We start from the raw sequence: 144,179 nt of genomic DNA, 5'->3' as shown, positions 1-144,179 counted from the left end.
AGAACACAAATGAAGAATACTTGTTCCTGGCTTTAGAAGAATAGAAAGATGGATGGTCCAAAAATTCAGAAGACAAATCTACTCAACTTGTTAAAGTGGAAGCAAAGACATGGATCATCGACTCCGGGTGTTTAAATCATATGATAGATGATAGAGACAAGTTTATTAACGTTGAAAAATATGATGGCGGATCAGTCATTTTTAGGAGAGGAAGTTGCACCAATTTGTGGATAAGGAAGCATCTCTATTGATGGTAAGCATAAAACTGATGATGTTTACTATGTTAAAGGTCTAAGACATAATCTATTAAGTGTAATTCAAATGTGTAGAAAAGGGTATAAGGTCATATTTCATGGGACCAAATGTGAAATTAGAAAGGGGAGTTCTGAAAGATTGGTTGCAAAAGGTGCAAGAACTAATGGCAATGTTTACTATGTAAAGGACAATAGAGGAGGTAATTGTTTACTGGCACAAGTCTGTAATCAAATCGAACATGTAGCTATGACTATGGCTACTCCTACTACTATAATAAAAATGAATATCATAGAAGATAAAAGTTGGGAAAAGATGGTAGAAGTGAATCAAACAAACAAAAGCAAGACAACAAAACCAATACCTAACCCTGTTGAAAAGAATATGGCTGAACACAACCAGAATGAAGCTGGTAGAGAAAAGGTCATGAATGAAGTAAGGAGTCCTAATAAAAAAAAATTTCCTCATATCTAGAACAAAGATGTGTCCAGGAGGTCTCATACTCAAATCAGGTACTCATCAAATTTCAATGGTAACTATTTTCATGCAATATGATTGAACATAGAGCTAGTGAATGCAGAAGTCAAATCAAATCATAATGGTTTAATGGTTAGTGTTACATTTGTAATAAAATTGGTCATAAGGCTAATAAGTGCAGAAGTGGAATAATGAGGAATTCAAATAGTAGAAATGTTTATACTTTTGATGGATGTTGTTATACTTGTAATAATTTGGGTCATAAAACTATTGAGTGCAGAAGATTTATCAAAAGAAGTGGATGCATTGGAAGAGATAGGAATGTATGAACAAATAGAAGTGCTTATCAGTAGAGCCCAGTATGTTACAATTGTAACAAACTTAGAGACGTTGTCAAATTTTGCAAAGAAAGAAGTGGGAAGAATACTCGGGTAAAGAAGATTTGATATCAATATAGAATAGGAGAAGATGAAAAAGATGTGGGTGAAGCAATCAAGAGGAGAGAAAATGTGGGGATGGATTTGCACCCTCCAGTGGTGTTGATTCTTCTTCCAGTAACTAGAGTATGCACTATCTAAGGGGGAGAGCAAAATGAAAATCTTACGACTCCCTTACAGTTTGTTGTTGAAAATGTTTTCAACAAGGAAAAGATTCTTGTGTTCCTTTTTTTGTGAGGTTCCAAAATCCTACAGAGAATTGTTCATATAGATAGATGGAGAATCTATTTAGGCTCCAATATTTTGTTGGGTTGGAGCCAGTCTGAAAGTCAATGTAGACATGACAGAGCAAGAAATGACTTAAAGATAATGTTTATAAATTTTGATGATACAAAGGGAAGGTGTATTTGTCTAAGGAGAGTCGCCTGGCTTTGGATTGGTTATGTTTTTGCTCTTAGAGGAGTAGATGAGGATGATCCTTTCTAGATATCTCTATCAGAGGCAGTAATGTCATCTCTTCCTACACTTCAAGTATGTTGTACTCATTAGGGGCAAGAGTTTCGATCATAGGAAGAACTATTCAGAGTTGTGTTTGTTGCCCTTGATGTCAAAGGGGGAGAAAATTTAGTGTGGTACCCATTGTTCCTGATGTTAAAGAGGGGGAGATATACAAGTTGAGTTTAGTTGTTTTTTCTATTGGTGGTACACATGTGTTGTCATCAATGACAAAGGGGGAGAATGTTAGAAATTTGAGATGGTGTGCCTTTGTGTCATTGATGTCAACCTATCTTGTGTTGTCATTGATGTCAACCTATCTTGTATTGATATGGAAGTAAGAATAGTATAGTAAATGTTTCTATTTGTAGGAAAGAGTATTTTTGCATAATGTTGAATGTTTCGGTATTGATGAAGATGTTGTGGTGTTTCTGGAAGATTGGTATAGTGGAAGTTTCAATATGCATGGTACAATATTTAATGTTTCATTGGAAGAATGTTGGAAGAATTTATTGCATTCCTCCAATTTGTGAAGATTATATGTTATGATTATGTGTATGATGTCTATGCTATGTGTACATTTCACTCTCTATTTTGCAAATGTATGGCTCAGTTGGTTGAGCTTATCACTGTTGTTTCTAATAATAAGGCTATCTGACAAAATGTGTCCAAAAAAGGTTTGTTGGCTTCCAGATATGTGGATTTAAGTGTTGTAGTTTGGAGTACTTGTTAATTTGATCTATGTAGTGTTCTAGTTTAGTCAAGTGGCAACTTGATTGGCACATGAACTTATGATGTTCTAAGTTCTAGGTGTCAGCTATTCTACTCTCTTGTTCGCTATGATGTTATATTCTACTTGGATCATATTCTTCTCATTCAGGTTTTCTTTGGAGGATGTGTATGGCTAATGTTTTGGGTCTCATCGTGGTGTGTGTAGATCCAAATTGAGTTTTAGGCTTTAGAGAATGTTTTAGGCCGACTTGTTGGTATGCTTCATTGTCCATCTACACGTTTCATTTGATGATGACCTTGGAGGATGTGTTAGTGTGTGTGGTTTGTTGGAATCATTTGGAAATGTTGTATTGTAATTTTTTTGGGTCCTCTCTATCTCCTAGAGTAGACCTCATTTGATATTTTAGGTCTAGGTGGCCGAATTTATGTAATAATGTATATTCTATCTATGGTCGACCTAGTTAAGAGTTTTGATGATTAATCTTGTATATAAAGGAGTGTGGATGTATTAGTGAGTGTGGAATGGGTGTGCATTGATTTTTCAAAGGTGTGAAAGACCTACAAGAAATTTGCTATTGGAGATGTGTGAAAGACTGTAGTGAAGAGCTTTGATCATGATATTCTAAGCATGGCGGGAATCAAAGATTGTGTTATTGAATCAAAAGAGTTTTTTATGATATTGATTTCTCGACACAGTGGCTCAAGATTAATTTCACAATCAAAAGATCTTGTTCATTCCAATTTAGTTATATGTTTTTCTACTGGAAGACAATTTTTCTCTTGGTAGTTGTAGCGTCCTAAAATTGCGATTCTTGCAATTTCGACTGCATTTGGGTCTTCACGATGGCGATGCAACACGGAACCTGAATGGAGACCCCGAAACTTGTTCATGACACCAAAAACTGCATTTTTCAAGCACCCTGGCCTGATCCTCCTTGCACCCCGCTGTCCCTGGAGGTGGGACCATGGCGCCCAGTGCCCTGGTCCTTCAGGACTAGGGCAGCCAGCGCCTTGGTCCCCCAGGACCATGGCGCCCAGCGCCCTGGTCCCTGGCCCTATTTTGGGCCCGGTCTCTTATCGGGCTTCGGGTCTTTAAGTTTGCAAATTGGAAAATAATGTTTCCTGGTCGGCCTAAGGTCGGGAAAATCAGTCTATCAGCCCTAATTGACAAGTATATAAACTACATTTCCTCTCCCATTTTGGTAGATGAAAAAAAGGCAGAAACGATATTCAAACATTCAAGCATTCAAGCATTCAAGCATTCAAGCATTTCCTTCAAGCAATTGAGCATTCTAAATCTCCATTCAAGGCTAAGTGTTGCATTCAAGACAAGGATTCAACCATTGAAGAGGAGATCACATACAACATACAACATACTACATACATTACACCTTCGCATGTAAGAATACAAACATTCTTACAACAAGGTATCAGTACTTGTTTACATTACAAACATTTACATTTACAGCATTCTCATTTCTTGGTTAATTCCAAAACCGGGGTTTGACCTAAAGGCAAACCCCTCATCCCTAACCCCCCAATCGTCCTCTCTTTTCTGTGTGTAGGTTGCAGGTATGCGGCTGTAATTGAAGATCTGGAATCCTTGTGCAGAGACGAACAGATCCCCCTTCGTTTCGCGGATTTTTCGGAGGACCGTGTGCACGCCGAGCACCATCGTCCCGTCAACTTTTGCTCAAATTTGCAGAACAGCACCGTCTCGACATTTTACTACTAATTCCAGGTCCGCAGCTTCATCCCATATCCCTATCTTTGTTTATAAGCGAATCTTTCCTACTTTACATGCATTCCTAGTTCAATCTTTCTATCTACATTTCTTTACAAAAGAGGGTATCCTTGCTATCACAACCCTTGAAACTCATATAGAATCCAATCTTGCATTGTGTGGGATTGGATCTTGTGGGTTTCAACCCCTCTTTTGAATGTAAAGTCTCTCCTAAGTGAAAACCATCAACCCTAGTGACTCTCCCTTCTCTCTCCTTGGAGTTGGGGAGGGGAGAACAACTAGGGTTCGATTTTTCCGCTTTACAGTAGCTTTGTGTATCTTGACCTAAAACAATGAGTTTTTAGTCTTGCAAATCACTTGTATCTTACCCTAAGGTTGTGTGCCTTAGTTTTGCAAGTACTCTCAAGAGCAGGGTGTTCTAGAGGCAACATTATAATAGATTATATTTATATTGTGATTTTGATTCTCATTGTGGTTTTTTCTTGATTGGGTTTCCACGTAAATCCAGTGTTCATGTTTTTGTTGTACTTCATACTTTCATAATCTTTTATTGTTGAGATATATGCTTGTGATTTAAAGTTTGAAGATCAATATTTAAGATAGAAGGTTTGGACTAATTCATTCTCCCTCTCAATCTTATGGTGTGTTCAACAGTCTAACATACATATAGATAACGAGATTGAAGCGGAAGCACTTCTCCTTAACTTAAAAATTCTCAAGTCATGTTCCCAAATCAAGGTAATTCTAGAAGATTTGTTGATTATACTTGAATGTTATAAGAAAATATTTTTTAAAAGCTGAAAAATAGAAAACATTTAAAGAAATTTCAAATAAATGTTGATACTTTAGAGTAATTCTCCATATCACATTGTTAGTACAAAGGTAACATGATGGATGATTTTTCATCCAACTACAACATTGAGAAAATGGAGGTAACCATCACCCTTAATCAGATTAAAAAATTCCTTCGAGGGTTTATGTCATGTGTGGAGTAAAGAGTGTGAGACACGCCTCAACTAAATTTATCATAAATTGATACAAGTTTTCATTGGTGACGCAATCATTATGTTTCATCACACTCTACCATGCATATACTTATGTACTTTCATCCCTTGTTTATAATACATTTAGTGCATTACATTTGAATTTATGTTTGGAAGTTTGGGGATGATCATGTTAGATGCACAAGTGAGGCAAATAGTTTTTACTGTAAAGATTTCTTCTACTATTCTTAGAAAAGTATTTTTCTTCCAAGAGGGATCCAACGACAAAATTCTCAAGTAATATTTTCTTGAGGACACCATATTTCACAAGTTCAAAATAGAGAGAGCGTGTAAATTTTTCAACAATATCCTCATGATATTCAAAGCATTGGGCAAGTTTTGTCTTTGGATAATTTTTGTTCAAGCCTAGTGACCACAATCTATAAAGAAAATTCAAAACAGCTCTCTTCAAAGTTGTGTTCTAGGTTTCAAATTCCATGGTCTTGCTTCTACACAAATGTTGAGGTTCACGGAAGCTTTCATAAAAGAAAAACTTTAGACTAATTTTGTATTGGTGATTACATCTCCTACAACACAGTGATTGTTGATTGTAATGTAATTGCATCTTCAATATCACACCAAGCCTACACTTGTAATAGAAATTAAATGCAAAAAATATTTTTTATGTTTAGATATCTGTGAAATGATGGAGTTGCTTTATATATTACAAAAAAATTAAAGATTTACAATTGATATATGTTATCTTCTATTGAAGTGTCTTTTATCATATGTGAGATCTTTTAAATAATATTGAACTTTTATTATTTTTATTTTTATTAACATGGTATTTTATTTATAAATTATGAAATTATAATTTGACAATAATGAAACCTTCGATATTTTTTTCATAATAAAAATATTTTATTTTATTGATCAAATTTTAATTTTAATTTAGTAATGCTCTTAATTTAAGTATTATAGTTTTATAAAAATACTTAGAAACGTTGTTTAATTTTTTTTAACTTAACATTTGAGATTTATATGAATTAAAAGAAAATAACAAATTATTGTTCATGGATTAGTCTCATAAAATTTAATATATTTAAATTGATTACGAGTCAAATGGATTCCTCTTTTATTGAAATTAAGAAAATTATTTCAACAAGGCTTCCAAAGGGAACTTGGCCCCTCTGGTACTAGATGTCTTATTAGACAATCAAACAGTTCTTCAATCAAACCAATATCAAAGAAGTTTTCTTTGGGTATAATGAAGATTTGTTGATCATACTTTGATATTTGAAGAAAAAAATTAACAAATTATAAAATACAAAATATATTACATGAGGTTATAATCATTAATACTTTGGAGGATTTCTTCATATCACATTGTTACCACGAAGATAACATGATGTTGATATTTATCAAATTATAACATTGAGAAAATGGAGGTAATCATTACCAATAATCATATTGAAAAGTTGTAAGGTTCAAATTATGTGTCGAGTAATGAGGGTGAAGCAAGTCTCCCTCAAACCTATCATCAATTGATACAAGTTTTCATTGGTGAAGCAGACAACTATTTTATTGCACTCCAACAATTTCCATTTGTTTATATGATTTCATCACTTGATCATCATACATACAGTGCATTGAATTTGCATTGCCATCTAGAAATATGGGAAAAATCTTATTAGGTGAACGAATGAGGTAAATGGCTTTTATTAGGGGGATTTCCTTCATGATTTTTAGGAAAATATTTTTCTTCTTGAAGAAAGATGTGAGGGAAGCAATTGCAAAAATTCTATGACAAGAATTTATTGAGGATGTTGTGCATCACAAGATCAACTTAAATATAACTTTTAAATTTGTCAACAATATCCTCATTGTTACATAGGACAAGGCGATAGTAAAATATTTTAGTTAGTTTATATTTAGAGAAGTTTCATTCAACTTGGACATAGTGGATAAAGAGAGACCAAAAAATCTCTCTTCAATGTTATTTAGAGAAGGTTCATTGAAGATTGTAAAGAATTGTTTTGGAATAATTTTGTATTGGTGAGTATCTTTCTTGTAACACAATGATTCTAGATTATAATGCACTTGCATCTTTAATATCACACCAAGCCTACTATAGTAATAGAAACTAAATGCATGAAATAATTTCTTTTAGACATCTTCATGAAAGGATAGAGATCCCATCATATATTTAAAAAATTCAAAGATTCAGACTTCATATTTTTATATTCTATTAAAAAGGAATTTTTAGTTATTAGGTGAGATCTTAAAGATAATCTTGAGTTTTTATTTTTATTTTTACTTAGCATTTTATTGATAAATTATCAAACTATAATTTAAATATTTTATTTTTTTTATCGGTAATGGTCACTTTACAAGATGTCAAACACTATTACTGTTCAAATATGTGAGCACACCAGCTCAATGAAAGTACCAAGCATGCGAACATAGCTACTCAACGGGGATTTGAACCTTGGTGGTGGTTTCACCAAGCAAGTGTTTTAATCATTGTACTACATGGGTCACCCCAAACTATAATTTAAATATTATAGAACCTTTGTTGTGTTTTATTATAATTGATAAGGTTTTACTCAATAAAATTATATTTAATTTATCAAATTTTATTTCTTTTTAATAAAATTCACATATTAATTCAATAGTAATGTTCTTAAGTAATAGAGATTAATTAGAATATTTGAGAAAGCTTGTTTCTTAAAAAAATCTCCCTAAAATTTTAGATTTATATGAATTTATATTAAAATAAAAAATTCTTATTCATGGGTTGGTTTATTATATTCAATATCTTCAAACAGTTAAAGAGTCAAATGGATTATTTCTTATTGGGATCTTGGAAAATATTGTTTTTATGGGGCTTCTAGAAAGAACCTAGACCCATCTAGTGCAAGATGTCTCCTCAAAGTATCAAACAAGCATCAAATAAGTTGGCTCCAAGTACAAACAATGAGGCCAAAGAAAAAGTACTCCTCAACTTGCAACTTCTAATGTCTTGTTCCCTGACCAAGGTAGTGAATATGAAAATATATATTAAAGGAATTTTTGATAATCATCAATACTTTAAAGGATTTCTCCATATCATGTTGTTACTATTAAGGTAACATGATGTTTTATTTGCCCGAGTTGCCCACACTGAGAAGGCTCAGAAAAATTTCATGAACCACAGTCTTCAGGTCCTAAAAGTTTCGTCACAGAATATGAATGCACTAGTGGATCACTTGGAAAGAAAAATCAGGATAAGAATTTGGTAATCATTGAAGACATACCAACTTCCAACTCCACTCATCAAATTTCCAGGCGAAGGACAAGGCAGAACACTACTGAGATGGAGACCAAGTCGAAAGATATCCAGTTGAGACAAGAGAGCAATGATCTGAGGGAAGTAGCCAAGGCGATGATGCTTCTGGTTCAGAATGCTGAGGAGTCTATAAAAGTATTCAATTGATATGTAATGTTGGGTTTGGAAGGCCAATTTCTTGTTGGCTCCTTGCTGTCTTTTTGTCCTAGCTGCGGGTTTTTGTGCTGGTCTTTTGTAGTTGTTTTGTCTTGTTTCTTTATTACCTATCTTTCGTAATGTAAGCGGGTTTCGGGTCCCTTAAAACCTGTTTTTTCTTAATCAAAAATATGATGTTTTATTTGTTATCCAACTACTACATTAAGCAAATGGAAGTAATCCTTAAGAGAAATCAAATTGAAAGGTGGTAGAGTTTAGATCATGTATGCAGTTGACCAAAATTAACATCAAGTTATATGAGTTTTTTGAGCAGCCACAATTATATAATTACACTCCACCAAGTTGCATTTATTTATGTTCTTTCATCACATGTGCATCACACATTTAGCATGTTGTGTTTGCATTTTCATCTAGAATCATAGTGTTGATCATGTTGGGTGCAACAATGAGGCAAATGACTTTTATTGGAGAGATTTCCTCCATGAGGCTCGAGTAATTCCAAGAGGAAGACATGAGCAAACCAATTGCATAAATTATTGAGTAATACTTTCTTCAAGACACTATGCATCACAAGGTCAACTCAAAGATAGCCTTTAAATTTGTTAACAATATACTCATGATTATAAGGGACAAGGTGATAATCAAATCTTTGGGTAGATTTTTATATTTGGAGAAGTTCCATTCAATCCTAGTGCATGCAATCAATATAGTAAATCCAAAAAATCTCTCTTCAATGTCTTCTATGATCAAATTTTCTGACCTTATATTTTATACAAATGGTGAGGTCCATTGAAGCTCTCATGGAAGTAATCATTAAGGAGTTAAGCTTCCATTCAACATTTTCTTAGTAATGGATGTTGATTGTGTTGGCAAAATGTGTTGTCTTTGATGTCAACCTGATTTCTAACAATATATGTTGTCCTTGATTGTTGTTGTCATTAATGATATGATGACTGATTGGATGGAGAATTCTTGCAATTGTTGAGGAAGTGATGATGAAGTTTTGTGTTCATGTTTGTCATTGTATGAGGTGATTCTTGGTAGCTAAATGTCAATTGTTGTCATTATGATTTGTATGATTGGTATGATGAGATTGACATAAAGAATAGATGGATATTGGTTGTTGATGGTCTAATTTTTTTATATCCACCTTCTTGGTGTCTGATGTCTACACCTAGTATGAGGTGTTAATACAGTTGATGATGTTGATAATGTGGATGAAGGCAAATATAGCATGATGACAATTAGATTGTTTGAGATATTAAGATAAGGATTAGATGCATGACAAAAGAATGAATATGTTGATCCTATGTATATGGTGTTAAGTGAGAAAATAATGTTTTTAGGACATTATGGTCCTTGGAAGGTTGATGAAGCAAGTTGGTGCAGTAGTATTTATTGATGTCTATCTCAAGAATTCTTTGCATTCCTCCCCATTTGATTATAATTTCTTATGGACTTGAACATAATATTTATGCTCTATGGACATTGAACTCCTATCTTTTCAGGTCCTTCATGTTGCAGTTGATGTGGTTGTTTATTGCAATTGGTTGGTAGCTTGGTTGACTGTTGGAGATGGTCTAAGAAATACTCCGCATTTCTCCATATTAATATTGTGTTGTATCTTGAAGGACATGTTTAAAATGTATGTTTTGTACCTATGTCGAAGATTCATAAGCTAGTGTATTATACAAGTAGTGGCAATCATGTTTTGTGTATGACTGGCTCTCCAAAATGAAATGTTCCGCATCAATTGTGTTGTGTATGATAGTGCATCTCAACCTACAAGTTCTTTAGGGAGCAATACACTTCCTTGGCAGTGAGACTAATACAATCACAGGGGCTTCTCTAGCTAGGCAATATTATATCACGTGCATTCATATTGGGGGGTTTAATATCTCAAAAAATAAGCTCAATATATTGCCTATTTGGTGAAAATAGGGGGTTTTTTAATTCAGGTTATGAAAAAATGCCATATATCTGGTCAAAATAGAGGGGTTTTTAATTCGAATTGTGTATTGGGAGGGGGTGACAAAAAAGGATTTTAGGGCAATATTTTTTGAAAATAGGGAGATTATTTAGTATGCCATGAATGCATGTGCTATAACCCAGGTTCACTAAGTGAAGCCCCCATGAAAACAATATTGTAATCTTTTAATATATTGGGAGTTGACTCTAGTCGTAGTTTTTCCCGGTTTGGATTTTGCATGTAAATCTAGTGTTCTCTTGTCCATGGTGATTCATTGTTTTTATCTGTCATTGTTGTTGATAAGGTTAAGGTTAAATTGATAATGAATTGTGAAATAAAGTTTGTGTATTTGGGCTATGTTGATCCACATTTAGTTAAGCATACTATTAACCATTTTTTGTAATCATTAGTAGGGTCTTATATTCTAGAGATAGTTCTCTATTGCTAGTTGTTGTTGAATTTAAAGATTGGTATGGTGTTATGTATGTCTATAGATGCAATTTTCAAGGGTTGTTGCCTTTAAATTTAGGCCTCATATTTTATGTTTCATCATGTTTGATCATAAATTGTGTCTATTTCTTTAATTTAATATGACAAGAGATGGCCATTGCCCTCACCTATCTATCAAAAAAAATTAAAATAAGAAATATTAATTTAATATAACCTAAAATTTCAAAAATAACAAACATGATTTTAAGAAACCTCAACCTATAAAGTAAGAAAACGTAATATTTAAGTGAACATTAGACTTAACTAATTGTATTGTGAAATATTTTTTAGTTGAAATACAAACAATCTAATTTAGCAAACTAAAACTAAAATGATTACGAGGGAGTTATGTCAGGTTTTTCTTATGTCAATTATTTTCCTCCCTTATGTCAAATTACTTCAATAAAGAAAAAGTTTACATTATGTTTTTCATTGATTAACCCAGTTGTTGTTGGTTCTTGAAGGTTTAACAACACATAAGGATGGTTACACCAATGCAACCTAAGAAGTTTTCCCCCAAGTACTTCAACAAAGTATGTCTTCCAAAACACTTCTAGATGTGGTTCTCCCATTATAAATTTGATAGCCCTTGTCAATGGCTTGAAATTTTATTTTTATCAACTATTTTATTGGGAGGTCCTCACTAAAAGAATGCTTAAATAAAAGGGGATTGAAGCCTAAGTCTTGCATGGGATTGGTCTCCATGCTTACAAAAACCTCACAAAAAGAATTTTTTTTCACGTTGTTGAAATTAATCATATAAAGACAATTCCCAAACATGGTTCCTTTTTACTCATGCATACCTTTTAAGTTTCACAGCCTAGACATGAGACTTAGTGATCTCTAAGTAGAGGTATTAATGTGTCCTATCTAGGTGGAGTTTCCCAGGTTGTCATTGTCATGTTGGAATTTCTTGACAAATACTACAACCTCACTAGGGAATATCATTTGTGTTGAGTCCAACATTTTTTCTCAACTAATCTACAAAAGTGTGTATGTTGGAATTGCATCTCTCAAAGGACCTTAAGGACACCATTAACATTCAGATTAGTCAAATGTAACACACACATGTGTGCTTTATTTGAATTTTCCAAGCACTTTTTTCAATGCCATTACTCTAGTCATAATATTGAAGGGTGTTTTGTAGTTACTTCTTACAAAAAACCTTATCCTTAAATAACTATTTATGCTCTTTAAAAAAGGCAGGTTGGTCAGACATAATTAGAAGCAAAGTAAATAAGAATTCTCACACTAGTAGTGTGCCACCTAAAACCTTAATTGGTAATAGTAGCTAGCCACCAAAGTCTCAAGGTGGAATAATTTGAAAACCCCAAGACGTAGATAAAGTTGTTCCTTCACTTAGTAGTCATTCTAATGCTTGTTCTCCAAGATATTACAAGTGACTTCTACACCAACCTCTCAACCATGAAATATTACCCACTCTACTACCTCTTATCCCATAATGATGAAATGGCATTCTTGTTATCCATGTGTGTATTTGGATGAGGATGAGTATATTCCAAATAAACAATGCAATAAGAAACCATTTGCATAGTCAACTTCAATGAAAAGAAAGAGTTTTTTACAAAATAGCTATGTATCTCTTAATGAGATGGATAGTAAGTATATGACTCTTTAACTCTTGTCAATGAATTTCATATTCTAGAATGTCTAATAGATGTCACAAGAAAATGTTGTGTGCAATACTCAACAAAGATTTCAAGACTTGAATATTCTTTGCTTGTAAGAAGTCATATTTTTTTGTTTTTTGTGCTTTGTTGCATGATGATTCATATGGACAACATATCACTATATGGACACCAAAATTTAATTCACCAAGGATGTCACCCACACTACAAAGCATAATGGACTTTTCAACATTGACAATCATTCATATGGATTATTAATGTTTATGTTTCTAGTGATGTTGAATAAATTCTACTCTACATATTGATTGTAGATTCAATCCTTCCGCTACTTGACTCATGTGTGGCGATTAGAATATGATTAGCATGGCTTGTGATAAATGTGGTACCTTGTCTATGAGGTCAACACCAAACAAAAGAGAGTAGGTACTACATACATAATAAATTACGCCTTCCATCCCCTCTTGCTTGTCTTCATGATCATAGCAATCTTGAGATTTGACAAGACTCTATAAACAACTTGATAGAGCCAATGTATAAACTCGTTCCTTTTCTTCTTTGGCAGATTATTATATAATGCTAATGGAGCCTCTATCAAATGCTATCCTTTTAGACCACTTATTCATCAAATTTTGCATTGAATAGTACAACTTATTTTTCTCTAAACATATCACTACTAACATATCGATGCTCATATTTGACATTTTTCGAACCTAGAGCTCTAACCCATGCATTAGACAAGATAGATTTCTTGATGGAATAATGCAACCAAATGCACCTTTCACTTTCCATATTTATGGGCAACAACTAGCTCACTTATACCACCTCTCATATGAGGCCACCACCACAAACCTCTACCAAGTCACTATCACTTTGGAGGCTTAGCCTTTTTCTCCTACCCTACAACTCTCCCACCAAAACAAGTTGCAAAAATTGTCACAACCCTCATTTATCACTTTTTTATTTAAATACAAGTCTATTATGTTTTTGGTTAAACTACTTAAAATGATTGAATAAATGTTATAAAAGAATAAAATGAACACACACACACACACATACACACATGGAGAATATAATTCAAAAGGCATTATTTTTATTTATTTATTTTCCACTTCCAATTATGGCACATGTTGTAGGAAGAATAAGAAGCTTCTAGAGGAATCTCCACCACCTTGCATGTAACTCCCCCACTAAGTTTAATCAATTTGCATGAGTCCAATATTGGAAAAGAATCTCTTTTTTTAATTAAATTCTCTAGATAGTGGAATTGAGGGATTTTTCTTATAAAATTGTATGCAAGTTTCTAATAAGGGAGTTGATTTTGTTTTGAAGGAAATTTCCCAAGTTTTAGTAGTAGGATCTTCTTTGGTAGTCTCATTTTCGTTGCAGGACTTTTAAGTTGTTTGAAGGATTTCACTCAAGTTGCAAGGAAGGATCAAAAGGATAGCTAGAGGATTCAACATCAAGCTTAAGTAAACCAGGTTCTCTCCTTTTGTCATATGAGGAATTTGTATTATCAAAAAAAATATATAGTTTCTAGATTATTTCGCTGAATATAGTTTTCTGGAAGAAATCATTTCGTAGTTGCTAGATAGGAAGAAAATCTATTTTGTTTCCTTAAAGAAATGCAGTGATATAATTCTTTCTCTTTTTAAATACACATGTAGATTTCTCTTGCATATTTTATTTGATCTATTTAAAAGGTAGAAAATCAGATTTTTTGATTTTCTATTTTCTCTTGAAAACTAGAGATGATATTGAATATAAAAATAAATAAATCTCTCTCTGTGAATGAATAAATAAATCTCTCTCTCTGTGAATGAATAAATAAATCTCTCTGTGTGAAGAAATATATCTCTCTGTGAGTGTAGAAATATATCTCTCTGTGAATGAAGAGATAAATCCCCCTCTCTGAACATTAGTTGAGAAATAGAATATAAATCCCTCTATGTGAGCTTTGTATTTCTCAATATAAACATCTTCCTATTTCTTTGATAATCTGTGCATCGTTGGAGCAAATTATTTCTCTGTTTATTTTTCGTCCCTGGGATTAAATTGTTATTCCCACTCTTACATTAATGTTTTCTTTTTACATATACACATACCTGTTATATACTCTTCTTTTATGTAATTTAATAATCTGGAAATGTAATCCTCACACACACACACACACACACACACACACAGATATATATATATATATATATATATATATATATATATATATATATATATATTTCAAACGTTAAAATTTATTAATGTTGCAAGGCGAATATAAATTAGCAACGGCACGGTATTCGAAAATTATTTCGAATGAATAACGGATGGCATGCAGGGGCGGCGGTTATTGTAACCGCCGAGGGCAGTGGTACCCTCCACTACCCCTGTGGTCACTATCATGGTAGTGGCCGCAGGGGGAGTGGAGGGGCCCGTGGTGTCCCCTCAACCCTGCGGGCCTACATCAAACCATAGAATCGAAAATAGAACTACATACTTTACACCTTGATCCCGTGTCGAAACGGGTATGTAGGCAGTCTTGGGATGGAGTTGTCCCTAGTACTAAGGCGTTCGTGGGTGGGGTCTAGGCTTGGTAAGAAGGAGGATTGAGTGAGACTCCTAATTTGAAAGATAATTAAAATGGAAAAAAAAAAGTGATTCAATGCATACTCGGAAGGAATCTCGTATGGATTCGCTTGACTTCCCGAGGCTTTAAGCCAAATTCCGAGGCAGAATTCAAGCTTGTATTATGTTATTTAATTACTCCTAAGGACGGCGACCTCGATGCACTTCTGTTAGAAGAGTGGAGTACTTAGTGAGTGGCTCAGGACCCGAATGGTCCCGATGAGTCTAAGTCTCTGGCCAGAGCACCTCCTATCCCGATGGATAGATGCCTACCCCGTAAGGCTAGATGCCTACCCCGTAAGGCTAGATGCCTATCCCATATTGGATAGATGAAATCTTATGTCCCGTATGGACAGATGCCTAACCCGTATGGTTAAATGCTCATCCTGGATGGATGAATGCCTAATCCAAATGGATGGATGCCCAGAGTATGCGATTGAATCAAACACAAATGATTAAATTAAACAAAAACAAAAAGAATGGTCAAATTTGTTGAGTTAATTTCTGGTGGGTTATTACAAAAATCCATACCACTAATGGTGGTTAAATAAAATCCCATCTTCAGAAGTTAAAAATTGGCAATAGTTACTAAGAATTTTTCTAGGCCTTATGTACTTACCATACTTCTCAAGCCATTTAAAAGATTAAAGGCCAACAAATTTTGACTATGTGTCCAAATATTCTCAAAACCTTTGTCAAGCATTATGAGCAAGTCTTCACAACTCAAGGGAACACTCCTAAACAAGATAATGTTCTACAACATTGTTTGAATGGTGTTTCTTATCAACATTTTAACTCTCAATGAATCCTTTATGACTAGTTGGTTAACAAAAAGGACCTTCATGAGTTATCTTTTATCGTGGCCAATAACAAAGGTTTTAGCTCTAATAACTTTCCATGTGAATTCAATAAAACCATTTGGAGACTTGGTGACAACCTTCATAAGGTTCAACTTGAAGCTTTGGATTCTACTTCATTAGGGAGTTTAATAATTAATGACAATAATAAAATTTAAACTTAAATTTACCAATACAAATGTCTCCTAAAAGATCATTGCCAAGCTCTACCCTAAAGCTATGACATCTCCACTAATTAGTTAGTACTAAGCAAACCAATTTCACTAAATTCAAACACTCTCAAGAAGCAACATTTTTTCTTAAAATTGATTTTGATTAAACTTATGATCACATTGAATGAGTTTTATCATTGACGGGCTTAAAACATTAGCTTTTGGACCCCATTTTGTGCATTAAATTAAAACACTTTTAATTGATGCCTATGTTTGTATTACCATTAATGGTCAACAATCTAATTCATTTGGACTTTTAAAGTCAATCAAGGATGCCCTTTGGCTCTTACCCTTTATGTGCTTGTAGTTGAAGGCTTTGATTGCCCATTTGTTCATGATCTCTCATAAAACCTAATTGAATGCTTCAAGTACCCACTCATTCATAATTTCTCCCAAAACCTAGCCTATTGCATTTCTCTATCTAATTCTACTACAATAATGGTTATTGGTCATTTTGTAGATGACTCATTTCTTACTATGTTTGAGGAAGAAGAGTATCAAACAAATTTTGTCAAGTGTAGATATGTTTTGCAAAGCTTAAGAGTGAGTATTTAGTGGCAAAAAACATGATACTATAGACATTAATTCTACCTAAGCTTAGTTTGTTAAACTCCTATGAAAGGAAATAGATTTAATCATAGGTAAATTTTTAGGTTTTTTGGCATTCCCTTTGCCTTTTCAAACCTCACCTTCCACCTTGTAGCAAATTGTCGTATCTAGAATTGAGGAAAAATTGCTAATTAGGTCATTAAGCCTCTTTCATTAGCAATGAAATTTCAAGTATGCTCCAAAGACTAGGCCACCGCACATGGCTACTACTCTTCTTGTTGAGTTCCTTCTTAAGCATTGTACTTGAAGATTGTGAAATTATTCAAGGATTTCTAATGGTACTCTTCTGATAATAACAAAGGATTTCAGTGTGGGGCTTCGGATTATTATTGCCTTCCTCATGACTCTAGAGGCCTTACGTTGCTTTCAATTAAATGCCAAGTTCTAGCCCTAGTGCGAAGTGGATTAGTAAATCCGCTGAAAGAGATAAGGCCTAGAAAACTTTGATTTGGCATACTAATGACAACCCACCCTATAAGGGGCTTAAGCTCCATACACTTCTTATCATTAAACAACCTGTTTAGATCTATGACACTTTTATCATCAAAAGCATCTGAAAAATTTTATGTCAGCAAACCATGACTAATGTGGTTGGCAATGAAATCAACAAATTATTTGGCAATCATGTCTTTCCTATCAAAACCAACCCCTTGCAAAGGCTCCATGTGTTCATGCTTTGAAATATTTTATAAGAGAATACAAACACTAACTAAGCTCTATTCCAAGATTATTCAAAATCTCTTTGCTTGGCCAAAAGCCAAAGAGAAATTGAAGGTATCCAAACAAGATTTTAAAACTTACCAAACAATCATTGATTCAAATCTACTCAATAAGCTACACAAAATCAAGGTTAGAACCTTAAAACACTAGTGAAAGATTGGAAATGGTATCCTAACACATCATTTCACAATACAAGCCTTGAAAATGATATGCTTGGCTATCACAACACCTTCCCAAGGTTTGTCAACACTATGGCCACACCTTCCCACAATTTCTCAACTAAATTGTAGATGACATCTACAATCTTCTCTAGGTACTTAACACCACAACAATTCTTGAACCAAAACTTCTCCAATTTGCTTGATGTGTTTTTTATTAAGGTCTTCATAATGATAAAAAATCTCTCACTAGGGAGATACCAATCCTCAATGCTCATTCTTTTGACAATAGTAGACTCTCAAGCATTTTTCTAGTTTTGTTCCAAAGCTTATGAGGCCTAAAATTATATTCATTACTTTTTCAATCTTTGCAAACCTGAGCCTTTCTCATTACAAATAATCTTACTAGATGATTAGCCCAAGTTACATACAAATATTACCCAAAATCAACATGCTTTAAAGGTGCATATTCTTTTAATCATATCTAGAAAGACTAAGAATTCTACTATCTTTATTAAATGTCATCCCCTTCGCTCTACACAATCTATACTTTATTTTGATTCCTTATGCAAATATAGGTAGAAGCCAATAAACTTGAACTTGAAGTTGCACATTTATAAGTGTTTTTTAATCACTAAGGAACTACTTAACATAAAATGGCAAGGTTTTTCATTGTTAGCTACCCAAAAGAATTATATGTTCCTCTTCTCATAGACATCAACATGAACATGTTCAAATTGTTGGCAAAAAGTCACGACTCATAATCATATGCTTTCAAACAACCTACTAAAAGAGCCAAACCCTAATCTAATTGTGGGTGCTCTCAACCTCCCTACACACCTTCAACATCCTAGCCTCACTGCCAAAGAGCACAAAGTTAGCCTCTAGCTAACAAGTTGCACCTAAGTATAGAAATTTCTTATGTTTTGTTGTACCCAATTGCCTACACAAAAAATGATAATGAAGAGGTATTGTTAATTCATTTGAAACCTATTACTAACGGCTCTAATTCCATTAATGTATGGTAATAAAAGAATGACCATTGCCCCCTCCTCCCCTGACTAGTTTAGCTCTTATTATTTAAATTTGGTCATACACAGCCTCTACTTCTACCATCCACTTTTTTCTATAAATATTATAATATTTTTCATATTTAATTAATTTTTATTAAAAAATTTAAAAAATCAATAACCTTTATATATAGTGTAAAAATAGAGTGTAAAATTGTTTTCACTCAAAACCATAATCTAGCACCTAATGCCTTTTGATAAGAGTACAAATTTTTTATCTATACCATATACCATGACATTTGTAGTTTATATTTATAGAAAAATCAAATACCAGTCCACATTTCAACCTTCTCGACCATTAGAACCCAAGTTAAATTGTTAGATAATTTTCAACACCATTTAATATTGACTATTAAAACGTGTATATATCATTTAAATAAATGACACGAAAAAATAATTAATTACGTTGAAGTGGAGTATTAGTGTGAATTTAAATTATGAACAATGACACTTATAATTAGCATTAAGTTCACAAATAAATATAACAAATGAAAAGTTGGACACTACGGTTAGGTACGATTTTCCTATAATATATAAAAGATGTCTATCTTTTGGTATAAAAAAGTCCAAAATTTTGTGTAACCTACTTGTGAGAAAACAGATAAGCCCTTTGCTTTTACGATTTTTATAATAGTAAACCAGATACCCTGTTTGAATCTCTTTTTAACTACTTTAAGTGGGTTAATAATTGAGGGAAACCATTGCTTTAAAAAAAAATTCAACAAACGAATGGATAGAAAAGTCGATGTCTTCCAATAAAAGTAAGTTGACGTTATTAAATGTCTAAAAGTTGAGTGAAGAATAATAATAATCAAATGTCATTTTTATTATTTTATTTTTAAAAAATTAGGAATACACGAACGAAAAAATAATTGTCATTATTATTCTTGGTGGAACTCGCTGACATTATGATTATTCTTCCTGTTTCCATCGATATCCTTATATGTGGTAATGAATGAATTTACTTGGCATCCTAAAATGTTATATAATTTGCTTAAATAGTAAAATAAACATGATTATGACATTAACAAAACTGTTTCATATTGCTAGAATGTTAAATGATTAGCTCGTATGGTTAGAAAAACATGTTTATGACCATTAACAACTGTTTAATATTCCTAGAATGTAAAACGATTTTGCTCTTATGGTGAAAAGAAACATGATTGATATATACAACACTGTTTCATATTATTCCCGCTAAATTGAAGTTAAGATTTTTTAACGATTTTTGTCTTTTATGGTGCAATGCAGATGCAATTAGTCTATCGTGAATCTTTTAACTCAAAACAATAAATATAAGTATTGGTTACCATGTTTCATTCATTGTTGAGAATTTGAAGGAGCTCCTTCTGTTCAAAATTATAGCATACGCAATATTAATTATAAATAAAGATTCCATTATTGACAGAACTGAGAGACTACAAAACTAACAAATACTGTTATAAAGACCAGCTGGCTCAACATAACAAAACCACAACATAGAACTAACTATAATATACAAGGTGGAAAATGATGTTGAACATATTAGTGCCTTTTAACCCTACAAAATAGTTTTTTCTCCAAAGAGCTCATGCACAGCCTCCTTGGAGTACCACTTGCTTGGGAACATTCCAACTACTTACCGCAGGCATAAAACTAAAACAGTGGACATTTGAAAGCTTCCATCAAATCCTTTAGAAACACTCCAGACAAAAATATAGCTTCATTCAACTCTAGACACAACTTACAACATTAGTATTAGATTAAACCACTTAGAGCTCAAAAAATAGAGCTCGCAAAGCCTCCATAAGAAGTTGTATAATGAATACAAAGTGTCTTAATGTCTATCATGATGTAGAAAATAAGTAATGTGTAAAGACATTATAATTTAGAGTGGTTGAAGAAATTCAGTGCAGAGAGACTTGACAAATGAGCCACAGGATTGAACTAAATCTCCTACAAAAATGGAACATCAAACAAATAAGCCAATTTTACAACGTGTTAAAACACGAGGAGCATAACAATCCTAAAAACACTTCTAAATGCATCATATGCCTTGTAGGATTTATTATAATATTACTTAATTAATCTAATTCACCCCAAATGACTAAACCTGATATGATTCCAAGTTTATCTCTAAACTTGACAAACCTGTCACTACCACAAGGTAGTTGTAATGTCCCCACTTGGGATTTCCCTTAATTTAAACCTGAAACATCCATTCTAACCTCAAATTAGAATAGTAATATATTAATAAATATAATTTTATCAGAATTAGATATATTTTACTATAAAATTCTGAGATTAATTCAAATAATGGAACTTATCTTGATCAGCTTTCTGGATTTTGACAATTGAGGATATGTTATGACTGATAGAGTTAATGATACCAGCAGTTCTGAAGGTGTCATTCATTGATGTGGGTATGCAATTTGTGTCTATGACTGATTTTGTAATGGAACTGTACTGTTGTGGTTTGTGTTATAGTTCTTTGTCACTGTGCTATGTATATACTGTCATCCCTAACAGCAGTCCATGTATTCATGCGATCTGGTTTACTGACTCTGTGCATGTAGAACCACCCAACTGCCCAATGATGGTGGTGTTATTCCGGCTTCCTATCCGTAAGTATATATAACCAATTTATGCCAAAATGTGAATGAACAACTCAGCTCATCCCATGCATACCACCAAGAACAAAGATGTTACTGCTTGTAACTTAATAACAGTTCTGATCTTATCAATCCATGGTGATGTTATTGGATGCTTTGATTCCTTTCCTTTGTATCTCTCAATGTGAAGGAGAGGTCACACCTCTTCATCATGTATACCCTTTGGCAAGAGACATGCCCTTTCACCATTAGCACCCTTTGAAAGAGTGCAACTCTTCATTATTTCTGCCCTTTGAAAGGGACACAACCTCTCATAATCAGATCTGCACTTATTATTTAAATCAGATCTGCACTTATTATTTAAATCAGATCTGCACTTCTCATTTCCAAATTATTCCCCCTCTCAAATGAGGTTCTCTTCTCCCTTTTAAATCTCATTGTTGAGGGAGTCACAACCTTTCCTTTCATGTCTTTTGACTTTTCATTAACTTAATTAATTTTTAATTAATCATATTTAATTAAATTATTTTATATTTTAATTTAATTTAAAATATTTTAATTTTATTATTATCATTTATTATTAAATTTTATTTCAAAGTGGGGACATTACAGTAGTCGTTATATTAGCAGTCTGCTCTGCAATAGGACAATAATAAAAAGATGATGTCTTTGTTATCAATCAACTGGTGAATGTAATGGTGATGAACTGATGTCTTTGTATTTATGTTAGCAGTTTTCTCTGCAATAGGACAATAATAAAGACGGATGTCTTTGTTATCAACCAACCAGTTAATGTAATGGTGATAAACTTCAATATACTTGGTTATGACACAACAGACTAGGTTCATCATCATCTTGGGAACTGGTGCAGCTTGCCCCATTAGAAGATCGACCAATACCCTTTATACCAAGAGTAAACACATAACCCATTGTAGATTTACATGTATTAACTAATCCAACCCGATTAGAATCAATATATCCTGCTAAAATGACATCAACAGAGCTCTATGTAGAATGTCAAAGTTGAAGGTTCCTCTTGAGACTTAGACATGAATTGAAAATACAACTTACTAAAAAGTATGAATCCAGCCAGGTGGTAAGAAGATAAATCAAAGCAGCTATTCTAGTTTTTTCAGGTGTAGATGTAGGATTACATTGTCCTGAAATTTTTTAAAAAGAGCTTAAGTATACTTAGTTTGTAATACAACAGTCTTATGATCAGATAGCCAAAATTCTATACCTAAACTATTGAAACGGGCCTAGAATGAATATTGAATTTCACCTGATGAATACTTTTTTTATGAAACAACGATCTCTAAGATGTTTACCAACTTTGAATAGTGGACTTGAGAAGCCTACTTAATAAGTCCATACAAAAATCTTACCAACCTGCAAACTAAATGTTCTATTCTAGGAATCTAGAACCCCAGCGGTTGAATCATGTGGCCTTTCTTTAAAACACTTTCAACATCTATTTGATATAGCTTCTATCCAAACTGCGCAGCAATGAATACAACCAACTGAAACGTTGCCATCTTTACAGAAGGGGCAAAGGTGTCTTCATAGTCTACCCCTTCTTGTACATATCATTTGACAAGTACATGTCCAAATAACCATCTAACTTACACTTAACTTTATAAATCCATTTGCAACCAATGGATTTCTTCACTGGGATAATGTTGACAACAAGTACTTGTCCAAATAACCATCTAACTTACACTTAACTTTATAAATCAATTTGCAACCAATGGATTTCTTCACTGGGATAATGTTGACAACACCCTAGTCTTGTTTTCCACCAACACATCACATTCCACCTTTGTAGCAACATTCCAATTCAGGCTTTCCTCTAGATTCTTCAAATGTGTTAGGCTAGAATCTTTGCAAAATAGCAGAAGTTGGACCAATATTTAACTACACACCACATCACACAAGTTGTTTCCCCAATCACATAAGCTAGCCTTCTTGAACATCCTTCATCGTGGGATGGCAGCACTTTGGTCCATTTTGTTGGAAACTTGAGAATCACTCTCCTCCACCAAATCCCTCCTCAAATTTGACCCCTCCAATGTTTCTATTTTGTTTTCAACACCAAAACTTGTTCTAGGTGTGTAGTAACTAGTAACCTGTACATTAATCTCTATAGGTGTACCATTATCCAAGAAGAATGGTATTTTCTCATCTACATTTCTATTGACCACAATTTTGCTTGCAAAGACATTTAGTAGTCTGTATGATATAGATTTCTCATTGTAGCCAACAAACGTATCACTATAATTCTTGCATCTAAATAATTCCTCTTTTCCTTCAGAATTTGTACAAAAGCAATACAATTGAAAACTTGGAAATCACTTGCAAGGACTCTTGTCAAGGATGTAGACGGTTGCACATTGAAACTATGCACCCTTCATCTCACTATCTCCATAACAATCATATTTCTCCTTTCCACAACTCTATTTGCCAAAGAGTGTATGTTCAAGTATACAATCAAGACATACATTCCTTCATGCAAAATTTCCTGAATTGATTGGAGACAAACTCACCGCTACAATCAATCATAGAGCTTTGACATGTTTCCCTGTTTGTTTCTCTAACAAAGCTTTCAATGTTGCAAAAGTAGAAAAACAATCTTACTTATTTTTCAAAAATTAACCTAAAGTTTCCTAGAAGAATCATTAACCAATAGCAAGAAGTAACTGGCTCCCAACTCTGTAGGTGTCTTCATCAGACATGCAAATCAACACTTCACATCCAAAACCCAATGCCAAATGGGTTTCAACTTTGGTTGACCGTTGAACACCCTATATACAATTTTCACTTTCTTGGATGGATGAAAGTCCATCCATATTAGTCTTACTAAGTACAAACAAATACTGATAATAAAGAGACCATATCTCTCGTGCCAAAGTACATTGGTGCCTTCAACCCTTACTAAGTTCATGTGGCTTCACTATTTTAGAATCAACAAGTTTATAAAAACCCTTTTCATCAATTCCCACAACTATCACCTTGGTATTAGGAGAGTAATTGCCATACATTTGTTTTCTTGAAACTTTACACAAAGACTAGGGTTTTTGGGAATCTCACTAATAGATAGCTGCTTTTGTTCATGACACGGGGAATATTATACTTTCTAAAATGTTTAATTAATAGCATTGTTCAATGTCACCCTAACATCCTCACATCCTTTAACATAGTGAGCCAAACAACCCCCAAGGAAACAAATTCACTAATTCTCTTATCCTCAACAAAACTTACATACCAAATATTTGTGACACATATGGTATCAATATGCTCCTAAGTTAAAGTACCAAGTTGTTGACTCAAAAGCATCCATTTTCAGCATCCTCAATAACATTTCAATACCATGAGCTCCTTTGAAATCATAACACTTCAACTTGGATCTCTATGATGAAGAGCATCTTTTGAAGATTCGCCTTATGAACTAGTTGTTCAATTGTGTATGCCACTACTTTTGATCCATGCACTAAATGCACTCTCTATAATATTACTTGTTGCTTCTAACTGTTCTTCATTTCCTTTTGTAAAAGAAGTGTTGAAAACTTCTCGAAATCAAACTATTGAGTCTTTGCAAATCAAACACATGTGCCACAAGAGAAATCATTAACCATGATAATGAGAGGAACACTATCATCCACGTACTTAACTCTTAGCATCTTACTACAATATTAATCAGTTTCACAAAAGAGACCCCGCAGTAGTTTGTTCTCCCAAATCTCATTCATGGCCTCAATGTACCTAATACTTGCTCCACCTAGCTGAAATGATTTGCAAGTCGTGCCAAAAAAGGTGGTCAACGTGTATAAATTTCATATACCTTCCAAGCAAAAAAATTCTCATCTAACTGATTTTGGCTAAAAGATCTCTTCTAAAGCATGAAAGATAGAGAAGAGATTAAAAGCTAGAGCTTACAAAACTCACTCAGAAATTGGATTCTACATTCTAAACTAAATAGAAAACTGCCCTTTGAAGCAACCATTCTAACTCGAAACTTTTCAAGATCTTATCACTTGGCTTTATTACACTTCCTACAGAAAAGTGATATGCCTGAGTACTCACTTATTAGTTGCCCAAGTTGAAATTCCAAAAGGTTGCACTGCATGTTGATCTTGAGAGTTGTGAATCAATCAAGCAATTTATTTGCATTAAATTGTTTTGCCAAAGCATGTTTATAATAATTGATAGTGCTCTTATATCATCCTCTTGTTCTGTTCTATCAACAAATCGAATTAGTTTGTGCCACAAAATTTAGACATGATTTTTAGCCTTTTAAAAGCCTGCCTTCCCTACTTATTCATCACTCCTCACATAGGCAGCTACAAAAGTTCTACCTAATATATTTTCATAGTAGTAAAGGTAAGAGATTATGTAGTCTCTTTGATGAAACATCTGCATAGGAAAACTTACAAAGCTACTTCTAACTCACATGTCCTAGAAATAAAAACAATCAAAGATCCAGGAGCAAAAGAAAAGATCATAAGATGCACGAGTAAGCACCAAATGCTAATTAGTGAGGATCAACCAATATGTTCTCTTCTCAATCCATAGCATTCTATAGGAAGAGGGAAGGAATCCACTGGTCTTCGGAACAGAGGACTGAGTTGTAAATATTTTGTTAGATAGGTCATTAGATTTAGAGCCTACATAAAAGGGCTTGCTCTCAATCAAGATGTGTCTCTCGTCAAGAACTGCATAACACAAAATATGATCTTTCCAATTCAGTTTATATGTTACACCATAAACAGATGGGTAACAATTTCATTCATCTGCCTTGGTAATTATATCACTCACCTAAGAACAAGATCAAAACCATGCTCTTTCCTTTGGTGAGAATCGTGAGATAAGCATGACTTCTGAGGAGGTATTACATGCTCCAACAGCTTTGTTAATGGAGAAAGAAGAGAGAGATGAAATGCTCAAAGAAGTGGGCTAACACCCTAGTAACAAATGCTTAGAGGTGCTTGTGTGCACCTTGGTTATACAACATACACTACTCATGAAAGGCATGTTGAGATGGCTAAAACCATATAGGTCAAAGCCCACTTAAATTCAAATTCTCAGGTCAAAAACACCTTGGTCATACAATATATACCAACAAATTAATCATGAATTATAAACAGTGCCATATAAAGTTGCAACAGTCCAGTAGATGCTTGAAACAATCTTTCTGACAATTTTCATTAGAATTTACCTTTCAAATGCCCCTTAAATTTGGCATCAACAAGCAACATTGAAATCATCAATCTACAGTCCTATTTTAGTCAAGCTATAAACAAAAACTAGGTGCCATTGGCCTTGTACAAAATTAATCGTACAGTTTGCACAAATAAATGAAACTACTAACTTGCAAAAATTGGAACATTGAATGAGACAACTAAGGGAAAGAAGCTAGAGATGAAATGCGCAAAGTAGTGGGCTAACAGCCAAGTAACAAATGCTTAGAGGCTCTTGTGGGCACCTTGGTTGTACAATATATGTTACCTCATAAGAGTGACTTATGAGGTATTACATGCTCCAACAGCTTTGTTAATTGGGAAAGAAGCTAGAGATGGAATGCCCAAAGTAGTGGGCCAACACCCTAGTAACAAATGCTTAGAGGTGCTTCTGTGCACCTTGATTACACAATATATACTACTCATGAGAGGCAATGTTGAGATGGCTAAAGCCTAAAACCATATTAAGTAAAAGCCCAAATAAATTCAAATTCTCAGGTCAAAAACGCCTATGCCATCAAATTAATAATGAATTATAAACAGTGCCATATAAAGCTGCAACAGTCCAGTAAATACTTGAAACAATTTTTTTGTCAATTTTAATTAGAATTTGCCTTTCAAATGCCCCTGGAATTTGGTATCAACAAGCTCCATTGAAATCATCAATCTAGAGTACTATTTTAGTCAAGCTCTAAACAAAAAATAGGTGCCATTGGCCTTGTACAAAATTAATCATGGAGTTGCACAAATAAAAGCAACTCCTAACTTGCAAAAATTGGAACATTTAATGAGCCAACTAAATCAGCTTCAAATACCCAGTAACATGCAATGAAATAATTATACTTACACAATGCCCCTTCATTTGTTTTTGGTCAATGCAGGGAGTTAAAATGCACCCATCAATTCGTACCTTAAACATAAAGGTTTGACTCTGAAAGTTTAAAGCACTAACCATCATGATAGCGCTTCCTCCTATTTGCAAACATGCCGAAGTTCTCCTTTGGCAACCATTCTCAGTAGCACAAATATGCCATTCCAATAGTAAATTTTTCTGGACTACTGTCAAATGAATCATTTAGGAAAAAATGTTACAGTGCTTGCTGCAAAACAAAGTACAAACAGTGTAAGGAAGTAGATACACTAAGCAGTAAATACCATAATAAGGAAACTACTTTTTAGAACAATGATGTTTCTTCCACCAATTCTCTGCATGCATAATCTTTAATCCATAAGGTTCAAGAGTATCACCCAACTAATACAAACCTTTGGATTATGAATTTTTTAAAAGAAGACCATTGCATCAGACTAGTACTTATGTAGCATGAATTTCAACATTCTTAAGTAACTTATTTGACGTTCTAAGAAATTCATTCCTTACTCATCACAGCTGAAATGCCAAGATCCACTGAACGAGTGCAGTATTTGATATTTTTGTTATTTGACTCGTTAAAGGCACCATATATCCTCAGAATCAGTTGAAAACTAACTACAAAGCTACAGCTTCATTCATGTGACTATTGTAAATGTTCATACTTAGGTATTATTATTGCAGTATTAATAATTCTGGACCTTGGTTACTGTCATACAGTTTAACGCAGAACAGAATCATATCTTCATATTGCATCAATATCTCAACGATGTGATAATCCTCATTAATAACTAATATATACCAGAAAAATAGAAACACAGAAGTCCAAGATCTGCATATCCTACAATCAACCAGGAAATCGAAACACTAGGTAAACAAGCCAAAAAAATACAATAAAATTATGGCATCAAAAGGAAAGCAAACTATTGATATATACAAGTCGCTATTATCTTGTCTTCAAAACTTCATTACATGTGCTATTTAAAACTATATATGTGGCTTAAATATTTCCCTCCTAAAAAATAGAATCTAAACTACCGAGGGTCTTTCAAAGCTACATAAGGTCAAAATATGAACTTGAAATTGAAACTAATAATATCATTCTGTTTTCCTTTACTTGAAAAAAAAACTTCAGAAAATTAGGCCAATTCCATTATGGAACATGAATAGTGATCAGTACAGCACCTAGAATGGTGTTGTGAAGCCTCACAAGATTCAACTTATGGTAATCTTTAACAAGCAATAGGATGAATGATCGACCAGTTTGCTATCTGCATAGTCAGAATACCTTTGAAATAATTCCTACTTGCACAAGAATTACTCAAGTATAACTGCAGTTTAAACCCTCATGGAACTTGGGCATATAAGGCTGATACTTGCAACCTATCATCCCCTACAAAAATGCTATATTTATCATAATGCAGTTAAAGACAGAAATATGCAAGGGAAAGAAAAGATAAGTTGGCTGCCACAGCACAAAGATCGGATACAACTGCCACTTCAAACTTCTTTGCCTCATTCAGTTCTTTCAACGTAGGAAAAACTAGATTTTTGTCCTTATTTGAGTTACAACAGTAACTAAAGCTAATTGAATCATGGTTTTGTGTATTTTCACCTGATAATCCAAAACATTTGCCCATTCATTTAGCATATAAATAGATATCAAACGTAACTACACCATACATGTTAGTTGCTTCAGAGTATTTGCAAACTATACTCACTCCAAGCGGTGCTGTTCTATAATTGCCCTGGATATCCAAATGGACAATCCACTAACATAACTCTTAAGCAGGATATCAAGAGCCACTCCCAGCAATTAATACTTTTCAATGATACGCGTTCAAAGGAATCATGCAAACACTCGATAATTTACCCTGCACGATCATGATAACTGGGAAATACTCCATCATTCAAGCTGAACACCTTTTATTGCTCTAAAACAATTGCTTACAAGTCACAAAGTACATAGCTCAATATCAAAGTTCTCTCCCACTCTCAGATCCTTTCTGATTTCCTGCTAAACTCACACATTTAATTATGAGACAGATCAAGATCCCCACTTGGCTGTCTACAAAAAACTTATCATTTATGAAAATGGATGTATTTCTTTGGCCTTCACTATTCCCAAATTTGTAACTGAAATCTTAACAAATCAAAATTATTTAATTTAATCTAGACAATGCCAAATGGGATGATAAATGATGCATTACAGATCAACCTACTCATTTTAGGAGGTATTTGGTCCCACAAAACCTAAGTTATGTAGAGCACCAAGACATAGGCATTTGACTATAGTCTGAAGGTTCCTCCTCTCCTTACTTCGAACTTGAACCTACTTGATGATAACATACAACTGTCACCTTTTTCATCTTTTATAGCTAAACCAATGATAATGAATGTGTGCCTATTGTTGGAAAACTGTAACTGGTTATTTCTTCTCATTAAGATGGCATCTCTCATCCACATGTAAGGACTGAGAAACATAACATAAGAAATTTCAAGTGAAGCTGCATTATACTCATCCTCATCAACAAACTTGGCTGAAATTGCAAACTTAATTCCGGGCTTCCTAGTGACTTGTTTATATGCAACATTATACAATCAACCCCATGGATGTAGATGAGAGTGCATATATGGCTGCAGTCAAAGACTATAGCATGCATTAATGCCTTGCTACTAAAATAATTTGTGAACCAGAACTATATAATGCATTTATCTTGTGTTTCCCTAGGTTCTTGATGTTGAAAAGCTTCCTACTCTCCACTTAAAGATTGGATTCCTCCAACCTCCACTATAGCATGCTATTGTGGCATCCACATCAGGTGTACTACTGAATTCTTTGGCTTTAAATTGATGAAACTTTTTTAGTGCTATTTAAGCCTCAATCCAGGGTACCACTTTCAAAATTTATCATCCAAATTCCCATCCTTTACCCTTTTTAATCTTTAGTAGCTTCTGGGCAATTTAAATGGAAAGCACCTTATTGCCTACCTCTTCAATCATTTTTACATCAAAAAGTTGCAATTACCTTCAAATATGGCAAAGTAAGGCTTGAATATAGATCAACACCCCTAATTCATCAGGAGCAATATTAAAGAAAATGACTTGCTTTAGAAAGGCAAAGTCGTGAACAGTGTCTTTCCTCTTTATAGTAGCAATGCCACTTCATGACTTGCTCTTCTTTGAAGTCTATCATTCAATTGCTTCCATTTTGTCACCTTTGAATTAGTGTTTAAATGGAAATCATCAAGATACTTCACCTACCATATAAAGGCAAGGCCAGACATCTGCACACAAAGAAAATAATCTTTTCCTTCTTGCTTCATGTATACTTAAGTAGATCTCAAAATGTTTGAGCCAATTATTGAGCTTTTCAGCATTACATTAAATGATTAAACACAATATGCGTGTATGTCTACCTTAGCTTCCATCTTGAATGGTGGCTTCGATGATACCACCCAAAGCCTGTGTTTTCAAAGCTCCTAAAGGCATTGTCCGTTCCCTCCATGTAATGCACCTTCAACTTGACACTTTTGCCTAGGGATGCCACCCATTTCTTATTAAAATTAGAAAGAGATCTCCAAACCTACCCATTTTCAAAGATCCTATGGGCATCCTCCCTTCCCTCCTTGTAATGCACATTCACCTTGAGATTTTTACAAACGGCTGCCACCAATTTCTCAATAAAATTAGAGCGATCTGCAACACAACTCCTCTCCCATCTCAAGAATCAAGCTCAATTGGAAGCACACTAAAATATGCCATGGCTGAAAGAAAACCATTCTCCTATTGTTTCCTCCTAAAATGTGACCCATAATTTCTCTAATGTATGGTAAGAGATGTACAAACCATGCACTTATATTACTGTTTTACTTGAATCTTTAAAATAATAGCTAATTAGGTTTGAAATGTTGTTTGGAACTGAATAATAAAGAATTGAATGTGAAAATTTATGCAATTTAAAACAAGATTTTCATCTTGGACAACCTGGGGATGGGACCAACGAGTTGATGACTGCCATTGTTCATCTACCTGGGTTTGTTACAAGCATTGTTATTGCTTGTAACAAATAAGTACAAAGATAGCAATAGAAATTTTAGTTGCCTTCTTACAATGTGATGTATCCATCTTTGCACTAATATCATAATAAAAATAACATACTGATGTGGTCAAGAAGTGGCAGGCCTTGAGCACCAACAAATAGTTAGAAGATAATTAGAGGAAAATGTGCATAGCAAGTAGATAGTTAGAGTATCCAGAAAATCTTAATTTTGTCTTCGGACATGTAGTTTCACGGTTAAAACACTTCGTTGATGAGGTGGCCACCAAGGTTCAAATCCCTGTTGGGCAATTGAGCTCACATGCCTTGTGCTTTCGCTGGGCCATTGAGCTCACGGGTTTGATCAAGTGAAGTGTGGGGATGAGGTCCCCCATTTGTGGCCTCACCGGATCATCGCTCCAGGTCAAAAGCATTTCACCTGGAGTCAAAGGGTGTGTCGTGCCAGCATCACCAGTCACATTAAAAAGTTTACCAGGCATAGTTTTGAAAAAAAAAAAGAGTTATCCGGAAAATCAAGTCTTATAAATAAGATGATTTTCCCTTAGTAACATTATGAGATATAAGGATATGTCAGAATCCAAGGTAAATGATGTCTTCATCTCAAACAAAGATAAGAAGTAACATGTTCATTTCATCATACTTCTCTTATACCAAGTGAGAAGACCACCTTCATGGAAGAAGGATTGGACTAAGATAATCAAGCTTATGTAGAGAGGACATAAATGATCATTATACCTCGGTAAGTATAGAATCAACATCAGCAGAACCATATCGATGAGTATGCAAGACAGAAGATGATTGATGATTACATAAAGATTATTATAGCGAGATAATGTAGACGATTCACCTTCAATCACATACATCTGATTACTATTAAGACAACTATCATTGCATCTTGGATCTAATGGAAGATATACTATCGATATACAATCAGCAGTAGATCGATCATCCCAAGTTAAGTATTATTGCTGTGATATGAGAGAACTTGATCTAGAATCATGCAATCCTCATCATGGAATAACAGCCAGTAATGGGAAGGCAACATAAGGACAGCAAATCATATATGAAGAAATTCAATATGGTGCAATGTCCAGCGGACCTGTTAACTGCTATAAAGATGTTGATGACCCAGCAAAGTTAATAATCATCTATTGTTAGTAAGGGAGTGATTAGTCATAAATACCGATCGCCACTCATTAAGATTAGTTAAACAGCGACTATCTTATTGCCAACAATGAGCATACAATGGGAAGGTGCAATATAGATTATTTACCAAAGGCTACGATTTGTTATAACTAATGATTACTCTCCAATGGGATGTAATTAAGGAAAAGAGGCATGTCTTATGAACGGGTGTGTCTATTTGAAGAGAGATATCTCTAAGGAGGATGAAGGTATAAAAGAGAGATTGAAACATTAATTCAAAGATCATCATTGGAACCTTTTATTTCTTATTTATCCATTCTTGGATCTGCTCGATTGAGCATCTGCCATTTGGCACATTAACCAGTTGCATATATACGTAAGATCAGAGACAGCACCCTTGTTGCAAGGATTAAGGAATTATATCAGACATGGCAGCTTATTAAAGAATTGCGCAGGCATATCAACATATCAGACACTGCAAGTATTGCTATAAGCAATAAGTGGAAATCGATTACATGAATTGAAAGATTGTATTAGAGACAGCAATTCAATCGCTATAAATGATTCTAAAACAATATTATAGCATATCTCCCATTGTCAAATCAGTGAAAGCTATAAAGATCATCTGGCATACTCAAATCAGTTATATCAGATACAGCAGAGATCCTCTTAGTGCACTAAGTGCAAATATATATGATCAATTCATCTAGCATATATCTAATTGCCTGATCAGAGATAGTAGTGATATCGATATAGTCATATAATAAGAACAACTATCCTACAAAGTAATCTAGGATATGTATTCTTCTTGAAATAATATTATCATATATTGTAATTCATAGTGATATTCGAGACTTGAAGAAAAGAAGTCTCTTGCAATTGTTCTTTGCAATAAATGTCCCTATTTCATAAGTTACAAAATAAGGGGACATTACATACTATCAAATCTGCAACATCACTTTTCAGCTGGAATTCCTCCTACTCTAATTGCTTCAACACTCAGATTTGTCTCCTCTAATATAACTTGCCCTCTCCATGTCTTAATAGGTGCTGGAGGTCCCTAAAAGATCTCCTTGCCCAAAAATGAAGAGACGTAGTCCAACTGCATTTTTCATCTTCTCACACATTGAGTCAGGACAAAACTGCCCCATTGATTAGACCAGCGGTTTTGAAACTGCCCCTTACGAAACCAGCATTTTTGAAACCACCCCCTGGTGATGTAGAAAAATCTAGTGTCAAATGCTGCTAATGATAAGTTCACAGAGCCAAAAATAGAAGACTCAGTTCCAGATTTGGCACAGCACTCAAAGAACCATTTTTAGAAGAATTTATCCAGTTTATGGAGCGCCATTTTTCAGCTATTTACAAGAGTGTAAATTAAAAGATTTTAGTCAGTTTTTGATCAATGAGTTAAAAGACAATTTTTTGGTTTTTAGGCTTTTATATTTATAAGTGCGTCACTCTTTTTAGGAATAGATAGTCACTATTTTCAAGTGCAGAATATTTTTTAGTTTAGGATTTTTTGGATGTTTTATTACTGTCTTTGATGCTGTCCTTTTTTAATTTTTAACTACTATTTTAAAAGGCTTGACCTTCAGTTTAGTACAGCGCCCAGCATGAATGATAATTGTATTTTTGGGGAAGTAAATTCTTCAAAACAGTCAGGCCTATACAGTCATTTGTATCAGACAATTCATAATTAATTCATTGTGATTAATTTTCAGCTGGACATTAAGCTACAGGTCTAGTATATGTGTTTCTTCAAAACAGTCCTATACAGTCTTTTGTATCAGACTGCTGGACATTAAGCAACAGATCTAGTATATGTGTTTTGTGAGTGTATTGAATGGTAATATTTTATACCGTGAGTGGATTTTTTGAATAATTTCTGACAAATGAAACCGGTGGTTTCACACTGCTGATTACTCTAGGGGTTATTTTGAAGCTTAAAAACTCCAGAAGTGAACCTTTATGTTGATGTTTTATCTCCCTACATGCTTTTAGATCGTCTCTCCCTCATGAGCACCTCTCCTAGTCTCTCTAGACTTCTCTTACAACTCTACATCCGCAAGTATGATGAAACATTTTCATCATTCACCAAATCTTCCAACAAGGGCAGCAGCTGTTCTTCATGTTCTTCACCCAACGTGCATGGCTCATACAAATATGCACAAACTCACAGTTCACAACAGAACACATCCTTGTCTATGGGGGTAGATAAAGTCTAGAAACATCATTTCCAAAGCCTTCCAAATCTTGGTGATTTTACCTTCTAGGCTGACCTTTGTTGCTTGTTCTTGTACTGCTTCTTGAGACCTCTCTAATCGGTCTCACCTTGAGCTGGACATTTAATCTGCTGAATGAATTTCATCACTTTTGTCATTTTGAACTTTGTCCTCCTTGCCAGTCCAGCTCTTCCAAACCAAGTTCAACTGGATTAGTAGGTTAAAAACACAAAAAGACCTTAAAACTTAAAAGGTAACTAGTTTGTTGATGCATGAATTACCCTATTGTATGAGGGTGCACAAGATAAGGCAAGAAAAAATTCCACGTCCTTGGGCACTGTTGACGTGTATTTTGTACACGATCATACACAAAATAAAATACCCAAAGGCATCTTATCCTCTCTTGAATAAAGTCTCTAACTACTGAAGATTCGCATGAAGGATCAGTTAGGATGACTCCAATGTTCTTTTGGTAGGGTCTCTACGTGTGGATAAGCTCTTCGTGGTGTGATGTGATTTGCTGGAATCACAAGGGGACTTACATCTGATGATTGAACTTCCGATCTGCTTTGCTGGAACACAGGCTCTTACTGGCTTAGATTTGAAAAAATGGAAAAAGGATGAGGGCGAAGAGAAGATCTAATCCTAATACTAAGAATGTAGGAGCAATGATTTGATTTTTGATGAAACTCTAACTAGGTCTTGTTTTGACATCAATGGACCATCTCCACAAGGCTAGTGCGATCTTCTAAGGGAAGCTTTATGATGTTCAAATCATCACCGCAGGCATAGACACCATCAAGTTGATGCATATCAATGAAGAAGCGACAAATTGAAATTGAGCTTAAGCTGAATGATTCCAGTTGACTACACAAGGCAAGTCTGCAATCAACAAACTGCTAGTAGTATGGATATACGAATTCCACCATTAATCAATCGCATTTCCTCCATTCATCTAATCATCTACCATCTAGGATTGAAGACTCAACAAGAAACCATGCAAATTGCAAGAAACGACACACTTCACCATTACTTCAATGAAAATGGAGTTTGTTTACAATCAATGGCAACAATTTCTTGCCTTGTCCTCACTCTAATTACTATTCTATCAACTTCTAACTACTTTCTATCTTCTAACTCTCTAGCTATTGCTAATTAGCCTTTACAAATGAAATGCCAGGGCTTATATAGTGCCCACAATACAATTCGATGGCTTAGATCAATTCGAGATCAATGGCCAAGATTCAACAATGAAAACCCTAATTAGGGTTTGTTACAACCATTACATAACATTTAATGCTTGACCAATGATAAAATTGGATTGCTTGGACACATGTCCCCTCTAGAAAAATCGACCAATGGATAGCCGGGGTAGGTACATCGGAGTTTGTGCCACCTTCCATGAGTTAAGTACATTGAATCTGGACATGCTGAGGTGGACCTCACTGATTGGAGACGTGATGACTAGGATGCCACCTCGTCTGACACTTGGTTGATACTCAATTTGGTAGCGTTGAGAAGTTATCTTTGATTAACTCTTCTAAAATTATTTGCTTCTTCAACGAGCCCTTGTCCTAACTCCATGTGTCCTTGATGTGCAGGATGATGATGTACCTCGCCTTGGAACACTAGATTGGAAGAGGTCGCCCCTGTCCTGGCTTGATCGTCCCGGCGAAGACCGTCCTTGATCCGGCTTGATTTTCCTTGATGAGATCTTCGTTTGATGCCTACACAACATTTCAAAATTAGTAACATGATTTTGCAATGAATAGCATAGATTAAATTAATTTTAGGAAACCTCATGATAAGTCCTTGAATTATCATTTCCTAAAAAAGATTGAGCTACTGGAATTCAAAATTTCAAAATTCAAAATTTGAGGCTATGACGATCAACATTCAAAATCAAAACAATAAATCAATATCGCCATACCTCACTTGAGAGCTAACTCTAGAATGCAAAACAAGGAATTTGCCTAGGCAAAATTAATGTTTGAAGCCTTTGACTTGATCTTGAAGGATAATGAACGTCCTCTTTATTAATTCGCTACCCTTGGGGATATCTTTGATGTGTTCTTCAATGTCCTTGGCAAGTTCGCCTAACTTGAAACTCGAACTCCTTTGATAATGCTTGCACCTTCCTATTGAAATTCACTCCTCCTCTTGAATGATAATTTCGCACTTCCTTTGTATACTTCAAATCGCATATGAAAGAGGATGCTTGAATAATGATTTAAAAATGAAATAAACACCTCCTTTTATAAGCGCTCACCTCTCACAATTACCTCTAGGCCGACTTTGATAAAATGAGGCAATTAAAACGATTTTAAATAAATAATAATGGCCGACCTTGACAAAATAAACCCCAGCGCTCAACTTGATTTTATAATTAATTAACTTTATGCCTTTATAATTATTTTTTTTTTTAATTTTTAATAGGCAAAATTAATTAATAAATGTTATGCGTTATTTTTTAAATGCCACTTAATTAAATTTTCAAAACCTATCGAATTTAGCATTTAAAATAAATTCAATTGTTTGTTTTGGAGCCAAAATGGGAAGATGAAAAAAAATACAAACCTCATCGCCCTGGTCCCTGACTGAGGGGCAAGAGCGATCCATCATCTTGGTCTTGATTCTTGCAATTTTAACGTTCAAAGTCCTCATCTCCACGTTGAATTTGCCACTTTCGTTGGGTCCTTCGAGCTTGAGTGTCTTGCTTATGTGAACAAATGCCTTTTATGACCATTATCGCCCTGGTCCCTTGGAGAGGGACATGAGCGATCCTAGTGTTTTCTCCTTGACCTTTGTAACTTCGAACTTCAATCTTCATTGTAAAGGATAAACAATGCTATTCTTTCATTCCACGCTTGTCCTACTTGACTTCCACAAGGCGTATGGATGTTTGAAGGATCATCGCCCTGGTCCCTTGGAGAGGGACAGGAGCGAACTTGAAGCCCTAGTCAAAATGCGTCATCTTTCAACCTTGGTTCCTCGTTCATTGCCTCTTAAATAATGTCCTTGATCTTGTGTGTCCTTGCATTGTCATGATTTTGAAGGAACATGAGTGTTTTAATAAAAATCGCTTTGGTCCTTGTCCAAAGGACAGGAGCGATATAGCCTCTTTGGCTCAATTGATAATCTCTCGACGTTTGAAACCTTTGTATATCATCCCCTTAAGACACCTTAGACCCTTTACCACCTCGCATGATCTTTTCTTAACGTGATTTTTTTTGAGAGATTTTACCACTATGATAAATATCGCTCTGGTCCCTTGGAGAGGGACAGAAGCGAACTTGAATGTCTTGGACTTGTCCTTGCTTCCATTAATTTGCCACCGTTTTCATCATGTAAAATAAAGTCTTTTTGATCCCCTTGGACACTTGAAATGTGATCAACTTTCAAAATCTAGGCCTTTATGGAAATTTCGCTCTGGTCCCTGCCTGAGGGACAGGAGCGAACTTAGGTATTTAAGTGCAAATCCTTCATTTTGGCGGTCCTTGTAACTTTGTGCTTGATTGAGATGCATCGAAACGCCTTTGCCACCCTTCACCTTGACTTGAAGTGGTCCTGAACTTAAGTGGAAGGCAAGATAATCAAAATTTCGCCCTGGTCCCTTGGTGAGGGACAGGAGCGAATTTGCACTTTCAAGCTCAACTACACTTTGCCATCTTCAAAAATTATCTTCAATGGTCTTGTTGCGCCCCATCTTATTCATCTTTGGCTTGGAAATCATTGTAACTTGACAAGAAATTTGTCAAAAGTAAAAATCGCTCTGGTCCCTGACTGAGGGACAGGAGCGAACTTGGGCATTTGGGTCCCTTGTTGACGTTTTATAATCTTCAATTTATCTTCAACGGGTTCAATTCACCTCCTTTCTTGCCTTCGAACATAAAACTTGCTTGATCTTTGCCCAGTGCATACCCTATGAAGAATTTCGCTCTGGTCCCTAGGAGAGGGACGGGAGCTACAATAGACTTCACCCTGGTCCCTGACTGAGGGACAGGAGCGATTTTTGCATTTTGGTTCATTTTTCTTCACGACGGCACTTCAAGTTATATTCATTTGGTAAAATGCATCTCTTTGGACTTCTTCAAATCATCAAGTCGTTAAAATCCTGCGAGGACAAAGCAATGTCAGACTTTAAGCTCCGGTCCTTCACTGAGGGACAGGAGCGAAATTTGCTCTCTAGGCCAAATCGTTACAATTTTCATCAAAAAAAGTCTTGGCTAAGGAAGATATCATCTTACTTAATGCTATGAATAAAAGTTAATGTCCAAAAAAGGTCTAAAATTGTGCATATAAAGAAAATCGCTCTGGTCCTTCAGTGAGGGATAGGAGCGAATTTGACCTTCTTAGGCAAAAACTTCATCATTTCATTGTTTTTGATCAAGTCTGGATGCTCTATCATGCTCATTTCGTCCTTCACCATGCCTTTGATGTCTCAATTCGTCCAAACAAGGTCAGGAATGACTCCACTAAGCTTTTTCGCTCTGGACCCTTGGTGAGGGACATGAGCGATTCGCCTTGGACCCTTGGAGAGGGACAGGAGCGCTTTTCGCTCTGGACCCTTGGAGAAGGACAGGAGCGAAATTTGACTTTTCGAACTCTCTATCAGGACAATTTTAATGGAATATAACATTTAAGTATAAGAAAGATTCTTCTTTCTTATACTTTAAGTTATATTCCATATATACTTTCAGGATGTTTGAGAGTGGTTTCAGACCTCTGGGAGTTATATTGCAAAATCTAGTTTTTTGAGGTTTTTCAGTTTCCAGACTTAGTCAAATTTCAGGATCAGGACATTCCAGACTTAGCCAAATTTCAGGATCAGGACATTCCAGACTTAGCCAAATTTCAGGATCAGGACATCAAACCTAGCCCAAATTTCAGGACATTCCAGACTTAGCCAAATTTCAGGATCAAGACATCACTCAAGCCGGACTTGCTATCCCATTGATCTCCCCGACAGCACTCAAAATGCAAAGGCTAACTAACAAAACCCTAAAAGACCTAAAAAGACAAACCCTAAAAAGCAAAAAAAAGCAAGGGTCCCCATTTGCAATGGGGCGATGTGTGAAAACGTCACAACAGGCACCTGCTTCTATAGCCCCTAATAAGCTCTAACAAATATTTTGTTTGTCACCTTTGTTTGTCCATCAGTTTATGAATGGAAAGCTATACTCCAATATAAGAGCCCAAAGTGCACCCAAACATTTGTAAAGAACAATTCTGCTTCCTCTTCTAGTGTTGGACTTCTTGCATGAAAAAAATCTTGTTACATTTATTGACAACTACAAAAAGATAATCTCGTCCATGTTTACTTACTCATAAACTGCCTACAAAACCTTTGGCAAAACTTTCTCATGGCCTTCTGTCCATAGGATGAGCCATATTCATCCACTTTCTCCTTGATGGCAACCTCTAGTAAATCTAGCTACTTACTGCATTTTAGGTCCACATACATACCTTTGTAAATGAGCAAATCTTACCAACTCCAAGATGACACACAACTTTAAAGGTATAATCTTCTCATCAATAAAAGTATTTGTTCATTTGGTGTACACAATTTGCCCAACTTATAGTGCAGCACATCGTTGAGGTAGAAATTTTCTTCACTCTCAGCAACTTTTCAGTTTGCAATTGCTTGAATGTCCCCCAAAATCAGAATCGCGAACATATTCATTGTCATATACCTTTTTGGTAATTGAACTTAGATAGGTGGCCTAGATAGCTTATCTGCCACCATGTTTGTGCCCCACTTTTTGTATACAATAACAAAATGGAAATGTTGCAAAAATTCCATCCAGGTGTAGTGTTTTTGCTTATAAAATCATTTTGTGCTTGCGAATATTTTAAAGGTTGGCTGTTATTATCCACAACAAATAACATCTCCATTTCTTGACTGCCAAAGCTAGTTTATGTAATTGGTTATCATAAATCAGATATCCTCTAACTGCTTAAGTGGGTGGTAACAAACTAGTTTAACTCCTAACAAACAGCACCCATAGCATCACCTGCAGTGGTCTCTACTTTGAAATGTTTACAAAGAGTAACCACTAGCAATAAACAATGGTTGATTCTCAAAAGCATCATCAAGCTCTTTGCTCCAATGGAAGCTCTTACCCTTGGCTGCAACCACATGTAAACTTGAATCAGTAAGCTGTTTCCGGATTTGATTATTATTTTTGTATTTTTTCAACTTTGTTTTATAATATTTTCCTTTCCTTCTTTTTCTTTAAGTTTTTGTATCCTTTCCTCCTCATTGTTTGTGCTTCCTCCCAAAACCTCCCCCCTTGAATTACCCCTTAAGTGAGCCTTGGTCTGCAATTTATTTTTTACATCTCTTGACACTCTCTCTCATCCTGATGATGGATCACAGTGTGATCCCAAACATTTTATTTGTAGATGCAAAAAAGATACACACAATCAAATCCAGAAACAGCTTACTGATTCAGTTATGGATTGTGGAAATTTGATCAAATTAACATGTAAAGTTGTTGCCAGGGCTTAGAAATATAGAATGAATTTCCTCGTGTATTGAACTACTTACAAAGCTCCTCGTTTCTATGGCACTCCTTGATGTAAGCCAATTAGTGATGGCCTCCACCTTGACTTGGACTACTCTTAACTCACCTCCTCCAACCACATAACCCAATAGTTTTGTTTCTTCAAGTTGACACATCTTGAGTTGGCCTAATGGTGGAGAACTTGTACTCTTCAAAGAGAGGTTACAAATTCAAATCCTACAAGAGATAGGGTGTGTACCCTTGTTTGTAGCACAATTAGGTGCCTTCTACAAGGAGTACAAGGCAATCCCATATTACTATAAGCCATTGGTAAACCCAAAAACAAATCGCACGATATCATGAACCATAAAAGCATCCATCAAAATTTCCATTTGAAGACTTGCAAAATTTGCTTTGAGTATATTAGATGTTCTTCCCACATGGCACTAAAAACTAAAATATCATCTAAATACACTATGACACATATCTAAGAATTCTCTTAACACATTATCCATCAATCTCATAAAAGTTGTTGGAACATTGCATACACAAAATTGAAGAACCAATCATTCATATAGACCTTGCATGGTTTTGTAAGTGGTTTATGCATCCTCATTCATTCAAACTTGACAATGTCCTGATTTGAGATCCAACTTTAGAAACTACTTGGCATTTGTAACAAGACCAACAGGTCATCGAGCTGTGGGAGAGGATAATGGCTCTTTATGTTGATCTCATTTAATTATCGATAATCAATACACATCATCCAAGAGCCAAACTTCTTTCATACCACAACAATGATGAACTGTGTGAGCTAAATGGTTAAGTACAAAGTCATATGACCCCTTGATCAAACAGCTCCAAAAATTGTTTCTTGACCTCATTGCTCTCCAACTAAACTACCAATACAAAAAAAACAATATGAGGTAACAATAATTAAATAAGCAATTGCCTTTCATGCTCTACCTCCCTTCTAGGTGCCAATCCCTTAGGCGCTTCAAAAACTTCCTAAAATGATGCTAGCATAATATCCAACTATTTCTTATGCGCGTTGTTATTTATAATTGTGCAAACATCTAGCGATCATGTTTATCTTTCAAAAGATGTAAACAAAACTACTCAAATTCTTCAGTTAATTTAGGAGCTTGGTTGCCACATACCATGGTAACTTTTGCCTTGGTATGGTATGCCTTTATGATGTTGTTCAACTTATTCTAGACCCATGTATATTTGTTATCCCCTCTAATAGAATAGCATCTGTAATATATATATAAGAAATTCCAAGAACTATATCAAATCTATCAAAATTAATACCACACTAAAATTTACCCTTATTTGTCACTTGAATCTCCACAACTTAATTCACCCAACCCAAAGGATATGGGTGAAGATAATCATATGTTTTAAACCCAAGTTTCTTTATAATATCAGCCAAAATAAGATGGCATTGAGAGTCAAGATCAACAAGGGCGTTCACTTTTATTTTCATACACTTTGTGGCGTTCTCCTTTTGTTCCTTTTCCGCATCTTTGGCTTTCATGTTTATGAATCATAGCCTTTCATTTACATCTAAACAATCCTCAATCTCTTCTTCGTCCCTAAGGGTTACATGGACTTCTTCAAGTCATCTTTGGGCGTATGTAATGTCCCCACTATAGAATAGAATTTAATAAATAATAAAAAAATTAAAATACAAAAGAAGAAAAACAAAATTTAAAACAAAATATAAAAAAATATAATTTAATTGAGTTAATGAATGGGTCAAAAGACATGAAATGAAAAGTTGAACTCCCTCAAACATGAGATATAAAAGGGAGAAGAGAACCTCATTTGAGGGGGGTAATGCGTAAGGGAATTAGAAGTGCAGATCTGATTTAAATAAGTGCAGATCTGATTTAAATAAGTGCAGATCTGATAAGACAACAATGAGGAGGCATGACCCTTTAAATGGATGTCTCTTTTCCAAGAGATGTGTCTCCTCAATAAAATAGGATAGCATAAAAGGCTATGGAATGAAGGGAGGAACAAGGAAGGAAAAATAGGAATTGACGAAGGTTAATGGAAGAAGAAAGGAATGGGCAGTAAATAAGGAAGTGACTTTTAAGGACACAAATGATGAAATGTTGTGACCCTTTTGATAAGGTGGTAATTGTGAAAGCTTGTGACCCTTGCCAAGGTGAGGCATCATGAAGGGGTGTGACTTCTCCCTCACGATGGAAGATATAAAGGGAAGGTCTCATTTGAGGAGGAAGAAAACACTCAAGCACAATCACACAAAAGAAGACATTCAGCAGATTGAAGGAGAAATAATTCTGATAAAGGAAATAAAGGAATTTCAGATCAAACCTCTAGTCCTCCAACAGCAAATACATCAAAGGAATTAATCTTCAGATCAGGATTAAAACAGCAGTCTGATATTATTTTCAGATCTGCCCTTCTCAGCACTCTATACTCTCACAACCGCTACTGGTATATATAAATTTATATACATGTTGCTTATGCATAATAGATAATGCTTTTAAGTGTATGATTATATGATAGAATATAAAATATGCCTGATTGACTGAAATCCTTTTTGTTCCAAGAGCCTAGGATGTAAGCAAAAAGGGTATACAAGGCTAAGTAAGTAGGTTGTTCTAGAGTTGACTGTAATGGCTCCTAGGATCAAAGGGCACTTATGTAGAGAGCCAAGTAACCCACTTACGATCCCTGCCCAACTCCACAAGATGGCAAGTGTCTTTAGGGAGATGAGACATTGGTGGCAAAGCAAGTACAAGCCGCCAAGCAACTGTGGTAGACATCCACTCTTGAGCTTGGTGTAGAAATGGCTTCGGGAGGACCCATCATGTCTCTTCCTCCAAAGTTCCAAACCCTTACATTGTAGTCTATGAATATGATGTGGTATGCCTAACTGCAATGTGTAATGTCCCCACTTCAAAGTATAATTTAATAATAAAATTAATATACAAAAGAATAAAAATTAAAATTAAAATTAAATTTAAATATAATTAAAATTTGACGAGAGTTAATGAATGATCAAAAGGGATGATAAATAATAAAGACTTGTAAGCATCCAAGCTTGTTGACATGTAGCTAGTTCGGATCCCTAGCGAGGGCCGACCTAGTCTTGGAATTGCTAATTGGCCTTTCGGCCTTAGCAATTCTCCATAAAATGCGCAGCTTATATGTTTGATATAAAGGTACTGGTCTGGCCCTAAATAAGTAACTTGTAATTAAATAGGACTGAACCCTATTCTTGACGTCAAATCAGTAAGGCCGACTTGAGGTCTTTTAGGTAGCCTTACCTTATATATATTCAATTGTCTTGAAGTCTTTCAAACACAATGAATACATGTAATTCGTAGTAAGCGAACTTGTGCTTGGGGGTGACGGTAAGAGCTTATCGTCTATGGTTGGGAAGGCAACAATATGATGTTTGCCTGCGGTGAACGAGCACAGCCCGAAAGTCAACATGGTATCAGAGCTACGGCTTTCCTAAATTGTAGATTTAGTCGGATGCGGCCTGAGCGAGTTGCAGTCGCAGTGTGACAATCTCAATGTTCGCTTGGCAATCACCGTATAGTCAAGGGTAGTCGTTGTGATCGCAAAAAGCATTTGCATCGAGGTGGTGAAGTCGCAGCCTCCGTATTCGTGTTATTCGTGTTTGCCTGATCGCTAATGATGGTGGACTGTATTCGAAGACAATCGCAGAGGCTAAGTTCGTGTGCGGGTGTATCGCAGTTATGTCCGTTGTGACAGCGAAAAGTGTGCGAGCATGAGTAGTTCGAGTGATTTCCCATGGCTTCTCAAGATTTGCGGCTTTGAGCTTCGTGCGCTTCCGCATCTCATAGAGCTGACGCTCTCGGAGGAACCTCACTTTGAGAATTTGCTTGCTCTCTCTGCTAGGGAAAATACGAGGTTCCCCTCCCATTATTGGAGAGATGTAGATCGATGGAGTGGTCCATGACCGCCCTCCCAATGCCCAGTCTACTAACTGCATTGTCTCTGCTGCTACGCTAACAGTCCGTGGTTGCAGGGGAGTGATCAGTCCATCGTAGTCGCACCACGATCACAGTGATTCGAGGTAGTATTCGTAAGCATTCGTGGAAGTAATCACCATGTCTGTAGAATCATGTGTACTTAAAGGCGTTAATCACAGGGTTGTTCGTGGCACTTGCGTGATCAACATGACTCGCATGATCCGTATTGTATTCGCATATGCATCTGTAGCGTGTTTACAGTGTGAGCCATGGATGGTTATTGTCGCACAACAAGGAGGTGCCCATGGACATGTTTATAATCTGCACCATGATCACCATGGGAATATTCACATTTTTTATCACCCAGCTGATCATTTAATCGCGACAAGGTGGAAGCTTGAAGTAGTGATGGAGTTATCGTGTTTGCCAGGAGTCGTGGAGGCATCAAGGTCGCAGTGGTGATCATAGCAGGCGTATTCACACATGGAGGCCGCATCTACCGTAAGGTGATATCAATAATCACAGTGCATCGAGGGGCGTATAGAGACTCATCTCGATACACGGAGATCGCAGAAGGTGGTGATCGCAAGTTACTCCCGGCGATCTCATTGATCGTAGGGTGTATCCGTGTATGATCATAGGGGTATGTCCGCAGTATTTGCCTTGTCATAGTCATTCAGAATTGGAAGGATGGTCGTTGCCACAGTGCTCGCCAAGAGCCCTAATCGGTGTTTGTATGTGTAAGAACCCCGAAAGGAGTTCATTGTATTCGCACTTGAATGGGTCGCAATATAAGAAACTAGCAATCGCAGAATATGATCACAATGCATGGTCAACATTCTTGATCGTTTGTCGATTCAGTGAAAGCGTTTGGTGGCTTGGCATGTTGACGCCACCAAGATGGAGATAGACAATGAGCAATGGCGAGGGCCGAAGGCCACGCAGCCATCTTCGCTAGATACTTCAGTATGCCTGGAAGCTCCGATACTGAGCCAAAACGTTGGTAGAAGACCAACCTAGAAAGAGATAAGTATTCATATGGTTGAATAAATTTTGTTATCATTAAATCATGTATGATTTCAGTATTGACATTTCAGCTTCACATCATGAGGTAATTCTCAGGGTCAAGGGGTGTAGGCTATTCAGAAAGTTCACCGTCATGCACATTATTTGACCATCAACAACTTCGGTTGTTATGCCAACATTCTGAGCATCGTCTCTAAGCTAAAGGTAGATGGCAAGAGCCAAAGACCACTCAGCCACCAGAGATTCATGAAACAACTTAAGGACGTGGGTAAAAGAGATAAGTTTATATATGCTTATATCATGTTCATGCTATTATTAATCATGTTTGATTCTAATATTGATGTCAATAAGTCTTAAACTATTATGCTTCAGACGGAGCTTGGAATAGGTATGAGAGCCTATACAAGCTTTCAGCTCATTTCCTTACTTAAAGAGATGACTGACGATATGTCATTATGCTATGGTTCCCTTCGTAGAAAGTAAAAGTAAAGGAAAAGGAAATTTAGCATTCTTCTGATTTATGAAAATCCTATGATTGTTTTCCCTAATAGGATTCTTATATTATGTATCTCATATCAAGGATTAAGAGGGAGTCCTACATTCCCTACATTCCTCAGTAAATACTAGATGGAAGAATTCACAATATTCGATAAGCTTAGGTTTTCTTTTGGTTTTTTTTAGGTCTAACGCATTTCCTTCTAAGATTAGAAGTATGATAAAGATCAAACTAAATCAATTAATGTTTTGAAAAGATTTAGAATGATGGATTGCAAACCTATGTCTACTCCTATGGGAACTAACTTGAAAAGTTGAGTATGTGCGGCTAACTCTGATTTTGCAGATCCACTTGAGTACAAATAGTTGATTGGATCCTTGATGTATCTAGTTAACACTAGACCTAACACCTGTTATGCAGTGAGTGCTCTCAGCCAATGTCCATTCTTCGCTTGTGTGCAAGAATGGAAGGTTCCATTCTATGCTTGTGTGCTAGATGGAAAATTGAAATTATGTAAAGACCCACTTGTGTATCACACTTTCTATGCTTGTGTGCTAGAACCATCCTATGCTTGTGTGCTAGGTGGAAGATGTAATTCTATGCTTGTGTGCTAGATGGAACTCTAAAGGTTCTGATTATGTATTCTTTTTCTTCCCTAGTTAAGAGGGAGTGTTGTTTGTAACTAGGCTAAGGAAAAGGGGGATTCGGATTGCCTAAGGCAACATCCGAATCCCTAAAGGGCTAGGCCCTTTTGCCAAAGGGTAACGTGCAGTGTTGGACCCTTCACGCCAAAGAAGATAGTGTGTTCCTAAATAGGACCAGTCCTATAATGAACATGCCACACTCAAATCAAATTGGCGCCAAAATATATATTTCAATAAGCCGACTTAAAAGGGTATATGCACCATATAAATAAAGGCTATTTGGCAAGTTTAAACACAATCATTCATTCGTGCTCTTAGCGAAATTCATCTGCCTCTTGGTGTGCGAAAATAATTAGTGAACTTGGCAAATTCATCCAAGGAAGATATAGCGAATTGTGGTGCTGCTTATTGCTGTTAGATGGTGCATTAAAGTGCAGACCTGAGAGACTCATACTTGCAGACCTGAAGCAAACTTGAAAGTGCAGATTCAGTTGTAATGAAAGAGCAGACCTGGTGAATATAGAAGTGCAGACCTGGTGTATTAAAAGGGGCAGCTCTGATTCATTCAAGTGTGCAGATCTGAGTCACATGATTTGAGCTAAGCATTGTATTGTTGCAATTCAGAATTGAATACATAATCAGAATTGAAGCTGAGTATATTGCAGCAAGTGTTACCACTACAGAAGCAGTGTGGCTTCATTAAACTTCTTGCTGATTTGTTTGGACAACCTTGGGAACCCACAGTCATTCATTGTGACAATCAGAGTTGTATGAAGATGTCTGTCAATCTAGTGTTTCATGACAGGTCAAAGCATGTGGAGACTCATTCAAGATATGGTACAAAGAAGTGCCATATAGTTCAAATACATCAGCACAGATGAGCAGGCTTTTTGCTAGAGTGAAGTTTGAATATTTCAGAGATACTCTTGGTGTTGTGGAAAACACAGCTTTGGTTGAGAGGGAGTATCAACCCCAGTGATACATTTAGTTGTATCTTCCACCCTCTGCGGGCAATGCAAGGTGGTGTTGTATTCTTCTCTAAAAGAGAAGATTGAGATGAAAATCCTCTTCCACCCTCTGCAAGCAATGCAAGGTGGAGCCATCCTCTGCGGGCAATGCAAGATGGTAGTTATCCTTCTCAGGGAGAAGGTTGAAAGATCTCTTCCACCCTCTGCAGGCAATGCAAGGTGGATCCATCCTCTGCGGGCAATGCAAGACGGATATCATGGAAGAAGTCCATGATGTGTATTTATGATTTTGTATGTATACTCACTTTTTGTAGGTGTGCATAGTAAGATTTTGGATCCATCCACTACGAGCAATGCAAGATGGATAGCATGGAAGAAGTCCATGATGTATTTTTCTAATTCAGGTATGCTTGATGAATATCATAGATGTGGATTACATGATGCATATCAGTTCATGATGTAGAACGTCACTTGGTTTTCATGGGAAGAGCCATGATGTGACTTGCTTGGATGTATCCTCCCTAGCTAAGAGGGAGTGTTGACATGTAGCTAGGTCGGATCCCTAGCGAGGGCCGACCTAGTCTTGGAATTGCTAATTGGCCTTAGCAATTCTCCATAAAATGCGCAGCTTATATGTTTAATATAAAGGTATTGGTCTGGCCCTAAATAAGTAACTTGTAATTAAGTAGGACTAACCCTAGTCTTGACGTCAAATCAATAAGGCCAACTTGAGGTCTTTTAGGTAGCCTTACCTCATATATATTCAATTGTCTTGTAGTCTTTCATACACAATGAATACATGAAATTCGCAAAAAGCGAACAGGTGCTTGGGGTTGACGATAAAATCTTATCGTCTATGATTGGGAAGGCAACAATCTGATGTTTGCCTGTGGTGAACAAGCACAGCCTAAAAGTCAACAAAGCTCACATACTGTCAATTTGCTCTACCATTAATGAGATAGGGAGGACATTATATCGTCAACCATCTACTGACCAGAATTGTGATAAGAATAAACCTATTATCGTCGTCCAAAGAATCATACACAAACTAAACATTAACACAAGTGATATCGAAGGTTTTAATGAGCACAATGATTGTCCAAGCAGATAGTGAAGAACAAACCGATGAAGGAAGATACGATTATATTGTAGCTGGAATCATTTCATTAGAGATATTAAGACAACACCCTCATCCAACGTTAGCAATTATATTAAGATTTGGGTATCAGATAATGGCGGGGCATCTATCCTCTATAAGAATCATGTACAGAGCGATAGATGTTCCCAAATATGATAGAGCATGAATATATCTTTCGGAATTGCCGTGAAGAATAATACGTATCGTAGCTACGGTGTTGCAAATTCCTTATTAGTCACTGGGGAAATGGAATGGTGCACTAATGAACAGCAGAACAATTCAGAGACCTAAGACCCATTGTCGATGAATAATGAGTTGATAAGGAACATCATTTAGCCAACAAAGATTAAGAATTATAAGCCTATGGATATCGATTGGAGATTGACTACTCGATGGATTGAGTCAGTGACTTGATTAACCATGAAGTGATTAGAGGTTAAATACTAAACGAATATAAGTTCGACCTAGTAAAGTTTACTAATCAATGATTAGTCTTGACTATTAATAATCGAATGGCAATACTTGTCTCTCTAATTCACCATCCCAATTGATAAATAGACTAATCAGTATCATGGCTAACGAGTATAAACCATGACGAGGCACAATGATAACTAGTGGATAGAGATTATAATAATTAAGATAGCGATTGCAAGCGGTATGAAGGTAGCAATTAAGTATGGCAACTATTGTTATGAAAGAAATCGATCCAGATTAGATATGACTCATCAATTCCAAAGGTTGCCATCCTTTCAATTTGGGACATATAAGAGTTGGATCAAAATCATTCAAAGGGGCACAAGGGAAGGAATCGAGGAATAAGAGATTATTATCATCTGCAGATCCATATTCACTGACAGGCAGTAAACATCCTTGTTCTGGGTGACGTGCTTAATAGGAATGCTTAATATATGAAGCATGATAATGTTCTTATGCAGAACTTAATGATAATACTATTATAGGAAATAATATGATGATTATAATTTATAATTACTATAATATTGTATAAGAACTGCTCTGCAGAAAAAATATATATTATGATACTATCTAAAAATAAATAAAATATAAATATATATAGAAATAGTAATTTGAATAAACAAGTAATCTGAAATTATAAATCAGATTGAATTATCAATTCAATATCAGCAAGAAGATTATGTTTTCACTGATTGGATTCATGTTAAGATAGATTTGTCTCATAATCAACTTAGTTTAAGTCATAAGTACATTGAAATAGCTTAATTATGGTTAAAACAAGCCTAAGCCTAGTAGAGGACATTACACAATGATTGAATATATATATATATAACACTTATGTGCTTGTGTAGTCTATGAATATGATGTGGTACGCCTAACCCCAATGATTGAATATATATATATATACTAAGTCACCGCATTCGGCGAATTTGATCCATGAAATTCGAAATTCAACGAATTTTTAAAATAACCAAAAAATTTGTTTAAGTTTGTCTTAAATTCGTACAATAAATGGGTTAGGGTTTTAATAAAACATGTATTTAAAAAATGTGAGCCACAGATGTCCAATGCTGGAGAAGTGATAGGCGTAAATAGAGGTGGCGTCGTGCATTGCAAACACGACCAACCAACCTACATATCCAAACAAAGGCAATGCCCCGACACAAAAAACCAGATGCCCTACAAATCTGACCGGAAAAAAATTTCACCAACAACGCCCTGAAAGTCTAGCGTGACCCAGCAAGTATGTCGTCGCAAGTCTCGCGTGAATTGATTTTCATTTAGGTATTATGTTCATTTAAAAATACTTTATCCTTTATGTTTTTCTATTGTTGTTTTAATTGTATTAAAATTTAATAGATACGTTGTCAAAATTTCTATTTTTAATTTAAATATTGACTAAGATGTCAATAAAACTTTTAAATTATATAATTTATTTTTAATTTAACATATTTATTCTTTAAATAATAATAGTTAAACTAATTTAATAGTTTATTAAATACATTATTTATATATACAAAAAATTATCTAAGGCGAATTTAATGTCAAATTTTTTGCTTTTGTTGAACTTCATCCAAATTTTATGGTTGCCTAACTCGAATTCGAATACGGTGACTTAGTGTGTGTGTGTGTGTATGTATGTATATATGCGTGTGTGTGTTGTATATGTCATGATTGCAGGTTTAAAATTCCAGATCGCGTTATTAAAGATAATATTTACTTGGTAAGATGTAACCCTAACCCTAATTTGTTGTAATTGTAATATTGGTCAAATTCTAGGGCAAATTAGGATGGGGACATTACAGTGTAGTTCTAGATACAACTTCCAACATTTTGCATTAGTATATCCATCCATAACACAATGACTACAATGGTTTTTAGAATTCTTGCATTGGTGTACAACAATGGCAATGTTCTTACCTTTGTAGTTACCTTTTTCGAAGATCTTTTCCTTCTTAGGATGACTGGTCATCTTTCCTTCCTTTGACAATTCTCCTTAATCTTTCTTCTCTTCCCGTATGCAGTATGCTTGGAAATGTGCCCCATCCAAGTTTTTTCGCCTAGTAACAAATACCCTTCTTCAAAAGTGGGTGGGTGAGAAGACATCGAAGTTATTTTATTACTACATCTTCATCTTCCATTTCCAACCCAAACAACATGGCTTGTCTTCATGATTCTGTAGCATAGTCTGACACTTAGTCCACCATATTGCTTAACATATAACTTAATCTTTTGATCAGTTTTATGCCCAACTGAACAGAAATTCTTACATAGGGTTTTATCTTCTTTCCAAAAGTAACCAAATATTACCAGCTTTCAAAAGCATGTCCTTCCTTTTTGAAACGTACAAAAGAAAGCTTATGTGCCTCCCTAGCATTATGCACACTAAAATATACCTGCATTGGCTGAATCCATGTATCTAAATTATAACATTTATCCGTGCTTCAAAAGATTTTATGTCCACTTTCATTTCAACCTTGAATGGGATATGTTCACATTTTACCTAGGCTTTTTCTGATGACTTCTCTTCCAAGAACGTATCCCTAACCGCCTAATCTCCTCCATCATCTCCAATACCACACTTCTTGGCTAGAGCACTTACAGTGAAGTGCATAAAGAACTTATCTTGAACCATCAGTTCATGTTGTCATTTTGTGTGTTCTTGTTGTTGGCTCATTCATTTCTTGTTTTGCATTACGCTTTCCAAATTGCTTTCCAAGGCAACCACTTGTGCATTGAAGTCATCCAGGTTCTGCAGTCTCACCTCTTTATTCCATTTCTGAAAAGACTATTATAGATTGCAAGGTAGCAACTCTATATCCTTCAAAAATCTGCTCACTGTCATACAAATTCTTAACAATTCCCAAAGATTAGTAATCTGCTCCAAAACCAAGATGTTCTATAATTTCTCTAATTTTTAGTAGAAATGTACAAAACACAATATTTTATTGTGCAACTTGAATCTCTCAAATGAGAGTTTATTAGAGGTCTAAAATGTCATTTGGAACTGAAAAATAAATAACTGAAAGTAAATAAATTTGCAATAAAACACAAGACTTTCATCCTAAAAAACCCTGGAATGAGGATAAATCAGTTGGTAGCAGCAGCAATTGCTTGCCTTCATAATTCCAATTGCTCAGAACAAACAACTACAGATAAAAGAGTTACATCTTTAAGTTGCCCTCGTTACTGTCAAGCCTGCTACTTTACTTTTCAGCTGGAATTCTTCTTCTAGTTGCTTCAAGACTCAAATTTATCTCCTTGATCTAATATGCCCTTTCTATGTCTACATATAGTTAAAGGAGGTCGCTAACCATGTACCTCAGTGCCCAAAAATGAAAAGACAAAGTTGAACTAGACACTTCATCTTCTCACATATTGAGACAGGATGAAAGTAACCCATTCATGAGATCTATTACTTCATAACCAGCACCTAAAGGAACTGACAGTTTCACACTGCAGATTCCATCAAGGTTGTTTTGAAGCTTGAAAACTCTGGAAGTGAATCCTTTTTCTGATTTTTTTATCTTCCTAGGTCCTTATAGATTAAAATGCATAAAACCATAACACACCAGTTCAGAGACAGCACAGAAATCTACTCCAATACAAGTACAGTTCATAATTGTCCCGGATATTTCAATAATAATTTCAGAAACATGGATATTGTGCATTCAAAAGTTATTGTAACATATAAGTTTTCCATGCTCCATACATTCAAATGGAAGTTACAGCAAATGGCAAGATTATGGAACTATCAAAATTTAAAGTAAAGGAAATCCTATTTGCAAATCACAAGGAGACTCAATTATCACCTCGTCAAAACTCGATGACTGTTCAAAACATCAGCATTTAGATAGATTCCTATTATTGCTGTTGATTGATTGCTTGCAAGACTAATCTTTCAGGTGTTCATCGTGTATTAAGAAGATGCAAAATGCCAGAGGAAAGATAATGAGAATAAAGTTAGCATTAGTTATAATCATCATTGCAAAATGCAGGGGGATCCCCGGGGTCCTAGTCCGGGTTCCCCCCGGATCCTGGTCCTGGTCCGGTTCCCTCTAGGTTCGGACAAGATCCTGCCCACAGCCTGTGGATTCAGCCCTGCGAATCTGGGAAGAACCTAGGCAGAATTTTGGAGAATTTCAAGGAACACGGGAGGAATTTGGCACTGAAGTCAATCTTTTTTACTTTTTTAAAGTGTTATTGTTTTTGCCAAAAAGGTCTGACATGTTAAATTCAGTTGATGCTATGAATTGTACGGCACCTCCTCAGGGTAATTATGCTTCAAGGTACGCCTATCAAAGTCTCCAACATGCACCAAATAGTGAGTTACAAGTCTGCAATAAGTTTTTGAACACACCCAGCATTGAATAGACCCCTCCAACTGCAGGAATGGACAGCTATAAACCAATAAAGGATAGGGAACAATCTGTATCAAGTAGGAAAGCAAGTAAGCTCACCCAGCTAATTTCCAAATTCATCAAGAACATTCTAGAAAGCCTCAACCTGTACCAGCACCTTGAATATTAGCTCCATCTCATACCAAGACTCATCGAAGGATTGAAAACATTCAGTTTGCTGCACTAAACAACCACCTACAGTTCTGCTTGTGATTTGCTGCTGAAACAACATGCCTAGAACTGTATGGCCCATCATAACATGGTTTTTCCTTGAGTTTCCCCACACTAAACCCATTGATGCTTCACGTCCAAGTCAAGGCTCCACAAGATGAAGTGAATAACATTCCCAAGAGGCAGTAACTAGGCTACCATGTTCACACATCAACACCCATCAGTTTGGTATATACATGACGACAATCAAGTTTTGACTATTAATATGGTGGTGTATTTTGCTATGTTATTCGACTATTAGCATAGTGGTGTATTTTGAACCTAACTACTGTTGCATATATATGTATATTTTTTTTTATATGTTTTTGTACTAACGAACCCAAAACCTCAAAAAAAAAAATTGGCCGAACCTGCAAACCTGAACCCGAGCCAGAATCAGAACCGGCAACTTAGGTTTAGAGTCATGCAAACTTTCCATGTACTCCACTTGTTGAAAAAGAAGTATTTATCTTATATATTTTTGCTCATAGGTAATTCCAATGCTTTTCTTCCCATTGGTCATGGCCAGGGTTGGGCCCTTCCACAGCTCCTACAAATCCTTTTGGAGGCCTCATTCATCTAAGTTCAATTGATTGATGAAGACACCCACACAATAATTAATTCAATATGATTGTTAATTTTCAATTAGAAAATATTTCAAAATTTAGAGCCCACATAGTCATTACAAACTTCTTTCTCAAATACAAGCTAACCCCAATGATTATCTTTTAATGGCAACATGACAGTTACATGGCCCTATGCTCGCTTTCAATTAGGGTGGGCAACCTTCGGCTCCCCTCCCCAACTAACAGCAAACTGTGCTCCACAACAACAAATCCCCTGCCCCTATAGGGGAATTTCTTGTAGGGGACGTTTTGGGGACGTGGGGACATCCAAGAAATGTCCCCTCACCCCCCTTCTCTACAAAAATTCGAAAACGTTTCCAAAACGCCCAAAAAATGCTCAAGCGGCATAGAGGACAGCTAGGGCCCAGCTCAAATTTGGACGCTTTTTTAAAAAAAAAACACAAATTTAAATGAAAAAAGGGGTGGGCGGGCCCACAAGGACTCCACCACCCCATTAAACAAAACTTAACCTAATGCACCCATCAAAACAACAAAAAAGAAAAAACAAAACTCATTCATTTTACTATCAAAAAAGTAAGAGAAGAGCGGCAAGTGGTCAAGGAGAGAACAACAATTCAAGGAGGAGACTAGAGCAACAAACCTAGTACACTTGAGGTAAGTTATTTATCTTACATTTGTTTTTGCAATTTGTTTTGCATTTTTTCATGTGTTTCAATACATAGGGAAGACATAGTGAGCTTATTTTTTTTAATTTGAAATTGTAGCTCTCTTTAAAATTCTTATAAAACAAAATCAGGAGCTGCAATAGGAGTAGTCATAGTGAGGATATTGAAGTTCAAATGCAAGAGAAAAAATAGATCTAGATCTCATAGAGATGGAAGTATGGAAACCATTGGGAGGTCTTCAGGGAGTGGGAGTGTAGCAGGGCTGGCAAGTTTAAACCCATTTGAATGTCCTCAAAAACTCAAAACCTATGCAAAAGGCCCATTTAACCCCAAGAAACCTCTATTGCAATTTGCATCAAGAGTTGATACAGATAAGAAAAAAATTAAGGAGGGAGTAGACTATGGGAGTGCCATTTGTGCAAAAAACAATATAGGGGTAGCTATATGAGAGTTTATTGAAATCTCGAGTGGATAGATAGTCAAGGGCTGAAAGATCGTTGGCCAGTGTGTTAATGCCTACAGGATCCATGGATGTTGACTTTCATGCGAGAGACAGTTCTACATCTAGGGGAAAGAAGAGAACTACTACCGTTGCAAATATGTTTAACATACAATCATGAAATATGGCTGAATCCTTTATGCTAAGTTTTTTTATGCCCATGCCATGCCATTTCATGTGGCACATTCACCATATTTAAACAAATGTTCAAAGTTGTGATAGCTATTGGTTCCTCATTTGTTCCACTAGGAGAACATATGCTACACACCAGTCTGCTTGATAAAGAGTACTCCAAGGTACTCGTCTTGATGAAAGATATAAGACAGATGGATAAGGGATGGATGCTTCATAATCATGGATGGTTGGACCAATATCAAACATTGGCCACTCATCAATATTAGAGCTATAGATTGTTTAAGGAAACGGAAAGATGCAACCTTCCAAGCTCAGATTTTGAGAGATGCCATAGAAGAGGTTGGAGCCTCTAATGTTGTACAGGTAGTGACCAATTCAGCCCATGTGTAAGTTAACTCGATTGATGGTGGAGTGTGCCTATAAGCTAAGTCACAAGGTTCGAATTCAAATTCGAATTCAACGACCATGAAATTCGGATGAAATTCAACAAGGGAAAAATTCGAGAAAAAAAAAACGGATAAAACTTGCCTTGTATAATTTTGTTTATTTTTTTAATATATGTATACTTCTAATAAACTATCAAAATAGCTTAACATTGCTAAATAGATTTGAAGTCATTATAAAAAGATGGCACATTTATAAAATATAAACCATAAGAAACATGTGAAATCACGATTGCGAAGATGTTTTCTTTTCAAAAGGTTACAATAAAAAGTTAAGACTTTAAAACTCCAAAAAAGCTCTAAGTCATCAAGAGCACTTGGCTCAGATGGTGTAGCATAAACCATAATAAACATGTGAAATCACGATTGCGAAGATGTTTTCTTTCAAAAAGTTACAATAAAAATTTAAGACTTTAGAACTTCAAAAAAGCTCAAGTCATCAAGAGCACTTGGCTCAGGTGGTGTAGCATCATCATTTGTATCACTCCTCATCAAGAAAGTCAGGCTCATCTGCAACTGGCACTTCTATGTCTTGTGGAATGCATTGTTGTGAAGAAGATGTGGAGTAACTTGTTGATTTGTTCATGAACAATTTCAAATTGCTGCGAATGTAGACAAGATCTCCCAACTTTCCAGACAACAATTTGTTCCTCTTCTTGGAATGGATGTGGTCAAAGCAACTCCAATTCCTCTCACAAGCTGATGAACTTGCTCCCTAACTTAGTATTCTAATGGCAAAGTGCTGAAGTTCAGGAGTTTGTGCTCCATAGCTCATCCACCATCTATAACTATGTACTGCATCTCGTGTCATATCATATTTGGCTCCTGCTACTCCAAACAACCCTTCTGCTCTCTTGTATAGCCAACTTTGGTCTTTGATTAGAGATGCAATTGCTAGATCTGGTTCAAATTTGTTAATGGCTTCATGAAACCCTACCATAATTTCCAAATCAGCTTGTCGATCAATATGAAATAGCTTAGGCTCCAAATAGCAAGCTGCTGCATGTAAAGGTGTGTGCATCATTTTCCATCTGGAATCAACTACTACCCATATCTCCATGTACTCTGCATCTACATTATTTAGTGCTCTTTGAATAGTTTCCTTACAACGATCCATGCTTTCATAAAGCATGCCAAGGCAAGGTTTGTCACCATCAACCATACGAAGCACACCAACAATTGGCTCACATATACTCAAAACCTTTGTTCCACTTTCCCAAAAGCTACTATTTAAAAAAATTTGCTCTATGTTCTTGCCCTTGGCACTTTTAGAAAGTGCTGAATTTTCCCACTCATTGGAACAAACAACAGATCTCAAAGCTGCTTTCTCTTCAACAACTCTTTTCAAAGTGATATAAAATGAAGCAAATCTTGTGTCACAAGGCCTCAACAACTCCCTAGATGCATGCTGCCTATAAAGACTCAATGTGAGACGATGATTTCTTATGAAGTTTGCAATTGCTCTCCCTCTATGAATTGCTTCATGTATCCATGGAAACTTAGCCAAATCATGAAGCAACAAATCCAAACAATGTGTTGCACATGGATTCCAATATATTTGTGGGTATTTCTCAACAATCAGTTTTCCAGCTCCCACTCAATTTGCTGCACTGTCAGTTACCACTTGAACCACATTTTCCACCCCTACTTCAAGAATGGCTTCCTCTAACATTTGAAATATGTATTCCGAAGTTTTCTTGTGGTTCATGGTGTCAATCACTTTCAAGAATGCAACACCTTCAGGACAAGCCACCAAAACATTGATCAGTGGCCTTTGACATATATCTGACCATCCATCACTCAATATGGTGCAACCTGTTGCCTTCCAAGAGGCTTTGACCTCAACTAGTTTCTCAGTCACTCTTTCTTTTGACCTCTCCAAAAGACTTGTCCTGAAAGCCTCAGAAGTAGGAGGTGTGTGTACCCTTTGCCAAACTCTGCAACTTTTTGAATTGCATTTCGAAAATGCGGATTTCTAGCTACATTGAATGGAATAGCACTTGTGTAAAACAAATATGCTAGTGCATCATCCACCTGTTGTTTCTCTACTGGTTTCCAAAGACTTTTCAAAGTTCCACTCTCTTTGGATGCCCATGTGGCCTTGGGTAGACTCGAAGAGGAAGACATAACAGATGTGGATCTAGACACATCCTCTTCAATAATCTGTTTATTTTGTGCCACTTGCATCTTTTCTAAAATCGAAGAGGCTTGCTCTTTCTCTAAAATAGCTCTAATTTCTTTGGACACATTTGGACATGCAATAACACCTCCACCTTTACCCCCTAAAATACCAAGCAAGTGGTCCCTTATCCTTGTTAAAGTTCCAATATAAACTTTCGGGCACAAGTTACAATGAAGAAAAGTACCATTGCGGGTCACATGTTTCCATCCCTCTGAAGTTGATTTGTTGGGAGCCATTACAATCTGTCCAATTTAGAAGAAAATTGATTTTTGATATTTAAAACATGGATTAAATTTTATTTAAAAACATTAAAACAAAAAATATACATGTTAATTTTTAGCTCAAAAAGAAATATAATTCAATAAGTTTAAAAATTTATTTAAATATAATATTTGTTGTATTTAACTCGACAAAACATATATATAATAAAATAATTGTAATAAAGCTTTCAAATAATTAAAATATATACAAGTATTAATATTATAATACGTTTATAAAAAAATCTTCCACCTTTATACTAAACTATAATAAAAGTCATTGTAATAAAATATATAATAAAAGTCATTGTGATAAAATATATAATAAAATACATTATAATAAAAATAATTAAATCATCATAATAAAATATATACAAGTATTATGCCTATAATGCTTGTATATATTTTTTTATAATAATGAAAAACTGACTGTAATAAAATAATAACACAAAATAATATTTCTTCAAAAAAAAATATTACACTACAAAAAAATAATAAAACTATAAAAATAAACTATATAACTATCGAATGCCAAAAAAAATATCAATGGCAAAGGAAAATTATTAAATCGTGCGGGCGCCTACCTGAACAATGCAAAACTGTGAATTGGAAATTGCGAACTGGGAACTTGGCCACGGCAGCGACAGTCAACAAACAACGAACTGGGAACTTGGCGACAGCGGTGGCGGCGAGCCTTCAGGCAACGCAGCGACAGTCAACAGACAACACGCGGCGACCCAACAGATAACGCACGGCGACCTAGCAGATGGCGACCCAGCAGATAACGATCGCCGAAAAAGTATAGCGATGGCGACCAACGCACAACGGGAGTTCTATGTTTACAGCGGCGGTGATGAACGTTTTATAAAAAAAATACACTGACAATCTTTAAAACCTTAAACGCGTTTAAAAAATCCCTCAAAATAAACGCTTTTTAAATATTTGCTTTAATTTCAAAAAATGACATCTGGCCGTACGATTTTTGGGCCGAATTTGAACGTATTTTTTTAAAAGGTTTGAAATTCGATCAAAATCGACCTTCATGCTTGAAATACGGCGATTTCTGTGACTTAGCCTATAAGTACATTTTTTGGACCCCATGTTGTGTCTGTGCATTAAACCATAGATGAAAAACTCTGCGGGTTTTTCAAAAACTCGAGGGTCAAAACCCTAGCCGAGTCACTCGCCATTAAACTCGGCTCCAAGTTTCTATAAAAACACGCAGCGTTTTTGAGGAAATACTCACAAAATCTTGCGGGTTAAACCCTATTTCTCGAGAAAAACTCATCAGGAATTACAAATTTGATTCGCAACTTCTATTTTTTGGCCATGAGACAGGATGCGCCAAGGTTTTCATCTGGTTTTTTAGTGCGAATAAAAATGTAATATGATTATATGAATGAATAACTAGTTAATATGACTGTATTTTCAAATGTTTGATAAAGTTACCGAGTTATTGCCGAGTTTTTTCCAGAGTTTTTGTGAGTCCCGAGTTTTTTAAAATTTTTGGGCTTGCCAAGTCATTGCCGAGTCCGAGTTTTTCAACTATGCATTGAACAATACCTTGAAAAATCCTTGATTATTGGTGATCCACAATGAGGTAAGAAAATTCCTGATTTATTATTTAATTTATAAATTCTTAATTTGATATATGTTTCTAACTCGTGAAACATGTCCATTCTTTTTGATGAATTTAATTTTTGTAACAAGTTTGCACTTGCAGATATGTTTGCTCCTTCATTGAGCCTATTGTACAAGTGGTTAGATATGTCGATACTGACTCTCCTAACCTTGAAGAGATTTATGAGACTTCTGATAGCATGCTTGTACAGATGAAGCAAGCAATTCATAGCAAGGACTCTACTTTAAGATTTTGTGAGCATCATAAACCCATTGTGACGCAACAGTGGAACATTATAAACACCCTGCTTCATAGGGTAGCCTATGCTCTCAATCCCAAATGATATGTAGTGAGACCTTGGTGAGTGCCTTCATCCCATAATAAAGAGTTGAGAGAAGGCTTCATGAAGGCCCTTGCAAAATGTATCTTGAAGAGAAATCTGCTATACTTTACACATGGTTTGCTTGCATTTGCCAATCTTTGTGGTCCAAACTTCAGGAAAGCAAAGGCAAGGTTGGATAGAGATCCACTAGCTCAATCCAACCCTATAGGGTGATGGATGTTGCATGGCAAGGATGCACCAAAGTTGAGAGTACTTGCCATTCACCTTCTTTCACAAGTTGCCAATTCCTCTGCTGCAGAGAGGAATCGGTCCACATATAGCTTCATCCGAATAAATCAAGAGGAACAACTTACCTCTAGATGATTGGAGAAGTTGGTGCCAGTACACAGTGCCTTGCGGCTACAAGAACGCCAAACTCCCGAGTATCATTAGACTCCAGCATTACATTGGGATGTTAATTCAGAAGATGCTATACAGATTGATGAGGAGACACAAGAGGGGTTAGTTGGGATTCCATTGCCTGAGGCAGCCCCTTATACGGGCAGTAATTCAGAATTGGGCTCAGATTTTGATTTAGACCCACCAGTTGCATCTGCTGAGTGGGGACAGCGATATATTTTCTTCATTCTATGTTTTTGTCATTTCATAGTTGAAATTTGAAGCCTTTGGGCATTTTTGTTATAATTCTTATATAATATGTATGTGCATTGAAAATGAAAGTATTTGACTTTTGTTAATTAACTTAATTTGTTTGTCAATTCTCATGTGAAATCTCGATTCAAGTCTAATGCTATGTATTAAGCTTCAAAAGTGTCTATGCTGAATGCTTTATCAATGTTATAATATGAATATTTGAAATTTCTCTATATTTTTTAAATTTTCCCTTTTTTTTTTTAGTCATCCCCTAGAAAATGCCCCTACAGTACCCCCGTTCCGCAAACACATCTCATCATCCCCTACCATTCCCGTCCCCAAAACTTGGGAGAGCTTAGATGGCAAACTATGTAGTGTAAGTTATTTTTATGTATTTTATAATTCTGAACTTGCTCTGAATGCATGCGAAATTGCCCTACTAGTCAAAAACAAGAAGAGTGGTGGATATAGATCCTCCACATCTAAAGAATAAGATACATGCAACTCACTCCACAAAAATGTTACCAAAGACGCAAGCGGAGCCCACCGTTTCCCATTAAAATGGACAAAATACCATTTTCGTTTTCAATAGCTGTTTCTAGACTTGCACAGTTTCAAAAAAAGTCCAATTCTTACAAGATATGTTCCACTTTTCAACTTCAATATTTCTGATAATATCTTGATTTTTATAAAATACCACTGTTCTTTCTATACAAGAGATTATATGATTAATTTTAATTTTAAGTTGATTAATATTTAATTATTACAATATATGATTAATCAGTATTTAATAAATTAATTTAATGTTTTTTAATTGTAAATTAATATTCTTTATTAATTAATTTTGATATAACTAATATAATAATATAATTTTTATAATATTAATAGTAAATAAAATTAATAGCCCTCAGAGTAGAGCAGACAATCAAACCGTTGGAAAACACAGAAGATGGATAGAAAATTTTAGTAGGATGTCTTTTCTATTCAGATGATTCCTGGTTTGAATAGTTACATAAGTCAAAGTTGTTTTGCCCAATGGAATACCTTTATGTTGCACCTTTAGTTCGAACAAAGCTAAGCTGGGCCAGATAATTGCTCTCTGCAAAATCATGCAATGTGCGTTGGCACTTCTGACCTTCTTGATTCAAGTTAGGGATGTAATCCTTGATTGCTCTCCTATGCTCCACGGGATCCTGCATCAAATATTACTAGTCAGTGATAAAACAACTGAATCCTTACCTCTCCTTGTCCATCAAATATAGAAAAATACAGTTCCCCACCTCAATATTAACTACCATTTTTATTGCTAGCTATTCTGCAAACACACGACTGAGTTTTTCAACAATTAATTCACTATATGCAGAAGTTTGCATATTCCAGAAAGAATACACAACAAACAATTTGACAAGTTGTAAATAAGGCCATAAAATAATTTAGATAAGTTTCATTTAATGGAAAAGATTAGATATGGTGAAGAAAACATTAAAAAGGTATTTCCTAAGTTTTTGAACTAGCAGTTAAATTTTTTGAAAATGAATAACCAAGACACATGTTAGGTAATCAATTATCATATGAAACTGAATTTTTTTTTTAATAAAACACATTAAAAAATAACGTCAAATTTATACAACCTAAATTCAACTATAGGAATACTCCCAAAACAACCTTTCAGTTTTCAGTTTTTCAGACTTTTATTTTTAGAATATTTTTTCTAAAGAGATACAAATTATTCTCCAGCAAATATTATGTTAAACATAAATTGCTCTAAATCTACCTGTAAAAACTCCAACATTTGTTCTTCAATTGTGCCACGCATAGCCAATGTCTCTACATGAATCGGTCGAGTAGCACCCATGCGATGTGCCCTGCTAATTACTTGTTCCTCCATGCTGATTAAAGCAGAAAACTAGTTATCAGTTTGGACTGCCAAAAGAATGCGATTATCTATAAAATACTACCATGCCACCGGTCTGACACTAGGTAGCATTTCATTTGCCAGTATTATCACTATTGAACTTAATTTCATTCTACTAGGCATGGAAGCATAACATCACACAACAAAGAAATGTTACCTTCTATCCCATATAGGCTCCATCAAGAAAACATGCGTGACAAAGCTCAGGTCTAGTCCCAGGGCAGCACTTCCATCCATTATAAGAACCATGCAGTCTATATCTTTTTGAAATGTTATTAATGATTTAACCTGCACAGATCTCACAATGAACAAAGTATCAGTTATAAAAGGTAGAATTTAATATAATCATAAGCACTGCCTTTGAATGAAAGTTAAATGCCTGGCGCAAACCTTGTTACTAGAATGCATTGGACTATACATCCCAACATATCCAATACCTGCACCTGTCAACTGTCACACAGAAAACTATACTCATAAAAGCATTCATTAACCAACAGGTAATGGATCATTAAGTTCTGGATATTAATATACCTGTCGCTCAACAACATGTATGTGCTCAAGAAACTGGGAAAAAATTATTGCTTTCTCTGGCAATTTCCTATGGCTATTCTCTGATAATTCAGCAGCTTCGCCTAAAATATTTTGGTCGACAAAATTAATGATTTTATGCTCAGAGACTTCTTCCATGTCTTTCGGAAGATCCTTGTTATCTAAACAATAACCCATCTGTCTGTTCATATCACGCAATGATTTTAACCTTTCAACTAAATAAGCAACTTTGCTGCTTGTTGTTGCATGCCAATCAGGATCCCAACTATCCTGAAGAGAATAATATACAAAAGAAACAGTATCACCACACAATTCGTTAAGTAGACAAAACGTACTTCCCCAAGAGGGTACCATAATTAACCACTTCAAATTTACCAGTAACACAAAAAAGTGAAAGGAGGCTAGCAATCTTAAAATATAATCCATGCATCTAAAATTCTAAATGCATTTATCTCACCTGATTGTAAGATGGTTGTAACTCAATAAGGTCTTGAGGAACAGGCCATTTTGGATTTGGATTTTCAGGACGAGCCATTATTTCTGGACTCTGCATCTTGTATGAATAAGTACAACCAGGCAAGGTGCATTTTTCACTATCAAGAGCAACACAGTCAAGGCATAGCAAGTGCCTACATGGTGTAATAATTGGTAGCCGGCACCATTCCTGACATCTGCGAAACCCACAGTTTTCAATTTCAATCACTATACCAGACTTCTGGACAAAAACATGGCTTAACAATTATGTATGCAGGATCACAAAGTAAATTTGGTTAACAATAGGGAAAACCCAACCTGAAACAATTTCCTCCACAAAGAAGACAATGCTTTATGATAACATACTCCTCCGATGAAGGATCCAAGCCTTGCTGCACAAGGATATCCATGGTTTCTTGAATATCCTCACCTGCATTTTTTACCTTTATGTGGCCTGCAACGCAGCAAGATAGACGCACATTTCGAATGGTGTTGCTACGAAACTTCCACTGTTTTGGATTGAGAAGAGATTCAACATGAGAAGGATCATTCCAATCTGCCATTAGAATATTGCGTCTAACTGTCACTACTAGTTCATTGTAGCTTTTTGCATGTTCTTCTGTGAAATGAAGAAAAGTAACCTTTTTAATGCAAGCAGGAATATTCTTTAAATCTGCTTTCCTTGCACTTATCATGCACCTCTGGAGGAGTTGCACAAGGCGTGACCGACCTTCCTCCAACTCAGCTTCAAATGGACGAAGAATGCCACTCTCCCACGACTTTGGATGAAGTCCATATGCTTCTTCGTGTAAAAACTTTAGCATAGGCTGCAAGTGAGCCACTTGACTATTCGGTGTGTTTGGCATCGGCGTACCAGTTAATAGCCACCGGCAGGAAGCAGTCAAAGATATTGCCATTTGTAACTTATTTGTAAGGTTCAAACTTGAACCAAGTGTATGACCCTCGTCCAAAATGACGCGCAGCCAATGCACACGCATCAATACACTGCTCTCCCGAAGACTCCACTCTGCACTCAAGCGTGGGAAAGTAGTGATCACAATGTCATAGTCCCATGCAAGGTTGTGTGCAAGGGGGGGTTTTCTTTGATCAACCCAAATGAACAACCGCACTTGTCCAGACCTTATGTGTTTCAAAATTTGGTTTTTCCAGTGCTCTACTAGATTTGCAGGCACTACAATGAGAGTTGCTCTAGACAAGTAAAGCCTAACTACATCAACAGGCCTGGTTAGAGAAATTTTCAGAGCCAAAACATCAAATACAAGATCAAGCAGACCACGAGGATAACACCATCTAGTAATGCCCTTCCCTTCCTTTCTTTGTACAAGGCCAAATGCCTGAAATATTTTATAATAACCATGCAAATCTTGTCCGGACACTGAAACCATCCTTAAACCTGGAGGAAGTGTAACACCTGTGGTTTCCATCTTTGAGAGTTTTTCAGTGGTGAGATTTGCTAGCCAAGTCAATGCTTGCTTTGTTTCTGAGTTGAGCAATGAAGCATATTCCTTGAGTATACTCGTAAAGAAACATATATTCTGTTCCTGTCCAGGTGATGTCCCCTGACTGTGAAAACCCGGCATAGATGTAATAGACCTGCTAGTATCCCAATTTTCTTCTGGCGCTGAGCAATTTTGTCGTAGTACATCCCTGTTCATACTACAAAACCATGCAAGGCTGTCATCTGGTCGTCCACTTCCAGAGGGCAGTTTCCGCCACTTGCTGCAGGCATCACACTGTACCCAAGTCTCATCACTTTCATTCATAGTAGAAGATTTGTGCTTCCTCCTTTTGCTATTGATACGGGATGACCACCTTTGTGGTTTGGACAGGTCGTTAAGTCTGGAGGAACTATCTGTATGTGATCTCTCCTGCCGTCTAGCCCTCCTTCCATCCTCATGAGTGCCAGATGTAGAAGGTTCCTCAAATGTTGCTAGCAGATTTCTCTTGATTTGGCTTAAGCTCCTAGTATATCGATCAGATGGAGCTGTTGAAAAAGACTGCTTAAGATTAAAGGATGAAAAGGGAGTTAACATATCCCTCATGAAGTTTACTGAACCAGTGTGGGGCATTGAAGCTGTCAACCTTGACCTCTTTGATGGAGGGGTAGAGAAGGAAGAATCCAAATTTCCTTTTGAAAAATCAACTGGAAAATCAGAACCTGTATAAACTTGGTTGCGTCGAGCATTAAGTGTCATGCACTTATTCCACATTGACATGATACGACCTGCTGAAGAATTGCTTGCACTAATTTCATAATAACCATATTTTTGACCCGAACTGTGGTCACACCATTTTACCTGCATACCTTCAGGTGGATCGGCCAATGTCCCCTGAGTCTTAAGGACAAGTGACAAGGCTGTTACTGTTTTACCAAGGCCAGGTTCATCACAGAACATTCCACCCCTAAATCCTGTTACTGTAGGAGCCATCCCCGGTGATACTTCACCTGAAACTAAATTAATATAAAATTGAAAACCATCTTCAGTAACCATATCACGATAAAGAGGATGTGTCATGACCTCAGTGCTACGCTCACGTTGTAGCATCCATTCAACTGCAACCTGCTGATGAGGAAAAAGTTTAACATTCATACAAGGCATGATTGACACAGCCAATGACCTTAAATGGTGGCATGTTGCAGAAACTGAGAACAGGTCCCTTGGCATAAGTCTACTTAACACAGCAGTTAAAACATCATGAGGAACATCCCAGATGCCTGGTCCTTTTGAAGGTTTTGCAAATTTGATTGATGTAGAGTAGTGCTTCCTTCCATGGTCAAGAGTTGGCAAGCTCTTAAAAACTTCATGAAGATCAAAAACTGCCCGCTTTTTGGACTCCGATAACTTGCAATGCAGTTCACACCCAAGAACATGACATTCACCAGGGTTCCACATGCTCTGATCATCTCCTTGAAAATATGCTTGCTGGTTTTTAACTGCTAAAATTGACTTGCTCCGGGTTCCCCAGTCACAGCTGCACACAATTTAAGATCCAAAGTGACTTTGTAGTTTGTATGAATTCATACCTCAACACAAAAGTAAGCTATTTGTAATATAACCAATCCTTATTAGGAACCGAAATATGCATCACAAAGATTTGAAGTTATAAGAAAACAATAATTCAAGCGAAGCACAATTCAGATAAATCCTTCATTAAGATAATCAGATAAATTGTACAGATTGTCAATTGGTGTTTTAAAACAACAATTTAATTAGATTTTCAATAAAAGAAACCATTCAGAAAAATAACATTAGAAAACACTTCAAATGCCAAACACCCTAAGAAACTCCATGAGATATAATATATGATGCATGATGAGGAACTTAATCTTCAGAATTATTATCATCCTGCTTAAATTTTGAGCAAATAAAACCTAATTTGTGTGCTTGTACGTCAAATCTATTATTTGTGTCATGCTCTAACATATAATTTTCACTCATTTCCAGGCATAAGCTGAAGCGGTTGCCCACTCAACCAACTAAAATCAGATGGTATCATATCATAAGGTATGATGCATGATGCTGATTTTGACCTTCTCAAGTATTTATCGTCAGCCATACCTTTCTGTATTATAAAAGCTTAATTTGACTGTAAATGTTCCAAATCAATTAAGCACATTATCGCAAATTTATATGATTTTCCTCATTTCCAACCATAAGGTTAAGTGGTTGAATGCTCACACTGCCTATATCTACGCAAGAGTGTACAGCTAGGAAAAAGATCACTCAAGTACTTAATAGAATGTAGAGGGAGACATCACCCGCTTAATCAATAGCTGTGAAATAGACCCTAACACAACCATAAGTTGGACAATAAACTAACAAAATCTAGACCAGAGAGTTAATCAGTCACTTATAAATTGTGGAGAAGAAATGTTAGGTCATCTGTTTGATGAATGTTTGAGGAATCAACTAAGAAGATACCAGAAAACCATTTAATGCTATGCAATGGAAAATTGGGTGATTTGTATTAAAAAAGAAGAATGACACAGTCCTATTACAAAACATATGCCCATAATTACATTAGCTTTAACCATGCCTTGGACATTAACCTATATATACAGACACAGATGGTTACACGTCAACTGCAATGGTTCAATAGTGAAACAAACAAGTAACTCCATTCACAATGATTTATCGTAAGAAGAAGAAATAAAGTTTGAACAGGCCAACAGCGAAGCATTGACATGTAGGAACATCTGCTAGATAAACTATCGACACAGAGATCAAGAGACATCTAATATGTTCAAAAAATTACATCATATATAAGTAGCATATCTGTTCGCTAAGATCTAAAATGTGAGAACTCTGGAACAAAACCACTTGCAAGCACTCTTACAAACAACTAGATTAGAATGATAGATCAGGCGAATAGTAACAGCATATCAAAAATTAAACAGGCCTCAGCAAAAAACTGATTGGAAGATGTCCTAAAAATTCTAGCTCGTTATAAATGCCAATTAGGACTACAAAGTTGCAGGTCCAAACTCAAAGAATGATTCTATTAGATATCAAATTAGTACAACGATTATTAATAAAGCAAAAAGAGAAGATGAACAAAAAAGGGAATACCTCCTCCAAAAAAATCCGATTAATCAGATCTTGAACATTAACTTAAGACAGCAATAAACATACACCTATATCTGACATATACAATCTGACAGACCTAATGGGGTTGGCGAAATTTAAAGCTTTTCAACATGCTTCATAAGGTCATTAGAAAAATAGCTTGCCAATAATAACAATCAAACTATTCCCTAGTCTAATCAACATTCAACTGACTCTAAAGCAGAGTTATAATACTGCAACATATAACCAGTTCATTCAGAAATAAAAAAGTAACACATTAAATAGGACCTGCTAATTTTAAACATATTGACACATTTTATTTTTAAAATGTGAACTCCTTGATCAAAAGTGGAAACCTTGCTAGACATAGAAAGTTTTAAAACCACGAAATTCTTCAAAACAGTATGGCCCTAAAAATAGAAAAATATTCAGAACAACTTTTGGGGACTTGTTGCAAACAACCCCAGACACACTCCCTCTTTGTGAAGAACAAATCCTCCACCATTCCAAGTTACTCTCAAACTACCCCACACAAACAACCCTTTGTAGATCCTTCGTTAGAACATAGGCAACCTTATCTGTGAGAAAAGAAACTCAAGGATCCATTTGTAACTTGTCTCTGAAATAATGATATCAGATATCTCTATGCTTAGATTGATCTTGACAAACAAGACATTGAGAGTTTGATGCAACTATCAATATAAAGATGAATTGCCAGATCTGGTCTTGGTATGCGGTGCCAGTAAAGAATTTGCTTGGTATGGCTAGGAACGACATGAACAATATAAAAATTATAGCCAAATAAGAAAAAGAAACACATCACACGGATAGAAATTTAGAATAAATATAATAAGTTAAAATAACCAGAGAACAATTTAAAACACTACAGATAATTGATAACTCAAAGCCAAGATGACATGATAAATTCAAATAAATTTATAGTTGAGCAGAACTTAAGCAACATTCAGCATAATTCAAACACAATAAAAATCGTCATATTGCTCTTCATCAAGAGCATCAATGTCATCATGTTGTTGATTAGAACAACTCCCACTAGATGGGAAACTAAGAATCTGGGTTCACCTGGTATGTGGCCCATACTTGACCCAAACCATGGATGAACCCAAAAGAGACCTACGATTTTGGGGGCAGGGGGGAAAACATTTTTTAAAGACTTTCACCTTTTTAAGATACAAAACCTTAAGCTAAAATCGACATTTAAACCCTATTTCAAACCACTAAAAGGAGTTGAGTTCAAGTGGTTATATTGTTAAGTTCTCATTTTGGACATCCAACTTCAAATCTTCAAAAAGACAATCCTCAACTAGTTAAATCATTATGCTCATTTTGGAGATTAAAGATCATATCCTCAAAGTGACATCTAAGTTAAATAAGTTGTTGCCATTAATGCTTGCGAGGAGGTACCTCCACTAGCTCGAGTGGACCTAAAAACTAAAGACTTACCAAACAAGCCAAAAAACCCCTAATTAAGCATAAAGTGTCTCAAAAGCCTCCATTTTATAAACACAAAAACATATGCTATCATTCCAATTTTAACAATTTTCATTCTTCAAGCTTGCTAAGCTTTTCTTGGTGATGAAGAATTGCAAACGCACAAAGTGTGTTTGCTGAGTGCTATGGGAAACAACTAGCTTGCACCAAGGAGATATAAAAATCAAGAGTAAGTTTATTTTAGGTTTCTTCAAGTTTTTACAAAATAATTCCAAGATTTCTACTTCTTTTAAATCATTTTGAATTTTGATCAATTGTTAAATCATCTTTATTAGTTTTGAACATATTGTAGGATTGCCTTGTTGTCTTCTCAAGTCAACATACCTAGGGTTGCATTTTCAAAAAACAAAAAATCAATTTCCTTATAACAATTATCTAAATAGAATGGTTGTTAGTTCTAGTTCAGTGAGCCCAAACGCTCATAGGCCTTTCAAATTTGATTAAGCATCAACACTATCACAATATGTTATTCTAACTCAGCAACTTCTTGGAGGTGAGGGTTTTATTTGGCATCGTAGTCAATGCCACAATGAATATACAAAGCTTATATGGTTAAGTGAAAGCTCACCCATGTGACACCATTGGCCACAAAATTAAAGTTTGTCAAACTCCTAACAAAAAGGGGTTGCCAAAGGAGAAAATACTCTCATTAATCAAAACACAAAAAGAAATTGATGGTGTAACAATGTAAGTGAGGGCAAAATTAAAATCCCATCCCTTAGTGAAAAAGGATCATGCAAGCCACCTACAAGGGCATCTACAATTGTGGTTGCCTTACATCCCTTCTTTGCAACATTGGATAAGACATTTCAACATGAGATGGAGGGCATAGCAAATGAAAATATTGCATGTTGCATTTACACCAACAAGATTCCTTTCAACTTAGTCAGATGACCTTATTTGCAAAAAAACGAGGATGGCAATTAGTCAATCACCCTCAAGTTACATGAGTCATGGGTATGAGAAGGTGTGCAAAACGATATTGTCAAAAGAAAAACATTTTGTAGAGATGTCACTAAAATCAATCAAGAATTCATGAGCTAGAACAAGAATGTCCATTACTTTTTAATGGACTGATGGATTATAAAAACTGATCTTTAATTAATGTCAACGCAGTGTGCCCAAAAAGAACAATCACTTTGAATGTGGTTGATTGTGAGGGGCAAATGAAGGTTGCAAACTTCATTTCCAAACTTCTCATAGAGTTGATAAAACTGATGATTGCTAAAAACATTGTCCAAGTCATAACGAACAATGATAAAAATTGCAAATTAGCATGTTTATTGGTTGAGGCAACATATGAGCACATTTTTTGGACATCAACTATGGCCACTCCCTTAATTTGGTGATGAAGAAGATTGGCAAAAAGATAATGAGTGAAAGAAATATACACAAAGGGTGAGGAAATTTAGATATTCATGACAAACAATTATATATTGTAAGGCATCTTTAGAATCTTTTCCAAGTTGGAGTTGTTAAAGGCAACTTTTCAAAATTTCAATATTTATTTTTAATCACCTTACGTTTGTAATAAAATTTTAATCATAAATTTACATGACATGTAAACTTTTAAAAATAATAATTACAATACACTAGGTTGTCGAGACTTGATTCGCATTGCACATAAGCAACATGAGGCAAATTGTAAAGGTGCTAAACGCCTTGAGCCCCCTAGTCATTACCAACCTTTGAAGTGTGTTAAAGCAAGCAAATTTAGAAATGGCTTAGAAAGTCAATCATTGATCTTGGATGATGATTGGTGAGCTCACGTGGATTACATCTTGAGTTCCATCGCACCCATCATGAGTATGATCAAGTTTGTTGATATGAATCAACCATGTTTGGGAAAAATATATGATGACATGGACTCCTTTATAAAAAAGTATAGGTCATAATACTAACAAAGGGCAATAAATCCACAAAAAGCATTTTTAAAATGGGTGAAAAGAATCGTGGTTGAGTGTTTGAACAAAACAACCATACCCTTTCATCTCCTTGCATTTGCATTGTCTCCCAAATATTACAACACAACAATCCTTTCTTTGCTCATGAGGAGGATGGCTCCATATACACATTGAAGTTGTAAAAGGCACACAACTACATTTATAAGTATCTTCTCAAATGTAGATGTACTGGATAATATTGCAAGTGATTTTATCAACTCCATCTTCTCAAAGAAACATTGTCTTGGTACTTTTTAAGACAAGAACAAGAATGCTCATACATGGTGGCATCTCCATGGACAGTTTTATTTTTCTCCAACCTCTTACAATCAAAATTTTATCATAGATAAGCATTTTAATTTTAACATTCTTACAGTTCCTTTGCAGCTATATATTGAAAAATTATTGAATCAATAATTGAATGATATTGAATGAATTAATAACGAATATACAAGCATATACAAAGGAATTACAAGACGGTGTTCTAAAAAGAACAAACCGTTAATCTAAAACTTCAACATGAAGCTAAAACACTTAAAGCACTAAATAAAGCTAAAAGCTAAAATCTAAAAAGCAAACTATGCATTCTTATAAAAGAAGCAATAGTTTCACTTAACGAACTAAAACGCAAAAAGCTAAATGACCATTAATAAAAGAATTAAATATAACTGAATAAAATATAATTAAATATTCTAATAACCTCACATAATGGTCATTCTATCTACTACACCAAGTTGCTCTCTAAATTTGACAAACTTTGTCGGGCTCAGAGACTTGGTGAGGATATCTGCAATCTGATCTTTTGTTGGAATGTATTGCAATATCATGAATCCATCTTCAACATGCTTGCGGATAAAATGACAATGAAGCTCCACATGGTTTGTCCACTCATGGAAGACTAGATTTTTGGCTAATTTCAGAACCCCTTGATTATCACAAAACAAGGGAGTAGGTCGTGGTTAAGACATTTGCATGTCTGCAAACATCCTACGTAGCCAAATTGCCTCACATGTTACCTTAACAGTTCCCCGATACTCTATTTCAATCAAGGAAAGAGCTATTGTCTGCTACTTCTTGCTGGTCCATGTGACTACATCTATGCCCAAGCTGAAAACATACCCAAAAGTTGACTTTTTGTCATCAACACACCAATCTGAGTCCCTGTAACCAGAGAAACAGGACTCACCCGGACTCACCCAAACTCAACGAGTCTGGGTCTGAGTCATGCCCCCGAGTTTGGCGAGCTCGGACTCGAACTCGGCCGAGTCCAGGGGGCGAACTCGCCAGACTCGCCAAGTTGGGGAGTTTGGCATAAACTCAACAAACTCGGCAAGTCCCCTGCCTGGGACTCGACCGGCTGGCTAAGCTTTAAAAAAAAGCCAAAAAAAAACATTTTCTAAAGTTTTTTTAACTTCTTTTTTTTATGTTATTTATCCTCCAACCCTAAAAGTGAACTTCATTTCATTCATGCTCGTTTCAAGCTTGTTGTAAGAGGTAAGATTGTTTTTTTTTTGAGATTTTTTTGTTTCTTGTATGCAAAAATTTCATTTTCTATTCATTTCTTTTGAAAGTTTTACATTTTTTTCCAAAATCTTTTGTATGTAGAGTTTGTGAAAAAAAAAATATAAAAAGTAGGGTTCGAAATTTTGATCAAACCCTACATTTTTTTAAAAAAATAAATAAAAACCCTACCATAGTTTTTTTGAAAAAAATGTACAATGAAAATGAATTCACAACAAAGAATGAATGTATTAATTTTTTTTTGTAGTTGTAATGTCTTATGACTCATAATTTATTGCAGCAACCTTCACTTTCTTATTTGCCTCAAGTTTCACAAAACTATCATACAATGTCTTCTTCATCTTCTAGGCTTTAAAAACCCTACCATAGTTTTTTTGAAAAAAATGTACAATGAGAATGAATTCACAACAAAGAATGAATGTATTATTTTTTTTTGTATTTGTAATGTCTTATGACTCATAATTTATTGCAACAACCTTCACTTTCTTATTTGCCTCAAGTTTCACAAAACTATCATACAATGTCTTCTTCATCTTCTAGGCCCCCAATTAGAAAGGACCCCACTTGGAAAATTCACGAAGATTTTCCTGGGCAAAGAAAGGGGCAGACAAAATGTATGCTTTGCAAAACAATATTCCATGGAGGCATTTACAGATTGAAATACCATATTGCTTGTGTGCGTGGCCATGATGTCGACCCATGCATTGAAGCAACAACTGAGGCCATACGCGAGTGCTATGTAATGGTTGAAGAAATTGAAAACAAAAAGAAGCAAAAGGAGGATCACGCGGCTGGGACAGCTTTAGGTTGTGTTGGAGGGCCTTCTTCCATGCCTCCACATCGTCCCACTCACCATGCTACAGCTGGTGGTAGTGCTTCTTCTTATGCAGGTGCCACTACTCATGTTCCTAGCACTGCCAGTGGTAGTGGGATTGGGAGTGTTAGCATTGGACCTAGAATTCGTAAATCTAGGTTGGATACCTTCTTTGTGCCTCGCACTACTCCTAGGTCCCAACAGTCGCTTGAGAGCATGGGTTGGATCAAAGAGGTCCATGATGCCGCTAAAATGGCAATTGTCAGGTTTTGGGTCTACGGCAATGTAGTGTCCCCACTTTGAAATACAATTTAATGGTAAATGATAATAGTAAAATTAAAATTAAACTATAAGTATATAGTTTAATTTTTAATTGAGTTAATGAATGGTCAAAGACATGAAATGAAAAGTTGTGACTCCCTCAAACATGAGATATAAAAGGGAGAAGAGAACCTCATTTGAGGGGGATAATTTGGGAATCAGAGGTGCAGATCTAATTTAAATAAAAGTGCAGATCTGATTGTGAAAGGTTGTGTCCCTTTCAAAAAGGCAGAAATAATTAAGAGTTGCACTCTTTCAAAGGGCGCATGGTGAAAGGGTGTGCCTCTTGCCAAAGGGCATACATGGTGAAGAGGTGTGACCCCTCCCTCACATTGAGGGATATAAAGGAAAGGAATCCAAGCATCCAAGGAGATCACCATCGATCAGATCAAATCAGAACTGTTATTAAGTTACGGGCAGTAACATCTTTGTTCTTGGTTGGGGGAATTCAGTAGTAATATTAATATAGACTGCAATATGTATGACATTCATACTTAATCCATAATACATGAATCAGTTGGAAAGAAATACACTGCACTCAGAATTACATCAACATCACAGGCGGATCAAACTTAAAGATACCTTCAGAAAGCCACACTGAAATTGACTGATTGCTTATAACAGCATCTGGGTATGATTACCAGTGAATTCCTTATGCAGATAGAAAACACATACAAATAGATTAATATGCAGATAGAAAACACATACAGGTAGATTAATATGCAGATGTATACAGAAGTTTGATCTACACTCTGATCTAAATGAAAAAAGCATCACAAGGGAGAATATTTTAGCAGAACAGAAAACAATAAAGGACCGGCAAACTGTTTTCCCTTTAAGAAGATAAAGGAACCCTCTCTCTAACCCTCCCTTATCAATTGAGAATAGTAATCTAAGGCAAGATTTAGGGAAATCCCAAAAGGGGACATTACAGACAATGTTCCATTTTTAAAATCCCAAAGGGGGACATTACATGCAATGTTCCATTTTTTACAGCCAGGTGAATGTTTTATGTTTGATTGTTTTAATTTTTATACTTTGATTCTTCGTTTTATTTTTTCTCGTACATACTTAACTTATCTCATTTAATTTATTTGTGACAGGTTTCCTTATTGGCAAGAAATGGTTGATGCCCTTACCATATGCGGAGCGGGGTTCAAAGCCCCTTCTGAGTCTGATTTGAGGGGACCCATTTTGACTCAATTGGTGAATGATGTGAAGAAGGAATTAGGTGAACAACACCAAATATGGAGCACTAAAGGTTGCACCATCATGACTGATGGTTGGACGGATAGAAGAAATAGAACTCTCCTTCATTTTCTTGTTTCTTCCGCACCGCAGGTGATTGATTAATTTTAGTTTCATTTAGTCATTAATTTTTTATTTTTCATTTAATGATTTATTGAATGATCATTGATCTTGCTTTATTTTTTTATTTCAGGGGGCACCGTTTTCATCAAGTCCATTGATGCCTCCGCCCATTGCAAGAATGCCACCTACCTATGTGAGCAGATAGAGGAGGTGATTGATGAGGTGGATGAGGAGAATGTGGTACAAGTGGTGACCAACAATGCAGCAAATTATGTTGTTGCAGGTAAACTTTTGATTACAAACTAATTTTGTTTGCAAATTAATTACTATTTTTAACATCATTAATTACAATGCAACAAATTATGTTGTTGCAGGTAGACTGTTGATGGAGAGGCACCCATCTATAGTTTGGACTCCATGTGCCACCCATTGCATTGACCTCATGTTGGAGGATATTGGAAAACTCCCATGGGTCAAGAGATGTGTAGAAAGGGCGAGAAATGTGTGCAAATTTGTATATAATCATTCATGGGTGTTGGCTCTTATGAGACAATACACAGAGCAGAAGGAGTTAGCTCGTCCAGGAATCACAAGATTTGCCACAAACTTCATCACATTGCAGTCCATGTTTCGCAGTAAGTCGGCCTTAAGACGTACGATTGTTGGTGAGGAGTGGTCTTCCTCATCCTATGCTGCCACCCCTGCAGGGAAAGATATGGCAAACTGCATTTTTGACAGTGTTCCACGAGCGTTGGGGACGGGGGGACGGGGGGGACGCGTTTCCGGGACGGGGGGACCAAGGGCCTAAACTTGGGGACGGCGGGGGCACGACGGCGAGGGGGTGCCTGGGTGGTGGTGCTCATATACTTGTACATATACATATAGTACTTGAAAAACTAGTTTTGAAAAGATGTATGACAGTATTACAGTGTAAGAATTACATTTCAAATGAGACTATAGGAAATTTGAAATACTAAATCTAAATACCAAGACTTCTAAGTTGTGTTGTTATATGGAGCCTAATCAAACTCGGAGGTTAGATTTTCCCTACTTCTATCGGCACAGTTTCCCCCTATATTTTTCAACGGGGGTTTGGGGGCAGCGCCACCAAGTTGGGGTCAAGGGGCAGCGCCCCTTGCGCGTTCCATTTTTCTAAAGGCGTAGGGTGTCATTTTTCTATTGGCCCACGTCCAATTAGAGTTTCCCCCTATATTTTTCAACGGGGGTTTGGGGGCAGCGCCCCCAAGTTGGGGTGAAGGGGCAACGCCCCTTGCGCGTTCCATTTTTCTAAAGGCGTCGGGTGTCATTTTTCTATTGGCCCACGTCCAATTAGAGTTACCCCTTAACCCTCAAAAAACTTAAAAACTCACTTTTTTTAAAAAAATTAATTTTAAACATTGCATATAAGTGGGGGCGACAGGAGACGTCTAGGTGTCTCCCCGTCCTTGGAGAGACGCCTGCACGTCTCTTGAAGGATGGGGAGACGCCCAAACGTCTCCCAAGGAGACGTCTCCACGTCTCCCTAGGAGACGACGGGGGACGTCACATCCCCGTCCCCCCGTCCCCGAGATGTTTCTGATGGGGGGACGCGCCCAAAAAGGGGGGGGACGCGTCCCCGTGGAACACTAATTTTTTATGAGCGAGACTTTTGGATCCCTTGTGATGAGATAGTGAAGGTAAATTTTTTATAAATTCTACAATTTAACTAGTTATTTTATAACTTATTCATCATATTCTCTTATTTGCTCATTTTTCTAAATTACACAATATTTTCAATTTTACAGTTTGTTAAGCCCCTGGTGGTTTTGTTGCGAGTTGCAGATGGAGAAAAGCCCGCAATGGGTTACATATATGAGGGCATGGATAGGGCGAAGGAGGGCATCAAATCCGTTTATGAAGGAGATGAGAGCAAGTATGGTCCCATTTGGGAGATCATTGATAGGAGATGGCATCATCAACTTCATAGGCCCATCCATGCAGCAGCCTATTATCTGAATCTGGCATTCCATTTTATCCCTACTTTCAAGGCTGATGTGGAGGTCCTTAATGGGCTATACTCAAGCATGGAGAAGATGGCACCTATTGGTACTACTCACACAAAGCTTATTGGAGAGCTACAGTTGCTCTCAAATGCACAAGGGGAGACCTTCTCTCGTCCTATCACCAAAGAAAGTAGGACAACTATAATGCCAGGTAAAAATAAATTGAAGGCTTAATTTTAGTTTTATTGTATATTGTTAAATGAGTTTATGAGTGAGACTGATTTTATTTATTTATCTCATTTCAAACTCAGATAATTGGTGGAGCCTTTTTGGCCCAATGACACCAAATATTCAGAAGTTGGCCATTCGCATCTTGAGCCAACCATGCAGCGCATCTAGTTGTGAGCGCAATTGGAGTATGTTTGAGCACATACACTCCAAGAGGTGCAATAGATTATCCGTGGAGAGGATGAATGATCTCGTCTTTGTTCACTACAACCTCCGCCTGAGAATGAGAAAGAATGCATTAGCTGACATCTCTCCTATCATTCTAGATGAGGTTGATCCTGATGCAAAGTGGGCCACTGAGACAGATCCTGCGACTGTCTTTAGTGATGATGACATTGATTGGATCGACCAAGTAGATATAGAGGTTGAGGTTGTAGCCAAGGCAGAGGAGGAGCGGAGAGCACGAGCAGAGACAGGAGATTCAAAGGCAGATACTGATAGTGACACAGATGTTCCTGATGTTGGTGAACATGGCATGGTGTCACGGGGAGCGGCTATGGCTGCCGAATCATCCAGGGCCTACCTTAGATGCCTTCGCGGGGGGTCGGGGCCAGAAGGTGCACACTCCTATGAGCCATAGGCTTGTAGTTGTATTTACCTTTGGTATTTGTATAGAACATTTGATGATGATCATATGATGACATGGATTTTTTATTTGGTATTTGTATAGAACATTTGATGATGATCATATGATGACATGGAGTTTTTATTCCATGAGTTTTGTAATATTGTATACATTTGACAATATTTATATATCTATGTTTGTTATTTCCTTCAGCTACAATTTGCATTTATGCTTATGTGATTGATGTATACTTGTGTATGTAATCAAATGAGTCGAGTTTGATGATGTTAATGTGACTTTAAGGTGTATTCAATAAAGGTGTATGAAACAAGTTTTAAATCTTTTAAAATCTCTAAATTGCTTGAGGTTTTCACTTTCCCGAGTCTAACTCCGAGTCCTGAGTCCGAGTCCGAGTCGACCCTGCCGAATCCGAGTCTCGTTTCTTTGCCTGTAACCAACCAGCCAAAATCAAGAGTGCCTTTCACATACCTTAGCACATGCTTCGCTACAACCCAATGTTCAACTTTTGGGGCTGACATGAAGCGAGAAATATAGCTCACAGCATAACAGATGTCAGGTCTAGTGGCGGTGTGATAGATGAAGCTGCCCACTAGTTGCCTGAATGAAGATTCATCCACCACAGGTGAATCTGTTTTGATTGATAATTTCAGCCCTATCTCCATAGGTGCAGATGTAGGTTTGCAATCTTGCATCCGAAACTTATCCAGCAGGCTCTTAGCATACTTTGACTGAGAAATGAATATGTGGCTATCAGTCTGCCAAACATCTACACCGAGACAATAATGGAGAAGTCCCAAATCTGTCATATCAAAATTCTTGCACAAATCCTATTTGACCTACTTGATAAAATGCATTGCACTACCAATAATGATGAGATATCAACATTGATGACTAGAAATAGAATATCAGCACTAATTTGTTTGACATACAAATTGGGATCGGAAGGACTCCTCTGAAAGCCTTGATCAATCAATCAAGTACTATCAATTTTTATGTACCATGCACGAGGAGCCTATTTGAGGCCATGGAATGCTTTGACTAATCTACATACCCCGTGTTCTTTATCGGCAACCTTGAAACCTAGAGGCTGTGTCATGTAGACTTCTTCCTATAAATCACCATTGAGGAAGGCACTCTTGACATCCATTTGATGGACTTTCCATCCAAATTGAGATGAGATGAGAGAGTGAGGACAAGACGAATGGTACTCTAATACCATGAAAAATAATTGAATCAATAGTTGAATGATATTGAATGAATTAATAACGAATATACAAGCATATATAAAGGAATTACAAGACGGTGTTCTAAAAAGAACAAACCGTTAATCTAAAGCTTCACCATGAAGCTAAAACACTTAAAGCGCTAAATAAAGCTAAAAGCTAAAATCTAAAAAGCAAACTAAGTGTTCTTATAAAAAAGGCAATAGTTTCACTTAACAAACTAAAAAGCAAAAAACTAAATGACCGTTAATAAAAGAATTATATATAACTGAATAAAATATAATTATAAATTCTAATATATATTTTGTAGCAAGTTCTTCTTAGACCGAGTTAAACTAGACTACATATTCATGTATTCACTCAATTTAGCACAATTGATGGCTACAACCAAAAAAGAAGAAGATTTTGTATATTTGCATTCCAACTTGCAGCTCATGTCACTTAAGGAAGTCAACTACAAAAAACAAGGGGCGTCAAAGAATTGGGATGTAAGGGCATATTTGTTGCATGCCTTGCCATTGTCACTTGTTGAGGCTCCTACATTGGATGTATCTAGTGGGAGAGGCACTTTGGTTGCCAATGGGTCAAATGAACAAGTGATGACTTTGACGCTCTAAATGAAGAGCAAGATGAAGATTATTGATTGTATTTTGTATTGATTTGCCACATATGATATAACATTGAGTTATCAATTACCTTTATTACTATCAATTATGTTTTCAATTCTGTATATTTTTTGTTTGCAAATTATGGATTTTTTTTATATTTTTAATTGTGTGTATTTTGTGTGTTTGTACTCGTAACTCAGCCATATTTCTAAGGAAAAAATTGCACAGCATCAAACACAAACCCACCAAATCTCAGACCCAAAGACATAGATGGGATATGGAAGTATCCAAGTCTAGATGCTTTAGCATACACTATTAATGATTGTAGCATTATACCTACACAACAATAGCACAGAAAAATATGGCATGCAAGTTTAAAACAAGAAAAGCACAAAAAATTAAAAGATGCTAAACCCTAAACCACTACCACATTGAAAAAGGCTGTGAAAAGTTTTTTCAACTTTGACCAGTTTTTGGCAATTTGACTTGATTATAACCAGCATTGATAGGATTTTAAGATGAACTGGCTTGCTGGTTCTAACCAGCACAAGAAACTTGTTGTGTGTTGAGTGCCCATGGCTAACCATTGGCTTTTCCCAATAATTAATTCTATGTCCTTAACCATCATCACCACTTTCTTCTACTCAGCCTGCTTATGTGACGAAAGATGCAAGTTGAACATTATAAAATAACATCATTTACCTATGGATTGACCTAAGGTTAACCCAGGGTGCATCCAAGGGTGAAGTGAAGGGCAAACTGGACCAATCCTACTAAGCAGCAGTACTCATCTCTGTAGCACTAAAGCATTTCTGGGTGCTAGAATATAAATAGTAAATTCACCATCAACTTGCAGAAGCAAATTTCCTCACAACTAACCGAAGAAACTGCAATGCACTCTAATACGTATACTGCTTAGTCAAATCAATGAAACTATGAAGATAAATCTCCCCATATTATGTCTCTAATACCATGATGAAGAGCACTCTTCGAGCATCAAAGCACATGCCTTGCAGCCTTCCAATATGAGGGCCACAACTCTAACATGAACTAGCTCAAGGTATATACTGCATAGCATATGTCAGTCCCAGTATCAATTAGGTTCACCTATAATTGAAAAATTGGTACCAATGTGGTTGAGATTGTATGCATCCCAGCATTTAAAATAGCTTAAAGATCTCCAATATTTACCTCCCTTTCCCAAAGAAGGTAATTCCATCAACTTGCAAAACCTCCAATTCCAAGAATTAATGTAGCAGCCCCATATCCTTAATATTAAGCTCACTGGTTAACTCCTCCATGCACCTCCCTTGCCCAAGGAGGCAATAATATCAACCTTAGAAACCTCCAATTTAGAGAATTAATGTAGCAGTTCCACATCCTTAATATTAAATTCATTGGTATTATTCTAGCCCATCATTCCATTTTTTAGTCTTTGCAATGGCAAACAAAGGTGGATGTAATCTCTTTGCGGCCAATATAAAGACCAAACAGCATGGAATTCGGGCTAGAATGATACCAAAAAATAGCAATAGTAGTTTTGGCTTGCTCATTAACATTCTTCCACTCACAAGGACATCATAACTTGAACTACATCCCTCAACATTTCATTCCTCGACCACATATGAAGGGGCTTTGAACCCCAAGACTTGCAACTGTAACTACATCCACCAGTGTTTGCCAATATAAAGACCAAAAAACACTGAATAGCAGGCTAGAACAAAACCAAAAAATAGCAATACTATTTTTGGCTTGCTCATTAATATTCTTCTTCCACTCCATACTCTCTAAAGATGGTTGTGCTCCACATGTAGTACAAGATACAAGGAAGGCATATATGTTGCCACCCCCTATGTTCTTTGTGATGTAAAATAGGGTGTAGATGAATCTGGAACAAGCTACTCAAGTCATGGTTGTGATGGCTTAGCCCCATCCTAAAAATCAACTCTAGATTCAAAAAGACGTTGATCCAACCAAGATCAACTCTAGCCTCAAAAAAGGCTTTAGGGCCTTCTCTAAATGAAAATGAGGGATATTGTCATGTCATGCCTAAGGTTAGGGCTTTTCAAACGCAAATTGCAGCCTTAAATAACAATTACGCCTGGAGGTGGCAAATAAATAGGGCCAACTAGGGTAGGGGCCGACTAAAATTAAAAATGTTTTATTTTTAACATTTTTTAAAAGGGAGCCGACCTGCCTATGTGGAGCACCACCCTTGGAAAGAAAAAAATTAAATTAAATTAAATATTCTTAAACAAGGCCAACCCTCTTGAAAAGGTCAACTCATTTAGGGGAAGGGGTGTTCGGAAGCTATATATACAAGTTGTGTGGATCAAGGGAGAAGGATCCCATCTATGGCAGAAGCAGAGCAAATCAGCCAAAAAGCAGAAACGGCAAGATGGAATAAGAATCAGAAATCCCTATGTATCTATATATACAACCTGCACTTAACAAGGATGATCAAATCAGTAAGAGGAAGGTCGGACAAAGACAGAACATCGAAGGAGATCAGCATAAAGAACATCGATCTCTGATTCAGAATACATATATTGCTTCAGGCCACTGGCAGTCCCCAACAACAGTCCAACAATTTAATACCTTTGGTAAGCAGCATATTGGTATTTAATGGGTAACTCTTCACTTAATAATAAACCAAAAATAGATACCTAGCAATATATGTAATATGTAATCACTCTTTTAAGGGTGTATGCATAAGTATTATGATTATGCTTAGTGTTAAATATTATGCAGTCCAGGTGACATGACTATGAACTTACCATGAGATAATCTGCAGTAATGACTAGGCATCCATTGCATCTAGTGTATATATGTGATATGGATAAAATAGTATGCATAAGTCCTCACATACTGGATATAGGCAATAATGAAGAATTTCTAAATTTGGTGCAACCAATCATGAGAAGGTTAGTGAGGGAATACAAGGAGTGGAAACAGTTATGAGGTCCTCTTCTAAGCACACCAGCTCATGGTGATGACTAATAGTCCCATGAGGCCAAGCGGGTGCAAGGAGTGCTCCACTCCTTGGGCTTAGAAGAGAAAGATGTTCTAGACACCCTATTGTAGTCTTCCCCAATCCTTTACCATGGTTGACTATGGGATAAAGGAACCCCCATCTTAGTGAGGAGAATAAAGTGGCAAGAAAATATATATCTATATATATAATCAATCAAGTATAAGTTGGAGGGAATAAAATAGGGAAATATGGTTTATCGGCTCCCCCAAACTAAGTAGACCACCCCAAGGGATGGAACTAGTCATAGTTGGACATTACTGCCGCTTGTGAGCCGAGAGGCAAATAGATTATCCTTAGGGATGGAACTGGTCATAGTTGGGTGTTCCTGCCGCTTGTGGGGTAAGAAGCGAGCTGCCATGATTGGAAGTTATGTGATCTCGGGCTTAGTTGGGTTGGGCAATTTACCAGTGCCTTTCCAGTTTTCCTACCAAACCAAAGTATGATTAGTTATAGGATAGTTAGCTAGTTATAATGCTTGGAATTGTTAATTTTGGGCACAAATAGGTTAATCCCAATTTGGGGACATTACAGATATTTGTTGTGCTGCTGAAGAAAAATGTGCCCTAGTTGATCGGATTTGATCCAATGTAAATCAAATCCAATCTCAAGTAACGCTAATTTGTCAAACTCTCAATCTTCTCTCAAAATCCAAAAGTTGTACTATAAAAAATTAGATGCAAAATGAATAACGCCAAATTTATAAAGCTGATGCCATCTATCCCACTTTTTGAAAAATTCATTTTCCAATTTCTCCTACCTTGGGAATTGTGCTCAATTTGCAAGAACATTTTCAATTTAGTTTAGATCAGATCACTGACCAATGCAAGTGCAAAGTATTTGCAACAAATTCAGCAGATTTTTGCTGCCATGCTTCTAAAGATCTGTAATGTCCCTTTTCTGGAATACCTTGTAATTTGCCCTAATTTCACAAAATCCAAATGAAACAAGGAACATAACTCAGTTAGAGAGATAATTCTTACCTAATAAAAGAATGAGATAAGTCTGTCTAGGAAACCTGCTACCAAGTTAGGTAATAATGTAGACATAATACATATAACATAACCAACTCTGAGGTTATAGGACAAACACGCTTATAGCATATAAATCCAAATGATCTCATAGGCTCAACCATTACAAGGATAGAGATAGGATGTTCATGATGAGGTGCCCTAAATTTCTCTGGCCCTAGGCCCAAGAGTGGAAACCCTATCCCTCTTGGCCTCATGTGGTCCTTAACCACACTCATGAGGTGGCATACCTAACGAAGCTTGTACACCATTCCCCTCCATCATGTTATTCTTCTCTCCTCTTATGATTGAGAATTCCTCCAACAATTGATCACTATGAAAATAGTAGGGGAGCTGCAATAGGGTGTCTTTGACCCTTAACCCTACGCCAAAGGTTACAACCTTATCCTCCTTGACCTCATGTGGTCCTTAGCCAATGGTCCTCAACCATCATCATGACCTGACCTTGTGGTCCTTAACCATCTTTACGAGGCACCATACCTAAGTGAGGAGTCTTTCACCGTTCTCCCCTCCTTGCACTTCCTCTAATTCCCCAATAGTATCGAATATTGTAGGTATATTATATTATCAAGTGTATAGATTTAATTATGTATTCACTCTCAATCAATCTTTTAAGCATATAGGTATATTAATTAATGAATTCTGCGTACAGTCAGATATAAACATATACGCGTTTACATACCACAATGGTATAGATGCTATAGACAATCTTTGCCTTCATACCACAATGGTATAAATGCTATTGCACAATCATGAACATCATATTACAAAAATATTAATTTTTGGTTAGCAGCAGTGAATAATATTTATTATGCCAAGTATAGGGAAACTCGTACCAAACCCCTAGTATGATCAAACTGTTTGTGCATTCAGTTTATTATACGTCTGATCCCTTCCACTTTGTCTTCTTCTGATGATCGGTGGCAATTGCTTGGTTTGCTGGGCTGATCCTTTATATCTTCTGTTGGATGCTGGAGAGTTACGACCCTTTCCCGTGAGTGTAATGATTTGCAAGGAGGCGCCCCTTTACGCTGACCATGCCCTCTCATAACTAATCCTTTTGAGATGCCTCGTTTTTAATCCCTTGAACCATTTCTATTAATTATGTTTTGTTATGTTTTAGATGGGATCACTGCGATAAAGAAAGTGTGGGCGATATATAGTAGCAAGCACCACTTATTATGCATAACGATATACAGTTTTCTGTCGATGTGTGAGCATAAAGCCATGGTTAACGATAAAAGGAAATTGTGAAGTCTCGTATCCGATCTTGCTAGATCAGGTCGGGGCCATGACAAGATCCCAAATAACAAGCTTTGATACCATGTCAAAAATAATTACATAAAAAAGAAGGCAGATTTGTTGGCTAAGACATTAAATTCATGAACTCTGTTTACTAAGTAAATTATCTAGGCCCTAGGGTATTGGGCACAAGTTTGTACCTGTACCAATGGTTTTTCAGAAGCCCTAGTCTTGAAACCATTTTCAAATCCATGACCTTCTACAATTCTACCTAGATGATTGAACCATGTGGCATGTTGAAGGACTATGTCCAGACAGTTGCAAATTGAGATAAATTTAGTGTATCTTCATGATGCCTTATGGGGTTTTCTTAGGACATGTTATTTATAAGGAAGATATAAACGTGGAGATGACAAAGATGTTGTTATCAATTAGCTATTGCAAATGGCACCTTACTTGCCAACCCAGAGAAAGTAACATCAACAAACCTATTTATTTTTCCATCTACCAACTAATTCAGGCCAAAAAACTGCCCAACGACAGAGTGCAAGGCCTTGGGAATAGCATATGCTTACAGGATATCAGGCAATACATGTTAGCTATGTCATTCACAATTTTTACCTAATATCAATTACTCAAATAGTTAGTCCACAAGCATGTTCTTCAAGGTCATGTTTGTAGGTGGCTAACCTTGATTCAAGTATTTGATTTCACTACAGTGGTGAAATGAAGGAGAAATAATATGATTCTAGATCAGTCGTCATACATCAATAGAGGCAAGGTTTTTGATATGCCCTTTAAGAATGATTTGTCAGGCACAAAGTCATTCCATATTGAAGCCATTCAATAGAAATTAAGGAGATTACGATTTCGATATCAAGGCTTGAAATAACACATTACATTACTAGTCACAGAAAGCCACTTAGTGGTTCATGTAATCCTGTTTCAGCTCACCGCATCTCTTAAATGAACCTAGCCAAGATCTTACATGATGAGAGCCTCAGCATAAGCACAAGGGAATACTTTGTGAGTGCCATAAGGGCGTTGGCAAAGGACACTACAAACACTATAAACCTATGCATACATCAGAGCTTATTTTTCTTGAGCAGATAAACCCACGCATACACCAGATTGTAGCACACTATATAATTGCTACAACTGACTATCTCACATTAAGGGTTGAGATCAAACCAATGAAGGATTGCATTGCTGAAACAACGGTTCATTTTGCTACAGAATTTAACATTGTCACATCACAATTGCTTGCTTTATCATCCTCATTCAAACGGAACCACTAAGTCCTTTAAGAAGATTTTGGAGAGTGCTTTGATCAAGGTTTGTGATGTTAGGAACTCAGATTAGGATGAGCAAACTCCAACCATTCTTTCGGTATATAGGACCACTTATAAGCACCTAACTAAACAAAACCCATTTCAGCATATTTATGATCAAGGACTCAAAGATTCCAGACAAGTTTTTGGATTCTGAACTTACACATTGCAATTACTTCACAATTGGGTGATAATAATTCCCTGTACCCACTGATGTATGAGCTCATGCACTTGAATGAGAAGCCCTTTGAACCAAGGTGTACAGAAGGAATATTAGAAGCCCTGGCATGACATCCATATAAAGAAGAAGACCTTCACATTGTGCAATCAAGTGTTAATGTATCATTCCACATATAAAAAAGAACGTGGAAAGCTTCAAGTTTGATGGACCAAAAATTTTGTGCTGGACCAAATTCTCCCTGACTGGCACCATGAAGTTATTTTTAAAAAATAGGACACACTTACTGGGCATTTCAATGAGTGTTGGCTCAAGACATACTTTCACTACCAAGTCCCACATCTTTGGTAATGAAAAAGGCCTGTCCAGCCATGTTGTATGGATATAAGTGGTTGATTTCTTTTGCTTCAATAAGGTGTAGAATATTTTTTGGAAGCCATCCAGGCTAATTAGTGTTGAAAATTCAAGGAATTGCCCCATTACACCCAAAAATTGCATAATAGACTGCAGCCAAGGGGATGGTCAAACAGTGTTGTTACTCAAAAAGTGCATTTAGTGCACTGAAGTTGTGTGACAATCAAATGCAACTTACCTAAGGAACATGCAGAGACTCCTGTACCGACTTTTGGTGCAAAGGAGGTTTGATGTCACAAAATAAGAGTGAAAAAATGTCGCATGGGATAGATCCTAGAAAGATACTCTGTTGATAGGATGAGTAATACTCTGTTGATAGGATGAGTATTGCACAGGAAATTTGAGAAGTTGTACAGATTATCTAAAAAAATTTGTGGAATGTTGTAAGAAAAATGGATAGCTAGATTGTATGAATGAGAATAGAAAAACTGGTGTATAGATAATGCAAACTAAAGATAATTAGGCAATTTCAAGCATGTCTCTGAGGAATATGCGTGTAATGGTGGCTTCACATAAAGACCAAGGCAACTAATAGACATACTGAGTGCAATGACAGGATAGATGCTGATAAAATAATTAATTATTTTCTTTAATAAAATGTGCTTCCAGTGAGATTTGTCTTGAATTAATTAGCTGCAAGCCTTATTCTATTGGCCTATTGTTACTGTTAGTCTTAGTTTCTATTTTTCTCATCGAAGCTACTTACCATATCTCCATCCAAAGCAAATTCTGGCAAGAGCAGAATTCATGATAATAAAAATAACAAATATGAAAAGAAATGTAATGATATATCACATAGGTCATCTTATCCTAAAAATATAAAAAAATACGCACAATTAAGCTCAAGAATTTAATGAACAAATCATCATAGTACTCATCAAGAGCATCAAAATCAGCTAAGGTTAAATTAATTGTGCTTTTTTTTTAAAGTATTTTATTATGCTTTTTATTTTATTTTAAAATTTTCATATTTTTTCTGCTCTTAATATGTAATGTCCTGTTTTAAAATTTCTTATTTTCCCTAAAATAAATAACCCTTACTCACAATAATAATTGCATAGTTAATTATAGATATAAATTTATCCTACAAATTATAACTTTGATTATATAATTTGGATTTAAAGCTTATAATGTAGCTCTGAAAATATAAACTTATCCTTTAGTCTCTGCTGTAATTCTTCTTTCAAATTTGCAGCTGTCTCCCTTTGTACAAAGTCTTTGAAATGTTTCTAATTTCTGCCAAGTTAGGGGTTTTTGTCCACCAACTTGACGAGAGAAATTAAGGATTCTCATTTCTCAATTTCAGTCCTAGGGAGGTTTGGTCCTTAGGCTGTTAGAATATTGATTCAAAATTATTCAAACAATGATATCCTTTTCCTTTGCTTGGTCTTCTTTAAATACCTTTTTCCCTCATGAATCACAACTATTTGCATGTGTCTTCTTAATTATGATTTCCCATTATTATTTTACTTATGTCTAAATTCTTCTATTTTATTTTAACTCTTCTTCATATGTCTTTGTATATAAGATTTCTTGGGCTAAATCTTATTTTACTTTCAAGGTGGGGATATTACATACAATGACCGTCCTCCCTGGACCAGTGCTGTATTTAATTATGTTTTTTATATGATGGTCAAATAGACGATGATTAAAGAACCCGAAAGATGTAGAGACTACACGAACTATACTGGTATGAATGAGAGGCCTCAAATGCAGTACCAGGCAATATAGACTTATATGTCTGTGCTATACACTCTTACTCACTCAAAATCAGCCTTGATTTTTTGGATTAAAAAGGTTATCATTGCATCAAACTTAACGAATCCCAAAGAAGACTCTTTGGGTGGGCACTCTCTAAGTAGTTAGATATTATGTTAATGGGTGATAATCAAACATTTTTATATCGGTATAGAGTAAAATGTTTCTTTAATGAATTTAAATACCATCCTCATTTTTCACTTTTATGACGTAGAAATAAAACTTTTGTTTCTTTTTCCCGAATGGAGTAAGTCAATGTTGGACTAACTTCTCTACGGCCTGAGTTGACTTCCAAATTTAAAGCTTTATTGCGCTAAACCAAAAATATAAATGAGATAAATTATCGATAGAACAAAGACAACGAGATATTTAATTTATAAATTAGCAAATTTGTTTCTTTCTACATATTTTACTTTTTTATAACCTAGCAAATTTGTTTCTTTCTACATATTTTACTTTTTTATAACCTCGGTCCTCCATCATCTCAATTTTGCAAGCAACCGTGGCTACTATGGTTGCCATTACAAGCGGCAATGAAAAAACTAACATGCGAGCAATTTATATTTTTCGCAAATAAAAATTGGGGAAGCAATGTGGTTGTTACTTCAAAAGAAATGTGAAATAATCTAGGGCACAGGTGTGAAACAAGGTGGTTCTCTGTTTAAATGACCAAGTCCATAGTAGTGAACCAAAAAAAGAGGACAAAAGTTAGGGCATTCCGCAAAAAGGCAGCACAATTGAAGATGGCTACCTCAAATGGCTGAGTACGGCGGCAGGTGTGGACCCGGGCCTCCAGAACTGAGGATCCGACCACAATGCGAGCGGCAGATAAACATCGAAAAGCACGACTGCCCTGAATTCCCCGTCCCTGGGATTCGAAACCCCGACCACCAAACCCTTGACCTGTACGAGCCTCTTGCTCACCAGTGCCTGCAGCTCATGCAATATGCTCCTGCTCCCCTTCACCAACCCCGATCTCCTCCTCTTCATCCCTGAACATTTATTCTTCTTACCATTACCATCAACACACACCACAGTCTCCGTGACGCCTCCAGGCTTAGGGCTTTCGCCTTCCTGACGGATCGCGTCATCCGAAGATGCAGTTAGAAGAAGCGTCACCCCGGCCTCTGTGCGAAGGCAAAGATCAGCGCCCTCCCCGTCGAAGAAGCATTCGGAGCCCGTAAAATCGCGACATGAAACGTTAACTGCAAGACTCGCATGGAGGAAGCCGCAGAGCTTGTACTGCTGCTCCCTCTTCTGCGTCGCGACTGGTGACAGGCGCTTGCGTCCGCGCTGTCTCCGCATGGCGCACTATACTACCTAGTTTTGGATGTTGACGCCCTGTTTGTTTCCGCTTTTGACGTCGTCTCCCTCTTTCCGACGCCCTCACTCCTCTCTCGCCCTCGTAAGCAGAAATTTGTAGAAAATGGATGCCCTTTTCTCGATTCCGGGCGACACCTGTACAATCACCGAGCTCTGTTTTCCTCCATTCTTTCGTTTTCCATCGCTCATCCTTCCTCGCCTCTGCCCTTCGGAATACATGCGGATTTTTTATTTTTATTTTTATTTCTATAAATATTAAAAACAAAGGCAAACTCCTGTTTTCACTCCGCTGCGTTTTAGGCTCTAATCAAATGTCTGGCTACAAAACTTGGGGCGAAATCTGTCTTATCTCAACTGGAGTTATATTAGGTATAGTCAGTCAAAGGCTAAGGTTAAGGAGTTAGTTAGTAGTTAGTTCCGTTGTGCGGGAAGTCGGAACGATAGCGATTTCTCATAGATTTTAGTTCACCTCGGAATTTGGGAAGATTTGGGTTGCACTCTAACCAGGTGGACGTAAAACTAGGTATATAATATATAACACTAAAAAATTGAATTGTAAAACATGGTACAAGCATAACTGAATATTGTTTTAAAAACAATTCAAATCTTGTAAAATATGGTACATACTATTGTATATATTAAAATAGTTATTACACTAAAAAATTGAACTTTAAATTTCAAATTTTAAAATAAGCTAAAAAGTCAAAACTTTAAACATTTATTATATAAATTTAAATCTAACTTAAGTAAATTTAAATTTTCTATTTTAAAAAGTTTTACAAGATTTGAATTGTTTTTAAAACAATATTCAGTTATGCTTTTACTATTTATGAAAAGTCATAAATACATCACACCACCATTGAATTTATCTCATTTTCACAATGTCTTCATGATTAATGAATAATATATATACTTCAAAAAAACAAATGTTCCAAAAAGAATAGAATATAAAAGTAATTATTACAAAAGTCTAAACTTGTATTGTTAATCTAAAAAGTTGATTGTTGAATAAACTCAATTAGCAATTAAATTTTAATCTTTGCAGTGAAATATCATGACAATCATAATGTATACGCACTCTTTTTTAATGATCCTGGGAATTATGTTTGGAGGAGAAGAACCAAAACCTAGTTTCTTTTAAACATTATAAATGAACCTTCTTTGGCTTGCTCAAAACATTTGCATATTTAATCAAAGTGTATTTTAGGGGATTTGAAACAAAATTATTGAAGATACTTCTTGTTCTTTTGATTACCTAGAAATGTCACACCTCTAAATTCATGGGAATCTAGGAGCGATGATAAGATTAGTGTCAAAGCTAGCTAAGAATATTTTTTGCTAAAGGTGGATAGCACTCTCACTATTGTGTATGGTTCATAGTTTGCTAGATGAACACACATTGGATTCTACTTTGTATATGCTTATAATGATATTAAATGAAAACTATCCCTTTGGATTTGGATGTTTTGAACCTTCCAATAATTGAACAGACTCTCGTGAGAACATGTAACATAAAATTAAGTGGTGTATGGAGGTGGTGCATTAAGAATAGGTCAAAATACTACAAGAAAGCTCTTTAAAAATTATATTATTAATCATCACAATGATAAAAGTAAGGAGTTGAATGAAGAAATGGTCAAAATACTGAAGAAACCTCTAAATTTGTGTGGGAGAAATTGAGTTACAAAGGCATCTTCTAAAACTAAACTAGTTATTTCCACAAAATAAGGTAAGGATTTGGGATTTTGCTTAATCTTATAACTTCTCCACTTAAACTTTCTTATAAGAAAACAAAGGGATTATAGATTTTCGATGGAATTGTCCACAGTAAAATCCTATATAAGTATAGAGTACATTGCCAAAATCTTACTAAATGAAATAGTATAGCTTTGTGATCTAGAATGAACTTGACTACACTTTATCATTCTCGCCTTTGATTTTGTCTTGCCATATGAACATATATACTTATGAAAATTTCTCATAACTAGTTTTTTCTTAGAACTTGTGGCATTTGGAGCCAAAATGGGTTTTAGTATACAAGTTTATTAAGTTTGACAATATCACATGCAATGTTTGTCTTTACAAGTTTGATAAATATGAACAGATATGATAACTAATAATTTATTACCACCTTTTTCATAAGATTTTTTTGGATAAATGGCTCGGTAATGATTAATAATCATGTTATTTCTACAAAACCTACCTAGTGTGCCACTACGAAGAACAAGGTGAGTGTAGAGCTCTAACAAAGTTGAATGATCTCTTGCCCTTGATGCTTCCTAGAGCTTTGCTTTCATTGCAAAGAGCTCAAATTAGTGTTCTTTGTCGTGCTTGGATCTCTTCAACCTCTTCATTTTCTCTTATGTCCAGTTTTTGTTTTCAATTTGTTTCTTGGTTGATCTGTCTCTTTGGTTGTATTATATATACTAGTTTTGAATTAATTGTAATTATTTTTGAAAAGTTTAAATTTTACATATAATATCATGCTCCAAGCATCTAGCTCTCATCCCCATGAGCTTCAAACCTGAGATTTTTTATTTTTTTATTGGTCATTTAGTACATTTAGCCAGCATTTATTTAGCTTGTAATCCTCATAGCCAATTTGCCTCTCTTGAGCCTTTTGGTTCATGGGAGATGAAGACAATACTACAAACTAGGGTGTAGGAATTTATAATATTAATGAGCACCCAAAGGTACAAAATATCGAGAAGCCAAATAATAATATCATTGTTAAGCCACCATATAAAAATGTTGAAAATTTTGATCATCCAGATGACCCTTCTCTGCCCTTTGTCGTTTTTCTTGCCAATCATGGAGAAGTTCACACCGTCAACTCAGCAAAATTGGGAAGAGATATTTTTGGGTGCCACTGCATATGGATTGGGAGATGGAGACATCCTTAGTGGAGAAGACAATAACATGTCTCCAAAAGTCATGGTCCTCTCTATCTCGCCTAATGAAGAATCACTTTGTTGAATGGACTTGGTTGAATTTTATATAGTACTTTGTTTTGTGGATTTATTTTTTTCTGATTCATGTTCATGAAAGGAAAACATGGTACATACCATTGCATGTATTGATTGTTAGAATAGTTATCACACTTTAAACTTGAGTTCTAAATTTTAAATTTTAAAATAAGAAAAAGTCAAAATTTTAAACATTTGCTATATAAATTTAAATATATTCTATTGAAGAATTATAAAATCTTTGACTGAAAAAAGTTCTACTAGTTTTGAATTATTTTTTTAAAATAATATTCAATTATACTTTTACTATTTATGAAAAGAAATAAATACATCATTATCACCATTGAATTTATCTTATCTTCATGATTGGTTCTTGGGAGTAGGTAGTGAACTCGAAGGAAAATAAATGTTATTGCCTAAGATGCAGAAGCCAAAAGCATATTGAAGCAAAGTGTCCTAAATCAATTCTTTGTAAATGGTACAGAAAGTTCTATTAAACGTAATAACGAACAAAAAAGGAACCGAAATAAGGATGACTTGTTTGATCAAAAAAGAAAGGATGACAAGTCAAAGAGCTCTCAATCCCTTACTGGATGTCAATTGGTGTAGGCAGGAATGGCCAAAAAATCAAAGAGTCTTTGATCCATGGAGGTAGCCCAATTAGATAAAGAATGGGACATAGACTCATCCCAAAATATAGAACCTACAACATAGAATGGTATGAAGAATGACAAAACAATGGAAGATAAACATAAAGTCATGATAGAATTTTTGATCAGGTGTGGTGGAACAAATGATGAATTGGAGGTAGATCATCCCAAAATGCTCACTTGTGGGAATTCACTTAAGTGCTCGTAAAAGGAACCAGGTAAGACAATGATGAACAAAATCATTTGAACAAACCAAGTGAGGAGTTAGATAACGATGAAAATGAGACAACCTTGGATGAAATTTAGATATTTTAGATCCTAGGTTTATAAGTCAAATTACAACAAATATATTTAACAAAGAATCATTCAAAGGGAAAGTGGAAATAAAACAAACAAATAGAGAAGGAAGGAAGAGGCACTTAAAAGAAAATGAATTTCCATCAAATCTTATATGCTCATATAAGGATATAAGAGGGGCAAATTCCCCCTTAAAGAGCAATGAAGATCCTAATATAAAATTTTAAGGGCCTTGATGCCTTTGATAAAATGTGCATGATAAAGCTCCATTTGGAATCTCAAGGGGTTGAATTAATGCTATTACAAGAAACAAAATTATTGACTAAAGAAGAAAATTCGTTCATCAAACATAATAAAGGTTGGAATGGTTACTTCGAGAATGATGAGGGTGTATTTAGAGGATTAGGAATTATGTGATAGCCAAATAAAATAAATATTGATATTTTGAGATTAGGGCCAAACTAGCAAAAGGTAATAATCAAAAGCCATGATTCTATTCTTACATTCATTATTTTTTAACATCTATGAACCAACAAAAAATGAGGATAAGAAGAGAGTTTGAATAGAGATAAGTAGATAATTGGTGCAAATCCAGGATAAGTATGTTATTGGTAGAGATTTATTGTCATTTTAGATATTAAATAAAAACTTGGGGGCTTAGATAGGGTGTCACGAGCACAAAAGAATTTTGTCACCATGGATAATCTAATTGATAGTGTTCCCTCTAATTGATGCTACACCTAAGAACAACAAAATAAGTGGTTTTCCTAATATTGCAAAGTAACTAGATCGATTGTTAATTGTAGAAGCTTGGGCAAATTGGCATTCACTGCCAAGATCATTGATTCAAACAGTATCAATTTCTAATCATTTTCTAGTGGAATTGGAAATACTAGAGATGATGAGAACAAGGTCCCAATTCAAATTTGAAAAAATATGATTAAGACATCAAGATCTTTTACCAAAGTTGAGAGCATGGTGGGAAGAACCTGCCAGTGAAAGGAACCAAAATGTACCTTTTCCATAAAAAAAGATGAAAAGAATTAAGGAACATCTAAGAATTTGGAACAAGAAAGTTCTTGGTAACATCTTTAGCCAGAATTACATGATAGAAGCATAAATGTCCACCCTAAGTGAGTCTGTAATGCAATTTGGTATGACTCAAACTAAGTATGTCAAAGAAAAATTGTTGATAGTTGAATATCAAGATGTTTTAGCAAGGAAAGAATGTTACTAGAGAACAAAATATTGGGAGGCATTGCTTGATGAAGGAAATTTAAATACCAATTTTTTCAAAATACTTCCAAGGTAAGGCAATGGGTAAACATAAATTCAAAAGTAACTTGAGTAGACGATAACATAACAACAGACACCACGAAAAATCAATATTTGGGAGTAGAGTATTTTCAAAATTTGCTAGAAAAGGGTGATGAAGGGGACCCCCTCCAAACAATATTTCCAAAGATCATTATGAAAGTAATCTTGGATTTAGCAAAGCCAATGTCACTAAAAGAAACCAAAAAGGTAGTTTTCGAGCTTCATCCAAACAAAGCACTTGAACATGATGGTTTCCCCACTTTGTTTTATTTGAAATGTCAGGACTTCATTTTTAATGATGTTTGGAGAGGGTAGAATAATCAACATCCAAAACTATCATGCTCAAAGATATAAATAATACAACCATCGTGTTAATACCCAAGAAGAGCGAATGCACATCCTTCCACGGTTATTGACCAATTTTTCTTTGTAACAATATATATACAAGATAACATCAAAGATAATGGCAAACAAAATAAAAACTATTCTTCCAATGACAATTTCATAAGAAAAAAGTGGGTTTGTGCAAGGAAGCAACATTTCTTATGGCATTATTAGCAAAAGAAGCCTTGCATTCCATTAAGAAATTAAACATAAGTGGCATGATTCTACAATTGGATGTGAGTAAATATATGATAAAATTAAATGGAGATTTCTCCTTAAAATTATAGAAAAAATTGGTTTATGCATTAAATGGATCATTTGGGTATTTTGGTGTATATCTACACTGAGATATTCAATTATTATCATTGGTTTGTCCTATATTTTTATAAAGATATTAAACAGTTGTGACAACGTGATCCTTTATCCTCTTTCCTTTTCATTCTTATGGTAGATGCGTTAATAAGAGAAATTTTAAGGAAAGTTGCCCTTGGATATTGGAAAGGAATCAAAGTCATTCAAGAACTCCAAACTTGTACATGCCAATTATTTGTGAAAGAGACACTGCTTTAGGGAAGGTCTACAACAGACAAAGCCGAATGTATCATCAACACATCATCAGAGTATTTTGTAGTTTTCGATCAAGAAATAAACAAAACTAAATAAATCATCTATTTTTCCAACACAATAAGAAGGTTGTAGGGGAAGATTAACCACAATGTTAGGATTTAAAACTGAATTTCTACCCTCAAAGTATTTGGGTGTCCCATTATTCGCAGGGCCCATCAAAAGGGAGTTATGGTCTAACAACATCAAGAAGTGCAATAAGAAATTAGAGAGTTGGAATGGGAATTGGTTAATGATGGGAAGAAGATTAACCACGTTGAGGTCTATTATTTTGGTCATCCCATTTTTTACCATATCTTGCATGGAGCTACCATCTAATGATCAAGTTATTATAAAGACATCCATGAATTTGTACATGACAAAATCAACCTTTTTATGAAAGCTTCAAGGCAAAGAAGATTCATAAAGAAGGTATAACATTCCAATTTAGCATTATATTTCTAGATCCAGCTCTTTTCTATTTCAATTCATCATATGGTTAATTCCAAACCTAGGGTTTGACCTAGGCAAACCCCTATAAACCTAACAACACTTTTCCTCTCTCGTGTGCACAGGTGACAAGTTATGAAGAGAATAAATATAGATCCATAAAGTAAATACTAAGATGAATTAAAACATATTTTGATGAACTAGAAAACCCTGGACACTAGCAATTGATGAATAGTGTCCAACACTTTTCAACATTTTTTTAGGAGGAGAATCTAAGTGGCAGGTTAATCCTGAACTATTTTGATACTTAAATTTGACACATTCAATCTACTAGGTTGCCTAGACCCATAGTCCAACAATTTCGATCTCAAATTTCAAACATTGGTTCCTCTTCGCTTCCCATTTCTAGATCTATACTTAATGTCTATATTTTTTTTTTGAAGTTCATTGTTCATGCCAATTTCTCTCAATTTTGCATCATTATCTCTAGTTCTTGTTCTATCTTATCTAATTGCAACTAATTCAACTCAAACAAGGTGAGTGAGATCTAATTGCTTTTTTCCATCCCTTTCCAACGAGTTTGAGGTTAGGCTTGTCAAATTTCATTCACCTTAATGTGATGATGTATTGTAAATAAGTTTGAATCATAGTCTACATATTTAGACTAGTGAACCCCATTTTCTACCTTAAATAGAATGATGTTGGCACCATATGTGAAGCTAAGGACTCCTTGGGTTATCAATCAATTACGTATAGGAAACTAACTAAATTCAACAATTGAAGCAACACATAAATAGTGTTGGAAATAAACAAATCTACTCATCAATGGTTGATCTACTCAGTAGTGGCTACGGGTTATCGGTTAAGTGACACAATAGTGATTGCGAGTAATGCGAAACTATGACTATGTTGCAACTTATGACTTAGAATCTTATTCTATTGGTACCATTAACATATTGTATCATTTTAACTTAAAAAAACAACATAATAATTCAATCTATCAAAGCAACTAACAAGTTAACCAACATTAATGTTAACAATCTAAATTATAAAGAGGATTACAATACCTCAAGTGGCCCTTGCTTGAGTGTTGTAACCTCTGATCACAAAGTTCAGTCTAGCTCAAGAAATCATCAACATTCACCTTTATTAAATATTCAAAATAAGAACATAACAAATAACAACAATCTTCACTATACTAACAGGAAATTTTTATAGAATCTAGGAACTACAATATGGTCAATGCATTCTCGGTTACCTCATATTCTAACAAGACCCGAGGTTTTTACACGATCTTGACACTGGGTTACTTAAGACTAAAAAATATATATTACATTTGTCAATCCTTGTTAGAACATAATGTTATTAGGGATCACATCCTTATAACATTTATATATAATGTTCTAATACAAGGTTATAAAATCATATGTATTATATGCTTTATAAGAATGTGCCATTTGAAATAATTATAATCTAATAACTATTAGATTATTAATTATTTATGAGTGGGGGTTATTGAAAAGGTGTGACTAGTGAAGCTGCCCTTCCTTCTATATTTAAGGAGGTTCTCTCTCAAATGAGAGGTGTGTGAATTTGGAGATTTGTGGTGCATTACATCACCATGCACAAGAGGTATTATAGGCCATGTGGAAGTATTGGAGGAGTATCCCAAGGTTCATGTCTATTTTATGATAGACTATATTTGTAAGGGTTTTAATTAAATGATGCTTTATGGGGTTTTTTACCTGAAAGGGTTTTCCCCATGAATATCTTGTGTAATGTGTACATTTATGCATGTATGTTTCTCATTTCATTTATTTATGATCTTGTTTATATTAATGATTAGTATCCTAAGATCCTAATTTCTAACATGATATCAAAGCAAGCTAGGCTATACATTTTTACAAGTTATATTAAAAAATATGTTGAACTTGATGAAAAATCTCTTTATGAAAATTCCTACAATCCATGTCACAAATTTGAGTAAGTGACTTAATTGTTCATTGCTTTTTTTTTTAGGAAGAGATGCATCATATATATTACATTAGTTGAGTAGCGTGATTATAAGGACACCTTTTCCAAATAAAAAAAAGGGCTAGCATTTGGGATTGCACTTCAAGAGGTAAATATTGGTATTTTTTCTTTAAGAATATTAGACAAATATATATTTTTTTAAATTATTACTTTCCTCCATCAGTTTTCAAAATGTTGAATATGAAAAATTTATGTGTATCTTGTATAATATAGAAAAATTGGAATTATTTTTTGAATTACATGTATCATCATATTAATTTAACATATACTTCTAAAGACTTGTGAAAGGTGCATATTCATTTGAAATATTAGAATGCATTTTTCACCTTCTGAGGTACTTAAATGATATTGGCTAATCACAACCCTTTTAAACAAGACTAGAGGACCTCAAGTGCATATACAATTTAATAATGTATTTAATTATATCTCCATGGTAATCATTATTTTTTTTAATAAATTCAGAAAAATCTATCCACAACTTCTTATCTCGCAAAAAATCCTCATTTAATTGAATTTGAGATTAAACAATTAAGAAAATTCTCATGAAATGAGTTACATCATCTCAAAACAAATACATAAGTACAACCATTTTAAATTCACCATATATCAAATAGCTTTCTAAATTATATCAATCAATTTTATTGATTTTATATATTTTTGAGAAATGTGCTCTCTTTAATAGATCAAAACCGTATACGAAATCTAAATGATGCGTCCTTTTTGGAAGGGTAACTATCCTTAAATATGGATGGTGCATTCTTATGGGCCTACCACAATGGTCAATTAAGACACCATGATTTTCTTTCCCTATCCCCATAACTTCCACGTAAAATTGTAAGGCTTGAGATGCCTCCTTAATGGCATGCAAAGTATACAAATATTTGTACGGAAGGTTGTTCACCACTTTCCTTGTTTCCATATCATTCGATAGTGAGAATAAAGCTTCGTCTTTGTATATTGGAAGGATTTGGCATATCGCCAACATATCCATCCAACATGTGAAGGGCCAATAGAACCGAACAGCCATACAGACAACTGAAATTGATTCAGTTCGTATAGATTTGTAGACTCTTGCAATTCAAAGGCACTCATTCAATATCGACATCTTGAACACAAAATATTTTTAACATTAATAAGAAAATACACCTTCATGTATGGAGGCGTGTTTTTTCATTTTAATCTTGAAACGGCTATACCATAATTGTTTCATCTTTGGCATCTATACCATAATGATCTTGAATAGCTATATTGATAAATACTTTATATTAAATTACAATGAGACTGTTTTTTGTGGGATCTTCATATCAAATGATTCTTAAATATGAGTTTAGAGTTAAGATTCAAAATGCTAATTCCAATTTGGGCAAACTTATAAGCTATTTTATCTTTAAAGGTATCAAAATAATTTGAATTGTATATTTCCATTATATGAAAAAGGGAATATGCATTAGAGTAGAACCATTTTTTTCTTCTTAAGGGATTTCTTTTTCATTTTTGTATGTACTCACATAACATAGATCAACTTTATTTTGGAGAACACTTTTTTTTTTCATAAATGTTATGGGGTGGATCTTTATACAATTATATACATTATATATGATCCTTGAGTAAGCAGATCATAAAATTTTGTATTAACAAAACCCTCTAGGTTCAATCTTAATCCGTAGAAGAAAAGAAACACTTGATGACACATTTGGGTGATCCTAAATAATTAATGAACCAATGCAAAAAAGTTTATATATAAATTGGTGAACAACTAAGTGACCCATGGTAACAAGGTTTAAAGACATTTATTGTGAATGTATGTTGAAAGAGTAATCTTTTTTGGCCTCCTATTTATGACTAGATATTGATATTTTATATGTACCAAAGCTAATATAATATCGTGGAATAAATTGGACCCTAAAGAACATAGGTGGTCTACACAACCATCTATGGAGGTGACTATTTATCTCAAAGAACTTGAACACTTGTTATATTAAATTTGACAAATTAATTCCTTTTTTTTTCACTAAGATATAAGGATGAAAAGGTGAAAAGTAAGAAAAACGAGTTTCCAAATTTTTCACATCCATACACAAAGAGGATTACATAAACTTTTTAAAACATATTTCACTAATACATTGTTTTTTTCTCTCTTGAGTGTTACTTTAGCTAATATTTTTAATTATCATTTCAGTATCCTCTAAATTTATTAGGTGTAAAGCATCTACTTATAATGGGTGGCTATCACCCCCTAGAAAGGACAGCTCACCCGTTGCTTCATTTTTGTATGGATCTGTAATGAAGGAAAATTGCTACCTTAAGGATGATGGATCCTTGAGAACAAACTATCCCTTTGAAACCTCCTCAAACTAGTGCTAAGGTGAGCCAGGGGATAAAAAACAATAGAGTTAAGCAGTTAACCTCAATCTGAGGCTCTCAAACGACTCTGTCAAGCCTCTGTCCAAAGGATGAGTGCGCAAGTCTACGACACCAGTGCGACACGCTATCATCCTGTACATACGAGGTATAGAGTTCGTACAGAAAATTCCAAGTGCAATTATAATGCAATAAAAATACAGAAAATAATGAAGCTAAGCTAGTAAATGCGATATACAAAATAACCAAGATAAAATGGAAGGAGAAAAGGGAAGGAAATAGACAAACAAGAGGTCCACACTATGAAGCCTCTCGCAAGTCAATATCCTCTTCATGGTGGTGTACCTACACACATACAAGAAAGGAAAATATTGGGGGTTGTGTTTTGGAGCTTGTCTAAGTTAGACCCCCATTTTGGTGTTTCCACCTCCACGGACAACCCAAGAAGCCATGGGAATAATAAAGTGATAAAGATAATTGAAAAAAAGCAACAAGAGATTGGTAAAATATATTGGAAAATGAGAGAGAGGGATCAAGGAAACTCCCCTTCCATAAACGATTGTTGGAAATGTTGGCGTAGAGTGCTTGAAATGTCGCAACAATGGTAATGCTTGTAGAATGTTGTGCAAAGATAGCCTCCAAGAGATTCAACCTGCAAAAGATCATCAACTTGCCAAGAGAATCCCCCCAAATGCCTTTGAAATTGATAGATAAAGGTCTTGGAAGGAAATCAGATGTCGATGGGCGCATACAGAGGAATTACGATTCCATCTGGGCATAGGCGTAACGCTCAAACGGTCACCTGTGGACTATCAGATTCGCGGGATGCTAGCACATTGCGTGGACGTCTTCACGTCATGCCCGTGTCCCCGAAGGTGACAGGTTGACAGCATTGGTGATACTTCGGCCAGAGCTGACAAGGATGGTTTAAGTGGACAAAAGGGCAGGATGGCGAAGCCTGACCTCCGATGACATGGAGGAAGACGCCATTTGTCGCACTAATCACAAGGGATAAGATTTTTGACATTACATTTTGCCCCCACTTTAGCGAGCATGCCCTTGCCGAAGGATGCGAGGCTAAAGTAGAGGAAGATACGGAGAATGAAAAGTCGCAACAGGGACACAAATTTTGTTGATCAAACAAGGTTGCCCCCAGCATGATGATGCTAAGATTTGGAATAGATATTGGTACTTGGTACATCGCAAATACGCTAGTTGCAGACTAGCCTTATGGATGGTAAGGTAAAGGAAAGGATAAGATAACGTAACAAAAATAAACCTCGCCTTGGAGGAAAGCCCCTGGTTATGGAAATATATGAGATAAGCGGTCATCATTGGTATAAGATACGTAGGTATGGGTAACAAAAAGTGTTATGCTAGATGGCCATAGGATAGGGCATGATATTTCGGTATGGATAACTATATGATAGGGCGAGATGATTGTCAGCATGGATAGGGACATGCTAGATGACCATGTGATAGGGCAGATAGGAGGTAAATTTGCCAACATGGGTAGCGACATGCTAGATAGCCATGCGATAGGGTAGATAAATTTGGTAAGTAGTAGATTGGCCTCTACAAAGGCAAACAAGAGAGAAAAATAAAGAATGGTTTGGCCCCCACCTAGGTGAACATGAAAAAGCGGTTAGCAAAGGAACAAATACAAGGGGCAAAAGATAAAATTAAGATATGATGGTCCCCCCTTATAATGATATGCATGGCAAGGCATGTCATTCTAAGGAGAAGAGCAGTTGTGGCACATCGACATAGCGAGATGTTTCTGTGGAATGCCACCAAGAGCAAGTGGCACATAGATATCCACAACATCAAATGATACAATGCAAGAGGATAGGGGGATCCGATAGTCTGGCATCAAAACCCATAGCAGTGTCAAAAGGATATATAGTATCACTGCGAGATGGGTGTATCATCATAGCACCAAATGTCTCGAATATGAAGAAGAGCACATGAAGACAAAGATAAAAGAAAAATTCAGGTCAACATGGAAGAAGGCAAAGAATGCCCTCAATATTTTGCATCGTTCTCGAATGTTGAAAAGCAAGATACAACAAATAGAATAAGGATATAGACAAATAGAGGAATGTGTACGACATAAAATCCCCTGTATCTAAGCACCTACGGAGTAACTCGGGTCCTTTAGGGGAGCACAACGGATAAAGATAGTCAACCTCCCGTATCCAAGTGCTTACAGAGTAACTTGGGTCTTGCGGAAGGGAACAAATAGATAAAGCAAGCATGGGGGAATACGGCCACAAATAGATGCAAACAAATGTAGAGGAAAGATAAAAAACAAAATCCTAATGATCTGCCCTTAGGAGGGGATCATACTGCAGGAGATCATCGTCCTCAAGGAGAGCCTCATCCTCCCAATCTAGATCACAGGGAGAAGGAGGGCGAGCTCGAAGAGGGACGATCGCAAGGGCTGCACCGGGCGCTTCACTAGCAGTGAGAGCAAGAGACAAAGCAACATCAACATCTTCGTCTACAAGCTCGGAGGAGGCAAGGGTCAACGTTCGCATGAAGATCGCAGACAAGGATGGGATGTCCTCCAAGGAGTTGAACATGCAAGCTTCCGTGGAGGAATCAAGTGACTCACTTAGAGAAGATGAAACGGGAACAAGACTGTTGACCTTTGGAAGAGGGGTGGTAACAAACTCTGGAGAAGGCGGGGCCTTCTCGATCATGCACACAGAGACAGACAAAACAACATGCACTAATACAAGCAGAGGAAGGGGTGAGGAACACACCTGCGAAGACTTGCATCATCGGAACTCCAGGACAAGGCCTTGTTTGAATTTGCGCTTACATGAGATAGGAGTGTCAGGCCTCCTATCAATCGTAGCAAGCTGTAGGACCCCAAGAAAACTCGGATGTTGGAGCGGTGATGAAATAGATAGGGGAGACAGAGCTACGCTGGTCACCACCTATGTGTGCAACATATTAAGTGGTCGGGATAAGGGAGGCATGTTCAGAAAAGAAGTGATAAGAGGAGGCTTTAGGAAATGAGTGATGAAGACCTGCACCTGCTTAGGGGGAGGTTGATCAAAATCCCCTGAAGCGGCAGGTTGCGAGACCAAAACATATGCAAAGACAAAAGAAACCGAAGGGATAGGTTCTGAAACAACAGCGTTGGGTGTCGGGGCCACACTAGCAGATTGCAAGGTAGCATCACACTCTCGGGTTGTGGCCCATCAAAAACATTTACACTCTTGTGCATGTTGGTTCTGACGGAGGTGAGGACCACCTATCAAAGTTGGAGAGGATTTGGGAGCATCATGCTCCATAGGAGAGGCCACCATAATTGTGTTAAGGACAGGAGAAGGCCTAGCCGATGAAATAGGAGGTGCATCCTGGAGAGGCACCACAAGCATGGCAAAGGACGCCCTACCTCGCTTCGCTTGAGGAGCGGTTGGAGGAACAGAGGGCGTCAACACAAGCTATGATTAAGGAGAAAGTGAGGTCGATGGAACACGATAAGAGTGCTTCCCTTTCTTGTAATGAGAGGGCCAAGGAATATCAGCCATGATTGGGAGCTCGAAGGGAGGGCGGGCCACAAACTTTGACATCATGGGTGCCTTTCCCTTTGCTGCACTAGGTGCAGTCATAGGAACAACATACACCGTTGGAGGTTGTGCGGTCCTATGAGGATGCAGAGGTCTATTCGAGGGAGTAGGCTTAAATTCAGCCCTTGATAGTGAGGAGACATGAGGCACTACTTGCTCCAAGACCGGAATCAATGGAGGAGGGGTTGATGCAGGAGGTGGCAACGAAACACTAGGTTGCATAGATGTAGGGGCCAACTCCCCCGTCTTATATTGATAATAAGCATGGTACATTAAATCTTTGCGGGGAAGCATGGGCCCCATCGGAGTAGGCCAAAAGTGGTCCAATGAAAGAATCCCCACGGGTGATCAGGGGTCAATATCCAATGTCTTGGATGACATGCACCATGCCCTCAATGGGGAACTTAAGGCATTTATGGACAAATGAAGGGACTGCCTCCATGGCAATCAACCAAGGGATATACCGAGCTTAACTCGGAAGAGGTCTGACTCGGGGATGATCACGAACACAAAGGACAACGCCTTAGGCCCTACGAGAACTGTCAAGGTGATACTACCCAAGGGCAGATAGAAAACCCATCATGCATCCTCAAGGTTGCATGATAATCATCATATGTCAGCCTATGCCAACCGTTCACAAAGAGAGTCCCCCCTTGATAACATCGACTCTGCTCGATGGATCAACCATCACTCCTGTGATAGTTTGACCATTCAACTTGGCAGGGACATAAAGGAGAGAAGGCTCTCCGCAATATGGGCCATCGAGAGGGGTAAATGACAATGACAAATCAGATACCTTCCCCTTCTAGGCCAGATGTATGCTAATGGGGGTGATGGTGACCATTTTCACATATGAACCATCATCCGAAGAAGACTCAGATGCAAAAATGAAACTCGCCAAGTGTGGAGGGAAGGGATCTGTAGAGGCCTAAAAATGTCTCATTGATCGCATACTAATTATTAGTCTATTTAATTAAGTAATTCTCTAATTATTTAATTAAGCTAATTTACTAATTCAAATCATCACATTCTACATTACTAATTATCCAATTTCTATTCTTCAATCATTTCATCATTCAAACCCATCTCAAATATTAATTATTTAATTAATTATGATTTTCTCCTTAGTTAAATAATCTTTATTATTTAATTAAACTCATTTTTAATGTTTAAATAATTTCATTTAAATTACTAATTAATTATTCATCCAATTCTCCAAATTCTAATTCCAATTAATTTCATCTAATTTCATTTGATCTTTTCCCCAAATTCGAATTTCATATCATTTCAATTAATTTCATTTCTTCCAAATTATCATTTCACCAAATGTGAATTTCGGCTAATTTCATGTGCATTTCAACATTTGAAAGTCCAAATTCAAATCCAAATTGAAAATGAAAATCAAATTCAATTTCAAAATCCTACAACACTTGTTGAAATCAAACTGACTGATCAAAGCAGTTAACTAATCGGTTAACTCTTCAATCACCCATTTTCACTCAAAATCAGCTTTTACTGACTAATCAATCAATTAAGACTTCTAATCCATCTAATTAGTCACCTCTCCAATCAACCCAGTCAATTGGATAATCAACTGAGTTCACTCTTCAATCCATTTAGTTGACTCCCCAATCAAATGAGTTAACAAATCAATCTATTAAGTTCACCGATCAATCAATTTTAGTTGACTATCAATCAACACTTGAGTTCAAATCCTCACCCCTTCTGTGCTGAAAATCTATAAAATCAACCTCTTTTCTGAGTTCAATCTAGATCACAGTCTTCAAAATAGTTGCTAATCTATGCAGGAAATCCCAGTGCAATACCTAAGAGCCATCAAAAAGTGACTTGGAGAAGAACAATGGAAGCAAAATATGGAATAGGGTGTTTCTTAGTTTAGTTTAATTTCTTCCATTTCCTTTAAGATTTGTTATTTTCATTACACATGTTTATATGTTTTGATTAGATAGATTTGTGATTGTCTTTTTCTCTAATCAATATTCAACACATATTTTCAAGCATGGAAACAATGGTGAACCCGACGTGAAAGATCATATCTAACCTTCATTTCTTATTTTTTGTGATTTTGCAGGTCCGTACAAGCCCAAAAAATGCAGGTCTGCAATTGATAGTACAAAAATTCGCACTTGCCAATATTAATCCGCAATTGATGTTAAAATTTGTCGCAATTGCTATTAAAATCTCTCACAATTGCTAATTATCCACTGCAATTGCCCAAAAGGGCCAAAAATCAATTTTTATTTGTTGTTTCTTAATTAATTGGTCTTGCACACCTAACCCATAAAAAAAAAAAAATTCTGAATTTTTTTTTCTTTTTTTGCATAAAATGTATCTAATCTGATGGCAAGAAAGGTGACTTTCAAAATTTCAGGTGCCAGGAGGGCAAGACAACATAGAAGAGAACAAAGAGCATACCAAGGGCTTCTAAAGGCAGAAAGAGAACTTCATGCAATTGAAGGAGAGACAATCGCTCAATACCACATAAACATTCATCGATTCCTTGCCAAATTCAACTTTTATGATGACATTGAAGTGATGGCTCGCGTGATCTGGAGTGACATCACCGCAGACTAAACTCCTTTCTTTTGTCTTATACTTTTGTCGAAATTAAACTCTGCATGTTAACTGATTCGCAATCGATATAATAGTGACCCGAAATTGCTTAGAGATTAGTTTGCAATTGATAGCACAGTAATTCGCAATTGACAACACATTAATTCTCACTTGATCGGTAGGTAATTCACATTTGATTAGTAGTCAATTCGCAATTGCTAGTTTAAACTTTTTGCATTCTATCTTTCATATTTGCTAATTTTGTCCGTATTACTCTCTGATTGTAAAAAGACAGAAGGAAAGTTAGGCTGGATAGCCCACCATGTGTCCACTAATGCCATTTTCATGTGCAGGGTTAGAGTAGAAAAACTTTATTTTATTACTTTTAAAAAGAACAAAATAAAAATATTTTCTTTACTTCACAAATTGCTATGAGGATTAAAAATGAATACCATGCCTGTGTGGAGCAACATATCCACTTAGAGTAAAGAATCATTGCAATGAGGGGATAAAAAGAATTATATTTCACGTGTCTTTGAAGTGATAGGTATTATGCTCTCCCCTTCAATGGGTGATCAGAAAACCAGACTCTCTTCTTTTATGCTTTCATTTAATTTCTGTACTTACATCCTTTAGAGGGCCTGCCTTCCCAAGTTGCCTTGAGGGGGCTGGTGTGAAAGGAACAACCCAAGTGAGTACGGCTAAAGCCAAGCATTCTAACTCACTCTAATTAAATCGCCTTTTGAGATGAAAATCTCGGGTGATGGAGCATATTTGAGTTTATCTCATATTAAGCACTTACTAGGGCCTTGAGGTCTCAATCACGCTTGTGTGACTACATCTTGCTTGGCACTTTGTTGGGCTATAGGCCTCAATCGCGCTTGTACGACTTCAAAGATTATCTTTGAATGAAAGCCTGATTAAAAACCATAGCAATAGAGGCCAAACTGAGTCAGTAACCAGACACTTGGATTATCACAGTCCAAGGGTGGGGAAGAATCTGCCCCCAAGACACTCACCATATATCTCCCAGGATAACAGGCCAATTAAGGAGCGATCTTCTTTGGTCTAATTTTTGGAAAAAGACAAAAAAAAGCAGGTGCACCCTAGGGTGCGACAGGGTTGTTTGAGCTGATGGAGTATCAAGTTGTGGGTTGTGATAATACTTGTGACCTTTTTTCTTTAGGAGAGTCTACTTGATGTGCTATCGATGTGCCAAAATACTATCAAAAAATAAAATGGGGTCTTGAAAAAGATCTCAACATTCATGAGGATTTGAAAAGTCCTTTAAACAAGTGCTCTCTTTATTTAGTTTATATTTTTTTCTTTGCTTGCTACTATGTCTTTGCAACATCAATATCAACAAGATCAAACCCCTCAACAAAGTCAAGTTTCAACATCAACAAGATCAAATCCCTCAACAAAGTCAAGTTTCAACATCAACAAGATCAAAACCCCTCAACAAGTCAAGTTTCAACATCGTCGACATCAAATCAAAACTTTTGCAACATTCGAGAAATAGAGAAAACATCTTACATGTTGTGATCTTAGGTCTAAACCAATCAAGCAAACATCATGGACTAGCATTATGCATTTCGTAGGGAAGGTGAACAATTCATCCCTTCTATTCCTATTCCATCACCATCCATAGAAACCTTAGCTCAACAAATCAATAGTTTGCAACAACAAATGAGAAACATGACTTGTCCTAACAACCATAGGGATTGGTTATAAAAAATGACGAGGGAAGTGATAACCACGAGGGAATCATTATCAGGCCAACCTTCTTTTTCTTGTGAGACCATTCAAACATGCCAACCTTCATTCTCCAACAAAATCATTCCTAGTTCAGATCAACCAACGTTAGAGTTGGGTCAACCTTATTTTTCTTTCAACCCAACATATCAATCATATCAATCACATCAAACCAACATTCAAACCCCTTTCAACCAAAATCAAACCCCTTTCAACCAAAATAAAAAACCATTCAACCAAAGTCCAAATCAATCATGTCTATCCACCATTTCATCATCCCTTGAAGTCACACAAGAGCAGTCCACACCATCTCTACCCAATCTAATCCAAGTCATCATTCTAGTCATATCCATGCTTTAAAAATTCAAGATCCAATGCCTCCATATATTCCATTTCCAAGACAACCTACTTCAGAGAGTCTCATTCAAAATTCTTTCTTATCAGGCCAAAGTGTTGAAACCTTCCAAAAATCTCCCATGCATATCCAAACTGCTTCCTTATGTCAAGAGGATAATCGAAAATTAGAAGAAATGAGTCATGGAATAAATCAACATCAAGGAAAAACCCTTTCATCTTACCCAATTTTTTATCAAGATCCCACCGATCAAGAGTATTATGATGATCCCCTCATTCTCTTATATTCCACTCATAATGATCCCTTTCTATCTCAAGAGAAAAGTGTTCTTTCAAGTCCTATCCAACATCTATCTCCTAAGAAAGATCAGGATAGCCCTACTATCCTTCATAATAATCCCTTTCCAAGCCAAGATCAAAGCATACCTTTACCTTCATGTCCTAAACAAGATCTCATTATTTCTCCAGATTCTTGTCAAGATCCCTCCATCTCATCATTTCCATGTCATAATCCTCCATGTCTCTCACAAGATTTCATCTCACCAAATGAATCTACCATATCTCCTAGTCTCCCTCACGATCTCAATGTCTCTATACAAGTTTTTCATGAACCCCTTACCAATGGAATCACCAATCCAGATGATACTACACAAGACAACTTGTCAACAATTGTATGTGCACCATTATCACATGCCAATGTGGTGACAGAAACAAGCACGACACCAACTAATGAAATCAACACCCAAATTGTTACATAATCTTCTTCAAGCACAAGCACAACACTGGCTAATGAGATCAACACCTGGTTGGCTTTGACATCCTCTTCAAGTGCATCAATGGAAACAGGCATAGTACCCGCTCATATCACAACTTCGAAGCCAAAATCTATTTGCCTCATACACCCGCAGTTGAAAGACTAGGGGCAAGAAGGTCTACCACAACTGGATTGGTTTGAAAATAAGGAGGCTATAGCAGAAACTCTACATGAAAGACTCCCAACTGAATATCCTATTGAAAAAGACAGGTTCATCCAACTCTTCAAACAAAGACCAATGAATTATCTACACAAAGTTCATACCAACTCAATAACAACATGCACCTAAAAAGACATTACATCTAAGGGTGGGTTCATTTCAATTTTCAGTACTACATTTGCATATTTCTTTACTGCATTGCATCTCTTCATTTGAGAGTACATCATAGTTGCTTGCATATCACCATTGCACAACATATAGCTGCATATCATTATTTCTTTCTCATATAGTTGCATCAATAAAAACATGATGATTGTTGAGTCATTCACCTATCTGCACTGAAAGGAATGAAGGTTGTCTTATTTCATAGATACTTGTTCATGAAGTTTTAGGAGGCCTTTAATCATTCATCTTCAACGTCACCTCATGATTAAGCTTTATCCTTGGTTGTGTAGAGTTTTCACTGTTGAGCCTTGTTACCCAAAATATATCAATTTCTATATCTCATGCGTTAATCAATAGCTCTAAGTCATGTGGCTAGTGAAAAACCCAAAGTTCTACTTCAACACCGTTGTAATCGTCATACCCAAGAAGGTTTCATTACTTACAAGTCAAGGCAAGAAAATGAAGAAAAGAAAAGAAAAATACTATGCCAATATCCTTCTAATGGCAAAATAAGCAATGATATATAACTAAAATACCATGTGCAATAAAAGCTTGACTATGGAAAATGTGAATAACTCCATTAGGGCTATGGATGCCTGCTGGCAATGGAGCAATATTTTAGAGATTACAGTGCATAACCTCGTTGGAGCCCTAAAAGCTTGCTGGCAGAGAGGCTCTATCCAGGTTGCTTTTTAAGTCAGAATAACCTATGTAGCTAGCCACATAGGATTCCAAGGGTCTTTCATGGTTATAAGAGTCAGAATGAATTCAAATGAACACACATTGGCAAAAGAAGATAAAAATTTCAAGAATTGATGGAGAAGTTTTATGCACCTCCATTCATAAATATGGGTTACATAGTGTCTTAAGTTAATTGGTCTAAACTCTTTTGAGAATGGATTGAACTCCTATCTCTAAAAATGTTTCCTACCTTTGATCCAAGAAGAGCATCTTTAGAATGAAGAACACACACAATCATCCTTGTTTGAATAGGAATTGTATCTTCATCTTGCATACTGCATTAGTATAGCTCATGTCTAAATTCATTATCTCCATGTGCATTGCCTAGATCGTCATATCATACATGTTTGCATACTTGGGGGCATAACTGAAAAAAAAACTGCAAATCGTAAAAAGACTTGAAAAATCCTAAAAATCATAACATCCAAAATCCAAAAAATCTGAAAATGTCCTTACAAAAGCAATCAAAATCACAAAATTAAAAACTGAAAAATCAAAGCAAGAAACCATAGACCATCAATCAAATCAAATCAATAACAGACAAACTCTTAAAGTCTATAATCAAACTAATCACATGTCGTGTTAATCAATCTATTATTCAAACTTTATCAAACATCAACATGTCTTATAAAAAGAAGGGTACACTCGAAACCAGACAGATCGGTCTTACACGGGGTACTCACTCTTTGAAACCAGACATTCCTATCAATGATCACACAAATCAAAATAATGATATAGATCAGTATGGCTGCTGGATTTTGTCTAGGTTAGTCTTATCTTCATCAATTAATGGCAGCTCATGTTTCAAAAAAATCCAAAAATCAATCAAAAACATCAACATACCAAAAACATTTGAATACCATATAAATACCAAAACATTCGAAAAAAGTCTTGAAAAAATTAAAAATTAAAAAAACATCAAAATCACAACAAAAACATTCAAATACGATCCGAAAAAATCCAAAAACATTGAGAAAATACCAAAAACCCTAAACATCGAAAAACATCAAAAACTTGCAATAACATGTCTCGCAAGAATCAAATATCCTAGCAGCTATCCAACAAACACTTTGCATGAAGTTCACAAAGGATATAACTATCTAATCATAATCTGCAATCAAACTGAACAAGTCTTATCAATCGTATCTATCATTATCACGTGATCATTATCTTGTCTTAAACAGAAGAGGATACACTTGAAACCAGACAGGTCAGTCTTAAATGGGGTCCGCAACTTTCTGAAACTAGTTTTGTCCTAGTTAGTTTTTATCTTTTATCATTTGGCGACAAATTATGTTACTATGCTACTCAAGGATGTCCACAAGTGACTAGAGGAGCCGTGATGGGCATGATTTTTTTCTTTGTTTGTTGTTTCTGGTGTGAACCAATGAAGTTCTGGGGTAATAGTTCCAGTGGGTGTCTGTGATTGGTACGTTCATTCGGAAAGTATCCCACGAAGGATAACTATGCTTATGACTATCACACATACCTCGACCCCTGGCGCTATTCCTAGAATGGAGGGTTTAGTCCTTGTCTGCTACATGTTTGTTTCTTTGCAATGAGATATCTTTACATCTTGGTTATTCATACCCTGATGTACGCAGCTTCATTGTTACATAATAAGGCTCAGTGATGAAAATGTTGCACTATGAATAAAGATAAGAAGACTATTCATCATCAATCATATCATCTTATTTTTCTAATCTCATCATGCAGATTATTTTAAGATTATTCTCTCATCAAGCATCTTTTTCTTGAATTAACTTTTCAATTATTTCCAATCATTCTTTCATCTAACATTATCTCTCTCATCACTTAATTCCAATCTTTTCATCTATAATACTATCATTTCTTCACATCAACTATTCTATCTTTTAATCAATTATTCTTCTTTCATCATATTTCATTATTCATCCAATTTTGATCTATCATTTGTCTTATATAAGATGTATCCTTCCTAAAACCAAACATGATCATCTATCTTTGTCTTATACAGCATTAGACCTTCCTAAAACCAGGCACAATCATCTATCTTTGTCTTATACATGATGTATCCTTCCTGAAACCAGACGTTTTGATCATTTTTGTCTTATACAGGATGTGTCCTTCCTGAAATTAGACTTTATCTTTATCTTATCGATCCCATCAATCTTATCATTCAATCAATCTACAAATCATTCTAACCATTTCTTTCCTCTAATAAAACTCATTTGTGTCACCAAGTTAACCATTCTTCCATCTCTCATCTAACATTCTTCTTCTTTCGAGAGATCATTCATGTCGTCAATGCACAAACAATCTCTCGAGGGGGCATTATACCTTAAGTATCACAGGGGCATATTGGGGCAAAAAAAATTCATTTTCTTTGAAACAACGTCGCTTCGACATTGTCTCAAAGATGGGCAAATGTAGACACCTAAAAAAGCCTCATTGATCGCATACTAATTATTCATTTATTTAATTAAGTAATTCTTTAATTAAGCTAATTTACTAATTCAAACCATCACATTCTACATTACTAATTATCCAATTTCCATTCTTCAATCATTTCGTCATTCAAACCCATCTCAAATATTAATTATTTAATTAATTGCGATTTACGCCTTAGTTAAATAATCTTTATTATTTAATTAAGTTAATTTCTAATGTTTAAATATTTTCATTTAAAATACTAATTAATTATTCCTCCAATTCCCCAAATTCTAATTCCAATTAATTTCATCTTTTCCCCAAATTTGAATTTCATATCATTTCAATTAATTTCATTTCTTCCAAATTAACATTTCACCAAATGTGAATTTCAACATTCGAAAGTCCAAATTCAAATCCAAATTAAAAATGAAAATCAAATTCAATTTCACAATCCTACAACACATGTTGAAATCAAACTAATTAATCAAATCAGTTAACTCTTCAATCACCCATTTTCACTCAAAATCAACTTTTTTCTAACTAATCAATCAATTCAGTCTTCTAATCCATCTAAACAGCCATCTCCCCAATCAGCCCAGTCAACTGGCTAATCAATTGAGTTCACTCTTCAATCTATTTAGTCGACTCCCCAATCAAATGAGTTAACAGATCAATCTATTGAGTTCATTGATCAATCTATTTGAGTTGACTATCAATGAACACTTGAGTTCAAATCCTCACCCCTTATGTGTTGAAAATCTATAAATTCGACCTCTTTTCTCAATTCAATCTAGATCACAGTCTTCAAAATAGTTGCTAATCTATGCAGGAAATCCTAGTGCAATACCTGACAGCCATCAAAAAGGGACTTGGAGAAGAACAATGGAAGCAAAATCTAGAATATGGAGTTTCTTAATTTAGTTTAATTTCCTCCATTTCCTTTAAGATTTGTTATTTTCATTCCACATGTTTGTATGTTTTGATTAGATAGATTCATGATTGTCTTTTTCTCTAATCAATATTCAACAAAAATTTTCAAGCATGGAAACATGATCTGTGAAGATCTACAAGTCACTGTTGGTTTTGTCAACAGACTTGTTTGATTTGTGTTTCCGTGCACCCACTTTGATTACACCACTGTCAATGTGGTCTCGGAGAACATGTCGAAGACAATAACATCGCTCAGTGTCATGACTAGGCACACGGTGATAATGGCAGAACTTTGATCCATCATACCAATGGGGGTAGGGTCGACTATTAGACAACGGCTTAATTTTCAGAAGGGTGATGAGGTTCTCTTTCAACAACCGTTGCATTATGCTCAAGTAATAGTCATTCAACTTAGTGAAGACTCTATTTTGTTGCGGGGCTTGTGCAGTAGCCAACAAAGGAATAGCTGCAACATTAGCAACAACTTTATTCTTTCGGGACCCATCCATGGGCGTGCCTGCAAAGGACACACCATGAGGGTTTGAAGAGGCATCTCCAAACTGCGACACGGTGTGTTGGTAGTCAATGAAAGTAGAGCACATGTTAGCAAAGTTTTGATATCAATTAAGGGACAATTTCTCCCTCAATGTCGGCTGCAAATTATTGATAAACATCCTCTACATATCACTATCTGGCAGGGCAAAGGGGATCTTAGTGGAGATAGCTTGATACCTTGAAATGAAGTCTATGATCTTCTCATTAGGTTTCTGTTTATAGTGAACAAGGTCAACAATAGTGACCCTGCTACCAATGTTTGCTTGAAATCGCTTGAGAAACATATCCATAAGCTGATAGAAGGTAGGAATGGAATGATCAGGCAGAGAGCTATACCATTCTAATGTTGTCCCCTTGAGGGAACGCGAGAACAACTTCAGCAGAACGAAGTCTAGACTATGGTAATCACTACACATAATCATGAAGGAATCTATGTACACATTCAGATCTCCATCACCATTGAACCTATCAAACTTCAGGGACTCAACAACAGTCAAAAGGATAGTATTCATGATGGTAATGTCAAGGAGACTCTTCCTATAATACACAGGCATAGATAACTGACCAGAGGCAGAGGCTAAGTTCATCAGCTGCAACTGCAACTGTCCCATGTTCTGCAAGATTATATTCAGGACATGATTAGAAGGCGGAGGAGGTGGGCTAGATCCGCCACCACCTCCATCGAAACCTCCAGAAGGACCAGTGCCATCGGCAGATGTAGTGCTAGAGCTAACTGTCAAGCCTCTGTCCAAAGGATGAGCGTGCGGGTCTAGGACATTAGCACGATGCGCTATCGTCCTATATGGATGAGGTACAAAGTTCGTACAAAAAATTCCAAGTGCAATTATAATACAATAAAAAATACAAAAAATAATGAAGCTAAGCTAGTAAATGCGATATACGAAATAACCAAGATAAAATGGAAGGAGAAAAGGGAAGGAAATGGACAAACAAGAGGTTCATGCTATAAAGCCTCCTGCAAGTTAATCTCCTCTTCATGATGGTGTACCTACACACATGCAAGAAAGGAAAATGTTGGGGGTTGTGTTTTGGAGCCTACCTAAGTTAGAACCCCATTTTGATGTTTCCACCTCCACAGACAACCCAAGAAGCCACAAGAATAATAATGTGATAAAGATAATTGAAAAGATACAACAAGAGATTGGTAAAAGATATTGGAAAATAAAAGAGAGGGATCAAGGAAACTCCCCTTCCATAAATGATTGTTGGAAATGCTAGCGTAGAGTGCTTGAAATGTTGCAACAATGGTCATGCTTGTAGAATGTTGTCCAAAGGTAACCTTCAAGAGCTTCAACTTGCAAAAGATCATCAAATTCCTTTTAAATTGATAGATAAAGGTACTGGAAGGAAACCAGACATCGGTGGGCACATACAGAGGCATTACGATTCATTTCGGGCGCTAGCTTAACGCTCAAACAACCACCTGCGGACTATCAGATTCGCGGGAAGCTAGCACGCTGCATGAACGTCTTCGTGTCGCACTTGTGTCCCCGAAGGTGACAGGTTGGCGGCGTTGGTGATAATTTGGCCAGAGCTGACATGGATGGTTTAAGTGGACAAAAGGACAAGATGGCAAAGCCCGACCTCCGATGACATGGAGGAAGACTTCGTTTGTCGCACTAATCACAAGGGATAAGATTTTTGACATTACAGGATCATTGTCGTACATGTAGTAGCATGTCTACTTTTCATTTAAACATGACAACTAATTATCAAGCTCATGCTTGTGAAAATATATATCGATCTCCTTGTTAATTTTATGAGGAATACTATATGATCTTTGGCAAATGAAAAATGCATATTATTATGTTTTTTCTTTGCACTGAGAATCATGTTTAATTGATTACCATGTCACCAACTATATTGTTTCTTGTATGGCGAGGTTATGCCTTCAAAACATATGGTACAAGTGCTATTACATGGATGGTGCAATACTTTAATAAGAAGACTATCTTCTATGTGTCTTTGAATCAAATGGGCAAAATATGAAAGTATCTCTTGGAGAATCAATATACCCTTGAAGATTTATGGAAGAGTTCCATTTGGATACATGTAAAAGTAGCATCTTACTTGAAGTTACTTTACTCTTTCTAGAGAATATCATTTCTAAAGATCAAAATGAACATTGAAGATCATCGGCACCTCACTCAAGTGAAAGCATTCTATAATAAAGACACCTTGAAGACCATGGACACCTCACTCAAGTGAAATCATTGTATAATAAAGACACTTTGAAGATCATGGGCACATGCTATGTATTGTAATTTTATCCATCACTTTGAAATCATCTTGTGCATTGATTGGTTTTAGGTGATGCCATTAAGGGGGAGTGTACATGACACCACCTAGTGGCTAAATCCTAGATGCAAGACCTAATATGAATAAGACCTTTAGGTATTATATTCTCAAAATTCAAATAATGTTTGGCCTTAGGTGATGCCATTAAGGGGGAGTGTTCATGTCAATGCTACCACCTAGTGGCTAAATCCTAGTTTTAAATCCTATAGGTAGGCATATGTCTTAATAGGTGTGATATAAGACCTATATAGGCATTAGTAAGTCCTTTAAGCTTGCAGATAGGCATATGTAAGTCCTTTTTTGTTTCAAATACTGCATGTAGGCATTAGTAAGTCCTATAGGCACATTTGTGCTTAAGTCCTATGAGCATATTGTAATTCCTTCTCCTTGTAAATCTTCCACTTGTAAAAGCATTTTATTCGGTCCTACGGGCACTATGTAATGAACCTGGGGAGAGGCTAATTTGAGGAGACCACGACTCCAATATAACTTTTTTAAGACCTCGAAGCATCATTTTTAAAACACTGGGATTATAAATTATGACAAGATGACTTTCATATAGTCTGGAATGCATGATCTTCATGTTGGCATATATTTGTGTCCTCGTTTATCACTATCAAAGAAGACCTACATTATTGGGCTACTTCATTTTTTTTAATGGAAATTGACATGTGATCCCCTATTAACATCAAGGGAGAGTGTTAGAACATAATGTTATTAGGGATCACATCCTTATAACATTTATATATAATGTTCTAATATAAGGTTATAAAACCTTATTATATGCTTTATAAGCATATCCCATTTGAAATAATTATAATCTAATAACTATTAGATTATTAATTATTTACGAGTGGGGGTTATTGAAAAGGTGTGACTAGTGAAGCCACTCTTCCAACTATTTTTAAGGAGGTTCTCTCTCATATGAGAGGTGTGTGAATTCAAAGATTTGTGGTGAGTTACATCACCATGCACAAGAGGTATTATAGGCCATGTGGAAGTATTGGAGGAGTATCCCCGGGTTCATGTCTATTTTGTGATAGACTATATTTGTAAGTGTTTTAATTGAATGATTCTTTATGGGGTTTTTTACCCGAAAGGGTTTTCCCCATGTATATCTTGTGTAATGTGTACATTTATGCATGTATGTTTCTCATTTTATTTATTTTATGATCTTTTTTATAACGATTAGTATCCTAAGATCCTAATTTCTATCAATCCCCCATGAAAATTAGGATGAATTATTCTCCTACATAATTGAATATAGCAATCTAACTAACAAGAGTCAAATTTCTATTCAATTCTTATTAAAATTAAATAACAATGAAGATAAGAAATATGCTAGATAGATAAATGTCATGATGAACCATGTCTCATTATCACATAAGCTCCTCCATGTTCTTGGAAATGCTTTTATTCTATAATGACAACATCAATAGAAAGAGCATCCAACCATTATCCTCTTTGATAGTTTTGTTCCATTTGACACTTCCTCGACCAATATATTATGAGCAATAGGAGACATCATGCTATGGGTGGTTTGTTTTGTTTACATGTTAGCATTCAAATTTACTATTGCAAGTAAGTATCTAAAAAATAAGCATTCATCCACATTACCACCATCTACAAATCATCAAATCATATTGGACATATATATTCACAAAACACATGCATTCATTATATGTCATATATCATCTATTGAACTTAAAAGGCATTAAAAAAGTTTGGGACAAATTCTTTAAAAGCATATAAAGTGTCTTGTGAAATATGGAATAAAATAGGTAAAATAGTGTTAATTATAGAGCCGATCATTTCCATCAACTACTCTCTTTTTTGTCCCCAAGAAAGCTACAAACTCAAGTTATATTGTAATGTAACAAGCCTCTAATCTATGATTCATTGACACTTGCACCTTGATTCATATAAAAGCCCTTTTGATTTGCTATCTTGGCCCACCTTTCATTCTTTATTGGTGCATCCGCCAACCTTGTCCCTAAGCAATGAGCAATTGGATTTAGGAGAAGTGGCGGATAAAATGTAAGAGGGAGCCAAGTGATGTAGGTGTCAATTAAGGCTCTTATGTACCTATCTTCCCTTGAAGTTGATGCAATGTAGTTGTAGATAGAATGAGGTTCCTTTCTTTTTAGATCCAGGGTGAGTTAATTCCACTTATTTTGATAGAATCCCAATGCATCCTTTCCTGGCCATGTTACGAGTTCCTTGAGTCTCTTGTAGTTCTCTTTCTTGCATTGAAGGATTTTTTTAGTCACTCCTAGGTTATTAATTATATTTATTTATTCTTCCACAATCTTTTCAATCTCTAATATCTCTTTTCTAATCTAAAGAGGAGTTGATTTCTCTCTTTCTTAGTACTTTTGGAACAACTCTCCTCATTGATGTCCATACCTTACATATGATGCAAGTGCTTTAATCTGAACATCCCCTACATATGGGTGTGTGCAAGAAGTTGAGTCCACTTTTTGAATAAAAGGTAAAAGTGTCTCCCTGAACTTTTAAAATTTGTCACAATTGAACTAAAAATTTGAAGCACTTAAAGATGGAATCTTAAAAAGAGTCAGTAATATGAAATGTACTACTCATAGTCTAGTTTCCAAATATGTAATTTATTTCAATACCTAGATGATAGAAACTAATTTTCAATAGGTATGTCTAAAAACTACTATTTAAAAGTCAGTTTTTTAGGACCATACCATGCTTGTGTATGACAACCATAGTTTTACCTTAACAAAAAAAAAATTGAATCCTTTTGGACAAAGATCTATAAGACACTAAATATTGATGAGAATTTTTTCAATTTTTTTTATTGGCCCTAATTGTTGTTTTGAAAACCCTTCGTATATGGCAACCATAAGTAGACCCAAACTTATAATTTTTTATTTATTTTTCAAATTGAAAATAATTGTAAGTAGATTGATGTCATATGATTTTATTTTCACAAAACGTAAAAAATAAAAAAGTTATAAAAAAAAATAAGAGAACTTGTTATTTCAAGTTTATGGACCAATTTCACAAAAAAAATAATAGAAAAAATAATCCATTTGTAAAAAAATCTATATATTTGAAATCTAGACAGTCTAAATTATAACGGGTTTTATCTTTGTTAAAAAAATTCACTAAAAAAGTCATCATAGATGTATAGTATGAAAATAGAACTGGGTAGGACATAAAACCAAGATCCACTTTCATACCAACATTAGAATACAAAATCACCTAGAGGAGTGATCATACTTGACTAACTCTTGTAAAAGAGTGTCAAGTGATACTTCTATGGTTTCTATTTCTTCATTGTCATGGAAAGAAAATGAACTATGGAGATGTGTTGAAGTGATGCAAACTATGACTAAGGTATAAAGAAAGTAAACACTTAAGTTGTTGTAAATGACTAACAAATAATAAAAAATGTTGTAATAGATACTGAACTGGGGTAGGGAATCTGACTGTGCACTTGTGATTGAAATTTGATGTTGATTTGGCAGGAATAGGGTGCTCAGTGCCTTGGTCTTCTGAGTATGAGTTGCTCTTAGAAAATTTGGAAGTTGAAACTGTCTAGAATCCACCCCTAAAAATTGGCACAAAATCTTGAGGACCGGGGCACCTCGTACAAGGTCACCCTAGCACCTTGGTCCCAAAAAATTAGGTCCAAATTTTGGGATCGGGTCTAAACTAGGCTCTTGATGTTGTTTGAGGTCTTTCAGCTTCGTCAAGTACTTGTAGCTGCACACAAGAAGAAAAAAAGGGTTTGTGGATAGGGGTTTGCCTTAGGTCAAACCCTAGGTTTGGAATTAACCCTAATTGAAATAGAAATAGAACTTGAATTGAATTGAAAAAGCCCGCCTTTTGAGTGCAAGGCTAGATCTAAAAAATGTAGATGATTATACCTTCAATAGGTGATGCAATGCTCTTAGGATAAGTCATCCATGTGTTGATGTAATAACATGATAAATCACATAAAATCCATCATGAAATCATAATTGAAACATAATATGAAGATGCCTATTTGTAGTTTGTTGCTCCTTGAATCAAATCTACTCTTGAGGAAGAAGTATTACTCTTGAATTTATTGATAATGTTAGCATAAGATAAGATGATGAAAATGAATTGAGAAGGATGCCTTATATAGGGATTTCATAATTAAAATCACCTTTAGGATGACTTAGATTTTATTTTTTTTGCACAGAGCGGGATTTGAATTAGATAAGACTGTCAAATTATCCTCCCAAAATTCAAGGACAAAAGTGCAATACCAGGATCAAAGGTTGCCCTGCTCTCGACAATATTTTTGACTTTCAGGGAATGAAGGATAACTGGGTTCTAATACCAAATCCAGCTTGGTGTCTCAAACCATAATGAATGGATATGTGGAATGTGTCTTAGAAGTTGAAATTGGGGTAGGATTGGGGATAAATCAAGATATTGAAGGGCACACCTAGAATTAAAGACCCAAATAAGAGTGTGATAAAGTGTAATAAGACCCATAATATTGAATTAGATATTAATTAATTACAATAAAGGTCCTATAATGCATAGAGGAAATGGAAATACTAAAATAGGTGCTAGGAGAGTGTGAAGTTGGACACACTACTAAAGATGTACAATTTATGACTCTACAACATATATGTCCAAAGTCACTCTTTTCTAGCAACATTGACATGATCTCCAAGTTACATGTCCAAAGCTAAGGGTTAGCTCCCCAAACCTTTTTTCGACCTGAAACCGACAACTAGAATTGAACCAAGAATCAATTTTTTTAGAACAAGATCCTGTTTTATTAATTTTTTAATTTTATCAACTCAAAAGGAAATGGGATCTCATTTAGGATACATGATTCCATTCTAAAAAACATAAACGAGATCACGTTTCATAAACAAGATTTTTTTTTTTACTATTATTTTTTTTTTTTTTATTGAAAATGACTTGCTAGTGTTTTACTGCAACACCACATGTTGTCTTGTATGCTCGACACTGGCTTATTATGCAATTTTTTAATCATTATTATCTTGTGCAAGATCTTTACATGTATTATTCTATTCAATTTTGGAAGGAGACAACCATTGCAACAATAATGAAGTGGAATAATGTACTTCATGAGTCATTTTGAAGACGAATAAAAAAGGATGATTTTTATTATACACACATTTGTACTTAAGAATTTGACAATCATGAGATTAAAATAAAGTCAAAAGAGGAAACAAAGGAAGGTAACGATCCCTTAAGAAATTGAAGCAAAAAGAGAGGAAGTAAAACAACAAAGAGATAAAAGAATGAGGATTTGAGAAATGTCTAATAATATTGAAGCATTTGGTTCTACAACTATTGAAGAGGTAACATTAAGGAGACCACAAAGGATGGAACAGATGAAGATGATACAAACATGCAAGAGGTGAATGTGGAAGATAATACAATTATAGAAACAAATCCTGATATATTTTCAAATCCAACTTTCAATGATACGAAGAATGTGACAATAAGCACTCCAAGTGTGTCTTCAGACCCACTTTTGAATGATAAAAAAATGTGATTATAGATGATATTTATATTTTTTATTTAAAAGAATCTAGATATACGAACGTTGAGATCACTCTATTCCTAGACAATTTATAGAAATAAATAGTAGAAATGAAATCCCTTGTAATGGTCAAAATGAAAATCCTTTTGTTAATTGAAAATGAAAATCCTTGTGTAGTTGAAAAAGAAAATATTCTTTTAAAAATTGAAAGTAATTTTTTGGATAGTATTCTTGGTAAGATTTCTTGGAGACAAATAAGAACATATGCCAATAGATTATATAAAAAAAATTAATACAAAAGCTAACACTTCAATATTAACTCATGATGGAATTGATTAGAATGTGACAAATGAGAAAAGTAATGAAAAAGTTAGGCTTTTTTAAGAAACCAAAAAAAGGAGACGAATCACTTAAAACATTTTATACTTATTGTTGCAAGTGTCACTGAGTCTATTGGAAAAAAGAGATAATCTAAATATAAGAATGTGGTACGATGAGCTATAACAATTGCTATACTGAATAAAACAACTTTGAATAAAAGAATGTTAAGAAATATTTGTGGAATTTTAAACATACATCCTAAAACATTGGTAAGAGCGACAAAGAGAAGAAAAAGTATTGAAAATGACTCAATCAGGCAATCTTAGAGATTTAGTGGTCAATTCCCAAGGTTTGACATGGAATTCAATATTGAAACCAAATTTTTGTTTGGAAAATATTAGCATGATAATACAAGGGTATTGATAACACAATGATGAACAGTGAGTACCAAACCGATACAGAGAGAGAGAGTGGGGGGGGTGAATCAGTACAAATATAAAAATGTTTCTTGAACTGGTTTGACTGTAAACAGTGAACTTGACTGGCAATCACTAACACCTGTCATAAACCAAATTACTACCGGTTAAACACAATGAGATTGTGAAAGATATAAACCGGAAACACTTATCTTACCACACAACCTACATCCTTATTTCCACATTATCCTTGTGCATAAACAAGTAATCTATCATCAAAAATATAATAACATGCTAGATCAACATGATTCACCGCTTGACAGAAAACAACAAAGCATCACATGACACACATATTTTTCACGTGGAAACCCAACTGGGAAAAACCACGGTGGGGATGAATACCCACAAGCTATTTTTTAACTCTTTAGAAGTCTGCTCTGTTAGGAGCCTTGTCCGGTTAAAGACTATTACAACAGGTTCTGTTAAGAACCGATCTTGTTAGGGATCACCCGATTAAGGGATGGCTAGAATACCCGGTTAAGGGTTAAACCCTGTTAGAGGTTACCTTGTTAGAGGATTTCATGAACCCAATGGCTTTGAGTCACCCTATTAAAGGATTTACAACAAGCTGGTTAAAGCTACCCCGTTAAGGGATTTTCCAACTGTTGAAGTGGTTAGAGATCAACAGGTATTACAATGATTTGGTAATAGCACTTCAATGTAGATCCGCTTTAGTTCCTTTCTTCTGCATACACACTCTGCAGGTATCAACCCTCTTATTTGGTCTGGCAAGAATCACATATCTTTGCACTTAGATACACACACAACATTTGCCAACAACTTCAACATGAAACACAACATCAACCTTATAGGAAACAGATAGGTCGGTAACATAAACCCCAAACCCTAAACATTTAGGTTGAGCAATTCAGTCGGTTCAATCCTGACCATTGAACACTTTGCATTTGAATACAACGGTCTTGAACAGATCTCAAGACTTTCTCCATTGTTCATTCTTCACCGCTTCTTGGAGGTGATAACCCATCACGCGTCCTCCACCGTTTGCATAGACTTCGCACATTCCCGAGGTAGATATGATCAATCTCCTTCATGCAGGATCCTTCACGTGCACGAAGCTGACGTGGCAACACAATCTGATCTCCATTACAATGCTAACTCATCACATAATGCCATCAGTTGAATCATACAGGCTCAAAACACTTCAACCAGAAACCCTAAAGCTTCAACTGGAAACCCTGAAGCTAAGACTACCAACTGGTAGTCATACCATATTAAACCTTGATAGAAAACATTCCATATAATGGTTCACTTGGACAAATGTACCGCTTCACCTTTTGCACATATACCGGTTCTCATCATTATACCGGTTCACTTTGCCAGTTGCTTAACTTCAATAAACCTGTTCACTCTTCATCATATTACCGGTTCACTCTTCAGCATATTATCGGTTCTCTCTTTTAGCATATTGACATCAATGACAACACAATATCATCATGTCAACATATCCTGCACATATGCCAACAATCTCCCCCTTTGGCATTGATGGCAATATACAAAGATATCTCTCTTTCTGCATCACATCTCTCCTTAATACTGCAGATATCTTTTCCACTTCACATATTCTCCCCCTTTGACAACAATGCCAAAGTGGAGGCACAAGCTTCCTTGTTCCACTATGCTGCTCCCCCTGAGGAGCAGCATCCTTCAACACATCAACCCTGAAAAGATAGGCAAAGTAAGATCTGATTGATGTGGAGCATAAACCTTTTAGATTACCTCTTGAAGGGGCAACACCCCTAATTCACCTCTTAGATAGGTAAAGGTAGCCTTCGGTAGAGGCTTGGTGAATATTTCTGCTAACTGCTCCGTACTGGAAACATGTTCCAATACCACCTCTTTGTTCTGAACCTTTTCCCTCAAGAAATGATACTTGAGTTCAAAGTGCTTGGTTCTAGCATGTAAAACTGAATTCTTGGAAATGTTAATTGCACTTGTATTGTCACAAAATATACTTACTAGTTCAAATACAGGAACTTTGAAGCCATTCAATACATGCTTCATCCAAATAGTCTGGGTGTAGTTCATAAAAGCTGCAACATACTCCACTTCTGTTGTAGACTGAGAGATACAACTCTGCTTTTTACTCATCCATGAGACCAGTTTACCATTGAGAAATAATGCACCACCAGTTGTGCTCTTCCGGTCATCCACATTACCAGCCCAATCAGCATCTGTGAACACTTTCAGATTGAAATCATCATTGTATGTATACCATAATCCATAGTCAATAGTTCCCTTCAAATATCTAAGAATCCGCTTGACTGCTACCAAGTGGGATTCTCTTGGGCTTGGCTGAAACCAAGTGGTAATACCCACTGCATGTGCAATGTCTGGTCTGCTATTCACTACATAATGCAACTTACCAATAATTGATCGGTATTCCTTCTCATTTACCAATGCTGAGTCGTCCTCTTTTGATAGTTTACAACCGGTCACCATTGGTGTACCAACCGGTTTGCTGTCTTCCATGCCAAAGGTCTTCAACACCTCTTTGACATACTTGGACTGAGTAATAAAGATTCCATCTTTCATTTATTGAATCTGCAGTCCAATGAAGAACTTAATCTCCCCTATGAGTGACATCTCAAACTCTTTTTTCATCTCATCTGCAAAGTCATGACTCATCTTGTCATCTCCACCAAAGATTATGTCATCAACAAATACTTCACAGATCAGAATCTGATCTCCTTCTGATTTCAATTAGATATTGCTATCTTCGCTTGTTCTTTCAAATCCAATCTTCACAAGATGGGAGTGCAAGCGTTCATACCATGCTCTAGGTGCCTGCTTCAATCCATACAAAGCTTTATGTAGCCTACACACCATGTCACTGTCTTCTAATAGGGCAAACCCATCTAGTTGCTCTATATATACCTCCTCTTCAAGTATTCCATTCAGGAATGCAAATTTTACATCCATTTGGTATACCTTGAATCCTTTAAAAGCTGCATATGCAAGAAGCATACGAACTCCTTCCAATCTTGCTACTGGAGCAAAGGTTTCTCCATAGTCTTCCCCTTCTTCTTGGGCATATCCTTTACACACTAGTCTGGCCTTGTTCCTTACCACTGTGCCATCCTCATTCAGCTTATCTCTGAAGACCCATTTGGTTCCAATGACATTTTTATGCTTCGGTCTGGGTACCAAAGACCATGTACCATTCCTCTCTATCTGGTCAAGTTCTTCTTCCATAGCCTTGATCCAGTCTTGATCTTTATGTGCCTCTTTGAATGATTTAGGCTCAAATTCAGAGATCATACACGAGCTTTCTCTAACCTTTCTTCTTGTAATAATTCCTGCATCTTTATCTCCTATGATCTGCTTTGGATCATGATTGAGTTTGACATACCTAGGTATATTCTTAATAGATTCCTCTTGCAAATCTTATTCATCCTCATCTTCATCAGCATCAACATCCACCAATTTAGGAGCACAATTACTGGTACTGGGCTGATTTGCAATCGGTTCCTAGAAGGTTACTACAGGTTCATCTCCTACATGCTCTCTACCAGTTTCCTCAGGTTTCTCAGTTTTCATCAACCCTAACATTGATGCTTTCAACAATTCTCCAAGTCCTATTGTTGAAACATTTGAGAGCTTTACTCTTTGTGGAATACCCTAGGAATATTCCCTCATCACATTTAACATCAAACTTGCTCTGATGTTCACTCCTCTTGATATAACATTTACTTCCAAATACTCTGAAGTAGCTTACCACTGGTGTCTTACCGATCCAGTACTCATAAGGAGCCTTATCCTTTCCTTTCTTGATGAGTACGCAGTTCATTGTGTAGACTGCAGTGCTCACCGCTTCTCTCCAAAAGGTGTGAGCAACCTTTCCTTGGATTAGCATGGTTCTAGCCGCTTCAACCACCGTCTGGTTGTTTCTCTCTGCTAAGCCATTCTGTTGTGGAGTCCGGGGGGCAGACAGTTGCCTCTTGATGTCATTCTCTTCACAATATTTGTTGAATTCACGGGAAGTGAATTCTCCTCCTTGATTAGTTCTAAGGCATTTGATTCTTCTACCATTTTCCTTTTCTACCAGTGCTCTAAAAGTTTTGAACTTTCCAAAGGCTTCAGACTTATCCTTGAAGAATGTGACCCACACCATTCTTGAGCAATCATCTGTAAGAATCATAAAATACCTATCTCTCTACACACTCTTAGTTTTCATAGGACCACACAAATCAGTATGCACAAGATCAAGTAAATTGTCTACAGTGAAAGATTTACCTTTGAAGGTTGAGGAAGACATTTTCCCCAGTTGACACTCTCTCCACAAAGGATTTTTTGGTTTGCTCAGCACCAGAAATCCTCTGACTGCCTTGATCTTACTGGCCTTCACAATGTTATCAAAGTTTACATGGCAGAGTCTCCTATGCCATATCCAGCTATCATCAAACCTAGCCATAAGACACGTACTTATACTTGCATTCAGCTGAAATAGGTTACCTTTGGTCTGCATACCAGTGGCCATCACTTCACCAGTCTTTCCTTTGATTTTGCACATTCCATTTCTGAATCCCAGAGTGGTTCCACTATCATTCAACTGGGAAACACTCAATAGGTTGTGTCTGAGACCTTCCACCCAACACACATTGTCAACACTTCTCTTTCCATTCAGAGAGATGGACCCTCTGCCTTTGACCATACATGGTGCATCATTACCAAAACAAACCACACCACCATCATATTCTTCTAGAGAAAGAAACTTACTCCGGTCACCAATCATATGGTGAGAACAACCATTGTCAATAATCCACTTGTTGGAATTATCAAAGTGGGAGACAAGAGCCTTCTTGTCTGACACATCTTCCTTGACTGCTACAAACACAATATCCTCATTTTCTTCATCTTCTGATTCCTCATCAGTGACACCTTCATCAACTGCTACAAAACAGTTTCTCTGGTTTCCTCCTTGGAACTTCTTGAACTTTTCCGGTTTGTCCTTGCTATCACCATTAGGACAGTTTACAACAATATGTCCTATTTAGTTACAAGAGAAGCATTTCAAAGTAAGCTTGCCTTTGTATTTACCGGTTCCCTGAGGAAGTCTCTTGGCAAGAAGAGCTTCAAATTCCATCAAGATCTCCTCATCATCCATTTCTCTACTCTGTCTTGGTTCACCACAGGTACTAGCTTCTTTTCCTTTTCTAGATGGTGCAACAGATGCTCTAAAGGCTGATTCAGTCTTCTGAACACTGCCATCAAAACTATTTAGCTCATAGGCTATCAACTTTGCAATGATGGAGTCTAGGGATACCTTAGTCTTGTCTATTGACCTCAACTCCTGAATAGCAGCAACCCTTATTGCATAGACCGGTAATAAGGATCTCAAAACTTTGCTAACAATAGTGGAATCTTCCATTTTACCACCTGCACTCTTGATATCTCCAACAATAGTTTTGATTCTTATTCCATATTGTTGAATGGTCTCTCCTTCAACCATCTGCATGTCTTCAAACTTTCCCTTAAGGCTTTCTTCTTTAGCTTGTTTTACATGCTCATCACTGCCATAGATATTCTCAAGAGTATCCCATACTTCCTTGGGATTTTCTTTATCTTGGACATCAATAAACTCAATGTCAAATAAGCTACTGATTAGGGCTTCCATGACTTGCCCGTTCTCCTGGATCTCTCTCTTTTGATCATCGGTGAGAGTAGCGGTAGGAATAACATAAGCATTCTCAACATAGCTCTAGTGTTGAGCACCCATGCTTCTGATGTATATCTTCATTCTGTCCTTCCATATTTTGAAATTATCTCTATTGAACTTTGGACCTTCCCTCTTCATCATTACAATAGGATCTTTCCCTCAAGCGGTTAAGCTTACAACACAGAGGACTTGGAGAACGCTCTGATACCAATTAATAACACAATGATGAACATTGAGTACCAAACCGGTATTGAGAGGGGGGGATGAATCAGTACAGATATAAAAACTTTTCCTGAAACGGTTTGACTGTAAACAGTGAACTTGACTGGCAATCACTAACACCGGTCATAAACCAAATTACTACCGGTTAAACACAATGAGATTGTGAAAGATATAAACCGGAAACACTTATCTTACCACACAACCTACACCCTTATTTCCACATTATCCTTGTGCATAAACAGGCAATCTATCATCAAAAAAATAATAACATGCTAAATCAACATGATTCACTGCTTGACAGAAAACAACAAAGCATCACATGAGGAGGACATCACACATGACACACATATTTTTCACGTGGAAACCCAACTGGGAAAAACCACAGTGGGGATGAATACCCACAAGCTGTTTTTGAACTCTTTAGAAGTCCGCTTTGTTAGGAGCCTTGTCCGGTTAAAGACTGTTACAACAGGTTCTGTTAAGAACCGATCTTGTTAGGGATCACCCGGTTAAGGGATGGCCAGAATACCCAGTTAAGGGTTAAACCCTGTTAGAGGTTACCTTGTTGGAGGATTTCATGAACCCAATGGCTTTGAGTCACCCTGTTAAAAGATTTACAACAAGCTGGTTAAAGCTACCCTGTTAAGGGATTTTCCAACTATTGAAGTGGTTAGAGATCAACATGTATTACAATGATCTGGTAATAGCACTTCAATACCAATGCAGATCCACTTTAGTTCCTTTCTTTTGCATACACACTCTGCAGGTATCAACCCTCTTATTTGGTCTGGCAAGAATCACATATCTTTGCACTTAGATACGCACACAACATTTGCCAACAACTTCAACATGAAACACAACATCAAACTTATAAGAAACAGATAGGTCGGTAACATAAACCCTAAACCCTAAACATTTAGGTTGAGCAATTCAGTCGGTTCAATCCTGACCATTGAATACTTTGCATTTGAATACAACGGTCTTGAACAGATCTCAAGACATTCTCCATCGTTCGTTCTTCACCGCTTCTTGGAGGTGATAACCCATCACGCGTTCTCCACCATTTGCATAGACTTCGCACATTCCCAAGGTAGATAGGATCAATCTCCTTCATGTAGGATCCTTCACGTGCACAAGGCTGACGTGGCAACACGATCTGATCTCCATTACAATGCTAACTCATCACACAATGCCATCAGTTGAATCATACAGGCTCGAAACACTTCAACCGGAAACCCTGAAGCTTCAATCAGAAACCTTGAAGCTGAGACTACCAACCGGTAGTCATACCATATTAAACCTTGATAGAAAACATTCCATATACCGGTTCACTTGGACAAACGCACCGCTTCACCTTTTGCACATATACCGGTTCTCATCATTATACCGGTTCACTTTGCCAATTGCTTAACTTCAATAAACCTGTTCACTCTTCATCATATTACCGGTTCACTCTTCAACATATTACCGGTTCTCTCTTTCAGTATATTGACATCAATGACAACACAATATCATCATGTCAACATATTCTGCACATATGCCAACAGGTATCATCTAAGCTAGAGATGTTTTTTTAAAATTAAGAGTAGGGTTCAAAATTCACGAGCCTCCTCCAAACACCTATTAGACACAACTCAAACTAGATTTTATAGAAATTTATTAGATGATTTAGAGTTACCTTGAAATATTACCACAAGTCAAGATCACTTGAAAAATTTAAACCTTGGTATGTGAAAATTAATAAGCAAATAATCTCTTGTTGTCGTAAAACTAATGTACAATTTTGTTATTATTATGATGTTTTTCAATATATATATTGTACTTTACATTCTAACATGGTTATGCAAGAATGTGGTATTAATATGCCACCTAAAACTTTCAAGGAGTTTATTTAAACTACATATATAATTGTGTAGGGTGATCTATAGGATGCTCATCAACACATAGATAATATACATACAAAGTGATCTCATCAGATGCTCCATTTGTACCTTAAGTGGATGCACGATGACTAGGACCATAACATAATTTATTACAATTGGTACAAAAATAAGTCATGAACATCCATGGAGTCCTAGGACCAACTCCACCTAATCCTCCTTTGTGTTCATAGCCTCTAACCTCACTTGTCATCTTATTAGTCTAATTAGTAAGGTTAATAGAGAGTGCACTCAATGATCCTAATGACAATACGATTGGACAATGGTGAATGGGTGCAATAATAGCAGTCGATGGAGGACCCATGAGAGGCTGAGTAGGTATGGGTTTATTGGGATCAATACATTGCCCCTAACCTCTATTATGACATGGCACCACCAACACCCTACAATGATCTCTTATCAAAATAATTGACTTTTAAACCCATCATGAACTTTGAATACAGTTTTCCCAAAGAATAAAGGGGAACCTCATAATTATCATGTGGTGGATGATTAGATACCATCCACCACCACTCCCAAAAATTCTTGGGCATCTAAGAATGCCTACACCACCTAATTGATATTCTTTTTTTGTTTGGTGGAATTGGCTCATTGGTAATGAGGCAAATGAAATGTGGAGCTAAATGGGATTTGATGATTTTGAGGTTAGAGATTTTCTTACATAGGAGAGTCTGTCTAAATAAAATTGTCTTTTATCCTCTATCCACAAGCAATATCTATCTAAGTCCACATCAATAGACCTAACAACATCCACAATGTACAAAAAGTTGCCAAGAGACTCGTTGTCTTTCAACAAAGAAACAAATAACTGAATTGGAATGAACAAGATCTCCCGATCATGAAATTGATCTTAAGCCACTGTGTCAAGCGAATAATATCATGACAAACTCTTTTGATTCAAGAACACAATCTTTTATCTCTATCACAATAAGAATATTATCATCAAAGCTCTTCACAACAGTCTTTCTCACATCTCTAATACCATATATACTTGCAGATCTTTCACACCTTCAACAAATCACTTGACACACATTCCACACAATCACTAATACAACCATACTCCTTTATATACAATATTAATTATCAAAACCCTTAATTAGGTTATCGATAAATAAAATATACACTATTACATAAATTCGACCACCTAGACCTAAATATATCAAATGCAGTCCACCCTAGAAGATAGAGAGGAACCAAAAACATTGTAATATAATTTTTTTGAATGATTCCAATGAACCACACACACTAGCACATCCTCGAAGGTTGGCATCAAGTGAAATGTGTAGATGAACAATGAAGCACACCAAACAATCAGCCTAAAATATTCTCTAATGTATGAAACTCAATGAGGATCTACACATGCCACAATCAGACCCGAAACATTAGCCATACACATCCTTTGAAGCAAAACCAGAACAAAAGAATATGATCCAAGGAGAATACAACATCACAGTTAGCCAAAGACTAGAATAACTGACATCTAGAACTTAGAACATCATAACTTCACTTAACAACTAAACTGGAAGACTGCATAGATCACATGAACAAATCCTCCAAGCCACGATACTTGAATCCACATATCTGGAAGCCACTAGACCATTTTTGGACTTATCTAGTAGACAACCTTACTATAAAAAACAACAATAATTATCTCAGCCAACTAAGCCATAGAGCATATGCAAAATAGATAGTGAAATGTACATGTACACATAACATAGATATCATATGTAGAACCATAGTATATAATCTTCACAAATCAAAGGAAAGCAAGACATTCTTCCACTAAGACATTAAATATTATTTCCCGCGTATAGAAACTTCCACTATACCAAACTTCTAAAAACACCACAACATCTTCACCAATACCAAAACATTCAACATTGAGCATATATACTCTAAACCTGCATATAGAAACATCTTCTATATTATTATTGTAGACACATAAATCTGTCCACTTAATTAAGTGAATATTTAGTATTTATCATCGTTCAACAATTAATTAAATTAATATTTAATTAATTCATCTTGAACCTCTTCTCCTATTAATTAAATAAATTATTCAATTTATTTAAATTAATTTATTAAACCATATTCTAACAATTAATTAAATGAATAAAGCATATTTGTTTAATTAACCCCTCTCCACATTTTAAAATAAATAAATATTTATTTGAAATCTCTAAAACCCTCCCACTTGCATTCTCCTACAAATGCAAGTTGCACAATTTTATTTGAAATAAATGAATTTTATTTTAATTAAAATCCTATTTTCTCTCACCCACCAAACCCGCTTGCTCACTAACCCCCTTCTAGACTCTTCTAATCCCCTTCTAGATTCCTCTAATCCATTCCAATTTAGCTTAATTCATCTCCTAATTATTGTCACATTCCTAAGCAAAGAGAAGTCACTTCTCAAAGCCTCCAAAGTCTTTGAAATGCATTAAAGGCTTTTATTCTTCAACAAGTTAACCCCCAAAGTCTTCCAAACCATTTATGGCTCTTACATAACCATTAATGGTTAACTCAACTTACCCACGTGGTTAGAGGCTTTCCCTCTAACTCAACCCTCATTTAACTCAAGGATCTCTTCAAGCATTCATTGCTTTGACCATGGTTATCCCCATTAACTCTTGCACAAGAGTTTATCCATTGGATAAAATATTTATCCACTAATTCAAGCCTAACCAAACTCTCCTAGGGTAACCTTCATGTCTTCTCAAGCATTTAATGCTTCTTCCCTCTCCTCTCAAGCCATCTCATGTTGACACTTGCCATCATGGGATTGGGTTGAAATCCATCACATGGATCACAAACCCATCAATCTTAGCCCTTCACAATCCCACTCAATCTTGACCATCCATTGCCCTATTTCCCCTATAAATAGAGCTCTCATTCTTCATTTTCAAAATCAAGTCTTTTGTGCATCAAACTTATAGTCATTTTAGAGAGCATTAGAAATCATTTTGCATTGTTATTATACTAAGATTCACATAGACTAATTAGGAGCTTTCTCATAGTAAATCATTTACACTTGCCTAAGCATTTGTTTTCATTTTTACAACCATCTTGAATATGCATATGACATCCATGGATAGTGCTAAAAGCTGAGAGCTACACTCATGTGGGACTTGGAGAGGAGAGGAACAAGGGAGAAACATCTATGAGCGTCCTTGGGAGCATCTTGGGGGGTTTTCTTTCTCTTTTTCATTTATGTATGCTCTTTATTGTGTGCTTTATATCTCTCTTGATATGCATCTTAAGGTTTTTAAGTTCATTTGTATTTAGTTTTGATTGTAACTAATCTACTAACATTTGAACTTGCGTTTTGTGTCTTGCGCCCCTTTTGCCTTGCATCAATTATTACTTCCATTTTAGTACAAGATATGTTGACATCAACGACAACAAGTTACAACAACTCAAGTTTCCAACAATTATGAGGAAGCCATCATTTTCATGATGCAATGTGATGCACCATACTCGTTGAAAATTGATGCTTGAAAAACTCAAAAAAATAAATTAACATTATTAATTATTATAAGTTTCCTTTTGGATGATATTGACAACCTTTTGGAAACATCAGATTATGGCATGATTAATGGTGTTTATATCTTTGTCTTGATCACATCCTTTATTTCTTACTCAATATTCTAGTTAATTATTTTCCCTATAACAATGAAATTTCTCCAACTCATTAAATTCTTCCAACAATCATCAAATGTGTTGCAAAATGTATCAGAGCTTCCAATTTTGTGAGTCACTAAGCCTACATGCATTCACTATTAGAATTAAATCTTCTTCTATTTGAATGTTGTTTATTTTTTAAACTATTGGCAAGAATTAAACCCCGCAACAATGCTTGTGCTTTTGATATATTATTTGTTCCCATGGGAAGTCTTATTGATTTTGTACTAATTTTTTTTAAGTGATCACAAATCACACAAACACCATCTAATGTTTTAATATTTCCTTGAGTATCCCCATCAAATTTTAATTTTAAGTTTCCTTTTAGAGGTGGGATCCAAGAAATTTTGCTTTTATCAATCCTTGTCTTTGTATGTTGGAATAAATTCCCTAAAAAAGGAGTAATATGTGTGTCCATTATTTTATAATGAATGAATCCCAATCTAAGAAGATTGATCCCACTTTTTTTATTTTCACATATGCATTTACCACTTTTGAGATGATTTTTCAATTTTACTACAAACTTGCTCTATATTTGTAAATTCATTTCTGAAAATTCTTTTATTCCTTTCCCACTAGATGTTCTAGATAATCATTGGTGGCACAATTCTTTATATACTTTCATAGAGTGATTTCTTATGAAGTATAGGCCAACTTGATAATATATCCCAAGTTTTATTTGGTAATGGGGCATACTGATTTAGTTTTATCTTTATGTTTAAATAAAAAATATTATTGAAGTAAGAGATAATCTACATTTGCTTCGATTTTCCCATAAAGAATACATCTAAATGGTTATGATATCCCGAGTCTTGTTAGCCTTGAACTTGTCAATATTCTCAATTTTAGTGCTAACCATGTAAAAGAGCTTTCCTTAGGAGCTTTCCTTAGGAAATATCATGTCATTACAATAGGAGTAAGTTTTGTGATTTTATGTATGTTCTCCTTGAATCAACAATGATTTGTAACCTTGTTTGACTATGTAGGCACCCTATTGACAAAGTGCCCAAATTAATCTACCAGTTTAATTTGTGTTGAATATGACTCTTTGACTAGGATATCTTCCAAGATATCTCTTTTTGATTAGTTGAAACTGCTATATTCTTGAGATCTTTCCAAACAACTACTTGTGAATTTTTATAACTTGGTTGAATGTAATATTTTACTTTAATTCCCCAGATGGGAGATAATGTGTCTTTACCTTGGATAAGCTCTTGAATGATGTTTAAGGTGACACCTATTCCATAAATTATCCTTGGATTATGCTTGTTCTCCATTATGGATTTTCCAAGAGAGATATAGGTATATGACTTCTTTGTATGATATCATGAAATTCCACATGGCTACTCCTGAAAGTAGATTTGAAACTGGGAAAATCTTGCTAGGGGCTGCTATGTCTAAATATTTGCTTTACATAATTTACAGTATTTTGCTTTTAGTTTTAAATACATATGCCAAACATTTTTTTATGCTAACAATAGGTTATAGGCCTCTAAGTTGTGAATCCCTGATCATCCTCTCAATTTATCTTTGCAAATGTTTTCTACAAATATCAGAGGAACCTTTTTCTTCTTATCTAAATCACCTATCCATAGAAATTGCCTAAATTTTTTTGCTATCTTAGAAATAATGGATTTTAGAGCTTGAAGAATAAAGATAGAATAATTGGGAAATATAGACAGAATCAATTTTGCCATTACAAATATGCCTACTTGGGAGAACCATCTTCCCTTATAAGATGTTTGCTCCCACAAAAGAAATGAGATTCCCAAGTATTGAAAAGGCAAATCTACTAATTGAAAACCCAAGATTTGGGCTATTCTTCCCTTCAACAAATTGGAAGTATTGAAGATGTATATTTTTAGTTTATTTGCATTGATTTTCTAACCTAATGCTAAATTATATTTTTGCATCAAATGTTTAATATGATTTACTTTGGATAAAGAGGCCTTACCAAAGAGGATTGTATCATTTGTGAATAATGAGTGAATTGTTTAATTGTTTTTACCTCTGGTTGAGATTCATTTCCATCTATCTTGATGATGAAATATCTTGATATATTGTCTTGGAACTTCTGCTAATATTATGAACAAAAATGGAGAAAGTGGATAACTTTGCCTTACACCTTGAAATAATTTAAAGAAGCCAAATGGAGTCCCATTATTTAGTACTGAGAATTTTGCACCTAATAAGCAAGAGTAAATCTATTCACACCATTTGGGTCCAAAACCCAAAAAAAATAACACTCATAGGAGGAAATCTCAATCCTCTTTGTCATATGTTTTCATCATGTCTTATAATCTGATAATGAAGGATGGTATTTTGTTAGATTGAATTAAGTGCAACACTTCATGTGCCACTAAAGCTACTTCTGATGTCTTTATGTTAGGGACAAAACCTCCTTGTACCTTCAAGATGTTCTTTGTAATAAAGGGATGGAGTCACATATATATTGCCTTAGTAATAATTTTGTATATTGTGTTGCGTAAAGATATTGACCTAAAATTTGAGAATGAATTCAATTTTTTCAAATTTTTAATTATTGTTATCTAAGTAACATTACATTATGTTAAAATGAACTTGTTTTCCTTGACTTTGTCAATGCTTAGAGAAGATTAACACATATAAAATCTCAATACATCTGGAAAAATAGCTATTAAATTATATGGGCCCAAAACCTTGCTAGGTGGTAAAGAGAATACCATTGTTTTGATCTCCCCTATAGTGAATGGTTTAAGAAAATAGAAATTGTCCTTGATTGTAATTGATTTATGGATTCAACTGACTATTTTGATCTCCCCTATAGTGAATGGTTTAAGAAAATAGAAACTATCCTTGATTGTAATTGATTTATGGATTTAACTGTGTAAGAATTTTTGCAACAATGTTTCAAGTCATACTCCATGAACCATCATTAGGATGTGAGAGAATAGTTAAAGGAGAAAGATGATAGTTTGGAGACCAAGATTTGTTAAAAAGAGAGGAAAGGGATAGTGGGGTGAAAAGTGCACATATTTCAAGGTTGAAGGAAATAAAAATAAAATTACAAAAGTTAAAGGAAAGAACTAAAAAAATACAAGTTTAAATAGGCCAAATAATATAATTTATAAAAGTACAATAAAAAAGAAATAAAATAAAAGACCAAATCACACAAGGTATAAAGGAAATAAAGGAAAACAATAAAAATAACTAAATAAAAAAAAACTAGAACAAATCATATAAAGAATTAGAAAAAGAAAAATTTATATAATATGAATATAATTTTGAAAGAATAAGAAGCTTGAAATAAAATACCATGAAAATATAGAAATTAATAAAAAAATTGTAAAAAATATTACATATATTAGATAAATATTACGATAAAGAAAAATAAAAGAAGAAAGAAACTACAAGTAAACATAAGATATGTAAAATACTAAGATGAAATGCAATTTATAAATCATAATAATAAGAAAATAAAAACTAAAAGGAGAGATTAAAAAACAAATGAAGAGAAAAAAAAATATCAAAATAAAAATGATAGAGAAAAGGTAGAATTAAGATGATATATTAAACATATAATTAGGTAAGAAAATAAAAATTTAGAAAAAGTAAAATATTATATAAAAAAGTTTTAATTTTTCTAATAATTATTTCTATAATTTAGAAACCTAAGAAGACTAAAAATCCAAAGAAGATAGGAAATAAAATAAGAAGATTAAGTAACTAAAATAAAAGTGTTTGTTAATATGATAAAAATAAGTGTCACACAATGTTGTGTATTTGTCTTCATAGTGTCATAATAAAAATATTTGTTGTAATTTTTAATTATTATAATTTGAATTATTGTTATTTAAATTATATTATTTTAATTATATTTATGTAATATTAATGGTAACTCTTACATTAATAAAATAATATAAATAATTAAATATAATATAAGATTATAGTGAAATTTTATTTTTTTTTCAAAATCATAATTCTAATTTAATTGGCGAGGATATGTGAGTGATGGTTGTGGTGCAGTGTCCACAAGATTGTTCGGTCGCGTGCTAGGGTTTGGTCCTAGCCGCAACCCTTTCTTTGCTTTTTCCTGCAATCTACCATGTGTTGCGTGGTTGGGGGGTGGTTTGGTGTTCGTAGGGGGAGTTTTCTGGCTATTGTGGGTTTCTTTATGATTTGGCCATAGTGCTTGGTGGGGTGCGGATTTTTATGTGTTTTTTGTTGGGTTTAGGTGCTGGAAGATCTGTGTTCAGGCTCTGATATGGTTTTTTCTTATTTTTGCCTTGCATGGCTACGTATGGAGCTCCTTCTAGAGGGAAGAGTTCACTTTTTGAGGATGTTGTGCTTAGAGGTAACTCTTCCCCGATCATGCATGAGAATCCTATCTTTGGTGGAAATAGTACCAGCTTGGGAGGAAGTTCTTCTCAAAATGAGAGCTTTAACCCGATAAAAGTTAATGGGTGCCTTGCAAAGAGTGATAACATGCTTATTCTCGTGATCCAACCTGATTCTATGGAGGACATCAATTACTTGTCCAACCATGCCCTGATCTGTAAGTTTTTTATGATTCGTGTATCATTGCCCTTCTTGGAATCGTGGGCATGACGCACATGGAGTCCAGATGAAGAAATGGAAGCATTGTTAGTTGTTAATGGTTATTTCTCAGTGATATTTACATGCATGTCAGATAATAACAAGGTTTTTGAAGGAGGTCCCTACTTTTACAATCAGGTGGGCCTCTTCATTAATCCATGACATGTTGGTTTCAATCCTACAGATGATCTTCCATCGAAGGTCCCTGTATGGGTGAGACTACCATGGTTTCCCTTGGAATTTTGGAGAGATGACATCTTCAATCTAGTTGTTGTGCAACTTGGAAAGCTAATGGGCCCTTCGTGACAAACTATGGAGAAAAAGGTAATCACTTATGCTTGTGTCTGCATTGAAATTGATTCAGGAATAAACCTATACTTGATTCTATGGAAATCTGAATGGGCCTAAGTTAGTGGATCCAATAGCTTGACTATGAAACATTTCCATTTCGTTGTCGTATTTGTCGTGAATATGGGTATTTACAGTGGATATGTCCCAAATTCAAATCTACAAGATTTTCTAAAATTGGATAGAATAGCTTACCAAACCAGGATAAAGGGAAGGCTCTTGTGATGGAGGATAATGCAAGCTTCATTCTAGTTAAAGCTTGTAACAAGGGTCGTGGTAAGAAGAGGACTTTTAATGATAGGCAAAATGATGATGTTTTTAATAAGTTTTATGCTTTGGTTGATTTGGATCACTTGGATGGAGCTATTGTTAATATGCCTAGCGGACAGGATCTTGTGGGATCAGGGGAACCAGTTGAGGAAGGGAATAATGCTATCCAAATAGAAACACAAGAGGAAGGGATAGACATGCAGATGGATACAGAGCTCTCCTTGGGGAACTTAGGTGTACTGGATACAAGTGGAATATCAGTTCAAAGGCTATTCCTTGCCACACTTTCCTTGTGATAACCATGGGGAAGGACTCACAGGATGGGATTATAAGTAAAGGGACCCCACCTAGTCTTAGAATTCATCAAAAAGTGCTTAAAACGGATGCTATGGAGAAGCCTCCTAAGGTGGGAAGGAAGAAAGATCAAGAAAAAGTGAAGTTAGTTGGGGAGAGATTAGTGGAGTTTGGTACTGTGAAGACCATTGACTCTCATTTCTTCTCATCTCTAAAATGATTGTCCTTTCATGGAATGCAAGGGTGTTGAATAGCATCTCTAGACAAAAGGCTATTCAGGAATTGGTTGTCTCTAATTCTCTTGATGTTGGTTTTATTCAACAAACTAAGTTATCTATTGATAGTATGTTTCACAAGGTGAGAAACATTTGGGCCAAAGTTAATTGTCAATGCATTGGGGCTCAATGAAGCTCAAGTGGTATGACTTGCACGTGGGACCCGCATAAACTTGTTCCAATTTGGTGGATTTTTGGTAAATCCTCTCTGTCGATGCTTGTTACAGGTTGTGAATCTGGTGAGAATATTCTCTTCACTTATGTTTATGCTCCTACTAAATTTGTGGGTAAATCTTTGCTATGGTCGCATATTAGATATGTTCATTCCCTTGCCCCTCTATTTCCTTGGATTTTGGCAAGCAATATTGAGTTTGGATGAGAATAGGAGCGACAATTTACGACTTGACCCTTCTTGGAATCTTCTAAGGGAAAATATTGAGTATGAGGGTTGTGAATGTTAAACCAGACAATGAGTTGTTTACTTAGAACAACAGAAGGTGTGGAGAGGAGGTGATAACTGAGAAATAAAATAGATTTATTGTCTCTTCATATTGGATGGGGGCTAATTGGGTTACCACATCTAAAATCCTAGACTAGAAAGGTTTCGATCATTGGTTGATCAAGCTCTCTGCTTATAATTTTTATGTCTCAAAGAACCCTTCGTTCACGTTTCATCTGATGTGGCTTCGGGATCCTCTTCTACACAATCTTATGTAAGAAAGGTGGATTGAGGGGAAACCTGATTTTGGCACTACAATGTATTCATTTGTAAAGTAGTTGCAATAAATAAAGTATAAGCTTAAGAGATAGAACATGAGTAGCTTTGGTAATATCTTTTTAGCAAAAAGGGATGCTCAGGACTGAGTTGATTCTGTCACTTGTAGAATCAGGGATTTTGGTCTTTCAAAGGTTCTCTA

General features: G+C 35.7%; 1 protein-coding gene across 1 annotated transcript; it reads right to left on the bottom strand.

Moving 5' to 3' along the window:
- Positions 1 to 27,354: 27,354 nt before the first annotated feature.
- Positions 27,355 to 92,546, bottom strand: LOC131039421 (F-box protein At3g54460). Its single transcript, XM_057972180.2, has 9 exons — positions 91,660 to 92,546; positions 65,544 to 68,219; positions 65,209 to 65,422; positions 64,734 to 65,021; positions 64,593 to 64,652; positions 64,360 to 64,490; positions 64,062 to 64,176; positions 63,332 to 63,480; positions 27,355 to 27,881 (listed from the first exon to the last, which is right to left on the bottom strand). Exons 1-8 carry the CDS (start codon positions 92,211 to 92,213, stop codon positions 63,334 to 63,336), a joined length of 4,185 nt encoding a protein of 1,394 aa, XP_057828163.2. The 5' UTR covers positions 92,214 to 92,546; the 3' UTR covers positions 27,355 to 27,881; positions 63,332 to 63,333.
- Positions 92,547 to 144,179: the final 51,633 nt, after the last annotated feature.

This window comes from Cryptomeria japonica, chromosome 10 (assembly GCF_030272615.1).
Source record: "Cryptomeria japonica chromosome 10, Sugi_1.0, whole genome shotgun sequence".
Taxonomy (NCBI): domain Eukaryota; kingdom Viridiplantae; phylum Streptophyta; class Pinopsida; order Cupressales; family Cupressaceae; genus Cryptomeria; species Cryptomeria japonica.
Note: the sequence above shows the minus strand (reverse complement) of the source record. Positions and strands in the feature narration are given on the sequence as shown.

Bases quoted from the DNA above. Each gene is read 5' to 3' on its own strand.
- LOC131039421 (XM_057972180.2), bottom strand. From the start codon at position 92,213: ATGCGGAGACAGCGCGGACGCAAGCGCCTGTCACCAGTCGCGACGCAG. The intron at 64,177-64,359 runs GTAACATTTCTT...TGCTTTAATCAG, and splicing joins GAGCCTATATGGGATAGAAG to CATGGAGGAACAAGTAATTA. The intron at 63,481-64,061 runs GTAGATTTAGAG...TATTTGATGCAG, and splicing joins AAATGTTGGAGTTTTTACAG to GATCCCGTGGAGCATAGGAG.